The following is a 144,179-nucleotide window of genomic DNA, read 5'->3' as shown; positions in this document are numbered from 1 at the left end:
CACTGGCGCACAGCTGCCGTGGTGTGCACTGTGGCACCATCCTGCTGGAACCACAGGCCGTCTCTTCGGACCTTGTGCCTGACCTGTGGCCAGAAGCATTCCTTGAACAGCCTAAAGGTAAACCACCCCATTCAGTGTTGACCCAGGGGAAAGCCAATGGATGATGACTTGTCCGTCGGTCGTAATTCGTAATGCGTTTTGGTGGTTTCGACATACTCTGCTTTTGCGTGACGGAAAATTTGCGTTGTGTATTTTTTATTTTTTGGGACAAAACCCTATTCAATTTGCAACAATACACAAATAAAATTCGCGCGCAAGTGATGAATTAAGAGCTCCTAATTAAATGTTCAAAAGTAACATTCATTATGAAAGACCCTGTATATCAGGGTACTCTGTTACTCATAATTAAACGTAAGTAATTCGGTTCCACAGTGCAAATTATTCCCATTTGCAACAGAAGTTAACACATTTGCGACGATTACATTGCTCTTGTGAGTCTGCGACAGCCTAAATCAGCAACAGAGGAAGACTCTAACAGTTACCGGGACATCTTGGCCTTTATCGCCATACCAGTAACAGCCTAAGCCAAAGTTACTTCTGTTTTTGACCCCCAGCAACCGTCTCAACTCCATGCAGCAGGAAAATGCCTCATATCTCAGCTCTCGCCCACCGCGACCGTCTCAACTCCGCCGCAGCTGTTCCAGCCCTCCGTCTACTGTCTTATCCACCTTGAGCGGCTGTCTCAGTGTCCAAAACCGCGACTGTCTCACCCCTCCGGCGGCTGTCCCAGCCCTGCGGCAGCCGGGAAGCCGAGAGCTGCAGTCGCGGGACGATTGATCGCAGCCGCCGCCCCTCTCTCCAGAGGTTCCGCCGCTCTCCTCCGCCGCTCTCTCTCCGGAAGGTCCCACCCACTGACGCTGCCAGGCGGCGCGCCCGGCAGCCTCCAATATGGCCGCCGGCTCCCGTGCTCTACCCTCCTCGTCCGCTCGCTCTCTCTCCCTCTCCGTACCTGCTAATATCAATGGAGCGGCTATGAACGTGGAGGAAATGAGAAGTCGCATCTCGGGCGTTTGACGACGATTGCAAACATTTTGAGGTCGTCAAGCATTGAGATGTTCGGAAAGTTGATTTAGCTAAGCAACCTAAAATGACAGAAGTAGAACCACACACTACACATACATCGGTATTGACTAGGCATCTGATGAGTGGTGCTTTTATAAGAATTTCGAAACAATGTTTTGCACCATCTTCGTTTGTTTTCAATTTTTGACAGTTCATACTGCTGTAAGTCTACATATTCTAATACATGTCTGAAGACTGAAACAGGGAATTCGACAAACTGAAGCTAATCATGCATAAATAAATTAGAGAGAAACTGCAATGTTAACCCGCGCCCCGTAGGGCTACCGGCGGACCCTACCACCCGTAGGGGGGGGGGGGGGGGCGTTTCGGCCCCCCCCTAAGATCTCGGAAAGTTACCGGCCGATTTTCAAAATTCAAACGGCGTTCGATAGCCCCACCCGGGAACTACCTTGTGACCAAATTTCATTGACCTAGGTCAAACCGATGACGTCACAGGTCAGGTCAAAGGTCAGATTTTCACCGTTCACAGGCAATTCAAGAAATGTGCTGTGAAAGCGAGTAAATTGGTAATTTATTGAAAACCATCGATGGTACATTGTTCGTCAAACACATACTTTGCTATCTGAGGTCACTGATACCAGGTCAGGTCACAGCGAGGTCAGGTCACCGGGGGTCACAATATGAATGTGTCGTGTGATACATGTTTTATGGTCCATTTTACATGACAAATGCGATTATGTGGGTTAGGCAGCCTTTGGGGCCAGCCTAGGTCACGTTTTTGTGAAGGTCAGGTCAAGGTCAGGTCAAATTAGGTCAAATTTCAAAGTTGATATTTTTGCATAAAATGGGTATCGATTCGATGCAGCTCGTCACGGGGAGTCTAATGGTGGTCTTTGTTTTGCTCTACGAGTTCTAGAATTGCCAAAAATTGAGTTTGAAAATTTGACGTCATCATTTTTGAACAGTTTTTTTCGCTATAACTTGGCCAAAAAACGAGGTATCGATCTGAAATTTAGTATGTAGATAGAAGACGGTAGGCACTATCACATATATTCCGGTTTTTTTCGAAACTCAAAAATCTTTTTGGATTTTTTGGCGAATATATCCGAAAAAATGCTTTTTTAATTTTTGGGGGTCAAAACTCAAAAATTTCAAAAATTCGAGATAGCAGTTTTGTAGCCCTGTCAATTCTACACCTTTTATGTCTTGATCATTTTTCTGTATCTTCAAAGCTGTAGTCCTGACAGGTCTTCTCGCGAAGGTCTTTTTTCGGTCGAAAATGACAGAACATGACGTCACTCTGACGTCATTTTTGGCCAACCTATCATAGCCTCTGGAAAAATTTTTGGTCACAATGTGTAAAATTGATGCCCAGAGGGGTCCTGAAAGTTTGGTGGCGATATCTCTAGCCGTTTAGGAGATATCGACCGAAAAGGACAGGGAGGGGCCGTTTCGGCCCCCCCCCCTACGGGGCGCGGGTTAACTCTCACTGAATAAACCTGTAGATAATAGATCACATTCGATTACATGAACGAAAGGGTACGGTGGCTGCGCAAATACATACCCATCGTCACATCTACATAGAATCTAGGAAGGTCTTGTTGAAGACAATTAAACTGCGACCAAGACAGTTGCCCACTTTTGTCGTCACCAACTGTAATGCGCAGGCATTCCAACTTTGAACCTTCCAGTTTCCACCACTGTAAAATCATAGACAACTTGTCCTTCTTGAGGTTACAACTATTCCACTTCAGACCAGCTAGCGCTTCTCGAACAATAATTCGCGACTGTACCTCGCCCACACCCGAGTGCTACTTGTAGCACAGCTGAGCATCGCGATCGGCCGGCGCGGATCGAATTGGACACGGCGCCGTCCTCCCTGCCGCCGTCGGCCGCTCGGCTACATACATCACAGGGGCGGTGCGGTGCCGTTATCGACGCATAAAGCACGGTCCCATGAGTTTCACGGCACATCGAGCACGACGGCGGCGGCGCCGACACGAGAGAGGGAAGGTAGAGGGGAAGAGAGGGGGCAGAAAGGCGCAGAGAGACGGGGATGGAGGCCCCCGAGGCTGTATTGTGGCGTGCCGAGAGGGCAAGGGTGTGGTTTGGGGGTTTTGGTAGAGAGATACGAATAATAGGGTGGATGGTAGAGATTTGAGGAGAAGATGGTAAAGCTGAGGTAAATGATAGTGGAATTTATGGCAATATTGGCCATTTTCGGGGCGGTTTATCTGGTGAATGCACCAAACTTGATGAAACCTGCACCTTTTGCAGCAGATATTTTCATATCATGAATTTACTTCAGGTTTTTATCCAAAATGATGTCTGATAGTTTGAAAAAAGCAGATGCCTACATATATAAGCAACTGTGCAGCCCAAGCTGATAACTTCTAGAAAACACAATGAACCTAATTTGACTAAATCTGCATCAAATGTGAACCAAATGTGTACAAGATAGCCGTCATGAAAACGGCTATTATGAGTAAAAGATTTGTGCAGGAAGGATAATCTGTGGTGATCTGTGATCTGTGATAACGACAGAGCTGTTGTGAGTGCGAGGAGGTAAGAACTGTGGTAAGGAACGGTAAAATTAATTGCAGAAATATAGATGGCAGCAAAAAATAGTGGGATTATTTGCCAAAAGGATAGTGGTTTGGCAGTGATGGGATGAAAGTGACGAAGCCACAGGATATGTGGAACCTGACTGGATAACAGTAAGGGCTGAGTTGGTGTGCGTGAGGCGGTAAGGCTATTTTTGGACAATCGCCCAGGTGCAAGAAAGTTCCTGTGAACAGGTCTAATGACATCTTGCTGCATCGGTATAAAAACAATTGCAATATGGCTAATAAAAGGTGGAGATTGTGCTCAATGCACAATGCCAATAAAATCTATCATTTACATTTTATATCAAAAGTGCGATAGATATTATCCACACATTCTGTCTATATGCATTGAGTCATATTGTATTTTCAGCTAATAATATTTGATAACAAAATTTCTTTTCCCATAAATAATTCAACTATTTGACTATGTTTTGAACGAGTACATGTTCAATCACAATGAATACAAAGGAGTGCTGCCCAAAGCATACACAACACATATGTATGGTCGAAAAGCCTACTTTTTCATTTAGCCTACGAAAAAAATATAATGGCTTACGTAATTGCAGACTGAACGTATAATAAGTTTTTAGCCTCGGAGCATTGCTCATCAAATGGCCAACAAAGTCCGCATCACTTCTCATACCAGCTTTTACTCGATAGTCGATGAGGTACTTCAGATGAACTTCAGTTGCCAGCATCCTACTGGGCAAAATAAACATTGCAGCTTTGACACAAATGTCACAAGCGGAGCGCTCCCAATCCATCCCTCAATTATACAACTAGCAGAACACCCCCTTCTCATTCGCTGACACCTTCCTGATAGGCGGCAAGCAACAGGACAACCAGCATATACATCACCACGCTGGTCATAGTCCAGATTGTGCCGCTATTGACCACAGGATTCGCCTACACAGACCGCTTCGATCGTCTTCTTGGCAACGGCAGCAACGGACCACATCGGCAAAACCGGCACCGGCACAGCCGCCGCCGCGCCGTCAGCGCGCCAAAAGCGTCACGGTGCGGCTAATCTGGCGCCCGTGGGGCGAGCAGCGGCGGCGAGGGGAGTGCCGCCGATGCTAGGGGTGGACACGGGGGCGGGTGCCGGTGTAATCGGATCCCGCGGCAGATCAGCCGATCACAGTCATCATGGCGATCGGAGGCAGCGGGGACGGCTGCCGGCTGGCCAGCGACGGGTGCAGCGCCAGACCACGGCTCACTGAGACAGGGATTGGGCCCCAATCCTCATAAATGGACACTGGACAGATGCGTTCGTAGCGTTGAGAAAGTCCATGGTCCGTGCATGCTGTTTTGATAACGTGACAAACGAAGAGACTATATACGAAATTGCTAGTGCCTAAACATTGCAATGCTTCATCAAGAGAAAAAAAACTTCATCAAGTAAACGAAACAAGAGAACGACTAAATTCTGTTTTTGTAACGCTCCTCTGCATTTGCATTTCATCCGACATCCACGCAATAAGCCTACAAAGATGGTATTGACAACGTATGCTTCCAAACTTCGGAAAATGACTCTTGTCTGATTAGTGAATTGAAACTAAGAACAGCATAGACCGCACATTTATTTACACTTACACTTTGTTCAGAAAATAACAATATCTTTTACCATAAATCGGCAATAACAAGAAACAAAAGAAGAACAATCTTTGAAGTTGCAAGACGCACTCAAGACACAAGCTTCTGGGGCATAAAACAAAACAGACGTTTTCATTCAGCTAATGACTAATTAACCTATATATTTCTATCACTAGCACTCACGTTTGTCATAATTTCCATGAAGATAAGCGATCAATAGGGTTGGGACCTATATGCATGCTCTGTATGTTTTGGTAAAATAAAAAAGCTCAGAATTTTTAATGATTTAATTTAAAATCACTTTGTTAAAAAAATGCCTAGTTAGTTCAGAAATTAATTATTTGTGGCTGAAAACGACTTGCTTCTGATTGGTCGGGCTAATCATGACGTCACATGTAGGTATATAACTGTCTGTATATTTGGCGCAGTTGAGACATACATTTTCTATGTATTTTCCTATGGTAAATCGGAGTGATTGGTCGTGTTTTCAGTGTCTCTTTATTTTGCGCTGGTATTGCGTGGCTAAGAAGTTTTATCAAGAATGGCATATACTAAAATGTTCCTTTAATAATGGAGCTTCAATATCTGTGAGTTTTATTGGCAAGCGAAAACTGATTTCGCTGTTATTTTATCTGGAAATTACTCATTTTTTTAGGTCAATATTCAAAATATTTTACGGGAACAAGTTGGCACTTTTCTTGATTTTTGCACTCAAATCGCGTGCGATTCAACTGTATTGGAGCTTGCAAAGAAGCTTGGTGATTAATTAACTGTGTTGTTATGGCACTGTTTGCAAAGCATGGATAATGAAACTCTGCCAAAGACTTAGCTACATAGCAATGCCTCAAGTAATACGCAGGAGGGACAGAATTCAGAGTCCGATCGAGAAGAATCGGTGCAAATGCTACGAAGACCAGGCAGCTCTGATACAAGCTAGTCGTCTCACTACTCTCACTCCATTAGACCAGCTGATTCCTGACAGCACCGACTCGGATGCAAAGATGGAGCTCATCTTCCAAGCCAGAAACCAGTTCTTTGATGGAAGATGTGATGCTGCCTCTGTCTCTGCTTTGTTGGCCACTTTGGACGGGGCGGAGCTCCGCTCCTTGCGTGAGCGGTTATTCGTCTGTCATCCAGAAATAGTTCCTTCGTTTGCTGGCCGTTCCCTGATTAGGTGCAATACGGGGAGCTGTAATCAGAGAAATAACTTTCCATATGAAAGGGGTGCAGGTGCACCCCGTCCCCCATCCACTAGAAGTGCACCCCCATAGGCTAAGCGGCGCCCCACACGCCGCCCCACACGATTAGCTCTAGAGCAGATGGCGAGGGTGATTTCTCGGCTACATTCCATCTCGGCGTCGTGATGCGTGTGGGCTTGGAAAGCGTCCAGTCGTATGTAGGGTAGTGTAGGGGTAGGGTTGAGTTCAATAAGGTCCTTACATTTGAAAGGTTTGAACAACCCGCACTCAGCACAACATACCACAAGTTAAATAAAAAACTACCAAACTCCGCCCAACTAATATTAATAAACATTACAGCCAAACTAATGGCCTAAATAAAAATATATCTCAAATCCTAACAGTTATCGCGGGTGATGGCGCCATGAGTTGCTATTATCCAAAACAGATGCAAATAAACATGTTTGTATGTACTATGTATGTTTGTTTTAAAAACGTTGCAGCGGCGCTGGGAACTGCAGTCTTAGATCTGGGTATGTTTGGCATCTGCAACTCTTCATATACACATTAACCCTATTTCGGACGGGGAGACCTTTCAGGATTTTCTTGTACAATTGCCAAACGCCGCGAGACATTCAGCTCATATTTGGTGACTTTTCCTAAATGCTCATTGCGCACATCTCAGCAAAAAAAAAAAAAAATGCCGGGTCAGGTCAGGTCAGGTAACCAGAGCGGGTTTGTTGACCCCACCTCAGAAAAGTTTGCAAACACGTCAGAGCTTGAGTTTTTCACGAAGTTATTTCCTCTCATCAAGTCTTCAAAACAGTACCTGCAGTATGTGTCGTTTGTATATCTCAGAATTTTTGATCTGTGACCTGAGGTTAGGTCAGAGTCGTGACCTTTACATTGCAAGCCTATGGAAAAGTATTGAAATGCGACCTGCACCTCGAGTAAACGAGTCAAAACCACCCAATTCTTTAAGAATTATGACAAATTATCTTATCTGTAATGATCCAGGTGCCATTTACTGACAGGGACACCGGAGAGGGTTATCTGAGCCGAGATCATGTGAGGTGATATCTACCATACATAAATGCTCACAATACTTACAATATTGACAATGCTTTTGCTTACAACACTTACAATACTTACGATGAGACCAGCAAGCACTCTGCCGTTACAGTTCTAACTTCTGTTTCGAAAAACGACGTTACACACATTCGCTGCCAGCATAACATGTATTGTTTGACAGTAACAAAATACAATTGACATCTGAACCCCAAACGGACCGCCATCCACTCAAATTTTATAACCCTGACCGGTCAGGGGGCGAATGGAGGTCATTTCCTGGGCATTACACTCAGCCCTTGCACAAAATATCTCACCTCACAGTGATCATTACCACAATAGCACCGACTTGATAGTGGATTTCAAAGTACTTGCATCAGCTCTTCCTGCTATTGCAGTCCAGACGATCATCTCCTCAGGGTAATGTTGTTCGGGACATGAACGAAGATCGTTTTCGGAGTTTCATAAGTGCTACTGCGACAGCCTGGCACAAAACAGGACTTGTACGCTCTTCTCTGCACTTTGCCCTTCAGTATATCACAAAAGAATTGTTTAGAATCCATCTTACGCTTCTTTCACAGTCTCCCTTGCCACCGTAGGGCGTAGATAGATTGCTGTTGCTGGTAAGTTAAGGCACGGTAGATAGAAATTACCTCGGTTCTCAACGCCTTAAGTTATTTTCATAAAAAAAGAACAAATAAATGATCAATAAGATGACAGGAATGTAAACATTTTAATCGTAAAGTAGTCCAAATATTGGAATGAGCTTTTGCTTTTCAGCATCCTCCGATTCATCATCTTTATCATTTGAAAATTCGAGGTACATAAAATGTTTATCACGCGCTCATGTTAACCCTCGCCCCGTTGGGGGGAGGGGGCATTTTGGCCCCCCCCTGTGGTTTTTCCTGAATAGCAAGAAAACGGCGGCGCGCAGCGCCGCCAAATTTTCAGTACCTTCCCGGGCATCAATTTGACACCTTCACACCAAATTTCAAGTCTTAGGTCACCTTAGGTCAGGAGTTATTGAGGTCAAACTGAGGTCATGTTCGAGCAAAAATGAGCAAAAAACATGCAATCTTGAAACGCTCACCAAATCTACAGTTATCAAGCAATTTCAAAGTTCTTTATATGGTCTAGTAGACAAAAAAGGGCGCTACAAAACTGCTATCTCGGATTTTCAAAATTTTTGGTTTTTGACCAAAAAAATTCAAAAAATTGATTTTTTTAGAAAAACTTTTAAAAAATCCAAAAAATTTCCGAATTTCGAAAAAACCGGAATATATATGATAGCCCTAGCGCTCTTCTATATACATACCAAATTTCAGATCGATATCTCGTTTTTTGGCCAAGTTATAGCGAAAAAACTGTTCAAAAATGATGACGTCAAATTTTTGAACTCAATTTTTAACAATTCTAGACCACGTACGGCAAAACAAAGACCACCATTGAACTCCCCGTGACGAGCTGCATCGATTCGATACCCATTTTATGCAAAAATATTAACTTTGAAATTTGACCTAATTTGACCTGACCTTGACCTGACCTTGACCTGACCTTGACCAAAACGTGATCTAAGTTGGCCCCAAAGGCTGCCTGACCCATATAATCGCATTTGTCATGTAAAATGGACCATAAAACATGTATCACACGACACTTTCATATTGTGACCCCCCCGTGACCTGACCTCTGTGACCTGACCTGGTATCAGTGACCTCAAATAGCAAAATATGTGTTTGAAGAACATTTCCCCATCGATGATTTTCAATGAAATGCATTTTACTTGATTTTACAACGCATTTCTTGAAGTGCCTGTAAACGGTGAAAATTGGACCTTTGACCTGACCTGTGACGTCATCGGTTTGACCTAGGTCAATAAAATTGGGTCACAAGGTAGTTCCCCGTTGGGGCTATCCAACGCCGTTTACCGCTTGTCGCTATGTTGCGTGGTTCTCGAGATCTTAGGGGGGGGGCCAAAATGGCCCCCCCCCCAACCGGGCGCGTTGCTCGGCAGAGCCCAACGGGGCGCGGGTTAAGTGGGAATATAGTACACGGCAGACACATCAATTTTTGACACTGAACATTTCATCAGTAAATGTTTTAGCATAATTTAAAGTTAAAAACAGCGCGAATGGCAGAGTGAAGCAAACAACATCTTTCACCCATTGATATTACATGTAATCTGTGGTGCGCCAGATGCGCCATTATTTGTCAACCGCAGAAGGTGACATGTGACGTAACAGCATCAAGAGCATCTTTTTTCAAGAACTTTTCAAAACAAGTTTCCTATCTTTCTTCCCCCATTTCTCTCAGCTTATTGATTTTATGAGGCAATGGTATGCACCATAAATTCTGTGAAAATAGTTTGATCATTTTCATGCATTCTTAAAAAAATCGAGTTCCCAACCCCATTGCATCCGAAGTCGTACCCGTGTACCCTGTACTTCCTTCACTATTACCATGGTGCCGACTCTTGCGTATGTGTCTGAGTAACTCCACCACTTCCATATTAGTTTCAGTGCGTTCTGCATTCTTCTTCATGCATTCCTGTGAAATTAGCCGGCAAAGCCGACATGCCACGACTCTACTTCTGCTGCTTCCTCTTCCACAGAGACGACCGCTTCAGCTACTGGTGCTGCTTGTTGCTTCTGCAGTTGTGGCGGTGACCCAGACAGCTACCTCGACACTGCATCTCTACCTACATATCTACACAGCTACCTCTCTCGTCCGTAGTCTCCACTCACTCCTACCGGCACGTCTCCCATCACTACCCCACCACTACCACAGCACACTGCCACCGCTGGTTCCGCCGAGCCCGCGCCCCGTCCACCGCTTCCGCCCCTCCTCGTCTTGTAGCGGCGCGCCGGGGCGACCTGCTAGCCCGGTCACTCTCTGCCCCGCACTGCACGCTAGACCTCCATCGGCGCTGTATAAATGTGGCCGCTCCGTAATGGGTTGGATTCGGCTCTATTTCCGCCTGGGCACTCCATTGACATGGCCTGAATGGTGCCCGCTTTGAAGCAGCGCCACCAATGAGCTTTTCTATTATGATCATTCCGTGGCAGCCTTTGCTGACGAGCTGATGCATTCAAAGTATCTCGGCGTTTTCCCGGCCGTCGTGAATGCAGCTCGTCAATGCGGCGAATCAGAGTCCATTGTGCCCGCCTGTGACGTGCCTCCTTTGAGAGCGCCCCGGACGGCGGGCCGGGCGCGGCTGCGCTCCCCCGACGCTGCGCCGTCGAGTGCCGCTGCAGAGGGTCCAAGAATGCAGGCCTCTTGCAGGGTGGTAGAAGGAGGCGACTAAGACGGAGAGTGGGTTTAAGCCCGCGATGGGTGGCAAGAGGGCGGCCGTAGGTTTATCTGGTGACTAGAGTGCCAAGTTCCTTTTTGCAAACGAGCAATGAAGTTTAGATGGAAGGGGTGAGGGTGAAATGGAAATGAGACTGAACGGATTGCGCGGATCGGAATTCAGTTTGGCAGTGGAGTAAGGCATCCATTATCATCCACTACCGGCGGAGATTGCGTCAATCTGGGACTAAAGTCAATAGCAGCAGCCATTTGGGGGGGCTGTGAGCAGTTTGAAGCTGCGAAATTTGTATTTACATCTTCATTGGTTAATTCGTTGGCATTACAAATAACATGAAACACCATAGACTTGAAGACGATTTTAATTCGTCATAGTTTATTTTGATATAGCCTTATCTTGTGCGAAATTCGAGCCAAATTAATTGAACAATAACTTTCATCAGCTAAGAGGTTTCAGAAAGCATGTCTGATTTCTGTCGCAACAGCCATGTGCTCATTTTACCTCATATGAATATTTAAAAGCACGCCATAGCACGATTCTTTACCACTTAAATATATATGTAGACACAGTGACAGACCTCCAGTTTTTTTCTTCAATAGGTTGGTAGTACTTCAGTAGGAGGCTCATTGCGCTAAATACAGCATCAGCCACATACATACCAGCACAGCAACATTCCCATCGCCAATATTATAGTCACCAAAGAAGCAAGGCCCTAAACAGTGCCACCCCCAGCCGTCGGCAATGACCACCGGATACTGCCAGCCCGCCGGCAGACGGACGCTGACCGAACGCGCGCGTCGACCGATACTTGGAGACGGTAATCGGTTTTTGTGTTTTACTGCGGTGATTAGCTCGTTTCAGATTTAATAACGGGTATAACCCCGGCGTGGTGAGACCGACCGCCTTTTGTCTACGGGAGTGGAACGATGCAGTAAAGCTATTAGGCGCCCTATGCGCCTGTGGGGCACTCGGCGCGAGACCGATGGGGCCAGATTGGGGTAGGTACCGATATCCACTAGATAGGAGTCACCTCATTGACGGCCAATCAACAGGTCAGGAATACAGAGACGGTAGTGCTAGTCTGATTTCAGAATATTGATTGCAATGCTTTTTAAGACACTGACACTATTGAAATGTAACTGTGATGATCATAGAGTGAATGTTTATAAATATGTGAAAATGATCAATAACATGGCAGAAATGTAAAACTTTTATTGTAAAATAGGCCAAATATGAGAATGAGCTTTCGCTTTACAGCATCATCAGATTCATTGTTTTATGACATTTAAAAATTCTAGCTACACACAAAGTCTATCACGCGCTCAATGTTAGGTGGGAATATCGCAATGCAGATACATACATTCTTGACAGAGACAATTTCGAACATAAATCTTATAGCACATATGTAGAAGTGTACAAAGGCAAACAAATAGGTTAAAGAATCGAGAAGCACGAAAGATATCGTTCACATCTAGATATCTGATAGGTAGAAGAGTGCTGGGCCGACAAGGCTATCACAGGGCTAGCCAGCAACAAATACGAGACTCCAGCCTAGGTACCCTCATGCGTCCGAAAGAATGTGCTTAGCATTACAATTAAGTACCTTTGAGTGTGTTAAGTGTGTGTGTGTGTGAGGGTGTGTGTGTAAAGGAGAGGGTTGTAACTTGTAAGGGTAGAGGGTGATGATGAGTGTGGTCCTGATGTTTGTGTGTTGTGCGGGGCGTGGCCAATGAAATGAACTATCTAGTCAGTGGCCAAGAGCTTTGCATGGTGTTCAAACTAGGTTTAAGATTGCGTATGTGAAGTGATTCTTTAATTTTGATGTCAGCACAGTCCTTACCTCTGTCAAGTATCTCAATTCTAAACGCATTGTTGAGATCCTCGTTGGGAAGCTGAGAGTGAGCATGTAGCGTGTGTTCCCCTAATGGTGTGTCTAGTTTACGCAAACGTGCATCGCTCAGGTGCTCGTTAAATCGGTACCGGACTGGTCTGGTGCATTCTCCTATATAGGTTTCGTCGTGTTGGGTAGTTTCGCACAGCTTACAGACTATCCTGTACACTACGCTTTTTGTGGTGCACTTCCCCGGTAGTCCATTTTCACAAGTATGGCACTTTTTGTTGCCGGATGGGCAGGGTGGTCTGGTAAGGGCGGAGGAGATCAGCTTTGTTTGAATCGAGTTGTCATTAATCCAAATGGGCTTGACAGGAATTTTGGAGCCGCGGATAATGCCGTTTACTCGGCGTACGATCGTCTCATTGATGTAGGGTAAACGCATGTAGATCTGGTTTTCGTTGGCCAAAGTACGTGTTTTCTTGGTTCCTTTGCTGTACTTTTGTTTCCTAATTGAATGTTTGATAAGGCTCATAGGATATCCATTTTTGCTGAACAATTGTGAAATGATTTCGATACTCCGTTCTGTAGCGGGTTTGTCTGAAGAGACTCGAATAGCCCTTTGAATTTCTGCGTTGAGTACCGCTTTCTTTGTCGACATGGGATGAGCAGAGGTGTAGTGTAAGATGATCGGTGCAGCCATCGGTTTGAAATACAGTTCGGTGGTGTAGGTACCTGAAGGGTGTACGGTGATCATAGTGTCTAGGAACGATAGTGTACCTGTCAGTCCTGTGTGATCCATTGTGAGACGAATAGCCGGGTTGTGGGTGTTCATCAGGTTGAAGAAATGGTTGAGGCGGTCGATACCATAAGTCCAGACTCCTAATATGTCGTCAATATAGCGCACATAAAATGCGGGGACTTGTGTCATAGAAGATAGAAATGTGCTTTCAAAAACATGCATAAACGCTATAGCTACTGGTGGGGCTATCCTATTGCCCATAGCGATGCCGGTGGTCTGTTTGAAAAGTTTTGAGTTGAACCTCACGTAGTTGTTTGTGAGGACGTGGCTGAGAAGGGAACGGATATCACTCAACGTCAAATTGAAAGTGTTAATCTTGTCTAAATTTGATTCTATAAGGCTTAAAACAGCATCTATGCCTTGTTGGATGGGGATACTTCCGTATAGGTTGCTGACATCAAAGCTGAAAAGAATACTACCAGGTGGAAGGCCGTTCGGGAAGGTATCTTTGAGGCGTGCGAGGTAACACTGGGTGTTGTTTAAATGCGCTGGAATGAATGAAAGAATTTGTGTCAAGATGCATTGTAAAAACCAAGAGAGTTTGTCTAGTGGATCACCGCAGGCAGATACGATCGGACGCAGAGGGTTACCTGGCTTATGAGTTTTCGGAAGACCATAAAACTCAGCAGTCCTAGAGTGCTGCGGTAGAATCTTTTTTACGATGTCATCCGGGATCTTGTTCTCCAGCGTCTTTTTTATCAAGCCTTTTGTCTGTTCCTCGAGCTTGGTAGTCGGGTTTTTGTCTATTGGTGCATATTCGCTGACGATAGACTCCGCTTTAGAGACGTATTCAGCTCGGTCCATGATGACGAGGCCTTTACATTTGTCGGATCGTTTGACTATCGTGGTGTTGTCGTTCTTGAGAAGGTTAAGTTCTTTTTTCTGTTCTTTGGTGTAGTTCGCAGGCTCGTGTTTCTCTCTTCTTTTTGATCCCCTGTAGACGTTGAGGATTTTTGACTTGACGGTTTCGAGAACCCTTTCTTCAGTCTGTTCTATGACAGGGGGCTGCCTGGCCCCACTGTCACCGAAATTGGGTCTAGGTAAGCCTTTTGATACTCCATGAGGTGGTGGTTGATTTGGGGTGTCCATGCCGTCTATGTTATAGTCCTGGTTCTCAGTTTTGGCTTGTGCGCCTGGCTCAATCATTTCCTTGGTTTCTCTCTTGGTTTTTACAATGCATCTTGACACAAATTCTTTCATTCATTCCAGCGCATTTAAACAACACCCAGTGTTACCTCGCACGCCTCAAAGATACCTTCCCGAACGGCCTTCCACCTGGTAGTATTCTTTTCAGCTTTGATGTCAGCAACCTATACGGAAGTATCCCCATCCAACAAGGCATAGAAAGCCTTATAGAATCAAATTTAGACAAGATTAACACTTTCAATTTGACGTTGAGTGATATCCGTTCCCTTCTCAGCCACGTCCTCACAAACAACTACGTGAGGTTCAACTCAAAACTTTTCAAACAGACCACCGGCATCGCTATGGGCAATAGGATAGCCCCACCAGTAGCTATAGCGTTTATGCATGTTTTTGAAAGCACATTTCTATCTTCTATGACACAAGTCCCCGCATTTTATGTGCGCTATATTGACGACATATTAGGAGTCTGGACTTATGGTATCGACCGCCTCAACCATTTCTTCAACCTGATGAACACCCACAACCCGGCTATTCGTCTCACAATGGATCACACAGGACTGACAGGTACACTATCGTTCCTAGACACTATGATCACCGTACACCCTTCAGGTACCTACACCACCGAACTGTATTTCAAACCGATGGCTGCACCGATCATCTTACACTACACCTCTGCTCATCCCATGTCGACAAAGAAAGCGGTACTCAACGCAGAAATTCAAAGGGCTATTCGAGTCTCTTCAGACAAACCCGCTACAGAACGGAGTATCGAAATCATTTCACAATTGTTCAGCAAAAATGGATATCCTATGAGCCTTATCAAACATTCAATTAGGAAACAAAAGTACAGCAAAGGAACCAAGAAAACACGTACTTTGGCCAACGAAAACCAGATCTACATGCGTTTACCCTACATCAATGAGACGATCGTACGCCGAGTAAACGGCATTATCCGCGGCTCCAAAATTCCTGTCAAGCCCATTTGGATTAATGACAACTCGATTCAAACAAAGCTGATCTCCTCCGCCCTTACCAGACCACCCTGCCCATCCGGCAACAAAAAGTGCCATACTTGTGAAAATGGACTACCGGGGAAGTGCACCACAAAAAGCGTAGTGTACAGGATAGTCTGTAAGCTGTGCGAAACTACCCAACACGACGAAACCTACCTATATAGGAGAATGCACCAGACCAGTCCGGTACCGATTTAACGAGCACCTGAGCGATGCACGTTTGCGTAAACTAGACACACCATTAGGGGAACACACGCTACATGCTCACTCTCAGCTTCCCAACGAGGATCTCAACAATGCGTTTAGAATTGAGATACTTGACAGAGGTAAGGACTGTGCTGACATCAAAATTAAAGAATCACTTCACATACGCAATCTTAAACCTAGTTTGAACACCATGCAAAGCTCTTGGCCACTGACTAGATAGTTCATTTCATTGGCCACGCCCCGCACAACACACAAACATCAGGACCACACTCATCATCACCCTCTACCCTTACAAGTTACAACCCTCTCCTTTACACACACACCCTCACACACACACACACTTAACACACTCAAAGGTACTTAATTGTAATGCTAAGCACATTCTTTCGGACGCATGAGGGTACCTAGGCTGGAGTCTCGTATTTGTTGCTGGCTAGCCCTGTGATAGCCTTGTCAGCCCAGCACTCTTCTACCTATCAGATATCTAGATGTGAACGATATCTTTCGTGCTTCTCGATTCTTTAACCTATTTGTTTGCCTTTGTACACTTCTACATATGTGCTATAAGATTTATGTTCGAAATTGTCTCTGTCAAGAATGTATGTATCTGCATTGCGATATTCCCACCTAACATTGAGCGCGTGATAGACTTTGTGTGTAGCTAGAATTTTTAAATGTCATAAAACAATGAATCTGATGATGCTGTAAAGCGAAAGCTCATTCTCATATTTGGCCTATTTTACAATAAAAGTTTTACATTTCTGCCATGTTATTGATCATTTTCACATATTTATATATATTCATCATGGCAAAAAGCACCATCTCACATATTAGAGTGAATGTTCTTAGACTTGACTTGCGCCAAACTACTAAGTTGGCACAAGTCAAGTTAAAGTTAGTTTTTTTTTAGTAAGTAGCTTTACTCATTACAACCCGCAGGTGGAAAGGATTAAGGAACAAATTAATAAAGAAGAGCTGTCGCGAACCACCACCCACTGAACTGTCACAGCTCAGCTTTCCCTCAGAGCTGCCACAGCCGTCCCCCGGTGCTGTAACAGCCGTCACACTCCCTGAGAGCTGCCAAAGCTCAATCGCTCTCCCGGAGCTACCACAGCCGTCTCTCGGTGCTGTCACAGTCGTCCTTTTCCCCGGATATGTCGCAGCTCGGCCAGCAGAAGCCGTACCTCTAGTCGCCGCTCCCAGCTCGGCAGGTGAGAGCAGCAGCCTCTGCCTACCCCCAGTTACCGCTCCCAGCTCGGCGCAATCAGGCTCCATCAATCAGACCGGGGCGGCAGCGGAGTAAAAAGGCCGACAGCTCCGCCATCTCGGCTCGCTCCGACCCCCTCCGGAGGGAGGAGGGGCGACGGAAGGGGCGGGGTCTGCACGTCAGGTGAAGCTGAGCGTGGTTCATATGACCGTTTTGGGTTTGTTCACCTAAAGTCTATCTTTAGTCGACTCGGGTCGATGCATATAATTTTCATAAGAGTTTGAGTTTTGCTCTCTTCAACCGATTTTTACAAAACCATACTGACCTGAATACAGTGCCATTGTCACTCCAGCTGGTTTTGTTGCAAGCGCGAGCTCGACGGATAAATAATTTTCTGGAAAATAAGGACAACTCTCAATGGTAACAATATTTGATTGAGCCAGTGATCACTGTGGAGAACTGAAGTACTTATACCTACTCAACGTGGTACCTGAAGACTGTAAATGAGCCAGAGACGACCACAGGTCAGCCATGGAGACAATCGTAAGTGAGCCAGAGGTGAGCCCATCAGTGAGCTACGGAGCGCCCCCGTCGGTGGGCCAAAGCTACCTCACTCAGTGAGCCAGAGCTAACCGCGTCAGTGAGCCACGGAGCGCTCCCGTCAGTGAGCTAGAGACCGCCTCCTGTCGCGTGAGGTGAGCTCCATCAATGGCCTTCAGTCCGTCGGTCCGTCCGACGGGTCCGACCGTCCCGGGGGACATTGTCGCGGTGACAGCGGCACCGTCCCCGGCCGGCGCTGTGGGCTGTTATCGATGGCACATTGCGCCCCATTCACCGTCTCCCGGGCCGGCCCGCCCCCATTCACCATTCCGTCAGACGGGCCACCGCCACCGCCGCCGCGCCGGCCGGAAACAGCACTGAGAGGCCGCCACATGACGTCCGACGGCTCTTCACTGCGGTATCCGCCGCTGCACCCACCGTCCACTCGGGGACTGTACCTATACCTACCCACTACCCACGGTTACCTTTCCATGCTTCTATCCTCAGGATACTGAAATCCTTCTCCTCCACGCCGCAACCCCCCTCCGGGCTGGACAGGCAAGTTTATCTCATGCGGGCTGCTCCCTTGGAGCGGCACCGCTGCTCCCGAGGGAGCGCACCCCGTAGCCGGGTGCAGTGAGTGCCTTGGGGCTGGGTGGCCTGTCCTCTGGACGGGCTCAGCCCCGGCGACTCACTAGGGTGCCTGCCCAGACCAATGTCTCCCCCCAATTCCTATCCTCCTTCCGGCTCTGCAATGGTCTTGTCAGACCGAAAGGGCCTAACCCAACAAAACAAACAAACTACCCACGGTCTCCTCGGGGGCTGAATTTATACCTACCCACTACCCACCGTCCCCTCAAGGACAGTATCTGTACCTACCCAGTTACTCACTACCCACCGTCCCTCCTGGGACTGTATCTATCTATACCTACCATTGACCTCTATTTCTATACATACAGGGTGTCCAGAAAAAAACGGATACTATTATTTTTTGCTGTAATTCCGAAAATAAACACCTTACATTTTAAAATGGCACATGCTTGTATTCGCCAAAATATGGCAAAACAGACAGCAGGTGCCACATGGCATGTAAACTCTTTGGTTAGTTGCGGCAGCTCCTCAAAGCAGATACTCAATGTGAGCGGCCTTACGGCGGATCAGCTCCAGCACTAGCACAGTCTGCAGGTGACTGATGGTCATGTTGACCATCTCGGAGGGCAGGCAGACAACTTTCCAACGACGCATTACAGTGCTCATGAGTTTTGCCAAATCTTGCACTATAAGCACATGAATTTGGAACAAAATCGGCACGTGCGTTAAAGGAAATAGTTCACTTTCACGAAATTATTTTTTTTTGCAACGGATTTATGATTTTTTATGTTCAAAATAATCAGCAAAGAAAATAAAACCTTTTTATAACAAAATATTATTTTCTATATTTTTATATAGGAAGAACTTTTCAGTTTCTGTAAGGCACACGCGATCCAGTATGAAAAGAGCATGGGTCCCGAAAATTCTTCAGAAACAGAGAAATTATCGCAGCCACCGGCATTTGGGCGATCTGCTCGATCTGATAATGTTCCCCTGAATGTCCTAATTGATCAGTACGAGAATTTCTCTAGAGTTCTCGTAGATAATTTCTCTAGTTTCTGAAGAATTTTCGGGACCCATGCTCTTTTCATACTGGATGGAAATATATGCAAGGCACACATCCTCAACGCAAGACACCTTTTTCGGGACGAGAAATAGAATATCTTTGCCTAGGGTGATCGTTGGGCTGTAAAAGCTCCTGATTTATGCTCGTCTCAGCCCAAGCTACGGAACTGCTATTCCAGTTCAAAACCCATGTTAAAAAGTGAACTATTTCCTTTAATGAATGCGACTTAATTTCCGTAGTATCTTTTTTTCTGGACACCCTGTACTAACGACAGCAACAGACCGTTTACCACTTGCGGCGCTGCCGTGTATAGGAACGACCAAAAACTCTGAGTTGGCCGTCTAGTTATATTAGAGGTCAGTGATTCCTACCCACAGCCCACCGTCCCTTCGGCGGGATATCCATTGCACCACGATCTCTTTTCTGTGACATCCGCCAGGCTCGGTATCCCTTCTTAGGGTGTCCATGACGCTCAGATGACCAGTGTCCACGTCTCAGCTCAGACATTTACATAACCTTCTATGGATGGCCAACAGAACGTTTTTATCAAGTAAAATGAAAAGTTCGCTCACAAAATGAATATTCGCTTACATATCAAATACGTCGTTAAAATACCTCATCAATTTCATCTATTTACCCTCTTCAACCCACACCTTGACAAGAGGCGGGGTGGGGACATTCCACTCGTTGCAGCAATCATCACCTGCGCGTCACCGGCCACTTCGTAAACGTCTGACTCAAGGCCCTAAATAGTCTGACTCACGCCCTCGACGAGCTCAGACGAGCCGCCTGGACGCAGCAGGCGTCACCCCTGGACGCAGCGCGGGCGGCGTCTCTGCAGGGACTAGCGCTGTCTCTGCCACCTCTCCACAGCGGCAGCACTTTGATCCACTGACAGTAAGGCGCAGATGGCTGACCCGGGCCCGGTCAAAGACGGCGCCGACCGCGCGGTGACACAGCGAAACTCCCCACAGCGGGTCACAGGTCAACCAGACGCCGGGCGGCCGCCCCAGGTCGGTATGCCGCCCTGATGGCGCCTTTATTTCGGCTCTTTTATGCGCTGATAGCCGGTATCTTTGCGGAGTTACATTCATGTGTGAAGTCACCATGAGTAGGATTTTGTGGCTGAATACGAGATGGATGGAAGTGTTGGACCGTCTTGTTAGAGGACATTGAGTTGCCCATTAGTTTTTGGGATATCAGAGCAATGATTCATTATGATCTTGGCTGTGTGAACTTGCAGTTCCCAGTTCTTCTGTATCAAAATCCAAAGAAACATGAGTCTGGAGCCATTCGTTGACCACTATATATTTCAATGAGTGCAAAATGATTGTCGAACGAACTGTGACAAGCTTCGTGGACAAATAGCCTGACCACTGACCGTCCCCTCCATCTGCCACGCTACATTTGATAGCAACTTGGTCACTCGCGCCTGGTCAGCGCAGCGTGGGACCCACGCCCGGGCCGCTCATATATTTACCGTCCTCATGAATATATATCATAGCGCAACACCTCCGCCGTGACAGTATAGCTCGCCGCGGCCGCCGCAATTGCTGTCCGCTGTCCAAACAACTCGATGTGACGCCCCTATCAATCAGCATCCATCATTACGTGCGTCGTGTTACAATGGATCCGGGCGGGCGGCGGCTAATTAATAACCGGCCGCCCCCGCCCTGCCGGCCGCTCACGCTTCATTAATGCACTAACCGTGCATCACCTGAGCGTCGGCGATCCGTCAGGACGGCGTGAGCATGGGCAGCACGGGCGCCGGCGACACGCACCCGCCGCGACCGGCCGGGGGCGAGGGACAGGGGAGCGAGGGACAGGGACGAGGGATAGGGAACCGGGGGACAGGGGACCGTGAGCAGGGACACGGGTTGGGGAGGAGGGACAGGGGACGTGGTCGGGGGACATGGGAAAAGGGATCAAGTACCTGCGCAACGCTCTGAAACTTCGTCCCATCTCATCTAGACATCTGACCATATCTGCATCTTCACCTTTTCCTCTGTGTCTCCATTCTCCATTCTACTTTCTGAACTACCGCCGCGTACCTGGATCCTCCACTCCTATGCCTTGCAAATGAACTTCCGTCCCACCCCTTGAACCTTCGCCCTACCCTCTGGACTTCCGCCCCTACCCTGTGAACCCCCGGCCCTACCCCCTGACTCCCCCGGGCCCGGCCGAACCCACGTCACTACATAGCCCCCGGTCGCGTGTCCATGGCCATAACATTCAGTTGGCGTCGCGCGCCGCTGCCAATGGCAGACACCACGCCAGATTATAGCGCAATGTGGCGGACCCAGAGTGCGCCATTAGCACCCGCTAAAGTGCGCGCCCCGACAGCGGCGTTAATTGATTCCCGGTCACGTGACCGACTGCCTGCAAACGGCACCGGTAGCGGTACCCAGGTCTGCGCTGTGGTCGCATTCATGAGCGAGGGGTGGGGTTTCGAGTGCAAAGGCAAGTTATTTCACACCTTGAGAGTCATCATCGATATAATGTACTCGTAGACTTATATGTCATAAACTAATGAACCTAATAAAAATTGTGCACCACGAGCTTGTTTCACTATATAAAGAGGTGCACTGTTTTAGGGAGAACGGAAGTTGGACGAGCTCCCATCCATTGTTTTTATATTGAGTGAAACAACTATTCATTTCATCGAGTTGCATTGAAATGCAAGTAGCGATAAGAGCGGGACAACCAGTTTCATTGTGAAAAGGGCCTGACGCCACATTACAAAAAGAGTATCCGATTCTCTGGGTCTGGAATGCAATCAAATATGAGTGACGTTTTCAGCGATACAAGGCAAACCGAATGACAAGCCGCCTCGGTCCCGAAAATTATCTGAAGCTTTCGCCGCGAGAAACTCAAGTAGTGAACACTAGGGTGACCCGCGTGCTCCGCAACGTGAAAAGGGGGTATTTACGATCGGCGGGTGTTTGGTTGTTCTTGTGTCGGTTGGGTTATCAATCCATTTCGGTCGATTGCTTTTTGATGGCTAAACGTTTTGGTTTGGAAAAAATATCCATCGGATCGAGGTGCCCGTGTCTGATAAGCATGCTTTCTACTTCAGAACCTGTCAATAGTTCAGTGAACCTGTCAAATGTGTTTTATAATTCAGGTGCGTAGTTTTTTGACAAATGAAAGGCGTAGATAATTTTCGCTAAAAATGGATTTGCAGAGGTTTGAAGCATTTATATTTTTAAGAATACTGTTGCTTGTCATGCAAACGTGATGATTGGATCTTGGAGAGAATTGAATGCTCTTTCCAATGATAGCATTTTCAATTATCAAACGTATTAGGTTAAGCAGCAAACCCCGTGTAATTATTTAGTGGCACATCATGGACAAATACTATTTTCTTCAGCGATTTTTTCCACCTTGTTTTTGATCAATTAGCTTTTCACAATTTTGTTATGAGAGGCGGTACATTTCTCCTGCGAATAGGCGTTCTTTTGACTCACTCATTCTGACGGTCACGTGAAAATAAAATAAAATGCAAAATCCATTTAAAACGGCACTTTCTGAAATAAAATTGCCCTCACGTGTGCACGTGGCGCGTCCATCCTCCGCACCGCACACCATTCGATAGCCCGTTCGATTCTCTACACGATGGTGTTTTCCCCGTGCCAATCGGGCCCACGGTTACCGAGATATTGCACGGAAACCGGACCCGTGTCGGGCAAATTTAGCCATTTTCGCCCGTTTTTGCAAGCCGATTTATACATGTAAAGTCTATGACGCGAATTTGCACTTTTCGGGCACGCGCCACGCGCTCGCTATCGACCCGATCGAGCTGAGACCCATCAAAGGCACGTTGTCCATCCTTGTTCTATGAGTTGCGCAAACTTCAGCGCGGTAGGTGCAACGGTGTGACTTGTAACCCGCGCTACGTAGCACCATGTCGCGACCTTGGTAATAGACAGAAACTACGTCACCACAAATAGTAATATATAAAAGTTGGCCGGATATTTAGCTACATTTCCAACCGAAGTTGTGAATCACAGACGGACCGAAATCAAAGTTGTGACGAGTCAAATAAACGACGTCCGCCCGGCGACAGCTGGGAGGGTCGAATGTCAGAGATTTCTGCCTGGAGGCAGGCTGTCAGTCTCCAGGGCGCAGAACTGGGTCGGTAACTATGGCCGTTTCTTTGTCGTTTAGTTGGAACTGGAGATAGTCCTTATACAAAGCTACGGCCGACAGTTTGACAGCTCGTTATGATTAAACACACATATCTCCCGGCCAATGGCAGCTGCAAAATAGTCCACATCATCCCGCCACTACCAGTGATTCCGGCCATCTTCCCATCTCTTGCTATAGCTACCGCTGCCGGCGGCCGGCGACGCCGGCCCTATATCGTCGCCGTCGGCACCATATTTCTGCAGCTGGCGTCGGCTCTGTGCGCCGCCGCTCGTCCCCTCCCGCTTCCTGCGTCGGCCTCCGCCGCCATTCAGCCGCACAGACCTCCTGCGGCCCTATTCAAAGCGCACTTGGTTGCCATGACGACGGGTCGGCAAACAGAAAAGCCGACTGAATGCTGGCTTGTTTCCTTTGATTACAAGGGTTACTGGGGAGACGCTAGGAGCCCGGATAGGCTGCTCAGGGCCGCCACTAGCACACATGAGAGGAGGATCGGGTCTCAGCAGCTCGAACTCACTCACTCTTCAGTGAGGTGGATGCTAAATAATGCTCCAGATAACATTATCCCTCGCCCGCACATGCCATTTTCCCATCCTAGAACGCACATGGGGGGGGGGGGGGGTGGTTGCCACCCCCCCCGCGCCATTTCGTTCCTGTTGGAGATAGAGCTTAACGGTAAAGACCAAAAAGATTCTTTGGGAAGAGACGAATCCAATGATACCCAGTTTTACCTTCTCAGGTCAGTCATTGACCTTCCAGGTCAGGTCAAACTAAAAAATGTTGCTGTTTTGGGTCACCGTTGGATATCAAGTGCACTGCTTATCATATGCCGATAACGATGCTGTTTTCTGGTGCCAAGCCAGCTAGAACCTCTTTCTCACACTACCCGACCAGGTTTTTGCTGCTGAGGTCATTTCAGGTCAAGTTAGGTCAAGGTCAATTATATGTGTTTGTATGTCTGTGTGTGTCTGTGTGTATACTGATGTGTGCACCGATTGTTTATGTGTCCATATTACATGAAATCATGATCTGAGAAGCTTTTACCAAAAATGCAGTCAAAAAACTTCACAAAAAGTAAATTCCGCTTGCCTAAAACGCAATTATCTTAGATGACCTAGGTTGACCTTGACCTTGACCTTGACATCTGTACATCGTCGAACAACATGTTCCATGATGGGTGGGAGGTAAGACTGGTAAAAAAGGCCGAAATCAAGGTGTCAAAAGCTCACAAGGCCCATAGCCAACGCAAGATGTCGAGAATTGGCCATTTGGGTCATGACATGACCTGAAAAACAAGGTCATATCTCCGAAACCAAAGGTCACAGAAACTTGAAATTTTCAGTGAACATCAAGAAAGGATAGAGGAGCAGCTATACGAAAAATCAGCCTTCTATCTCTAAAAATGTTGAGTGCAGAGCAGAAAGACTACCTGGGGGGGTGGCAACCACCCCCCCCCCCATGTGCGGGCGAGGGTTATATATAAGGTTATCTTGTCACTGTACCTACTTATGCGTAGTTTCTCAAATGAACATTAGTATCTACTGAAATTAGTATATAGGTCAATGGCTAATTGATAGCTATTCATATTGCGCTTAGGCAGAAAAGTCAAGTCACTTAGTCAAGCTGTATATATCTAAAATGTTCGTCATATGAGGTGAAATTATGACGCTATCAAAACTCAAACATCGTGAATGTGGACCAGTGTTAAAAGGCTGTATTGGACGCTACAGTAGGTGACTAAATATACACACTGGTGTTCATAATCAATTACACAAAAAGTGCATGCATATTTCAGACACTACCCGTGTTTTGGGTCATACCTATTCAAACAAACTCTTTACAGAAACCTGAACAGTTTTTGTTTACTCGAGGAAAGCGAAAGGGCAGTAGATTTCAAACGATGTGGAAAAAGGGGCATTCGCCGTTGATGACCTCGAACCCCGTCCCGAGCCCATGAAGGTTAGCTGATGGGGGGACTCGTTCATAGGCGGCGGAACGATTTGAGACAAGGGGGGGCACCAGCTCAAGGAGCCAAACCTAGGGTACCCCCAAATCCTGTTTTCTTATCGGATTTAGGCCACTTATTTTTCGTCACAGCCCGACACGATTATTTCTTATTTTTTCATTTTTTTTTTTACTGAACGAAAATGGCAGTTCACCCCCGTATGTGTGGTTAACTTTAACCCTCGCCGGCACAGGGGGGGGGGGGGGTTGATGCAACCCCCTAAGGTTTTTCGCGAATAACTCGCGTAAAAAGCGGCCGATCGCGACGAAACTTTCAGTACCCTCGCATTGATCAATTTTACAACTACGCTGAAAATTTAATGACCCTGACCTAAATGACCTTTGACCTGTGACCTCTTTTCCGAGACCATGTTTGGCCGGAATCGCGATTCGGCGTATGTCGGCTCGCATTAGCCGCGCGTTTGCAAGCTTTTCGTGGTTTCAAACGTTCAAACATGTGATTTGATGTTGCTCCCATACATTAGGGTGGGTGTCAAGGTCACCTGAAGGTCAGGTCAGGTCATTGACCTTTGGTGACCTCGGGTGACCTCGGTTCACTTTTTCGAGTTTTACATGTTTCTAGGCTTGTTTTTGGAGCTGAATTCGAATTTAGCAACCATTTGAGCATTTACGAAGTAGTTTTGGTGCCTTCGTAACATGTTACGAAGCTGTCAGAGGCGGTTGACACGTATTACGAATACCCGTCACAACCCCTACCGGTTGACCTGACCTGACCTGACCCGACCTGGTCAAAATGCTTAAAGACATCATCTCTGATCAAAACTAACACGATATTCGTGATCAGCACCCCGGAAAACCACATAGCAGTCACACTTTACGACTTTCTAACAGGTCCCGATTTTCCCGGTTTTCGGGTCATTGACCTGACCTGGAAGGTCACCCAATGACCTAAGACCTTAAAACTGGGTATCGTCGGCTTCCTCTCGTGACGGGCAACACGCTCGTTTTTTCCGCGAAGCTCTAGCTCGATCAGGGGCCAAGCGCGAGGGAGGGGTCGTACCACCCCCCCCCCCCCTTGTGCCGTCGAAGGACGCAAAATGGCCTGTGCCGGCGAGGGTTAAGCTGATCCTAAAGTACCTATGTATTTGTCTCCTCCTTATTGTCGTTTGATAAATTCCATTTATCCTACATGTATCAAATTCCCAAGAAGCCACCGCAGTACTTATCAGTGGCGAATCCCAGTGGGAGGTCACATGGGTCATGACATTGGGCCTGGGGTCACCACATGCCTGCCAGGAGCACCACAGGCCCGCCAGGGGTACCACAGGCCTAGCAGGGGCACCACAGGCCTGTCAGGAGCACCATCGGCCTAGCAAAAGCACTACAGGTGTTCCAGGGGCACCACAGACCTGCCAGGGGCGCCAGAGGCCTGCCAGGAGCACTATCGGCTTCGCAGGGGAACCACCGGCCTCGCAAGGGCACCATGGGCCTGTCAAGGGCACCACAAGCTTGTCTTTGGCACTTTAGGATTGTCAGGGGCACCACAAACCTGTCAAGGGCACCTGTGTTCTAACAGGGGCACCACAGGCTCGCCAGGGGCACCACAGACCCTCCAAGGCCCAGGGACACCACAGGCCTAGCAAGGACACCACAGGCCTGTCAGGGGCACCACGGGCCTGTCAGAGCCCATGGGCACCCAAGTCATGTCAGGGCCCACCGTAGGCTTGTCAGGGGGCAGGGTAGGTAGGTACCACAATCTTTCCAGGGGCACCAGCGGCCTAACAGGGGCACCAGTCATCACATGACTAACCAAAAATTAAGAAAATAAAAAACTGAAAATAGGGCACCACCAAAATTAAGTGGCCGAAATCAGTTGAGGTTTTAATTTTGGGTATAGGTAGGGGCACCACTTCGATTCATGACCCTCCCCTTGGAGTTCTCTCAAATCCGCCCCTGGTACTAATACATCAAATTTAAGGGGGGCACCTTGCTATTGGTGCCCCTCTTACAGAATTCAAGGGGGGCACGGTGCCCCGGTGCCCCCCCCCCCGTTCCGCCGCCTATGACTCGTTTGTTTCAGTTTCGTTGAACAAAAACATTACAGAGCAATAGGATGAAAGGACAGGGCGTAGACATTCGACTGCGCTGGTCACCGACGACGGAGCGCCTCAGTAGCAAAGACCGTCCCGGTGCAGTGGGACGAAATGTGCCGGTGGGACAGCTCGCCCTGTCGCTCAAACGGTCACCCCGGACAGGGTGGTCCAAGCGAGAAGTTGCCCTCACAACCTGGTGGTAGGGGGTGGGGGGTGACTGCCAGTCCGGAAGAGAGGAGGGTGAGTGAGGATGCGAATGGGTTGGTCCTGATGAAAGCAAGGAGGGGTGATGGTAGTAAAATCAAAGCCAGCACAAACCCATCGAAACTTCTTCACTCAGCCGTATTCGATGGGATTTTAGGACTAAAGTACGTATCGCTAAAGTACGTAGGACAAAAGTACGTATGCAAATGTTCGTACGCAAATATACGTAGGCGATAAAGTTCGTATGCCAAAAGTACGTACGCAAATGTTCGTACGCAAAAGTACGTATGCAAAAGTACGAAGTGCATAAAGTACGTATGTCAAAAGTACGTACGCAAATGTTCGTACGCAAAAGTACGTATGAAAAAGTACGTAGTGCATAAAGTACGTATGCCAAAAGTACGTACGCAAATGTTCGTACGCAAAAGTACGTATGCAAAAGTGCGTAGTGTAAAATATACGTATGACAAAAGTACGTACGCAAATGTTCGTACGCAAAAGTTCGTATGCAAAAGTACGTAGTATATAAAGTACGTATGCCAAAAGTACGTACGCAAATGTTCGTACGCAAAAGTACGTATACAAAAGTACGTAATGTATAAAGTACGTATGCCAAAAGTACGTACGCAAATGTTCGTACGCAAAAGTTCGTATGCAAAAGTACGTAGTGTAAAAAGTACGTATGCCAAAAAAACGTACGGTTCGTATGCCAAAGACAATTTTGCCATCCGGAGGCAGCTCTAAATAAGGGCTTAGAGGAAAATAGATGCCAGGTTCGTGATCAGCGGGTATGAATCCATCATAAACGACTTTTGATGTGTCAAGGTCAACCAAAGGTCATTCGAGGTCACATGAGGTCAACATAAAACTTGTCCTTTTCCAAACAAAATATATATCATTCGACGCGGCTTGACAAGGCAAATGCGATGGTACCACTGCCGTAGCTCTAGGACCATTTTTGTCAAGTTATTTGCGAAAAACTAAAACCACAGCTCGGGGTCGTTGACCTGAGCTCTGACCTCAGGTCACTAAAACTATTTTTTTTATTTTTATCTAGGTCAAACGCTACACAACCGTGCTCGTAATTTGTCTTTATCTCTAAAACTCTATTTTTAGCAGCTATTTGAAGTTCGCGTCTGTGACACCGAAGTTTGCCGTGCAGGGATCTAGAAAAATCGACTTTGTGACGTCATCAATGGGGCTAGGTCCAAATTTTTTACTTCAGAAGATGTCAAATTGATGGGAGAAACGGTACTGAAAGTTTCGCTTTCCTCTCCCTATAAACGTTCGGGAGCTATCGTAAATATTCGCCAGGGGGGGGGAGGCGAAAAACGCCCCCCGGGCCCGCGAGGGTTAATCTAGTGTATGGGGCTTCTTGCCTCAGGCCGTGGGGCGTTTTGCCCTGGGGTTGGGGCAAAATACCCCATTTGCAGTTGCTTCACAAAGCACTTCCTAGCTGGGAGTCCGATCATAAGTGAATGAATTTGAGGGGTGGAATTTAAAGTAAAATGTCCAAAGAACACATTGAGCACAAATTTGGCCTTCCAGGTGGTGTGAGACAAAAGTAGGTACCTATGTAGCAAAATAAATTATCTGGGGCGTCTTCCCACGGCTTTTATACTTTATACTCTACGTACATTTGCTATACGTAGGCTTTTGTGCGTGACGTACTTTTTTTTGTCCATACGTACTTTATACCCAACGTACTTCTGCGATACGTACCTTTGTCCGTGACGTACTTTTGTCCATACGTACTTTTTACCCGACGTACATTAGCTATACGTACTTTTGTCCGTGACATACTTTTGTCCATACGTACTTTATACCCTACGTACTTCTGCGATACGTACTTTTGTCCCTGACGTACTTTTGTCCATACGTACTTTATATAGTACGTACTTCTGCGATACGTACTTTTGTCCCTGACGTACTTTTGTCCATACGTACTTTATACTGTACGTACTTCTGCGATACGTACTTTTGTCCTTGGCGTACTTTTTTCCATACGTAATTTATATTGTACGTACGTACTTCTGCGATATGTACTTTTGTCCCTGACGTACTTTTGTCCATACGTACTTTATACTGTACGTACTTCTGCGATACGTACTTTAATCCTACGTACTTTTGCTTACGTACTTTTGTCCTACGTACTTTAGCGATACGTACTTTTGTCCGTAACCCATTCTTGGTGTGGTGTGCAGCGTCACCTAGCACACAACTGTCAAACTAATAGTCGCTTCAGCTGCGGTAGTGGCGCTAGTATCGACCCCGGTGGCTGGTGCTGCGCTCGCTCATATATAGCCTTGGCTCGCTCCTTGTTCACTTCGTAGCATAGGCGTAGGAACAGGGGGGGCCGGGGGGGCCATGGCCCCCCCACTTTCGGAGGTGGGGGGGCCAGCAATGTTAACTGGCCCCCCCACTTTTTGCTGTCTGCAAGGGCGGATCTAGGGGGTCGTTTTGGGGGGGGTCACCAGTCGGCCGACATACCAGGTCTGGTGAATGAATTCTGACGACCGGGGGGGGGGGGTAGGGAGCGAGTATGTCGAGATCAAAAAATGACATTTGATCTTCGTCGTTTATAAGATGAAGTTTTATCGTAAGTCACTCGGCTCAGTAGTTTTAGTTAGTGAAACCCACCTATATAGGAGCGTCGCCACGGATTTTTTACTGGGGGGGGGGGAGGTGGGTCGACCGACTTAAAAACCCAGAAGTAGATATAGTTACCTCACTTTTAGCCTAATGCATTAGTAAATAGTAGCATACAGTCACGATCTCTCTTATTGACCTGTGTATGAATCGGCGGCGCGAAGCGCCGCAAAAATTTGCAAAAAAAAGTTGTCAAAACACAGCTCTAAAACACAAATATTACAACCTTTTTAGCATGCTAGTACAAGCCGGAGTTCCTTCACAGTACACATATGAATTCCGATTCAATTTGACACGGTTGGTGTTATTACAGTCACTGTTATTTCTCTCTTATTGATTGGTGTATAAATCGGCGGCGCGAAGCGCCGAGAAAATTTGCAAAAGAATGTGTCGAAACACAGCTCCAAAACACAAATTTTACCACCCTTTTAGCATTGCAGTACAAGCCGGAGTTCCTTTACAGCACACATATGAATTCTGATTCAATTTGACACGGTTGGTTTATGTAATTACAGTCAAGATTTCGTATTGACCTGTACGTATGTACATAAATCGGCGGCGCGAAGCGCCGCGAAAAATTTGCAAAAACATTTGTCAAAACACAGAGGGGGCCTCCTCTCTACAGAGGACCACCGATCTCTACTGCGGGCCTCCTCTTTTCACAGGGCCTCTTAACTACAGAAGCTACAGGGCCTCCTCTCTACAGAGGGCTTCCTCTCTACTGAGGGTCTCTCCCTTTAAGAGGGCCTCCTTTACAGAGGGCCTCCTCTCTTCAAAGAGCCAGAGGACCTCATCTCTGCAAAGGGCCTCCTCTCTTCAGAGGGCCTCTTCTCTACAGAGGGCCTCCTTTCTTCAGAGGGCCTCTTCTCTACAGCGGGTCTCCACTCTTCAGAGGGCCTTCTGCATTCAGGCGGTCTCCTTTCCACAGAGGGCCTCCTCTCTACACAGGGCCTCCTCTCTACATAGAGCCTTCTCTCTACAGCAGGTCTCCTCTCTACAGAGGGCCTCCTCTTTAAAGGGGTCTCCTCTCTACAGGGGGCCTCCTCTCTACTGAGGGCCTCCTTTCTACAGAGGACCTCCTCTACAGAGGGCCTCCTACCTACTGAGGAGTCAGAGGGGCCCTAGCGGTCAGACACAGACACTAGCGGTTATTCACTGGAGGCCCCAGGAAGTAAGAAGGGCCCTAGCTGTCAGGCTGGTCAGAGGGCCCTGAATGTCCTGACGTGATTTTTGGGATTCCCGTGAATTTCTTTCGCCTCAGACGTGATTTTGACCTGCCAGGGCCCAGGGGCACTAAAAATAAAACAAACAAAATAAAAAATGAAAATAGGACATCACCAAAATTAAGTGACCGAAATCCGTTGAGTTTTTAATTTTGCGTATAGGTAGGGGCACCACGAATTAAATTCATGACCATCCCCTTGGAGTTTTCCTGGATCATCCCCTGGTGCTCGCACGGTTGAGACAAAAACGAGTAAGATTCTGGTCTTCAATACGCCTTTTCACGCAACACGATCCAGAAAAACAAAAGTATTAGCTCAGAAGTGTTTGACAGGTGATTTTGAGCATGCAAGACGGCGTCTATAGCGCATTTAGGTCTTCGGCTTTTGGGGGGGGTCAAATGACCCTCTCAGACCTTTTGGGGGGGGTCATGACCCCGTGGACCCCCCCCAGGATCCGCCAGTGGCTGTCTGTACCTAACCTACCACCCGGTAACTTGACAACTATTCAGCTTGCCCTTTAATGAGGATTCCTTTTTGTTTCTACAGCGTTATTGGCCGCAATTTCCTTCACTCAATGAAGGAAACCATATCAGAGACAAGACTGTGAGTCCTGGTGACAACATTTTGTTGAATACGAGGCGCGGGACAGCGAGCACTAAAAAGGTATAGGCAATACAGAATACTAAGACAATACTAGCACGGTGCAGGAGAATGCGTATACAAACGACCAACGCTTGACCTTATCTGCTTGGGGTCGGCATAGTTCGTCAAAGGCGTACTAGCTGGGGGCCAGGGTGACCGTGCCTCAGCCTCGGTTCAAACAGCCTGGGGGCCAGCAATGTCTGTTTCTGCCCCTCCCCCTTCCACTTTCAGTGCAGTGGCGGTCGCAGAGGGGGATCAGGGCCATGCCCTTCCCCCCTCCAAAGGCTAATCAGGGGGCCATCATATCATTTGGCCCCCCCAAACAACCAATGGGCCCCCATGGGCGTATGGGGCTCTGGCCCTTATTCGATTGTCACGAGACTCAAGAATCCCACGCTAGCTATTAACAGCTCCCAAACCAGTCTTTGAGGGTCCTACACTGATCTCGGAGGGCCCTTCAGTGGCGGTCAAGCGCCCACATTGACCGCTGAGAACCCACATTGACCTCATTTGAGGGCCCCTAAACCGGCCTCAAGGGCCCAGCCGGCGTCTGAGGGCCTCACACCGGCCTCTGGTGGCCTCATTTCTGTCTCTGGGGTCCCAAGACTAGCCTTTAGGTGCCTTTGAGGGCCCCGCACTGAATTCTGAAGACCCGATGCCGGCCTCTAAGGGTCCGCATCGGCCTCTGAGGGTCCACCTTGGCCTAAGGGGTCCAACGCCGGCCCATGCCGGTCTTTTAGGGCCCCACACTGACCTCTAAGGGCCCATGCTGACCTGTAAGGACACGCATTAGTCTCTGAGGGCCTTGCACGGGATTCTGAAGACCTGATGCCGGCCTCTGAGGCCCATCTTGGTTTTTGAGGGTCTTCTGCTGGCCTCTGGGGTCCAACATCGGCCCATGCCGGCATTTTAGGGTCCCACACTGACCTCTGAGGGCCCATACTGGCCTGTAAGGACCCACATTAGCCTCTGATGGCCCAAGTCGGCATCTTAAGGTCTCATCCTGCCCTTTGCAGGCCCTGTACTGGTCTCTGAGGGCCTTAACCCTCGCAGGCTGGGGGGGGGGGGGCGGGTGCTGCCCCTCCATAGGTTTTTTTTGCGATAGCTCCGAACACGCCGGCGATAGAGAGCTGAAGCTTGGCATACCTGACCTTTGAATCAAACGGGATCTTTCGACACCAACCGCATTTTCGGGTCAGATCAGGTCACTGACCCATGTGGTCATAAGTGAACCTCTGCACGGCCTTCAGATGTCGCAACTTCGCAACGCCCTCACTGCCAGAGGAGATTTCACAGGGAAATGAACCTTGGAGGACCTAGTATCTAATAGGAGTCTCTCAACTTGTATAATGTATATCTCGGATTTTTCCTAAAGTTCATATGAGGTCAGGTCATTTTCGTGACCTCACCATTAGGTATAAGTCAATGGGGATAAACTGAAAACTTTTTCTGGCGCCGGGAACGATCGATCTCCAACTATCTCAAGCACACCGAATCGTGATTTCATGCACTCCTTGCAAGGTTCGATGCGTCACTTTTGCAATGTTGACCTTGCGCGACGTCATTTATGAAGTTATAAGGGTCTTATTAGTTTTTCGTCAATAACTAGGTACCGATCAAATTGAGCTAGCGAGTCGGGAAAGCCACCTATGGACTCAAGAAGACCTGCCGAATCGAATGATATGCGACATGACCTCCTTCGACCAATTTCGTGACCTGGGGACGCCGACCTGACCGTGACCCGAGGTCAACACCCTAAATTTACCTCACCCAAACAAAAAGCATATCATTCGACGCGCCTGAGAGAGGCGAACACGATGCTGGCAAAATCGCGGCTCTGCGGCCATTTTTTGCGAAGTTATTCACCAAAAACGGAACCGTGCCTTGAGGCACTTGACCTGACCTCAGAGGTCACCGGTTTTTGTTTGTTTTGTTGGGTTAGGCCCTTTCGGTCCAATGAGACCATTTCAGAGCCGGAAGGATGATAGGATATAGGGGGAGACATTGGTCTGGGCACTGGGCAGGCACCCTAGTGAGTCGCCGGGGCTGAGCCCGTCCAGAGGACAGGCCACCCAGCCCCAAGGCACTCACTGCACTCGGCTACGGGGTGCGCTCCCTCGGGAGCAGCGGTGCCGCTCCAAGGGAGCAGCCCGCATGAGATAAAGTTGCCTGTCCAGCCCGGAGGGGGGTGGCGGTGTGGAGGAGAAGGATTTCAGTATCCTGAGGATAGAAGCACGGAACGGTGTTAGAGGTCACCGGTTGACCTAGGACCATAAAATCGGGTATCGATCTCTGCGTCTCGTAACGGCGCACACGCTCGTTTTACCGCGACGCGCTAGCTCCACCTGGGGCGAAACAGCGAGGGGGGTCGTACCCGCCCCCCGCCCCCTCGGCCAGCGCGTATGTAGAAAACCTATAGGACCGGGCCGTGGAGGGTTAAACTGGCCTCTGAAGGCCCAGACCGTCTAAAAGTCCCACACCGGCCTCTGAAAAGTGATAGGCAATCAGCCCAGTTGCAGTGGTCGCTGATATAAAACCTCTTAAAAACGTTATAGGCCTGGCTGAGCCTAGCTGGGCCGTTCATGCTGATTTTTATACGTATATTGAAAAGACTCGCTTTGCACGTTTCACGCTTGCTCGTAATGAAAAAGTTGCTGGATGCCTCTGGAATTTGCATGGGTGCCAACGGCTGCGGAGGACAGGGGAACGCGTCCATCAGTTTGAGTTTATGGACGGGAGACTCCCTGAAATTTCAACCAATTTTTTTTTCTTTTTTTTGTCTCGATTTTTTTTTACCTCTGAGCATGTTTGCGAAAACAAAGTGGCCGAAATCCGAGGAGAAATCGGATTTTGGGGGTAGGTTAGGTTTTGGACCTCTGGGACCCTGGCCCCCCCACTTTTGAAAACGTTCCTACGCCTATGCTTCGTAGGGAGACACTCAGACACTAAACGTCAACTCACACTTCACAGTCATCGGCGTTACCTGACCGAGTAGAGATAAAGGCTGATGGATCCGATGGAGATGGCGAATAAAGACATCCGATAGCGAGCTAGTGAGTCGCAACCCAAGGTCTGATAGGAGTAGGTAAGTACGGTAGGTACCTACCTACAAGCTTGTCATCACTGCATTGGATAGGAAAAATATTATGTTGAGCTAAATAAGTATGTAAAGTGAATTAAACGATCCATGATTTTGCCTGATCACTTACCGGGACGCGGGCCTTGCCGGGACGCGCATTTACAAACTCTATACACGCCTTCGGAGCGCCAATCATATTGCACCAGCCGCTGGCGTGACGTCTGCCATGACGTCAGAGAAGGGGCGGAGCGAAGTTGGTTAGCCAGCTGTTTTCACAGCGCGGCGGGCGGCGCAGTGCGGCGAGCGCGCGATTTTGTTTGTAAACAATCGTTGCCAAGGCCGTATTGGTATAGATGGTTGCAGCGTGATTGATTTTGATTGTTTGATTGATGTGATGCGACGAGTATCATGGATGAGGATACTTACGATAGCATAATTGGTAAACACAGTTGCCTGCAAAGTTTGAATGTCAATCAGACCTATCGTCCACCAAGCGCATGTGGCCAAGTGGCTATGATCCTCTCATTTTGCCTGGAGCAGCCGAGTTCGATTCTCGGGGCGGCGAGTTTTTCTCATGAGCCCCGACGTCTAATTGAACGGTTTTACGTAAGCCTATAAGTAATATAAAGCAAACCCCTCTTATTGACGAACGCGGTTGGCGGCTCACACGCATGTTGCAGGTCAGAGTGGGTGGTATGAAACGACGCGTCTCGACCGTCGTGTTGTTTGTTAGGTGTGCACGCTGTCAGTGCACGGGTTTTGTGCATTTCGCCGAAAATCATTCTGGATTCTAATGAAATCGGACGTCTAAATAGGCCGACTCGGCGGCGCTCTGAACGGCAGACGGCTTAAAAGATCAACTTGAAACTTATACGCCCGTCTAGCGGCATCGATTTTGGCGAGGGACTTTTCGGATCTTCGGCATTTTGGAGCAAGTAGTTAGAGATCCGAAAAGTGCCTCGCCAAAATCGATGCCGCTAGACGGGCGTATAAGTTTCAAGTTGATCTTTTAAGCCGTCTGCCGTTCAGAGCTTTCGGATGAACTATTTTCCCAAACAAGATCAGGGGTTTTAGCTAGTTGTAAATATTCAACACAACATTACAATTTCTCATCGAGTAGGTAAGCTCCACGACCCGCGAGTCTTCCGCTCCGCCCCTGCACTTGACGTCACCTGCCAAGCGCCGCTACAGCCTTTCACTCCGCCCATTGGCATGACGTCACGGCTCGGTCTCCGAAGACGTGTATACAGTTTGTAAATTTGCTACCGGGACACCCAGCCCCCAGACTCAGGCACATTCCCTCAGCCAGGGGCAGCCTGAAACAGTGGTGACCGACGGCCCTGACATCTGGCGCCTGAGCCATAGTTTTACAAGCTGCCGATAGAGGACGCCGGCATAGCTCCCCTCGAGTCGCTTGCAATGGGCCGTGTGTGACCGGTGGCTCGGTCCTATTTTGAGGTTTCAAAGTCGAAGTAAGGAGTTCCGTTAAGTCGTAGTGTTCTTAGTTTTTATTTGAAATGCTTTCTCAACTAGACAGACACTAGTAGATTCAAAATATCAGCCAGAAATTTCTGCATCGAATCAGGAAGCGCCAAGACAATAGCCGTTTTCACGACGGCCATCTGGTACACAGTTGGTGCACATCTGGTGCAGATTAGGTGCAGATTTGGTCAAATCAGGTTCAGTGTGTCTCTTAGCAGCTATCAGCTAGCCCTCGCCCGCACATGCCATTTTCCCATCCTAGAACGCACATGGGGGGGGGGGGGTTGCCACCCCCCCCCGCGCCATTTCGTTCCTGTTGGAGATACAGCTTAGCGGTAAGGACCAAAAAGATTCTTTGGGAAGAGACAAATCCAATGATATCCAGTTTTACTTTCTCAGGTCAGTCATTGACCTTCCAGGTCAGGTCAAACTAAAAAATGTTGCTGTTTTGGTTCACCGTTGGATATTAAGTGCGCTGCTTATCATATACCGATGACGATGCCGTTTTCTGGTGCCAAGCCAGCTAGAACCTCTTTGTCACACTACCCGACCAGATTTTTGCTAAAAAATTGCCTAAAACGCAATTATCTTAGATGACCTTGGTTGACCCTGACCCTGACCTTGACACCTGTACATCGTCGAACATGTTCCATGACAGGTGGGAGGTAAGACTGGCAAAAAAGGCCGAAATCAAGGTGTCAAAAGCTCACAAGGCCCATAGCAAACGCAAGATGTTGAGAATTGGCCATTTGGGTCATGACATGACCTGAAAAACAAGGGCATATTTCCGAAACCAAAAACCACAGAAAGTTGAAATTTTCAGTGGACATCAAGCATAGGCGTCGCCAGAGATTTTCGGTTGGGGGGGGGGCAAAATCAATTTTTGAGTTAAATCTTGCCTTTCCCCAGTCGTTACTCACTCGTTTTACGTATCATTCAACGTGCAATGGTGCAAGGAATCCGATGGTGACAATGGTTTTCTTCTAGCTATGATGACATGTAATTTTTTTACGGAAAATTCGAAATTTGGAAATTTCTGGGCAAAAACGACCGGTAGATTTACAGTGGCTGCGATTGCCGACGCACTGCAGAGGGCTCCTGTGCAGACGCTCGTCGCTCATGATCATCATTCATAAAAAGGTGAAAAACGCTCCGTTTAGTCGGATCGGGATCACCCTGCTAAAACCTCCATTCACGCATGCATGCAGAGGTTTTACGTGAAATGTATAGGGCTTGTCCTAGCCGCCGATTGAAGCTAAGTTTGGCTTCGGCGGAGAGTGAATGTCGGAAGTGTGAATCGGAAATAATTCATCTTTGCTCCACTGAGAGGAAGTGTTTTGTTCACTCGAGTGTGAACAAAAAGTTTCTCGTTTTTCGTGTGAAGGGAAGCGCTGCAAACGCGAACAAAAAAAAAAAAATGTTTAACGGAAGCAAAAGTTACGCGCGGCATGGCGGCAAGGGATCCCTTAGAGATAGGCTTGGGACTTTAGGCCATTTCAGGCCACTCAGGGTCAGTGTGGACTCTGAGAAGCCTGCTTAGGATCCCGGAGATCGGCGTGGGTCACCCCAAATATTTACGTGTATGTGGTGCTTTAGGGCTTTCCGAACCCAAGGTAAGGCCCTCAGAAGCCAGTGTGGGCGGCGGGCGATAAGCGACTAGGCCCAGGGTGAGCCTGCAGCCCTCGGATAACAGTGTGTGAACCATCGGGATCTGTGTCGACAGTCGAATGCCTAAGGACGCTACGTAGGGTCTAGGGACATAAGAAACATGTGTTGCGGCCCTCAGAGGGACACATGAGTTGTGACCCCTCATATGCCGGCTTGAGGTTTGCAAAGTCTGTCGCCTCAAAAGTTCGGCTGAACTATCAGAGGCCAGTTCAGGTTCTCAGAAATTTTCGAAGGCATCCTCAAAGATCCGTGTGGCCCTTCAGAGGTCTACGTATGTATGTATAAGATCCCCAAAGATCCCTGTATTGGTAGGTATATGGGCCCTCCGAGAACATGGACACCAGTGGGACTCTCAGAGACCGGTTTGGGTCCTCTGAAAGCTTCTTAGAGCTCAGTAGAGCTCCTTAGGAGCCTGTGTGAAAAGCAAGCTCATGAGCCCTGTGGCACTTGAACAGTACTTGAGCCTGTCGCAGACATTTGACGAGAGTTGAGAAAGGCCCCGAAGATTTCGTGTCACGCTATGAACGAAAATCAAGTGTCAGCACCCCAAAGAAAATCAGCTATAAAATGTAATAAAGAACCAACTAGGAACAGGCAATGAATCACAACATTGATATTTCCGAGTCTGGAGTCGGAGTCTTGAAGATTTTGTCGACTGCGACTTCGACTCTGGTTTGAACTGCACGCTCCAACCGAGTCTGACCTCACAGGCATTCTCAGAAAGGTACCCCCATTTTTTCCCGACTCCAAAATCTCATCGGATCTGTATCGATCTCAGGGGGTGCCCGGTCCGAGGTTGGGGGGGGGGGGGGCAAGCTGCCCCGCTTGCCCCCCCGTGGCGACGCTAATGACATCAAGAAAGGATAGAGGAGCAGCTATACGAAAAATCAGCCTTCTAGCTTTAAAAATGTCAAGTGCAGAGCAGAAAGACTACCTGGGGGGGGGGGGGGTGGCAACCACCCCCCCCCCCACCTATAGACGTAGGTGGCAACCATCCCCCCCCATGTGCGGGCGAGAGCTAGGGTTGCACTATTTGCTTATATGCCTGTTTTGTCATATTATCAGATAGTAGCATCGATTAAAACACTGAAATAAATTCATAAAACAAAGATATTTGCTGTAAAAGAAATCAGGTGCAGATTTGGTCAAATTAGGTGCACTCGCCGGATAGCCCGTCGTAAAAACGGCTAATGAGAACCTATGCACAAAGCATGCAGCGACGCAGTGACTAGGTCCTTATTGCTTTTCCACCAAACAGCATACGTGAAGTATTGGAAGTGGACGCTCGCCTAGATATGGTGCAATAATATGAGTGAGTAACTATACACGACGTGCATTGGCAGATTGCAAAACATGTTTGTGGAGCCAGGCTGTTCACTTACCGATACACACGACAAATCCTTTTATTTGATAAGCGGTTACAAGTGAAAACAGTAACGCCAAATCGTGGTTACCATATTCCATTACCACCTGATATCAGCATGACAAAACATTCATAGACTGTTTGAAAGGCTGCACAATGTTCAGGTAGTAACAATTTAGCTATAGCGAGTTTCGGCAGTATTCATCGAATCCAAACAAGTCAATTGTTTACAGTTGTTTTAGCTGAAAATGGAACTGAAAATGAAAATTATACCTCAGCTGAATTCGAGAAAATCGCTGTAAATTTTAGCTTCTTCATAAGCCTTAAGATTTAAAACTCAAAAAAAGAAAAGAAAAACGCTGAAGATTTAACACTCGCAATGGAAGGGTTCAAAGAACAATGGCCAGTGGAAGGGAAGGGGTCATCCCCTAAGGTCTCAGCACTTATGAAGTAAAAAAGACGAAATTTGCAGGGTGGGTGGGGGGGTGGCGGGCAGTACATAACTCTTACCGGCCCTGGTGGCGCAGTCGGTTAAGGCGTCGACCCGCGGTGCGGGCGGTGCCGGATTCGGGTTCGATTCCCGGTTCCGCCCGTTCCGCGGGCGTCGTCCCCGGCTGCGTCACCAGGTGTGGGGTAGGCTCCCACTTCAGCCGTAGCCTGGGGGGTGGGGAATAGGACGGAGGGAGGAGCAGGTGCTCTCTCCTATAATTGGGACATGAGCCCGTTGGAGAGTAGTCCGACTAAAAAAAAGAAAAAGAAAAAAACTATACATGATACTACTCGTATGTCGATATCTTGACTTCAAGGTTAAATTAGGTCAACCGTGGGCAAATTTGCAAGATGAGGGTCTATTTCCTCTTTTCACGCACATACCTCAAAAAGTTACCGACCGATTTTCTTATCCTTCTCACTATACGACGGTACATACATTTTCGAGTAAATATAGTGAATCTCTATATAATCCAGCAATGATAATGGCAATCAGAGCTCTGCTAGGATTTCGATGACTTCCGTTTGAAGAGGGGAACAGCCGGTGCGGGAAGCGTTTCAGTCACAACTGTTTACGTGTTTACGTGTGTTTACGCACTCGTAGCTCAAAATGTTACCGGTTGATTTTTGTGGTTATTTCACCATAAGATTGCCTGTGCAGTGTGCATTTCTAAGTCTTACCAGCAATTTTGACGCGAATCGATCATTAGCAGCGGTAGCCGGTAAGCAGCGCAATGCAAAAACGGAATCGTCCGGCGCCGGCAGTGAAAATCGGCCGGCACCGGCCGCGTCGCCGCTCCGGAGGAATCTTTGACTTAACCCGCGACCGCCTGGGGGGGGGGTCGGATCCGACCCCCCCCCCTCCGTTTTTCTTGAATAACTCATGAACCGCTTGCGCTATCAACTTGAAACTTCGCATACCTTCTCCCCCATCAATTTGACGTCTCCTGTGCAATTTTGAAGAAAAATTTTTCTGAGATATTTCGATTTTAGTGATGTAACTACATGGCGTTTTCAGTCAAAAAATGATAAATGTTTGAAAAATCGCCAAAAATCGAGGTTTTAAGCAAATTGCAAATTAAGGACATGAAAAGACGCAGCTCAACGAGTTCTTTAAAATGGCTATCTCGGATTTTCCATAAAATGCGTTTTTCACCCCTAAAAATTCAAAAAACTATTTTTTGGAAAACAGCTTATAAAATCCAAAATTTTGAGAATTTCCAAAAAACCGGAATATATGTTATAAAGCTCTATTAGAACATTAGATGTCCCAAATTTCAACTTTCTATCTTGATTTTTGACCCCCAAATTGTAAAAAAATAGCTCCAACATGCATAGGGCATGGTGACGTCATAAGCATTTTCGCGAATTAGAGGCACTTCTGAACATCGCATGTGAAAACAAATGGCACCACTAGATTCCTGGGACAAAGCTCGTCTAGAAAAGTGCATTTTTATGTCAAAAATAAAAAGTTGAAAAATTGACTTTTTTCTTAGCCCTCGTTTAGTTATGTATGGTATAAACGATTTTTTATGCTTTCAATGCACACTTATCACCAGCACAGTGACTTGGGGTCACATATAACCATTACCATCGGATTTAGCGTGAAAAATAAGCCATAAAACATGTGTCGCACGCCCATGTAGCAGAAAGTGAAAACCGTGACCTTTCGTGACCTGACCTGACCTTGACCCGTACTTAGTATGACCCCTATACGCACATGGTACCTTCACTAGGTCTTTGAGGTCATTTGTGGTGAGTTTCGAGCAGCAGCTATCGATTCCGCTGTCCGTAAGCCTAATCATGCAAAACCCCTGAATTTGACCTTTGACCTGACCTTGACCCGAAAGTTGACATCAATCTTGAAATCTTAAGAGTGCTTTGGGAAGGTCTCGTAGAGACCTTTCGAACGCCGCCTCGCGGGGCTCGATACGACCATTGGTTCTCGAGATAACAGGGGGGGGTCGGATCCGACCCCCCCCCCAGGCTGATGTGGGTACGGAAATAGCCCGGGCGGTGCCGGGTTAACACCCCTGTTACTAAAAATGGTGCAGACCGATTTCCTTATTGCTTTCACGGCAAGATGCGCAATTCAATTTAGGCAGGTACTGACGGTAATAGAATTATATCGGCGTGAGATACTCTTATATTTGCTAGAAACAGGACAGGAGGGGTGGGCGAAACTCGCCCCCCTTCCACTGCTCGTGTTCAGCTTTTTATACACACGAACCTTGTAAGACATTGAGTAATATAGACAACACAACGGTATAGCAGTAATGGACATGCGTATTGCTGTAATCAACTCGCTATGTTAGCAATCCACCGTAATGAAATCGCTGTCGCTCATACTTACAATGCTCCCTCGGGACCATTCACTACTATATAAGCGATGAGGGCTCTGCAGCACATGCTGCTACACCATTTTTACTGTAGCATTACTCGACTGAGTATAACCCTCGCCCGTAAATGGCGATCTGCCACCTTCGCCCATGCAGGGGGGGGGGGGTTGGTGCGACCCCCCCTTGGCGTTTGAAAAACGGAGCGTCGTAGAGCTTAGCGGAAAAGACCAACGGATTGCTCTCGCCGAGATCTCGCGATTGGTGGTATATTTTTTGGTCCTAGGTCAACATTTGACCTACTTTTGACCGGTCAAAGGTCAAATTTTCGGAAAAATAGACTTTTTCAACTTTCCGCAGCGATTGCGGCAAAACGGTGGGAGATATCGACTTGAAACCTTCACTATCGTGTTCCTTGATCAATTCTCTATCGTTTGGTATGTATTTCGTTTCCCTAGCTCTAAAAATGGCGCGTTGGGAGCGCCGGAAGTCGGCAAGGTCACAGTCGGCGGCAGAAATTCGAAAAATCAAAATTTAAATTTTTGAAATCTGATTGTATTTTTGGATTTGGGAGGTCCATTTACTCCCTATAGAAGCTAATATTGCTGCATATTCCCATTGAGGTGACAAGAATTAGCAAAACAGTGGTTCGGGCGCTTTTCAAAAATAGTACCGGACGCTGTTCCTCTTGTGACGTCATAGCTCCGTGACCTGACCTGACCCGGTCAAGTTTCTTATACCATATGATAGCCAATACTTGGCCCAACATGCATGGGAAGTTTCATCACGATCCATCAACCGATGTCCGTACCACCGGCAGGAAACCTCGGGCGTTGGCACTCAGTTTGTGAAAATCCGGCCGGAGGCTGTTCCCTTTGTGACGTCATAACTCCGTGACCTGACATGACCCGGTCAAATTTTTTGTATCAAAAGATGCGCAAGGTTTGCCCCATAAGGTACCCAAAATTTGGCGGCGCTGCGCGCCGCCGTTTTTGCACTATTTCCGAAAAGCCTCGGGGGGGGGGGTGCACCAACCCCCCCCTACATGGGCGAGGGTTAAGATGGCAATAGAGCACGATAAAAACGTCAATAAATGACGCTGCATTTGTGCGATGTAATGACGTGCAAGTGAATACCGACGTATTGAATAAGTATCTTTGTAAGCCGGTGTTGTTTATTCCTCGGTCCGACTTTGATTATGCCTCAGTCACATGTTTTGTTACTGTCAAAAGCAGGATTTGCAATTGTTTATGATCTCATGTAACTTTTATCGATATCATCCATTGAACGGATACATCCAGCAAAAGATATTGGTATCTAGTTAGTTGAATCGTTAGGACGTACTTGTTCGTTTCTCGGTATCACAACCTCTTTCGATAGTCACCGGTGAGTGCAGCCTCAGTAGGAGTTGCCGTGACCTTGAGCACGACTCGGTGGCCTGTCTCTGGGGATGGCCTATAGGTCGTAATAGCCAGAGGTATCCATAGAGATGTTGCAGATATCTCTATGACGTCAGCGTGCTAAATAATAGTCGAGTCAGCTCTCTATCACTTCCAGTCTTCGCATTCCATTACCCTGACATGGTCTGTCGACGCCAAGTGGCTTGGCCAAGCAACCAAACAAAATTTGATATGTTTCCAGGATCTCTGAGGTGCATAGAAATCACGCTATTAAGTACACAAAGTACACTTCTTCCAGGTGGAGAATTGTTCTACTTAATGATGACGACGCGCGACGGTATACAAATGCACAGTGCACATGAGAGCAGTTGCACACCATTGGGTACACACATCATAGAGCTAAGCGGTGACATTGAGAGGATATGCCGATGAAATGTCGTTTATTTTTGGTCGCAACCGAAAGATGTATAGTGATTCTAAAATTCTTAAATCAGGGAACGAGCTGTTCGTACCAAGAATTTCAAAATTATCAATCGTAAACGGAGCGTCACATGATAACGCATGATCTCTAATGGACGAAACTGCTGGGGTTGATGACATCAGTCCGGTACGAGGAGATCTGCCTTGGTGTTGAGCCACTCTGGTGAATAAACGTTGATACGTGGAACCAACGTATGACGCCTGGCATGAGGCGCAACTAAATTTGTAAATGACACCAGAGCGACTCGGCTTGGGCAGTTTGTCCTTGTAACGGAACAATGTTCCAATCGTGAACTGGTTACGCAAAACTACTTTAGGATTCAGATATGGATAATATTTCGTTAATAGGGACACGACTTCACGATGCATCTTAAGCGATTGATCACCATAGAAAGGTAATACAAAGTATTTTTCCAGCCTTTTAACTGAAGCTACGGTTGGGGCTGGACTGAACTGCTTCTGTAGGAAGTTCCGAACTGAAAAATCTACAAGTCGCTTTGGGAACCCATTATTGCAAAAGAATGACGTTAAAAACTTCACTTCTAAATCGAACAATCTGTAGGTTAAACTGATCCGAAAGGCACGAAATATGGCTGATTTCACAATTGCCCTCTTTATGAGCATTGGAATAGAGCTAAAGAAGCTAGTTCCAAGGCCAGTGAAAGTTTTCTTTCTGTAAACTGAGGTTTCAAAGCCACTAGCTGTTCGTTTTACATATACTTACATATGTAAAACGAATATATATGTAACTTAATACATATGTAACTTAATAGGTTGTTGGGTAAAATGAAGAAATTGGGTATGATCTCGAAGGAACTGTACAGCGACTTATTCGCGTCCGGCTCCGTCCCAGGAGTTCTCTACGGGCTCCCTAAGGTACATAAGATGCTTGTTCCATTGCGACCCATTTTTTCAGCATGTGGGACGCCTACGTTTAAACTTGCCAGATATTTGGTTTCGATTTTGGCTCCCCTCACCGTGAACGCGTATACTGTGCAAAATAGTTACCAATTCGTAAATGACATTCAGCAACTTGAGGTTAAAGAGGGCATGTTTATGGCTAGTTTCGACGTTGAAAGTTTATTCACGAACATACCAGTTACAGAAACCATAGATATCTGCACAGAGTCATTATTTCGGAACTGCTCAACGGTAGCAGGGATAGCTAAGAACTGTTTTAGGTCTTTGCTTGAGATTTCAGTACTAAATTCGTACTTTATCTTTGACCACAAGTTATACAAACAGGTTGATGGGGTGGTAATGGGTCTACCGTTAGGCCCTACGTTTGCTAACGCATTCTTGTGTCATCATGAGAAGAACTGGCTTGATAACTGTCCTCGAGAATACCGTCCCGTTTACTTTAGAAGATATGTCGATGATTGTTTTATGATTTTCGAGCATCATTCACATGTTGACAAGTTTCTCAACTACTTAAATATTCAGCACCTAAGAGTAGGTTTGTTAAACTACAATCTTCTGGCAATATGTTGCCAGAATATACACAGGACTTAGCCGAAAAGAGCTGTGATTGGTACACATGTAGGTACCTACTTGCAAGGTGCAAGGAAATGTGTAAAGACGACATGACCAGGAGGATGTAAGTGCATATACATTTTTCTACATATTTTATAACGTATACATATGTACTCGTTTACGAGTAGGCATTACGCATAGTTACTGTGAAAAGGAAAAGAAATTACGCCTAAATTGAAATACAACTTTTTATATTTTGTAGCTGAAAAAGAAATGAATTGCCCTTTGTAATAGATCGTAAAGGCTTCATAAAATATTATCTAAAATAACTCTTAGATGTATTTCTGGATTTTCGGCAAGTCCGATTACATAATATAAAACTGGCGCTTTATGTTCTAACTGGTGTGTGAGTGACCGCTAACAGAAAATGCTGATCAACGAAGCCAATGGAATTAGATTATAAGTGAGCATGAACCTTACTTACGGTTAATTCACATGATGGTGAAAACCCTGAACACGTAATTCACATGACGGTGAAAACCCTGAACACAATATTTCTTACGCGAGCTGTTGACTTTACTAATAAAATGACGTCTTCTTCTGAAAATTTAAAAATTTGATAATTAATCTTTGTTTGAGAGCATGTTTTTGACTGTATATTATTATTATTAATTAATTATAATTTTTATGGCTGTTTATAGTGACATAAAACAATTTATTGCCACTTCTTTGCTATTGACGTCATTGAAAACTCAAGTAAAATTTTTGATTGAAAGAGGCAATTGTGGCTCGGACGTCCTTGGGGATTTGAGCGAAGATCATTATTTGGAAAAATCAAAATAGATGAATGTTTTTTCTTTCTTGGATGCTCACTAGTGTTTTGATGCCTTGCATATCAAATTAGTTTGAGACTTGCTCAGAAGGCTGCTTCAAGCCTGGCATATCACACCCCAGAAAATATGCAAGGTAAGAAAGAAGCAAGAGTTTTGAGGTATATGTCGAGTTTTGACTAGACAATCACTGTTTGTCTGACAGTCCATCAACTTCAGTTTCATTTTCCATACCTAACATTGATAATGAAAAGCATCAGGGTCTGTTGTTCTGTCCCACACTCATGCTTCAGGATTTGGCATTAGATGTCTACACTGCTAGTGCTTCTATTCTGGTTCGTTGTTTATGTTTTCTGTTGATGTAGGTACCTACCTACCCATCTTTCTTAACCCCTTGCAAGGGCTTGTGTAGGCATGCGATGCGCATCAGGCTTCAGGCCTTCGGCCTCAGATACACAACCACTTAATCTATGATGCTTCATGAGCTTGAGAATCTATAGCCCATTGCAATGTGCTTTTGGCTATATGTTTCAACTAAAAACAACATATTATATACTATTTGGTTGCATTTCATTGAAAGTATCCACGGCCGGCTGACGGCTGGCTGCCCACAGTTTGCCACGGCTGTGGGCGGCTGTGGCTGTGGAGCCACGGCTTCGGGGCGGCTAGGCTGTGGAAAATTGCAGCCGTGCAGAACTCTACTTTGTAACTCCTTCATCGACCGGAAGAGGTAAAGCACAAATTTACAAATAATTTGTGAGAAACAAGTTTATCTAACAGCTGAGAAAAATTCTCGCAGCCGGTCGCACCAGTTAAGTTGTGCGCTTAGGGCGTGTACTTGCACAGCTGCGGGTAGAGAGACATCGTTTCAGCCACGATGAAGTCCAGCCAAACCACGTCCCCAGCCTGGGCCACCACGCAGAGGTCGTTTTCTGCCCTGTCGTTAGGCTGACCATCGCGCCAGTGGGTGAAGTCGAACGGTGTGTCGTCCAGCCAGTAGAAGTTCCGAGTAGTAGACGGTCCGGTGTGCTCCAGGCCGATGAAAGCGCTCTGACCGTACAGGAGATTGCGCTTCACAAAATCATTTTCCTCCTGCGAGTGGATCGAGGCTAGTTCGGAGCCAGCGCGCAGCTGGCGACAGGCAGCCTTCGCTGCGCTCCAAATCCGTCTTTCTCTGAGTACGATGTAGCAGGCTCCGTTGAATTCTGTCCAATCCGTGTCGCAAATTCCCATCTCATCTCCCAGGAGCTGGCAGACCCCTTTCTCGGCGACATCGGAGCAGGTCACCGCCAGACACTCCTCTTGCTGCGCACAGAGCAGGCCACACTGGGCGCAGTTGCCGACAGCCTGGCTACCCAGCTTGCTAAGGGTATGGCCACCCTGAGGCAGCACCAGCACAATGGCGCTCTCCAGGATGGTCGCCGTCGTCGTCAGCGGCGTCGGCAACAGCAGGAGCAGACACAGCCGCGACAAGGACATGCTGCAGCCGACGAGGAACGCGTGTGGCGCGTGTCTGTGCTGTACGACGGCGAACAGAAACATGATGGGATAAGCTCCGACAAAGACATTGGCGCTTCTGTTTTTATTACGGTTGACAATCTGCCATCATGTTATAAAGCACAACAGCTAGTTATGTCCATGGAAAAGACAATTGCCAATCTGCTGCGAAAAACATTGTCATTTGCCATGTTCGCGAGTCATATGACCGATGGGGCGTTCCACGACAAATCGACAAATAAAAAATTAAATTTGCACCCTCATATTTTATTTTTCGTTGAAAACTGGTGTAAGGGGTTGTGATGGGTGGGGAAGCCAGCTGTGGCAAGGATTTTTTTCTTCGAACAACGGTTTCCGAGATATAGCCTCGGGCAATTCCAGCAGGTCGCGCTGCAGCCCTATGTTTGGCGGCCTATAACTCAGAAACTATTGGTTTTCTACGATGAAAACTTTATATGGTTCGACTCATAATCAGCCAACAAACATTTTGGCTGTCTCGGATTATCAATTTTTGAAAATTTTGATCACGTGACCTTTTGACCTATTTTTCGAATAGTGACCTTGATATTTTCCCCACTGAAAGTTGCAATTTTGTCTGATGACGATTAAAGCCTTATCAATTGTCATTCATATGCGAAAATAAAAAAGTGGATATCGCCCTGCGTTGACCTCAGGTCAGGTCATTTTTATGACCTGTCCATTATTACGAGCGGAAGCGACAGCGAGATCTCGAGAAGAAAGCAAGATAGCGACAAGCGGTAAACGGTACAGGGTACAAATGGATAAGGTCTATAATTTTTACTGAGGTCATTTTCAGGTCAGGTCAAAGATGACGTCACAGGAGCAAAAAGGAAGTCAAAATTGCGGCACTACATATATATGAAGTTTTTCTAGAATAACTTTCAAGGTATCCCAGCTAGGAACAAACTAATAGCACCATCGTGATCCTCTCGTCGATCCGCATCGAAATATATGTATGTTGACCTCGAAAGGTCGAAAGGTCAAAAGTTGACCTTAGGTCACGTGACGAGCGGGAGCGACAGCGAGATCTCGAGGATAAAGCAAGATAGCGACAAGCGGTAAACGGTGCAGGGTACACACGGATAAGGTCTATAATTTCTATTGAGGTCATTTTCAGGTCAGGTCAAAGATGACGTCACAGGAGCAAAAAGGAAGTCAAAATTGTGGCACTACATGTTTGAAGTTTTTCTCGAATAACTTTCAAGGTATCCCAGCTAGGAACAAACTAATAGCACCATCGTGATCCTCTTGTCGATCCGCATCGAAACATATGTATGTTGACCTCGAAAGGTCGAAAGATCAAAAGTTGACCTTAGGTCACGTGACCTAAGGTCAACTTTTGACCTTTCGACCTTTCGAGGTCAGCATACATATGTTTCGATGCGGATCGACGAGAGGATCACGATGGTGCTATTAGTTTGTTCCTAGCTGGGATACCTTGAAAGTTATTCGAGAAAAACTTCATATATATGTAGTGCCGCAATTTTGACTTCCTTTTTGCTCCTGTGACGTCATCTTTGACCTGACCTGAAAATGACCTCAGTAAAAATTATAGACCTTATCCATTTGTACCCTGCACCGTTTACCGCTTGTCGCTATCTTGCTTTATTCTCGAGATCTCGCTGTCGCTCCCGCTCGTAATAATGGACAGGTCATAAAAATGACCTGACCTGAGGTCAACGCAGGGCGATATCCACTTTTTTATTTTCGCATATGAATGACAATTGATAAGGCTTTAATCGTCATCAGACAAAATTGCAACTTTCAGTGGGGAAAATATCAAGGTCACTCTTCGAAAAATAGGTCAAAAGGTCACGTGATCAAAATTTTCAAAAATTGAAAATCCGAGATAGCCAAAATGTTTGTTGGTTGATTGTGAGTTGAACAATATAAAGTTTTTATCGTAGAAAACCAATAGTTTTTGAGTTATAGGCCGCCAAACATAGCGCTGCAGCGCGACATCCAGGAATTGCCCGAGGCTATATCTCGGAAACCGTTGTTCGAAGAAAAAAATCCTTGCCACAGCTGGCTTCCCCGCCCATCACAACCCATTAGACCAATTTTAAGCAAAAAATAAAATATGAGGGTGCAGGGCACTTGTCGATTTGTCGTGGAACGCCCCCGATGTGACTGCCTGTTATTATAATAATAATAATAATAATAACATTTATTTCGCACCAGGTCGGTACATATACAACATGACAAATTCAGTCAACATGATAATGTCACCAACATACACATCATACACTCTGCACACATCACACCCATGCACAAGAGACAATCTTGGCAGTTTGACATCAGCGAATTCAGACCTGCATGAGACGGGCTTGTACCACTCTTTCTAGATGGGCACTGAACATATTGCTAACATCTTTTCGACTGATATCATTTATATTTAGTTCCAGCAGCTCATAGTCAGTTCTGATTTTCCTATGGTTGCGTGCAACCAACCCTTTCTCGCCTATGGCCCTATTCAGATCATTTATTATGCTATTTTGACTAGATGTAGCTCTCTTCCAGAAAAGAAGCTGCCTACTCGCTATCAGCATTGGACATGTAAGCATCTTTAGCTCCATGCACAGGTTGTGGTTTCTCGTCCATCTTGGAACTTTAACAAGTTTCTTCAAACAGGAGTGATAGGCCACACACAATTCACGCATCGCCTTTTTCCCACTCAGCATACTCCACAACTCACAGCCATACATGCTTGTACAAAATGTCCTGAAGAGCCTAACCTGTCCTTGTCAAAATGTCCTAAGTAACTAACCTGAAGAGCCTAACTAACCTAACTAACTAAGTGTCCCTATCTGCAAAGCCTAATTGAGCACAAAGCATATTTGTACTATAATACATAAATCGTTTAACTCTGCGCATGTCAGAACTATCATCCAAATCACATGAAACTGTGTGACCCAAATATTTAAACTCCTGCACCCATCCAAGTTTTTGTCCATTTAAATAAATATCTGCAGTCTGGCTGTTGGACAGGTGTAGTTTTCTATATGGCTTTTGTGGCGGAAACAGCAAACACACTGTCTTCTTCGTGTTAAACACGACATCAAGCGCTAATGCAGGGTGCTCACATTTTTGTACCAACGTTTGAAGGGCTGACCTAGTTGGAGCCAAAAGCACTAAATCATCAGCATACGCAATCACATTCACGGCACTTGGACCCATGAAACAGCCGATCTTCAGCTTCCTCAATACAGTAAGAAGGGAGTCAATGTAAACATTAAATAGCATCGGGGACAACGATCCACCCTGCCTTACACCATTCTGAACGTTGATGGTGTCGGATTCACTACCAGCCCACTTGACGCTTAGTTTTTGCGTCCTATACCACCTTAAGAGGAGCTTGACATATGGCAGAGGTACATTACGATCAGCAAGAATGCGAAAGAGTTTAGAATGGGATACTCTGTCAAATGCTTTGCTGGCGTCCAAAAAGCAGGCATAAACAGGGCTACCCTGACTTGTATAGTGGTTCACTGTTTCTTTAAGGACGTATGATGCAAAAGTAGTGGACTGTCCCGCCTTGAAGCCAAACTGTGCATCGCTGGTACTGAGGAAAGGCATTAACCTGTCCAAAAGTATGAGTTCCAATATCTTTGACAAAGTAGTGGACAATGCTATAGCACGGTAATTTGCTTTGTCATCTAAAGCACCGCACCTGTCCTTAATTATAGGAACTAACAAGGAATGGATCATATCACTTGGCAGTGCCGAATGGCTGAGCATCCCATTAAATAGGACAGCCAAATCACTGAGAAAATGTGTTTCTAAGTGCAATAAGTGTTCATTGCACACAAGGTCCCAACCTGGGGCTTTTCCACCCTTAAGCTTAGCTACTGCACCACAGACATCTTGAAGGTCAATGGGAGGGACATGGGAGAACGGTGCTCTTGTCAGTTCATTTAAGACAGCATCATCACTGCAGCAGGTAAAGTCATTGAAGATCGATGCAAAATGAGCTTTCCACATCTTAACAATGTTTGCCTGACCACAAATGAGACCAAAACTCAGTGGAGTACTCGACTTTCCACTTATCTCTCGCTTAATGAGGAACCAAAATTGGTCTGGCTGTTTATTAACCAAACTGGCTGCTATTTTGTTAGCTTTTGCGGCTCTGTAGTCTTTCCTACACTTCCTCAGGGAGTATTTAAAAGCAAGTCTAGTCTGTCTCATAAGAACAGCCACCGGACCTACCTTGGGAGATCCACAGTGACGCCACCAAAGAAAAGCTTGGCGGGCTACAGCATGCTTCGTTTTGACGTGATTATTCCAACCAGGAATCTGACTATGGTGCCGAGCACCTCCGGTCTGTTTGATGCAATGAGTACCGGCTAGTTTCACAGTCTCAACTAAACGGGAGTAACAGTTATTAATATGTAGGACATGGTCCTCATTCACACATTCTAGGCCGCAATCCGCATTTAGTGTTTGAAGTGGAGCCGTATATTGTATTCCTAGTTCCCTTACGAGAAATTCATTGTAGTTAACAATTTCTTCCCGTGTAATTGATTTCCACTGCGGTCTGGGGGTCTTTTGGGCTCTTTGCTCCGGCATGGCAATGTCAGTTACTTGGAGCGTGAATTTCACAACCATTGGCAAATGATCGTGAACACTTATATCATAGTGAATGAAAATCCTATCAATGGTAAGGTGAAGGCACGGACTACACAAACAATGGTCCAACCATGAAGTGGTACCATGTGCAGCACTGACATATGTATATGTGGAAGTAGTGGGTTCTAACAAGAACAAATCCGACACCATCAGGCTGTTTTCCAAGCAAAAGTCCAACAGTTCTAAAAAGAAACGGGACCCATAACTATTCGCATTACAGTCACCAATGACCCCATAATAGTCAGTTCTGGTGCGAACAATGTCAAGATAACAACTAAGCTCTCCAATGCACATTCCAAAGTCATCTTGACTGTCACTGTCATGATAATCTGTAGGCAAATACACATTGAATAGTGACACTATGCCGACATTCGTGAGAACATCAACCTGCATTATACGCTCATTTAGAGCAATAGCGCGAACTCCTGGCTGCAGACTTTTTCTCCAAAGAATAGCCAGACCTCCGTAGGGTCTACCAGCTAACAATGCACTATGTGAATTGAAGGCAGAAATTCCTAATCCAATGAAGTCTGTGTGAATATCATTGAGTAGCGACAATTCAAACTTGGACAACCATGTTTCTTGAAGAAAAATCAAATCATTGTTAGTGCATAATGAATGCAATTCATATAGAGAGTTTTTCAAAGAACAACAATTGAAAGAACAAATACGCAACATTTGGAAAGCACATTGTCAGACTTCACCTAGCCACCTAGCCAGACCTGGAGATGTTATCTGCACTCGTGGTGCGTCGTAACTTCTGACTCACAGCCTTACCTACTCTCGGTGGATAAAACTTTCTTACTGCCACATGCATCGGCCATTTCTCCGCCTGCATTATCGAGTTTACACATTCTGCAGGGACTGAAACTCTAAAACCCTTGTAGCCATAGGAGGCCAAGCAATGAGGGATCTCAACAGCCTCGGCATTACTGGGCTTACCTAGGATATGGTCAATGTGGAGAACCACTGCCTCACTAGTCGTGTCAGGGTCCAGCCTGCCCACAAACAAGTTCATCCTTCTAGGTGGAGCAGCCATTCCTTTGAGCTGTGTCTCTGCGCCTGATGCCTTCACTTCTGCTCTCCTGTTGGGCTTCTTCCTGACGAGGGTGAACCCCTCGTCGTCCATCTGTGTCTGCCTCTGGACTGGATGCACAGACTGTAGATGCACAGGCTGTTGCTGTTGACGTTGAGTTGGCTTGAGCTGACTTGCAGTGATTATTGTCGTTATAAAGTAATTGTCTGTATTGGTGGACATAAAACAGCAATCTCATTGCTGTAACGTCCAAATACGATGCTCTGCGCCTCGCCGACAACGAATTGGAAAACTAAAAACAATACTCAATGATCATAGAACAAAGTTTGTGGGGATGAAATCAGCTTCTTTTAGAAAAAATACTTTTCTTTTAGCTATACTCAGTTACACATGATTGCATCTTATCGGTTGTTTAATAGACCGGGCACGGTGTTGCATTGTCACCAAGGTCTGGTGTTTTTCGATCTGCATGAACAAAGAAGTCAGGGAAACAAAAGCGATATCATTTGAAAGATCTTAGCGTCATAAATAAGCACTTTATATGTTTCCACTCAAATCGAGCAACAGGATCAAATGTCAAGATCCAAAGCCAAAACCAGTCTTTGAGACTTGAGCAGATCACAAAGAAACAATTCGATTTGATTCTTCACCCTAATAACAATTCAAGGCAGCTAGTGCTCCTCATACCAGGGGTTCCAAATGCTTAACCCGGCAGGCGGTGGGCCTACCAGCCACCTTCCGCGCGGTGGGGGGGGGGCATTTTTTTGCCCCCCCCCGTATCTCCGAAACTACTGGACGGATCCGGAAAATTCAAACGGCGTTCGATAGCCCTGTCAAATTTGTCGAAGAAAGCCAAATTTTATTGACCTCGGGGTCACCGATGACGTCACAGGTCAGGTCAAAAATAAAATGTTTCACCGTTCACGGGGCTTCTAGAGAAAGCGCTATAACACCGAGTAAAACGCATTTTGTCGAAAATCAGGGATAAGGCGTCAGTTGTCTAGTACATATGTTGCTATTAGAGGTCACTGGTCATACCAGGTCAGGTCACAGGTCAGGTCACCAAAGGTCACCAAGGGTCACCACATGAGCCCAACTTTACTAAGGTTATGCGATGCATGTTTTATGGCCAGTTTTTCATTTCCAACTCAATGGTGTTGGTTATAAGACCATCAGGTACGGTTTAGGCCACTTTCTGGTGGAGGTCAGGTCAAGGTCAGGTCAAAAAAGGTCAAATTTCAAAGTTGATATTTTTGCATAAAATGGGTATCGATTCGATGCAGCTCGTCACGGGGAGTCTAATGACGGTCTTTGTTTTGCGCTACGAGGTCTAGAATTGCTAAAAATTGAGTTTGAAAATTTGACGTCATCTATTTTGAACAGTTTTTTCGCTATAACTTGGCCAAAAAAAAAAGAGTTATCGATCTCAAATTTGGTATGTAGATAGAAGGCGGTAGGGGCTATCACATAGGTATATTCCGTTTTTTTCGAAATTCAAAAAACTTTTTGGATTTTTTGGCTATTATATTCAAAAAATCTATTTTTTTATTTTTGGGGGTCAAAATCCAAAAAATTCGAAAAACCGAAATAGCAGTTTTGTAGCCCTTTTAATTCCACATCTTTTATGTCAGAAATATTTTTCTGTATCTCTAAAGCCGTCTAAAGCCGTCTAAAGCCGTAGGCCTGAAAGCTCTTCCCGCGAAACCTTTTTTTTTTTTGGTCGAAAATGGCATAAATGACATCACTCTGACGTCATTAGCGGCCAACCTATCATAGCCTTTGGAAAAAATTTTGGTCACCATGTGCGCTAGCTGCTCCCGGGAGGGTACTGAAAGTTTGGTGACGATCGGCGCAGCGGTTCTCGAGATATATTGAAAAAACTAAAGGGGGGGGGGCAAAAATGCCCCCATATCGCCTGGAAGGTTAAGCTTCGCCCGGTTGGAGGGAGGAGAGGGGACGTTTTTGGCAACACCTGCCAGTTTTTTTGCGAGTGCTAAGAAATCCGCGGAGCACAGCGCCTCGAAACTTGGTTTAGCTTATAATACATCAATTACGCATCGTGTGTAAAATGCTTGACCTCAGGTCACAAAAGATCAGGCTACCAGGTCAAATTAAGTGACCATGCCTCTAAAAATTGTGATTCAGTCATTCCGACCGTATTTGTACATGCCAGAAGTTTGAAACTCAGACTTTTGCACGAAATAATCAGTGCCAACAATTTGTTTATCTCGGAGTTTTGATATCGCTGACCTAAGGTCAGGCCAATGTTAATTTTGTGACCATTCCCTTATACGTCAGTGGGAGAATATTGAAATGTTTTTCTTTTAGCTGAAAACACCCTCAAACATCGGGACACAGGTGATCATGGCATACTGAACCAAAAAGTTGCACCTGTGACCCCTTTTATGCCCTTGAGATCATCTCAGGTCATGAGCGTTTTTAACAGTTTTTTTTTTGTATACGATAACTTCAGATAGAAACGAGCTAGAACGCTGAAAACACCATGAATGTGTTCACCTCAACAATACGAATCGAATGACGTGCAACATAACCTTTTCCACGACCTTGACCTGAGGTCAAATTTTTAAGTTTGATCTTTTCAGGTCAACTTAAAGTTCATTCGACGTTCCTCCTCGAGACAAACGCGATGCCGGTAAAATCAGCATAATACAAGCTTTGAGCCAACAATTATTATACAAAAACCTTTCCCGCAAAAAGGTCAAAATTTGAGAGCTTTTGCCCTCTGGAGGTTACAGCGTTCACTTTAGGTCAAATCTTAGGGAAATAGAAAGACATTTGAAAGAGCTTTCGAATTCGCTTTTCTGCAGCGCTGAAGCTCTATTGGTTCCCGACTTATGCCCCAATAAAAAGTTGTCAAAACCAGGAATGAAATTTCGTAACACCAAGTGACCTGAACGATAATCAGATAAAAATGACTGGTATGATTCTGGATGATCTTATAACGAATTAAGCGTTGTTTTTTTTACCGCGCTTTTCTAGCTTGCTTGCTTTCCGAGATAATCTGATGTGGCCAAAAAGGCCCATTCCCCACCATGGCAAATTAGGCTGAGAGGCCCACCCTGACAGGTTAATTTGACGGTAAACCCGCGCCCCGTTGGGGTCTGCCGAACAACGCACCCTGTTGGGGGGCATTTTGCCCCCCCCCCCTTAGATCTCGAGAACCCCGCAACATAGCGACAATCAGCAAACGGTGTTGGATAGCCCCAACGGGGAACTACCTTGCGACCCAATTTCATTGAACTGGGTCAAACCGATGTCGTCGCAGATCTGGTCAAATGTCGAATTTTCACCGTTTACAGGCACTTCAAAAAATGTATTGTATAAGCGAGTAAAATGCATGTCATTGAAAATCATCGATGGGGAATTGTTCGTCAAACACATCTTTTTTCTATTTGAGGTCACTGATACCAGGTCAGACCTTTGGGGCCAGTTGAAGTTATGTTCTGGTGAAGGTCAGGTCAGGTCAGGCCAAATTAGGTCAAATTTCAAACTCGATATTTTGATATTTTTGCATATGTAAAATGGGTATCGATTCGATGCAGCTCGTCATCGGGAGTCTAATGGTGGGCTTTGTTTTGCGCTACGTGGTCTAGAATTGCTAAAAACTGAGGTAAAAAATTGACATAAATTTTGAACAGCTTTTTCGGTAAACTTGGCCAAAAAAGGAGGTATCGATCTAAAATTTGGTACGTAGATAGGAGAGCGCTAGGACTATCATTTGTATTCCAGTTTTTTTTTTCGATATTCGAAAAACTTGGGATTTTGTTGCTGTTTAATAAAAAAAAATCAGCTTTATGATTTTGGGGGGGTCAAAATCACAAATTTTTGAAAATCCAAGATAACAGTTTTGTAGCCCTGTCATTTCTCTACATGACCGCATAAAGTGGTTTGAAATTGCTTTTTAACTGCAGCTTTTTGGAGCGTTCCAAGATGTCATCAGTTGGCCGTAATCCATTAGAATAATCGCAAAACAACGTTTGCTGCCTGGCAGTTGGCATTAATAAAGATTACCTGTTACACACGTTATGAAATATTGCCTGTTAGTAGACCCTGCATTACTGATGTTATTTTCCTGAATAGGCTCAGTCGACTTCTACATTGATTTAACAAAAGACGTGCTTACCCGGCAACGGGCGGCCGGTTCCATTAACTTCGAGGGCCGCATTGCAGTGAATTGGACCGCTGAATCAGAAACGTCCCGATCGACGTGCCGTCCACAACACAGTCGAGCTCGACTCTGCTGAGGAGGCACACCGCAGTGACGCCCGGCCAGACAAGCCAGCATGTCTCCCACGCAGCTGTCTCTGCCCATGCTGCTGATGGTGCCACTGCTGATGATCAGCTCAGAGGCTCGGCTGATTCCGATATTGCCCTGGAATGACCACGGTCGTCATACGCTGGCCACCCCGGCCGCTGGCAGCTGCATCCGATGCGGCATGCTTTGCCTGCTGATGCCAGGCTGTCAAGCCGTTGCCTGCTCCGAAATCGCCGAGGTAGGCGCCTACCAGCTGTTTGGTGACAGCGTTTGCGACACCGATTGGACGTATTTCGCCGGAGCCTGCTACACCCGACTGAAGGTTAAATTTGGCTGCGAAGGATCTAAGGCTGCCTGCCGCCAGGCACGCAACGGCTCTGAGCTAGTCTCGATCCACTCGGAGGAGGAAAACAACTTTGTAAAAGGTACGTTGCTGGTCAAAGGACAAAGGACTACATCGGCCTGGAGCACAAAGGACCGTCCGCTACTCGGGACTTCTACTGGGTGGACGGCACCCCGTTCGACTTCACCCACTGGCGCGACGGCCAGCCCAACGACAGGGCGGAGAACGACCTGTGTGTGCTGGCCGAGCGCGGAACCGGGTTCTGGCTGGATGACGTCATTGGGCAAGAGAACGCCTATGCTCCGGTGTGCAAGTACGAGTACATCCCCTGAAGAACACTACAAGACTGAGGTCTTCAGTCCATGAAGACTGAGGATAAAATTACCAATGGAGTGCGTTTAATTTCAGTGCGCTTCATGCACTGGAAATAAGGCATGCATGTCAGTTACCTACTCTAGATGTTCGCCATGCATGAGGCTATGGACCATCAAATAAGGATTAGGATCTATGCATTGTCGAGGCTATTTTCCATTAAAGTCGGTAACAGCACTTTCAGCTGTTTCGGTGTATGTTTCATTTTAGGTGTTTGACGACTTCCGCGTATTTTAAGATTGATATGTCAAATCATTCCTTAACGCCCCTCTGGCCCCGTGAGGGTTAACCCGCGCGGGGCTGGGGTCTCCAGCCGAACGCGCGGGGCTGGGGGGGGGGGTAAATTTTACCCCCCCCCCTGTTATCTCCCGAACTAATGGTCCGATTTGGAAAATTCAAACGCCAATCGAAAGCTCTCATCACGAACTACTAAAAACATGTACTTAATTTAAAGTTTGAGGTCAAGGTCAAGGTCAGGTCAAGGGTACAAATTGCAAGTTTCTACAGTATCGGCCTTGCACCGTAGTTGCCGAAGAATGGAGTCATGGACTGAGACTGATCGCCCAAAACGTGTTCTTAGGCTACCAAGACAATATTCGTTGCATACAATATCATTCAGAGGTCAAGGTCAAGGTCAGGTCAGGTCAGGTCAGGTCACCAAAAAACAAAATATAGAAAAGGGCATGTGCGACACATGTTTTATGGGTCATTTTACTCATAGAATTCAATAGGCACACTCAATAAGTGATATGGACCACCTCCGGATGAATTTCAGGTCGAGGTCAGGTCAAGGTCAGGTCAAGTGAGGTCAAATTTTGAAGTTGGTTGTTAAGGCCTAAAAAGGTGTCTATCTGATGCAGTTTTTCACGGCGAATCGAATGGTGCAATTTTTGTTTCCGTACGAGGTCTAGAACTTCCAAAAAAGTCATTTTTCAAAAAATTTGTGTGTCGTGACGTCATGAAATTTTGAATAACTCCCACATTTTTGAACCGATTCTTCTAAAATTTGGTATGTAGGTGCACATAGACCACTTCTCTGAGATATATTCCGTTTTTTTCGATAGACTCAAAATTTTGGATTTTATAATGATTTTCCCAAAAAAGTCGGTTTTTTGAAATAAATTAGGCCAAAATCCAACATTTTCAAAAAACCGAGATAGCCATTTGATAGACAAAGTAAAATTACGTATAACCTTTTTTGTTACGTCTTGATTCCTTTAAAAATGAAGATGTTAGCGGCGTTTGAACTTTTGCCGTTTTTGAGGCGAAAATGGCGAACATGACGTCACTAAAACGTCAATTTCTCAAAAATTTCCCGACGGATTTCGCTCAAATTTTCAGGGAACGTGTCAAATTGATGTAAGAAAAGGTACTGAAAGTTTGGCGGCGCTGCGCGCCGCCGTTTTTGAGATATCGCAAAAATTCGCGAGGGGGGGTAAAATTTACCCCCCCAGCCCCGCGCGGGTTAAATTTGGTCTAGATGTGATGTACAGGCTGTTAAAAAAAGAGACGATAAAGAATCATTATATCTCGGAGAGTTATTATGCTATTAGAATTATTAATATGTCATTCAAAAGAGAATTGTTTAAAGTTTGTATGATAAGTCGGTTTCTATTGTATACGGCACGCCGCACGAATTATGACCATCCACGTCAACGTGCAAACATCTCGTGCCCAAAAAAGATTATTTTTACAAAGTTAGCAGACTCATGACGATGGGGGCTTTAATGAAATGTTTTCTTGAAAAGACTTCTTACGAGAATGGGAGATTTATATTGTGCACACCAATGGCAGCATTGAGCCTTTTACTCGTCTGTGAAAGTGTGAACTGATTCATAACGCTGAATGACGTCGGATAAAGAGATCAAGTTTGCCAACTTGAAAAATAATCTTTTTGGGCACGAGATGTTTGCACGTGCCATGGTCATAGTCCGTGCCAGACAATAAGATGTAGGGCCGGGGTGCCGAGCTCCGCGTCACGACTGCTGCCTCCCATCGACAACACGGTGCTTATGCTTTCGTAAGTTTATATTGTGGTGCGGAGTTCAAATATCAAATCTCAGACATAAGCTCCGCTATCAACTTGCTATTAGCTCCACAGACTAGCCCTACAGACTAGCCCGCGTCCTGCAACAGATTAAAATTAACTTAACAACGCACAAATGCAGACAACGATAAAAATAACCACTAAGCAAAGCAAAGTTAACAACAAATGAGGGTTTACAACAATTCATAGTAACAAAATAGCAAATCTTACCGTTCACGCAGACGCACACGTCACGAACTACACAGGACCAGTGCACGAATGGCGGGGTCGCCGCCGCGCGGCCCGGACGGCCGACCCGCCGGCCAATCGTGGCGCGCAGCGATTGGTGGCTCTCGACCCGCGGGAGTCACATGACCGGAGCAGACAGATTTTTCCGCAACCGGCGCAGAGCCGCCGGATTGCTGCGCGGCACACCGCCTATACTCTTCCCCCTTAACGAGCATACAGCCCTCTCAACGTCAGCTTATCACCGGCCGGAACAGCGGCAGCACAATTCAGAAATCAATCACACACGCGCCGGACAATTGACACCATCGATGAGCACATTAATAACACTGCACAAATTCCAGCTAAATCCCTCTGAATCTGCGGCAATAATCGAACGAGTCTCCATTCAACCCACTAGAGACATAACAAATGAAGGAGTCGGGGCCCTCGATCCAACATTGTCCGCTCTACTTTATTTTCACCACAGAGACTCGGGCTAGAACTTTCACATGACAATGCTCAGTGCTCACGGCTCAACGGCAGCTACCAAACAAAATTACCCATAAGTCAACCGCTCAGGAGCCACACCTTTGTTGCTCCGCGCAGAGCGTCTCAGAGGCGCATCGCCTAATGCGGTGGTCTCAGAACCCTCCGTCTGCCCTTCACGATTACCAGCGGGACTCTGTCTGTCACCCGCGCCTGGGTCAGGTCCCTGATCTCTCTCATCACCGGGGACACCGCTGGTCAAGAGCGGCACAGTGGGACTCAAATTCAGTGCCGGACGCGAAATACATGGGACATACGACTGATCAGGGGCAATACGAGTGAGTACAGCTGGCTCATCAGCATGGCCATTCCACTGAGACTCCCCCACCACTTCCCGAGACCAGTCACCCACACGTCCCCTCCCCCCTGTGGGGTGCACAGGATCAGTCGCGGGATCGGTCGCGACACCGCTCCGCGGCTGGTCCGGATCCTGTCCAGCTCGTGGCTTGAGCCTGTTGTGGTGCACAAGTAGTGTCGCTTTGGCACCATCTAACCTTATCCTATAGTTCATATCTCCGACTTTGGCTATAACAACCGCGGGCTTCCACGGTCGGAGGAACTTATAATATGATCCCTTTGGGACCACTCCCTTGTGCAAATAAACACGGTCACCTGGGGCAAACTTAAAGTCATTTATCTTCCGATCATAAACCGCCTTGTTCCGTCGATGACTGACGTCTGTCAAACTAGCAGCGAGCAGCGAGCAGCGAGTCCAGCAGCGAGAAACGGGCCATCCCGATTTAGCTGAAATTTGGCTCACAGAGCCTTCTCAGCACGCTGATTCCGAAAATCATGGTCTCTAGGGTGGAAATATTTACCGTTCTCGAGATAGAACCCTCTAAAGTTCTTACCACCCATGACCGGGCCATCCCGATTTGACTGAAAATTGGCTCACAGAGCCTTCTCAGCACGCTGATTCCGAAAATCATGGTCTCTAGGGTGGAAATATTGACCGTTCTCGAGATAGAACCCTCTAAAGTTCTTACCACCCATGACCGGGCCATCTAGATTTAGCTGAAAATTGGCTCACAGAGCCTTCTCAGCACGCTGATTCCGAAAGTCATGGTCTCTAGGGTGGAAATATTTACCGTTCTCGAGATAGAACCCTCTAAAGTTCTTACCACCCATGACCGGGCCATCCCGATTTGACTGAAAATTGGCTCACAGAGCCTTCTCAGCACGCTGATTCCGAAAATCATGGTCTCTAGGGTGGAAATATTGACCGTTCTCGAGATAGAACCCTCTAAAGTTCTTACCATCCATGACCGGGCCATCCCGATTTGGCTGAAAATTGGCTCACAGAGCCCTCTCAGCACGCTGATTCCGAAAATCATGGTCTCTAGGGTGGAAATATTGACCGTTCTCGAGATAGAACCCTCTAAAGTTCTTACCACCCATCACCGGGCCATCCCGATTTGGCTGAAAATTGGCTCACAGAGCCTTCTCAGCACGCTGATTCAGAAAATCATGGTCTCTAGGGTGGAAATATTGACCGTTCTCGAGATAGAACCCTCGCAGCGAGTCCAGCAGCGAGAAACGGGCCATCCCGATTTAGCTCAAATTTGGCTCACAGAACCTTCTCAGCACGCTGATTCCGAAAATCATGGTCTCTAGGGTGGAAATCTTGACCGTTCTCGAGATAGAACCCTCTAAAGTTCTTACCACCCATGACCGGGCCATCCCGATTTAGCTGAAATTTGGCTCACAGAGCCTTCTCAGCACGCTGATTCCGAAAATCATGGTCTCTAGTGTGGAATTATTGACCGTTCTCGAGATAGAACCCTCTAAAGTTCTAACCATCCATGACCGGGCCATCCCGATTTGGCTGAAAATTGGCTCACAGAGCCTTCTCAGCACGCTGATTCCGAAAATCATGGTCTCTGGGGTGGAAATATTGACCGTTCTCGAGATAGAACCCTCTAAAGTTCTTACCACCCATGACCGGGCCATCCCGATTTGGCTGAAAATTGGCTCACAGAGCCTTCTCAGCACGCTGATTCCGAAAATCATGGTCTCTAGGGTGGAAATATTGACCGTTCTCGAGATAGAACCCTCTAAAGTTCTTACCACCCATGACCGGGCCATCCCGATTTGGCTGAAAATTGGCTCACAGAGCCTTCTCAGCACGCTGATTCCGAAAATCATGGTCTCTAGGGTGGAAATATTGACCGTTCTCGAGATAGAACCCTCTAAAGTTCTTACCATCCATGACCGGGCCATCCCGATTTGGCTGAAAATTGGCTCACAGAGCCCTCTCAGCACGCTGATTCCGAAAATCATGGTCTCTGGGGTGGAAATATTGACCGTTCTCGAGATAGAACCCTCTAAAGTTCTTACCACCCATGACCGGGCCATCCCGATTTGGCTGAAAATTGGCTCACAGAGCCTTCTCAGCACGCTGATTCCGAAAATCATGGTCTCTAGGGTAGAAATATTTACCGTTCTCGAGATAGAACCCTCTAAAGTTCTTACCACCCATGACCGGGCCATCCCGATTTGGCTGAAAATTGGCTCACAGAGCCTTCTCAGCACGCTGATTCCGAAAATCATGGTCTCTAGGGTGGAAATATTTACCGTTCTCGAGATAGAACCCTCTAAAGTTCTTACCACCCATGACCGGGCCATCCCGATTTGGCTGAAAATTGGCTCACAGAGCCTTCTCAGCACGCTGATTCCGAAAATCATGGTCTCTAGGGTGGAAATATTGACCGTTCTCGAGATAGAACCCTCTAAAGTTCCACCATCCATGACCGGGCCATCCCGATTTGGCTGAAAATTGGCTCACAGAGCCCTCTCAGCACGCTGATTCCGAAAATCATGGTCTCTAGGGTGGAAATATTGACCGTTCTCGAGATAGAACCCTCGCAGCGAGTCCAGCAGCGAGAAACGGGCCATCCCGATTTAGCTGAAATTTGGCTCACAGAGCCTTCTCAGCACGCTGATTCCGAAAATCATGGTCTTTAGGGTAGAAATCTTGACCGTTCTCGAGATAGAACCCTCTAAAGTTCTTACCACCCATGACCGGGCCATCCCGATTTGGCTGAAAATTGGCTCACAGAGCCCTCTCAGCACGGTGATTCCGAAAATCATGGTCTCAAGGGTGGAAATCGCGATGGCCCGGTCATGGATGGTAAGAACTTTAGAGGGTTCTATCTCGAGAACGGTCAATATTTCCACCCTAGAGACCATGATTTTCGGAATCAGCGTGCTGAGAAGGCTCTGTGAGCCAATTTTCAGCCAAATCGGGATGGCCCGGTCATGGGTGGTAAGAACTTTAGAGGGTTCTATCTCGAGAACGGTCAATATTTCCACCCTAGAAACCATGATTTTCGGAATCAGCGTGCTGAGAAGGCTCTGTGAGGCAATTTTAAGCAAAATCGGGATGACCCGGTCATGGGTGGTAAGAACTTTAGAGGGTTCTATCTCGAGAACGGTCAAGATTTCCACCCTAGAGACCATGATTTTCGGAATCAGCGTGCTGAGAAGGCTCTGTGAGCCAAATTTCAGCTAAATCGGGATGGCCCGTTTCTCGCTGCTGGACTCGCTGCGAGGGTTCTATCTCGAGAACGGTCAATATTTCCATACTAGAGACCATGATTTTCGGAATCAGCGTGCTGAGAAGGCTCTGTGAGACAATTTTCAGCCAAATCGCGATGGCCCGGTCATGGATGGTAAGAACTTTAGAGGGTTCTATCTCGAGAACGGTCAATATTTCCAACCTAGAGAACATGATTTTCGGAATCAGCGTGCTGAGAAGGCTCTGTGAGCCAATTTTAAGCAAAATCGGGTTGGCCCGGTCATGGGTGGTAAGAACTTTAGAGGGTTCTATCTCGAGAACGGTCAAGATTTCCACCCTAGAGACCATGATTTTCGGAATCAGCGTGCTGAGAAGGCTCTGTGAGCCAAATTTCAGCTAAATCAGGATGGCCCGTTTCTCGCTGCTGGACTCGCTGCGAGGGTTCTATCTCGAGAACGGTCAAGATTTCCACCCTAGAGACCATGATTTTCGGAATCAGCGTGCTAAGAAGGCTCTGTGAGCCAAATTTCAGCTAAATCGGGATGGCCCGTTTCTCGCTGCTGGACTCGCTGCGAGGGTTCTATCTCGAGAACGGTCAATATTTCCACACTAGAGACCATGATTTTCGGAATCAGCGTGCTGAGAAGGCTCTGTGAGACAATTTTCAGCCAAATCGCGATGGCCCGGTCATGGATGGTAAGAACTTTAGAGCGTTCTATCTCGAGAACGGTCAATATTTCCACCCTAGAGACCATGATTTTCGGAATCAGCGTGCTGAGAAGGCTCTGTGAGCCAATTTTAAGCAAAATCGGGATGGCCCGGTCATGGGTGGTAAGAACTTTAGAGGGTTCTATCTCGAGAACGGTCAAGATTTCCACCCTAGAGACCATGATTTTCGGAATCAGCGTGCTGAGGAGGCTCTGTGAGCCAAATTTCAGCTAAATCAGGATGGCCCGTTTCTCGCTGCTGGACTCACTGCGAGGGTTCTATCTCGAGAACGGTCAAGATTTCCACCCTAGAGACCATGATTTTCGGAATCAGCGTGCTGAGAAGGCTCTGTGAGCCAAATTTCAGCTAAATCGGGATGGCCCGTTTCTCGCTGCTGGACTCGCTGCGAGGGTTCTATCTCGAGAACGGTCAATATTTCCACCCTAGAGACCATGATTTTCGGAATCAGCGTGCTGAGAAGGCTCTGTGAACCAATTTTCAGCCAAATCGGGATGGCCCGGTCATGGATGGTAAGAACTTTAGAGGGTTCTATCTCGAGAACGGTCAATATTTCCACCCTAGAGACCATGATTTTCGGAATCAGCGTGCTGAGAAGGCTTTGTGAGCCAATTTTCAGCCAAATCGGGATGGCCCGGTCATGGATGGTAAGAACTTTAGAGGGTTCTATCTCGAGAACGGTCAATATTTCCACCCTAGAGACCATGATTTTCGGAATCAGCGTGCTGAGAAGGCTCTGTGAGCCAATTTTCAGCCAAATCGGGATGGCCCGGTCATGGGTGGTAAGAACTTTAGAGGGTTCTATCTCGAGAACGGTCAATATTTCCACCCTAGAGACCATGATTTTCGGAATCAGCGTGCTGAGAAGGCTCTGTGAGCCAATTTTCAGCCAAATCGGGATGGCCCGGTCATGGGTGGTAAGAACTTTAGAGGGTTCTATCTCGAGAACGGTCAATATTTCCACCCTGGAGACCATGATTTTCGGAATCAGCGTGCTGAGAAGGCTCTGTGAGCCAATTTTCAGCCAAATCGGGATGGCCCGGTCATGGATGGTAAGAACTTTAGAGGGTTCTATCTCGAGAACGGTCAATATTTCCACCCTAGAGACCATGATTTTCGGAATCAGCGTGCTGAGAAGGCTCTGTGAGCCCATTTTCAGCCAAATCGGGATGGCCCGGTCATGGGTGGTAAGAACTTTAGAGGGTTCTATCTCGAGAACGGTCAATATTTCCACCCTAGAGACCATGATTTTCGGAATCAGCGTGCTGAGAAGGCTCTGTGAGCCAATTTTCAGCCAAATCGGGATGGCCCGGTCATGGGTGGTAAGAACTTTAGAGGGTTCTATCTCGAGAACGGTCAATATTTCCACCCTGGAGACCATGATTTTCGGAATCAGCGTTCTGAGAAGGCTCTGTGAGCCAATTTTCAGCCAAATCGGGATGGCCCGGTCATGGATGGTAAGAACTTTAGAGGGTTCTATCTCGAGAACGGTCAATATTTCCACCCTAGAGACCATGATTTTCGGAATCAGCGTGCTGAGAAGGCTCTGTGAGCCAATTTTCAGCCAAATCGGGATGGCCCGGTCATGGGTGATAAGAACTTTAGAGGGTTCTATCTCGAGAACGGTCAATATTTCCACCCTAGAGACCATGATTTTCGGAATCAGCGTGCTGAGAAGGCTCTGTGAGCCAATTTTCAGCCAAATCGGGATGGCCCGGTCAAGGATGGTAAGAACTTTAGAGGGTTCTATCTCGAGAACGGTCAATATTTCCACCCTAGAGACCATGATTTTCGGAATCAGCGTGCTGAGAAGGCTCTGTGAGCCAATTTTCAGCCAAATCGGGATGGCCCGGTCATGGATGGTTAGAACTTTAGAGGGTTCTATCTCGAGAACGGTCAATATTTCCACCCTAGAGACCATGATTTTCGGAATCAGCGTGCTGAGAAGGCTCTGTGAGCCAAATTTCAGCTAAATCGGGATGGCCCGTTTCTCGCTGCTGGACTCGCTGCTCGCTGCTCGCTGCTAGTTTGACAGACGTGATGACTGAGCCTTGCATTGTCAAATGCGAGACGATGAAGTGCCTGCAAATTTGATCGCAGTTCATCAAGATATTCCGTGATGGGTCGGGTTCGGCCCTTCAGAGGGGTGTCGAGCTCCAGCTGAATCGGTAGCCGGGGCTCTCTTCCAAACATGACACAATAGGGTGACACACCTAAAGATCGATGCACTTGAGCTCGCAGCCCAAGCAAAAGTAACGGGAGATTTCTATCCCATTCAGCGTGCTCATGCTGTTCAAGGAATTTTGCAAACATGTTAATCAGAGTTCGGTTGGTGCGTTCTACGATAGAATTGGACATGGGATGGAACGCGGTAGTCTTGGATTGAGCGATACCCAGAAGCTCGCAAGTCTTTTTCAAGACTTCACCCGTGAAGTTAGCACCGCGGTCTGAATGAATCCGGCGCGGACAGCCGAATCGGGAAACAAACTCGCGAACGAACACTGTAGCAACTTCAGTTGCTTCTTGACTCTTTAACGGATACGCTTCTACCCAGCGTGAAAAGTGATCTACTACAACGAGAAGATTCTTGTGACCACTTGGAGTCTCTGGCAATGATGATAGAATGTCCAGACCCACTACCTCGAGTGGTTCTGTTGCCGAGAGCTCACCAAGCGAAGCCCTCGGAGCCGGAATTGGGGCGTTGCGTGAACCACACTGGGGACATTTTTTACAAAAGGACTCTATCTCGGTGAACATCTGTGGCCACCAGAACCGGAGTCTGGCCTGTTCGAACAGCTTGTCAGCTGCGAAGTGGCCACCGGAAGGCCCAGCGTGCAGTGACGCCAGGGCACTGGAAATGAGAGTTCTGGGCAACACAATCTGGAGCTGATCAGAGTCAAACGGTCTCCTTCGGTACAGACGGAAAAGTACCCCATTCACAAGTCGTAGTCGGTGCCACTGCGACAGAAACCGACCTGCTGCCGCAGACAATTCCTTCTTCTTCGGTTTGCGACCTGCAGACAGGTGTCTGCTGATCTCAGACAAGTCTGGATCCTGGTCCTGTTCAGCGCGAATATAGCTTACTGACCAGTCAGAAGCATTGACACGAAACACGGGAGCAGAAAGACCTTCAGTCTGGCAGGCCTTGTCGTCCACATCTGGAGGTCTGCGGTGTCAAACGACGCAATGCCGTCAGAAATCAAATGGGACTGATACTGCATGGGTAGCGCCTGCATAAAGTAGTTGAACAGCAGACAATCAGCCTCACTGTCTGGGAACGCAGCGCAAACAAGTCCCCTCAGTCGGATGACAAATGCATCCAGGTCAGACCTTGGGTCAAACCTCAAGCCCCTCAGCTGCACCTGAGCCTCGATCACGCCATGGGAAGGGAAGGCCTGTCGGAGACCCCCAAAAGCCAAAGTAATCGACTTTTTGGATGCCTCCGGGAGACAGTCATACGCATCACGAGCGATACCGGTAAGGCACAAAGGGAGTAGGCTAGCCTGCTTAGCGTTATCCCAGTTTTGAAAAGCCGCGTACGTCGTAAAGTCAGAAATAAACCTAGAAACTGAACCAGTGTTACCCCCAAATGACGGTAATCCCAGTGTAACCAAAGTCTGATGAGCCATGTTAAATGGTAATAACGTGAACGGAACGATTGCAGGTAAATTAGCAAGGGATTCGAGAGATCAGAGACCAAATACTCAGGCAGGTAATTTCTGTCCCAGAAGCACAGTGAAATCCTAACTCCAGGCGCCTAATCTCGAAAATCGATAGAAAAAAAAACAAATTTTCACAATCATCTAACTAAACAACGAACGTTGCACAGAAGTCAGTTAAAGTCACAAATGTATGAGGACCCCACAACGAATTAAAGTAACGTACGCACAAAGTAAAGTACAATATACAGTAACAATGATACAAGGTAACACAGTTCAACACTCACCCCATGAAGTCCATAACTCTCGCTCCACCCGTGCGCCACGTACGCACGCGTCAGGTCACGGAGACAGTTGGCAGCCCGCCAGCCACGTCAGCTGGTCAGCTGGTCCGCCGCGCAGAGCCGCTCCCCACGCGGTACCGGAAGGCGCTCGCCGCGCCCACCAACCGTCCGCACGGCCGGCCGTCCGCCCGTCCGACCGTCCGCCAATCACAGCTCACCGAGTCACCGACCGGCCCTCGGGGCCCAGACGCCCGGTCGCCCGCCCGGCCGAGGCAGCCGGGTCCAGTCCGTAGCCTCGCCGCGGGTCCCAGCGGGGAGGCCGCCCGCGCGCCCGGCGCAGTCAGCTGTGCCGCACCGGAGCCTCGACACAGGCCCGAATAGCGAGCCGCTCAGCGGGGCCCGCAATCAGCGCCCGCGCACGCCACAGCCGGATGCAGGCAGCCGAACAGGAAGCGAGCACCCGAGTGGAGGGCAGCAAGACGCAGCTCAGACTCGGCCACGTGGGTGCGAAGGAGAACGCACACCGCTGCCACCAGATGTAGGGCCGGGGTGCCGAGCTCCGCGTCACGACTGCTGCCTCCCATCGACAACACGGTGCTTATGCTTTCGTAAGTTTATATTGTGGTGCGGAGTTCAAATATCAAATCTCAGACATAAGCTCCGCTATCAACTTGCTATTAGCTCCACAGACTAGCCCTACAGACTAGCCCGCGTCCTGCAACAGATTAAAATTAACTTAACAACGCACAAATGCAGACAACGGGGACAACCCAAAGACAAATGCAGACAACCCAAAGACATAGGGTTCAGAAAATTCTAAACCATGCCGCGCAGATCGTGTCGGGATGTTCACGTCGGACGCACGTTACGCCACTTCTAGCCCAACTGGACAGGCAGAGCGTGGACTCCCTCATACGCGAGAGAGATATCATTACCGTCCACAAGCTGACACACTCGCATCTGGCTCCTGTCAGACTGAAACAGCTGATAACACGGCGCAGTGAGGTGTCAAGCCGCTGTACCCGGGCTACGGAGGCGGGTCACCTGGAGCTGCCCCAGGTGCGCTCTGAGCGGGCCCGGCGGCACTTTTGTTTCCGGGCCGCTATGAGCTGGAACGATGCCCCTGATGCTGTCAGGGAGCCAGTAACTGTCGCCACGTGTCGTGCGAGACTGCGATCAAAGTGAGCTTCTGCACTGTGATGACTGCATTTTAACTCTGTATCAACTTTGTGTATTAATCTGTAGAACGCGTCGCGAGGTACAGTGTTTTATAGTTAGGCTGTGATTCTTGTGCGGTGACAATAATATGTAGGTATGTAGAAACCATGTGATCATAATTTGTATGTAGGTACCAATACCATACATGATGCTTCAATGTATATTGACGCAAGCTTTAAAACCCACCATGTGGAGGCTTAAGATCGTAAATAAATAAATAAATAAATAAATAAATAAACGATAAAAATAACCACTAAGCAAAGCAAAGTTAACAACAAATGAGGGTTTACAACAATTCATAGTAACAAAATAGCAAATCTTACCGTTCACGCAGACGCACACGTCACGAACTACACAGGACCAGTGCACGAATGGCGGGGTCGCCGCCGCGCGGCCCGGACGGCCGACCCGCCGGCCAATCGTGGCGCGCAGCGATTGGTGGCTCTCGACCCGCGGGAGTCACATGACCGGAGCAGACAGATTTTTCCGCAACCGGCGCAGAGCCGCCGGATTGCTGCGCGGCACACCGCCTATAATATCTCGGAGAGTTATTATGCTATTAGAATTATTAATATGTCATTCAAAAGAGAATTGTTTAAAGTTTGTATGATAAGTCGGTTTCTATTGTATACGGCACGCCGCACGAATTATGACCATCCACGTCAACGTGCAAACATCTCGTGCCCAAAAAAGATTATTTTTACAAAGTTAGCAGACTCATGACGATGGGGGCTTTAATGAAATGTTTTCTTGAAAAGACTTCTTACGAGAATGGGAGATTTATATTGTGCACACCAATGGCAGCATTGAGCCTTTTACTCCTCTGTGAAAGTGTGAACTGATTCATAACGCTGAATGACGTCGGATAAAGAGATCAAGTTTGCCAACTTGAAAAATAATCTTTTTGGGCACGAGATGTTTGCACGTGCCATGGTCATAGTCCGTGCCAGACAATAAGAACCGACGTACCAGGGTATATTGGTACCATAAAACAACTTTTAACAATTCTGTTTGAATGACATGAATCATTTTCCTGGCATAATTACTTTTCGAGATATAACGATTCTGTATCGTCTCATTTTCTTTTAACACCATGTATATCACAGATCTGACATGTGGATAGTCATCTGAGAGGATGATGACATGTGACGCCACCAAAGAGGTCAGCCTCGACCAATCAGAAGACACATGGCTGAATCGTATGGAACCAGGCGCGGATACAAGGGGGGGGCCATGGGGGCCATGGCCCCCCTCCCCTTGGCCGATTTTTTTTCAAAAATAAAATAAAAAGTTAAAAAGTTAAAAAGCTGAAAAGGGGGCCTCCTGAAAATAAAGTGGCCGAAATCCGATGAGTTTTTTTAACCTACCCACTTAGTTATTTCTTAGAAGACTAGCTGAGAAGACTTCTTTGTTAGAAGATTGGTAAAGCTTTTCATAACTTGGGGGTCTCTTATACTCACAGAGATGACCACTTTTACAGGGCCTCCTAACCTGCACAGAGGGCCTCCAAGCCTGCACAGATGTTGAGATGTTGCCTGAACAGCTAGATAAGCTCAATAGACGCAGTTTTTTTTTGGGGGGGGGGGGCCAACAAGTGGGAAGATGGGGCCTCCAACAGGTGGGATTATGGGGGGGCCTCCTGGTTTCTAATGGCCCTCCCTTGGAGATTTTCTGGATCCGCCCCTGTATGGAACGGCATGCTGAATTGTGAATATTGAAGTCTTTATGAATGTATGTCATACATATTGCATATGCAGCTCAGACCATTTTGTTTACCATACTTTTTATATCTACGGTTTGATTTTTTGAGTCTCTAGGTTGATATCTCGATTTTCTGCCATTGTTCTCTGTGAGTGAACAACTTTTTCGACTGAAAATGGCCGAACATGACCTCAGTTTGACCTATAACCCAGTACCTGAGATGACCTAGAACCTATTTTTTAGGGGTTCTGTGAAATTGATGTCCGGAGGGTACTGAACATTTTAAGTCACCATTCGCAGTCGTTTTTGAGCTATTAGCAAAAAACCACAGGGGCCCTTTGGACATCCCAACGGGTCGTAGGCTAACCGCACCCCGCTGGAGGGGTGGGGGGGGGCAGAATCTGCCCCCTCCCGTTTTTCGTCAATAACGTTCAAACGCGTCAAGTCAGCGACGTGAAACTTTCAATGCCTTATTATACATCAATTTGACATGTTTCCTGAAAATATGACCGAAATTTGACGGAAAATAGTTGCGAAAATGACGTATTAGTGACGTCATGCCACGACATTTTCGATTCATAACAGCAAAACTTCAAACTCCTCTAACACCATCAGTTCTAAAGGAATTAGGAAACACAAAAACGCATGTGCGTGGTTTTACTTTGTCTTTAAAATGGCTATCTCGGTTTTTGAAAGTTTTAGATTTTGACCCAAACTTTTCCAGGAATTGATTTATTGGAAAATCAATAAAAAAACCAAAATTTTGAGTTAATGGCAAAAACCGGAAGAAGTTGTGAGTACCTGTACACCTACATTCAAACTTTAAGAAAAATCAGTTTAAAGATGCAGGAGTTAATCAAGCTTTTATGACGTCACGACAAACAACATTTCCAAAAAAAAAATGAATTTTTTGAACATGTTTGACCTCGTGCAAGAAAAATAGCACCATTCTATTTGTCGTGTAAAACTGCATCATGTAGACCCCTTTTTGGGTCTAAACAATCAGCTTTAAAATTTGACCTTAGCTGACCTGACCTTGACCTGACCTCCACCTGAAACTATCTAAATGTGTTCCATATCACTAATTGAATGAGCCTATTGAGTTTCATAAGTAAAATGACCCCCATAAAACATGTGTCGAGGATGTCCTATACTTTATTTAACTTTTGGTGACCTGATCTGACCTTGACCTCGGCCTTTGCATGACATTTTATGCAACGAATCTTGTCTTGGTAGCCTATGTAGTTATGTACATGTTTTGGATCATCAATATTAGTCCATTCCTGGCCAGCTAGACCCCAAAGCCGATAATGTTGAAACTTGCATTTTAATCTCTTGACCTGACCCTGATCTAACCCCTGACCTACTGAGGCAAAAATATTTTGCCCCAAAGCTTCGTATTAATGAGAGCTTTCGATTGCCGCTTTTTCCGTCTTTCTACGACCATCGGTTTGGAAGTTACACGCCCCACGGCTGAATAGTCCAGCGGGGCGCGGGTTGACAATGCATAGTTAAAGACACAGATTCCCCATAAAGTAGACTTTTCCTGATAAGGGGACCTTTCATGTGGCTCAGCCTGAGTCCTTCAAGCTGCAACCCTGATCGAAATTAATTTTGGACCTCGCGGCCAGCCACAGTATGAGGGCTGTGGTGACCATTCCAGTGTTGTTTCCACGGACCTCTGTCGTATGCGGCCGACATCAGACACGCGCCATTACAAATCAGACAATGCGCTCGGTCCACAATGGTCGTCCCGTTCTGTGGAGCGGCATCCACGCCTGATGTCACCCAGACACCACGCCCCCGAATGGTAGGACATCTATCTGCAGCACCGCGGCCCCCATCCCTCCTCACCGCGACCATTGCTCTATCTGGAAGCACGGCCCCACCATCGCCCTTCCCGGGCTGACTCGCGCCACTGCAGAAAGAGCTAAATGGGGTATGAACATCGTCCTTTGTCCTTACACTATTCTTCGTGCCATTCAGGGGTCCGGTTGATAGACGCGGCTCGCGCCGTGCCGCCTCCTTCTCACACCGTCCCCGGACTGGGGGGCAGCTCGTCGGCACCAGGCCCGATATATACGGCACGCGGCGCGGCCGCCGAACGGCTCTCCTATCAGTCGCCTTTCGCCGGGGCCAGTCAATGAACAATAGACACACTATTAAAGCCACAATGGTTGAAAGAAATTTAAATGGCAAGAAAAGAAATAAAAGGACGCTTGAACAATGACTGAATAGAGGCCTCACAATGGAGCCGAGATGTGGAGAAAATCCGCTTCCAAAGGCTCGGCGCTGATAAAGTTGTGAAAAGTTTTTGAGCCTGAGGTCTACCAGAAAGCTAGCCTTTCTAAACATCGCCAAGCTGGAAGCCCAGCCATAGCCCCAAGGCGTCAGAGTAACACTTGCTTCAAAAGGAAACTTTAAGCCGTAGTGACATCCGTTATGAAAGGATGCGCTATTGTAGAACTAACTTTTCTCGTGGTGGCTATATCTGTGTCCGCAAGATCCTTGTGATTCTAGTGGATGCCACAGGATAGATCACAAAACACTGTATGTACTTACCTATGCCTGGTGTCCATGGAGAGACTCACTTGAAAAATGCAATAATTTGTTTTTAGTGAAAGCTGATATGTTGAGTAAAAGTCAGAAGTTCGAATAGGATTAGCATCTTATGTTGGAAGTTAACCTCTTGTTTGACACGATATACGATCACATGTCCATAAATAACATAATTCCCCACCTATGTATTGAGCAGATAAGTGAGCACACCTGGGCGGATGTGTTTAGTCAATAAGATCATTGCTTTCACACATTGAAATATAAAACTATACATTTAAAAATGAAGGAGCAAACACGCACCAAGCAAGAAAAAGGAATTTGTTTTTGTCATATCCATGCACGGGTTAAGTCGCTTTATATATGCAGCCTCACGTTCAGGTCAACAGCAGTATTATGTTATTGTTGTTGCTCGAACATGCTTGGCTTTGGCTTGGCTCGGTATGTGTTGGTCGTGTCGGCGCATTAGTTGTGGTTGCATCATTGCCCCTGTCAGCTCACTACATATATGACCCTGAAATATTCTAGTTAGACCCAAAGAGGCTATTCCAGGATGACGGACACTGGTATTTTCAGCATGGTATGGTCGTTGCTTATTCCAGGATGACAAACAAACAGGAAGTGCAAAGGTCTGCGCAAACGACATATTTCACATGTTGTAACAACGATAAAACCGTAAAACGAGACAAACACTGTGCCCTTGCCTGACCCGGTCAAATGACTTTGGGACTTTTTAATAGAAATTTAGTACGTGTGGTGGTGGGTTGGGCGCCCGCTAAGCAGAGCCAGTGACGTTGCAATGCAGTCCCAACACACGACGACATCGACAGTGCCCAATAAGATTTTGAGCCGTATATCACAGGCAGATGCCGACACAGTTCTTCCAGGCCCAGCATGGCCTTATTTCGCCATAGTTGGCGGCTGGCCCAAATAAGAGCGCGAGTGGAGCAGGACGCACTATTGACTATACTGATCTTGAGCTGCTGTCACTGTCACCATTCAGCCAAACCATCCACTAAACGGCATAGAGGACTGATAAGCAATTCTATCCTGCGGGTATGTAAGTACCACCAGCCATTACCTTGACGGATTATTTCATCCATGCCTTGACCATAGAGTGTTAACATGCGATGGACCAAAATGAGAATAAGAAACATTGAATAAAACGGCCGTTTTTTTGTAGCTGAACTTCAACCAGTGCTGCCAAATCCTATAAACGGCATTTTTAAGATTGGGCCCTGGCGATGCAAAGTTAATTGGAACTCAATTAGTTTCTACGAGGTTCATATGGTCAGTCAGCAGCCAACACTGCCCAGTCACCACTGAAGGATGTCCCGGGTAAAGGAGTTGTGACGGAAATGGCAGCAGCCCGCCGGGGCTGCTCTGGGCTGCCCTCCCCCGAAATAACACTCACCGCGGGTGGCTGGTGTAGTTCATCTCCTGCGTCTGCGTAGTTCGTTACCCGCCAACGACACGATGCACTCCACTACGTGCCACCGTTGGCGCTGAGCCACTGCACTGACTTCTCAGCAGAAACACTGAACAAGGCTTTCCATTCCGCTGTACACCTGCGTAACGAGATAGTGGCACCGCCATCAAATCGCCGTCGACAAGCATAATGGCACAGACGATACAGTTCTTGTCCGCGATTCTGCAATACGTCGAACCACTCCGTCGCGTTCGTCCGATCACCAAACGCACCGTGATGCATTGGCATCATAATAAAAGTCACATGGTATCCCGTGATGACATAAGGTGATGTCACTTGCGCTATGACCACACTTTACCGAAAGGCACCAGCTTAGTCTCAGGCATCAATATCACACATTAGTTCACTATCTCTGAACGCACACAGGCCGCCGTCGATTCGGCCTCGCCACAGACAGTCCGACCCCGTCGCCGACCGGGGTGCCGTCGGACACGACTCTGGCGCGCCGCACCCGGACGGGGAGTCGGGACCGACGAACTACCGACGAGATGGGGTGTCGGAGAGGGGCGGGGAGGGGGAGGGGATCGCAGACCTGGTGCCCGGTGGGCGTCGTGGGAGGGGTCAACAAGATCAGGGAACTAAATGTAGAGGAGGGGGGGGGGGGGTGTTGTGTTACCACCACAAGGCATCCCGTAACAGGCACTGAGACTGAGTTTGAATTAATTGTTACATTTTTCATGAGTGGGTGTCATAATGGACCCTAGGTTCATCAATTCAAGGTATTCGCGAACTGTATTATTGGACTAAGTCCCGCGCAAATGACTTGGGTACGCCCTTATTGCCCATGTGCAAGCATTTCAAAGCGCAAGTGGCTTGAGGAGGGTTAACAATTCTCCTTACTACCTCCGAAATTACTGTGCTGATTTTCAAAATTAAAGCAAAATTTAAAGGCGACCGAAATCAATTTTTGTTGACCTTAAGGTCACTGATGACGTAACAGGCTGGGTCTAAGTAAAAAACTATCTATATTTAATCATGTTCAAACCCCGGGCTCTATCGGCCACTAACGAGTAACATCGAGCTCAATTTGGGTCTACCCTCTCATAAAAATATATGTTGAAGGTGGACGGCGGCTACCGAGGTTATACCTAGTCTTATACATATGTTTAAGGTCAGACCTATCTTTCAGGTTAGGCAAAAAATGTAACGTAAATTTTACGGCATGGTAAGATCGTGACATGTGACACATGCTTAATATTTCATTTTTGGCTACTCAAAATTAGAAAATAGTGTCGTTTGCGCCGTCCGAGGTCATTTTCACCTGATTCTGTGGAAGGTCAGATCGCGCTACAGCGAATCAGCATTGCCATATCCCGCAGCAATGCGGGTGATCACGGGACACGCTCGCTCTTAAATTTCAAACCCGGCGCCGGGCCCCTCCTCCGCTGCTGGTCGCACCTGCGCTGAGCGGCACCTGTCGTCGAGCCCGCCGCCGGAGTCAGCCGCCGGGCGGCGCGGCCCCGGCGCGGCCCCACCGACGGCGGCGTCGGTCCCGACGTGTCGAGATCGGCGCGGCGCCCAACGCCGCCGACGGTCGCAGCACCATTGTCCCGTCGCCGGCGCCAGTATTGTTCAAGCGGCGCTTGCGACTCGACGGCAAAAAGACGTATAGAACGCCAACAAAAGGGGGGAGCGCGTCCCCACAAAGCAGTGGCCCACCAACAAAGGCGACGCTGGGACTGATAATGTGGAGGATGCGTCCGCACAAAAGTGCCCATAGGAAATTAAACTTGCTCAATGCGGTAGGTACAACAAAGGCGGCGGGGAGACAGTGCGTCGCGACGCGGCGGAGCTGGCACCACCCCCACAGTAGGAGCGTGTGGCGGCTCTCCCCTATACAACCGGGACAGAGGACACTTCCCGGTGACACAATGCCGGCACGAGCCGACGAACGGGGACTGGCGACTGTCCCCACACAACCGCTGACTGACGGGAGCATTTATTGTGGGCGGGAATGGTCGACAGCACGGGAAAGGACACTGGCTGGACGAAAACGTACCGGCTGTGTTCGTTACATGAACTGCCATCACCTCTTACAAGAAAAAAATCATCGAACATCCAGATAAGGATTTCTTTCGGTTCTTGAAAATGAATATCAAGCACCAAAATTGAAAATGCAGCGAATAATGCCGGCTGCAGCTATGCTGTAGTTTATTTCAAACACGATGAGCTTATCAAGGCATCTTATCACTTGCATTCCTTACTTGACTTATTTCCACTTTCCAGGGCTCAAGGACGGTTCACGTGCGCAGCGAGACTCGGTGGGGACATAGTCGCTGGTACGGGCACGGTCCGAAACTAGCCACACTGGTGGAGGAGCCAGCCAACTAGGAGTTAGTGAGGGCGCTGCGCTCCGGGCTAAATCGTCCAAAACCTGACTTTTAACTAAGCGGATACAAAATAAAATTGAAATACATTCCTGCAGTAAGGTTGCATTCGTGCAGTGTTTGCCTTCCACCCTCGAGGCCTATAGGGTTCAACAGAACATTTCCTTTCCTCAAAATAAATTGTGTGGTTATTTAAACAGTACATATTTTCGTATATTGTATGCTAGTGTAGTCAAATGGACCTCATAGAAGAGTTGATCGCATAATTTATTGGCAATGAGACGATACAGGAACACGGGCTCTTGTGCATAGAACAGCATACATAAGTGATAAACAAGAAGAAAACTTTTCAGCTAAGGAAGAGCAAAAGGGGAATAATATACTGAACTATATGAACAGAGGATAAAAAGGCGAAATGAAATAATTGCTTATCCTTGCTGGGGAATACATCGGCGCATATAGGTATCACTCAGTTTATTGTCCAATCTCCACTATCACTACGCCCTTTCTCCAAGACCAGTAGTCGCTGCCGCGATGGTCGCTCTAGTTTCGCAACAATTTAGGGATCGTTCCCAACTTCGGGGTCTATTCACATACATACCCAGAGAGCCTGCTCCGCTCTCAAAGCAGCCATCTCGCTCCGGAGGAGAAGGTCAGCAGAGCACATTTCTGGCGCAGCTGACACATTTGTAAACATAAACAAATGGCGCATGACATTCGCCGCAGTTTGTTATCACGCCACAGTCAGCGAACCAACAGGTCTCGGACACAAAGCAGACCCGATTGGTCAGCGGCCTGCGCCATTTCAAAGGTCACACGATCCAGGCGTGGGAATTTTCCGTCCACGGATTTCTGACGATGATGCAATATGTTTTAGGCGGAGGGAAAATTTATCAAATAGTAATGAGCAATCAGCTCCATAGCATGACAGGTCGCTTTAGATACATACATTTTCAATCAGATCGAAACCAAGCAATGTGCTGCTGACATGACATAGGTAAATATCTGATATCTGTCAGGTCAGGTTGATAAGTGATCACCATCGTGTTGATGTTGGAACCTACATAGGCTAAGGAAGAAAATGTCGTGATTAAGCACAGCACCAACCGCTAACGTGTCTATTGTTTTGTTTCTTACAGTAAAACAGCTCACAGCATCGCGAAAAATACACCCAGAACATTACATACTGCAGCGTAATTGATAAAACATCAGTCACTTGCACAAGAAGCTTTGCTTATTACAGTGGCAGTGTACAATGGTGCACAGGACAAATGCCAATTGTACATAGCTCCTAACTGTATTTCATTTTTTACTAGCAAGAGTCTGTTCTGTCCAGTCTCAGTTGTAGTGACCCTTGGTCATAAACGCAGCCAGCAGGAAGGAGGTAAACGCTTAACGAAACTCCAAAGTAAAGTATCTGACAGCTGGAAATAGCTATGGATGACCCTTTGAGGTCAGCACTCCACAGGTCAAGAGGCTCATCGTGCTGATGCGGGCGAAGCAAGGGACGCACTTGAAACAGCGCGGCAGTGAAAACTAACTATTTAATGACTGGTTAAGTAGCAGCAAGGCATCGACTCGTAGCCACTTGTAGTCGGGCCAAATAAGGCTCACTGGTGCAGGGCCATTGCTTTGCTAGCAGGGATTACTCGCTAATCTATGTAGTGGGTCTTAGCTCGCCCAAGGGACGACAGGTCATTATGTGACCATCTGATAGGGCAGAAGCTCAGCAACGACGAAATACACTCTCTGTTGCTGGGGCTTTGAGGAAAATTGGTCAGTGACGATTCGTAATGCATCCCACATGCGACCATCCGCGTGATCGAAATTCCTTAATAATTTCATGATAAAAGACAAAGCAGCACGTGTCGTTTCTACTATCATTTGGAGATAAGTATTATCTTTATACTCCTGACAGAGTTTTTATATTCATTCGTGTTTTCACTGAGCTCAATCAAAGCATCTGCAAAAGAATAATCCAACCGACATCCCCAGTCCTAACAAACGCCCACAATAAGACCCTACAAAGGCAGTCACGGAATAATGACGTCATATTGCGCAAAGGTCAAGGCCAGCGCCGCCTGGCATAGCTACCGTTCCGCCGCGCACGACAGGTGGGCAGCCTGCGCCGGCGGGGAGGGAGGGACCACCACCGGTTCGTCGGCCACCCCTGCGTCGACGTCGTCGTTGTGTTGTTGGTCGTTGCTACGAGCGCCAGTGTCGTGTCTGTGTGTCTGTGTCGAGGGGCGACGCTCGGCGGACCGGTGCAGCGACGATCGATCCTCGCGCGAGAGCCGGCCCCGGTGAGGCGGCACCCCGCTAGAAGTGGAGAGCGACTCGACTCAGCTGCTGGAGCACCGCAGAGGCGAGGGCACATGCCTCCTCCCCGTCCTGAGCGACCATGGCCACCGCCCACTCACGGTACGTAATCTGCAGGGGAGAGAGAGAGAGAGAGAGAGAGAGAGAGAGAGAGAGAGAGAGAGAGAGAGAGAGAGAGAGAGAGAGAGAGAGAGAGAGGGTGGGAGTGCAGGGAGGGGGTCGGTGGGGTTGGTAGGGTTACAGGGGCATTGCTATGGCAGTACATACGAGTACATTGAATTACGTACTGCATGCATTTCTGCTAGATTGAATGAGCTTCAGTGTTCAGCATTGGTATTACCAATAGGCGTGCATTGGATAGGTAATGGTTGGTTGAAGCGACCGTAACATGCTCAGAAATACAGAAGTGAACCATGTTTTGCCCGTATAGGTACCTCTATGCGTCAACGTTGCAAACATCAGGAAAGATAGCGCGAATGCATGCAGTCAACAACGTCATTTAATATAACGGCATGGTGGGGAACAACCTTGATTTGAGTTGTACCCGTTTTAATGATGGAGATGACAAATGGTACGGAGACGGTGAAGGAGGCAAATAGACTAATGGGGAGAAGAAAAGGAGAGCGATGGAGAGGAGTGGAAAGGGTGACAGCTAGAACGGAGAGGGAGAGTTCAAAGGAGAGGGAAAGGAGAAGGAGAGAATGAGAGAGAGGGAGGGAGAGGAAAAAGGAAAGAGAAAGAGAGAGATAGATAGAGAGAGAGAGAGAGAGAGAGAGAGAGAGAGAGAGAGAGAGAGAGAGGATGAGGAGGAAGAGGGAGGGGAATGGAGACGCAAGCGGGGAAAGAGATAGATCAATGGAGATGGCAAAAGGAACAAATACAAAGAGTTAGAGAGTGACCAAGACGTGTATGTCAAATTACCAAATTGCCCTTATCTTGACTTACCAATCCAGTCATAGTGAGCCATGAAATATACCAGTTATACTAGGTACAACTGAACATTCGTCATCTTAGGCGCCATCTGCAGCATATCACTGAAGAGAGTTCACAACACGCGTCAAAAGTTCTCGTGCACCGAATGTACCAAATGCTATAGTATAATCAAGCACCGGGTTGTATACCTATTTAGCTGAGGCACACAATAGTGGTTAGCTGAAACACAACACATATCTGGTGTAAGCCGGATCGCGCAGAGATTCGTCATTTGTCGCAGGAGGGCGGTGCCAAGATTACTTTACTGCGATGCCTCCTGCGGTATCAGCATGCTCGAATGTTTAGAGAAAAGATCTACGCCGCTGGAGCGTTTGGCCGTCAGGCCACTACGTCGTGATATCGTCACATTTGCGTGATACTGTGCAGCACTTACTAATCCCAATCTTCAAGCTACAATTTCCATAATTTAATCTCTGCACTTGCCAATTTCTCTCAGCCTTAAAATAAGCACCTCTTACATCTACGAGCAACAGCCGCTACGCTGCTGCACGGAAAAAAATATTTACTCCGCGAGAGATTTACATACACCTTTTTTTGAAAACTCCTTTTGATGGTGTTCATATACCATTCATTTTGGAGTATTTCATGGCGAGGAAGAGTAATAAAAGTACCTCACTTTATCTGTCGGAGTAAAGGAAAGAGATTGGGATTTCATTTACTCCCCATGCATAACCGCTCGGAGTATACAAACCCGGTCGGAGTTTTGTTACTCTGCTGTGACAGTTCGAATAAGCATGGAAGTACGCAATGCAGAGTAATTCACCGCAAAGGGAGTTAACGAAGAACCGAGAGAACAGTCAAAAGAAAAGAAGAGTAACTGAACTCCGAAAAAAGACCTGAAACTCCTCTTGAAAGAGTTTTGCCGCCATCGCGGCGCTGATGCACGTGCGTTATTCGACGCCATTTTCAAGGCAGCAGTCGGTTGGCAGTTGCGCCATACAGTGAACATGCCGGTGGTGGTGTCAGTGGACTGTCAGTGGGTTGTGAGAGTTTTCGGCGGAGAGTGGTGCAGGAAAAGGTGGGAGTGGTGACGATACGCTCGGAGACGACGCTCTCGCAGCAGCAACTATCATCTCACTGCATATAACTGACAGGATCTTCGAGCTCACAATTCAGGCAAGTCCCTTCTCGCTGCGACTTTGGAGATGCGTTCAACAGTTATATTTGCTTCGTGACATATTAATGTTTTTTTTTTCTTTGCCCAAAATATTGACGTCCAGTACTTATGCCGGCTCTTCCCGGAATCATTCTTTTTTGGTAGCTATACACTTTTGGCAAAATTAGAGAATGCAATGAACGTCATCACCGCCTGTTCCCCTTTGTCGTAGACTTGTCATGGCAGAACATACAAGGGTTGAAAACGAAAATTAATAAAAGATTTACAGTTTTTGGAAACCCGGGGTAATGGGTTACATGTTCCTGTTTTTTGCTCTATTTTGCTCCTTTCTTTGAAAAATAATCTGAGTACCTGAATGTCATTGGTTATCTGTGCTGCATGATCCATGCCCCATATTCAGTGTAGCCTTTTCATAAGGTAATTTATACTTTAACCCTCGCCGGCACAGGCCATTTTGCGTCCTTCGACGGCACAATGGGGGGGGGGGGGGGTACGACCTCCCTGGCGTTTGGCCCCTGATGGAGCTAGAGCTTCGCGGAAAAAACGAGCGTGTTGCCCTTGACAAGAGGAAGCCGATGATACCCAATTTTGAGGTCCTAGGTCATCGGTTGACCTTCTAGGTCAGGTCAATGACCCAAAGGTTGGGAAAATCGGGACCTGCAAGAACATCGTAAAGGGTGGCTGCTGTTTTTTTCGGGGCGCTGATCACGAATATCATGTTGGTTTTGATCACAGATGATGTCTTTATGCATGTAGGCCAGGTCAGGTCAGGTCAACCAGTAAGGGTGCTGCCGGGTATTTGTAGTACATAGGTGTCAACCGCCTCTGACAGCCTCGTAACATGTTACGAAGGCACGAAAACTACTTTGTAAATGTTCAAATGGTTTTTAACCGAGGTCACCAAAGGTCAATGACCTGACCTGACCTTCAGGTGACCTTGACACCCATCCTAATCCATGAGACCAACATCATATCACATGTTTGAACGCTTGAAACCACGAAAAGACTGCAAACGCGCTGGTAATGCGAGCCGACGTACGCCGAATCGCGATTCTGGCCAAACATGGTCTTGGAAAATAGGCCACAGGTCAAAGGTCATTTGGGTCAGTGTCATGAAATTATCAGGGTAGATGTAAAATTGATTAACACGAGGGTACTGAAAGTGTCGTCGCGATCAGCCGCTTTTTGCGCGAGTTATTTGCGAAAAACCTGCCCCCCCCCCTTGTGCCGGCGAGGGTTAAACAATGAAACTGGTTTTAACCCTCGCCCGCACATGGGGGGGGGGTGGTTGCCACCCCCCCAGGTAGTCTTTCTGCTCTGCACTCAACATTTTTAGAGCTAGAAGGCTGATTTTTCGAATAGCTGCTCCTCTATCCTTTCTTGATGTCCACTAAAAATTTCAAGTTTCTGTGATTTTTGGTTTCGGAGATATGACCTTGTTTTTCAGGTCATGTCATGACCCAAATGGCCAATTCTCAACATCTTGCGCTTGCCATGGGCCTTGTGAGCTTTTGACACCCTGATTTCGGCCTTTTTTGCCAGTCTTACCTCCCACCTATCATGGAACATGTTGTTCGACGATGTACAGGGGTCAAGGTCAGGGTCAAGGTCAACCTAGGTCATCTAAGATAATTGCGTTTTAGGCAAGCTGAAGTTACTTTTTGTGAAGTTTTTTGACTGCATTTTTGGTAAAAGCTTCTCAGATCATGATTTCATGTAATATGGACCCAAAAACCATCGGTGCACACATCAGTATACACACAGACACACACAGACATACAAACACATATAATTGACCTTGACCTAACTTGACCTGAAATGACCTCAGCAGCAAAATTCTGGTTGGGTAGTGTGACAAAGAGGTTCTAGCTAGCTTGGCACCAGAAAACAGCATCGTCATCGGTATTTGATAAGCAGCGCACTTGATATCCAACGGTGACCCAAAACAGCAATATTTTTTAGTTTGACCTGACCTGGAAGGTCAATGACTGACCTGAGAAGGTAAAACTGGGTATCATTGGATTCGTCTCTTCCCAAAGAATCTTTTTGGTCTTTACCGCTAAGCTCTATCTCCAACAGGAACGAAATGGCGCGGGGGGGGGGGGGTGGCAACCACCCCCTCCCCCATGTGCGTTCTAGGATGGGAAAATGGCATGTGCGGGCGAGGGTTAATGAAAGGCATATGAAAAAATACGTGTAAGTATATATATATTGCTTTATTAGAATAGGCCTATCTCAATTATTTTCCGAAAATTACCCGCCACATCAAAAGACAAATGCACTCAAGCGTGAATTCCGGAATTGAAATGTTTATGGAAATGTTAGTTATATAAAATGTTATACGGAAATGTTAAAAAGCTCAAGTTATCAATTGCAAAGGTTGAGCGCAGAGCAGAGCAAACATCACTCCTCGCCCAATGCAGTGACCTAATAGTTGCATCAAATGATGTTGGGAATGTCCCTAGCTCCTAGACAAAGTTTCTCAGAAACCCATTGATCCCACCTATGCAGACTTAAAATATTGTCTTTTTTAGTCACAACGGAACATTTTCCATTGCAGATAATGCTGGCAAGCATGGTTGGCAAACACGCTCGGAAGCCCGTTGCACGACGAGGAATACGTTGGATAAACGAATAGTGTCCAACGCGTGGTTGTCTATTCATCCAGCACAACCCTCACGGAGACAGTGTGTGCAATGCACACTGTAAATTGGATGCTGAGCCACAGTGTGTATATTGTATAACCTTAACCGTCCCCGGACCTACCGGTTTTCTGCATGCACCCACGTCGAGGGGCGAATCCCCTTCCCATATTTCTTTCCAACTTGAGCTAGAGGCTCGCGGAAAAAACGAGCATGTGTGCCGTCGCGAGATGCAGCGACTAATACCGATTTAAACCCGCTCTGACCGGGGAGAGCGTTTGGACACCCCCCCCCCCCGTGGTTTTCGCAGATAGCTCACAAATGGCTGCGTGGAGCCACCGTCTTCTTTGGCACACCTGCTCATGCATCTTTTCCCACAAATGTTGTTAAAATTTCAGACCCAGGTCGCCAAAGGTCAGGTCACCAGGCCACTTCAAGTGACCTCACCGCAGAAAGAATGCTCGTAGTAGCTACACCGACTGAATGATTATATTGCAATTTTCGGCGATTGATAAAAGTAAAAGAATCTATAAAATATACCTATATCTCAGAACTTTCATATCGATGACCTAATGCCAGGGCAATTTTGCGCAATCTCCATTATAAGTGAATGGGAGAAAACGTCGTTCTAAACACTCTCTAAGTCTATAACATCGATTGAGAGACATGCTAGAGCGGTAAAAAACCTCAGATGTGTTCAGCTTGACGAAAAGAATCGACCGATATGCAGCATGACCTTTTCCGGTCAAGTCATGACCTTGACCTTAAGTAAAATTTTCAATGCTGATGATGTTTTTTATGATGCTGCCAACAGCAATGTCGCGACTCTATTGAGTCAAAGGTGATTACAGAAATACACTATTATTTTCGTAAAACGGTTATTTGTGGAGTTCTTTTTTCTCTCTAGAGGCTAAACTGTTGACCTGAGGTCACATCTGAGGACACATTACGAAAGAGCGTTAAAAATGGCTATCGAACGCGCCTTTTCGCGGTGCAGTGGCTCTTTTTGGTTCCCAAGTTATGCGTCGGTTTTCAAAAACTTTAAACTATTGAAAGAGGCAAAATTTGACCTTTGATGACCTCTGGTGACCTGATCTTTGACATGATCTAAAAATGACAGGATTATTTTCTTCATTATTTTTGACTATCGAAGTGCCGTTTACCGCGTGTCGCTAGATGACCCGAGAGCCGAGTTAGACTGGGGCGCGAAAACGCCGTCCCCCCCCCCCCTCCCAGCACTCCACGGAAAACTCGCACCACCAGCACGGCGCTGGATATGTGTGTTTAGAATCACACCCCTATGACCGTGTTACAGTGTTATGGAGAGTCTCACATCTCAATTGTTTCTGCATAAAAATGTGTTCATTTTTTAACCCTCACCCTGGCAGGTCATTTTTCATAACAAGGGCTGGGTCAAATGAGGTCAACTGAGGTCAAATGACGTTTGTGCCGATAACTTGTCACATAATAAAAATAAAGCTTTCAAAATGGTACCATTCTGTTCCTCTTGAACAGCCGAGTCGAATGATATGCAACATTAATGCCTCCTATGGCACCTAGAAACACCAAATTTGGTAGGTATGTGGGCCCCCTTGAGTTCTCACCCCTGTGCAACGCTAAAACAGGTCAAAAGTTTTTCGCTTCTAACTTTTTGTCTAATTAATATAGAACAAAAACAAAAGCAACAGTGAACTCAGCACGTCAAGGCGCGTCGAACGATGTACTTTTTTTTTGGTTGCTTAGGTGTACTTGAAATACTAAGCACAACCTAAGTACAACTTAAGTCTTAAGAATGGTCAAAATGCTTAATGTTGCATATCATTCGACTCGGCTGTTCAAGAGAAACAGAATGGTACCATTTTGAAAGCTTTATCTTTATTATGTGACAAGTTATCGGCACAAACGTCATTTGACCTCAGTTGACCTCATTTGACCTGACCCTTGGATAAGTACACCAAACAAAGAAGCACCAAGTGGCATAATGCTAAGTACTGTGGTTTCAAAGCACAAAAGTGATAGAACGAAGCGGATATCTTCAATATTTTCCGAATTGAATATTTTCCCATAGGCTTAACATTACGACGTAATGACCTCTAACTGACCTCAGGTCAGCGACATAAGAACCCGAACAATATGTTATACAACTCGGTGAACTTAGTACATCCTGAAAGTTTGAAGGAAATCAGTCCAAAATTGTGAGTTGGACAGGTGCATAAACAAATTGAAATTTGACCATGACCTTGTACCGGTTGTTCTGACCTGGTGACCTGACCCAAGGTCACCCGGATCTGAAATTTTCAGGTCTCATGTAAAAAGGTTGCCCCATAGGCAGTGCCAAATTTGGCGGCGCTGTGCGCCGCCGTTTTTACGCTATCTTTGAAAACCCTTAGGGGGTGGGGTCGCATCGACCCCGCCCCCTGCCAGGGCGAGGGTTAACATCTATGATAGCTGCTTCGTTCACCATTGCTGTACTTGCTGGACGCTGCTATACTGGATGATACTGGATGCTGCTGCAGATTTTCTGTAAACCCAGTGGCAAATCCTTGTGGCTCCTGGCCATCTTGTGCTAAATCTGCTGTTACATGCATGATTTGGTTGACGAGAATACAGAAAAAATATTGTTTATAATCCAGTGTTTTTGTTGGATATGCTCGAGATTTTTTTTTCGTCTGCTGGTTATTTATTACACTATAGCTAAACTGTGTCTCCGAAATGCGCGAAAGAAATAGGAAGACACTGGTTCTTATTTCAGCCTCACAACACACGTCACGTCATAGCATCATAGTAACTTTTTTGCAATGATAACGGTATAAATGATCCATATTTGTTAAAATTCCAGCTGGAAATGCTCTGATTATGTCAGTTGGGGCTTGTGCAATGTGCGTCCTGCCCAAAATTAGGAGTGACTCAACCCGTATATTTGGGGTGACATCACACCCTTTTTGGAAAACTCCAGAATGTTAACTTTATCTACTCTAATATAAGTACTGTATTTGGGATGAGTACCTTTTTGGGAGTTTTGGAACCACTTAGCATGTCTCGTTTTCGGTGTGACATTACTCCACAGACAAATTTAAAGGAGTTTCACTTGCAGAACAGGAGTAGTGAAACTCCCTTTTGCGATCATAACTCCGGAATAAGGAGTAGTTAATAAGGAGTTTTATTACTCCTCTTAGGTTCCACTACTCCCTATTATTTTTCACTCCCTAAAAGGGAGTTTCAATTGCGTTTTACAAGGGAGTTTCAAAACACCAAGGGAGTAATGAATCGCCTTTTGATAGTTTTAGGGAGTTATGGATAGAACTCCAAAATAGGGCGAATATCTACTCTAATATAGGTACTGTATTTGAGACGTCAGAACCCCACCTAGGGGAGTAAATATTTTTTTCCGTGTGGGAAGTCACTGAAGTGTTCGCGCCATTATCATCAGCTAACTTTTTTCTAAAGCCTAAAAATGCATTGAGCGAATAGCGCTCAGAAATGAGCGATCGTAATACCCACACATCTGTTATTACTCAATCTAGTCATGAATAAAGGCTGCTTCATGAAACAGTGGACCTGAATCTGGTTCCGAGTCTAGACTAAGTGAAATAACGAACAAATAGTTGATGCAACATTGTATCAAGTGTCCGGCTTCTGTCTTTTCTCAACGAACAAATACATATATCATGATTTTGTATCATATCGGCCGCACGCACCTGCTAACAATGCCAAACTGGTTCAGTTGGCCGAATAAGATTAGAAACTAGAACGTCGATTTTAGGACTCCGCTGGTTCGATTGTTCGATTAGTTATTTGATTGTCAGACTGATTGATCTTAGCTGTAACTGGCAGTGACCTCGTATCTACGTGACAGGAATTTCAGACATTCAGAACGTTTTTTTGTAGTCTAAGACGTTCGAAAACCCGTGTACTACTCAAACTAAAATACAATGTCAAGGCCAGTCTCAGCCACACACGACACGAAAGCTCCTTTGACAGTTTCGTAGAATGGTATCGCCATTGTCGTGTTGTGCAGAAATAACCTCGTGTCTGTGTGCCAATAACTAAATTAACTGTCGACAAACGTGGCCCCGAGTCCGTGAATAAAGGGCCTGTTTCTATCGCGGTCGCAATACACCATCGCCACCGGGTCCGGCTGGTTGCCAGGGCCTCCGATCAATATCGACAACAGTGTGTGATTTCTGTCACGTCCGCGTGTTGCAGGCCTCGCCTGCGCCCGCTGCGTCGGCGGCGACGGTGACGCGCCGGCGGCCAACCATGGCGCACCTGCCGTCGGTGCGCGCTACCAGCGGCCGGCCGCGGCTGCCGCCGGCGCACATCTCCCGGCCGGTGAGCTTCACCTCGCTGCAGCCGCTCTCCCGCGCCTCCTCTGGCGGTTCTCGCAGTGACGACGACCCGGTGGCAGTCGCCGCGCCGGTCCCGCCCGCCGGCCAACTGCCATCCAAGTACGAGCCGCTGCCGGCCATCCCCAAACGCCTGGTGCGCCAGAGGACCTACGAGGTCATCGAGCTGGTGGTGCTCAAGCCAGGCACTCCGCCGAGCGTCGGACCAGAGACCGCGAGGTCCCGCAGTGTTGACGACGGTCGGCCGCCGGCTGCTGATGCGGAGGAACAGACAAAGGATGCTAAAGGGGGCGCTGAGGGACAGCAGAGGGACGCAGCAGGCTCTGAGGGAGAGCAGAGGGACGTGGAGGGTCCTGAGGGGCAGCATGAGGATGTGTCAAACTCTGAGGGACAGCGCAGGGACAATGTGGCGGGCGCGGACCTTGATACTCCGCGCGAGGACCCAGTGGCCGAGTCCGGGGTCCAGCCGGAGGGGGACAGTGCTCCTCCGTCTGAACCGCAGGCGGAGGACGCGGGTGACAGTGACGGTGACAGTGACGGTGACGATGGGGCCAGTGACAGTGATGAGGCAGCTGACGCTGACGAGGAGGACCTGCAGTCGAGTACCCCGAGAGATGAGGACAATGACAGGTCTGAGCCGGGCCGAGCGAGGCTGGACGTTCGTAACGACTCTGTCGAGGAGGTCGAGGTCGCAGAGGCGCCCGACCTGCCGACCGACTCGCTCGAGACGCTGTCAGGGCAGGAGTCCGGGCCGAATGATCCCTCAGCGTTACCGCCCCCCGCTGGCCGGGAGAACAATTATCTGAAGCTCAATAACTACTGCACGGGCGAGGAGGGAGAGTCAGATCTGGAGGAGGGCGAGGATAAGGGAGACGCTGACACTGACGGAAACAGATGATGGACGTCCATTGTCACACGTACCACCCCTAATGCGAGTCGGGATATGTTTAGTGTTGGCGGAAGCCATGTGCCTTAGAGTGTTACTGTTTGTGGTCCTTCCTATGGCTCTAGGACAAGGTGTGAAAAACCCGTGTGGCTCCGCGTTATTGGTGCCAGCAATAATCAATATGAGTGAATACATTATCGTGTGTTCGAAATATGAATAACGTAAAAATCCTGGTAATCCTAATCCTGCTAAGTCTTAAAATCAAACTTGCAGGAATTCAGTGAAGAGGAAACATTCCTGCTATCGTATGGCATTGGCATGACACTACCATATGCTGGTAGTTTGTTAGTAAATACGTAGAGGAGTGGCCTATAAAAGTTAACACAATCTATCACATCATGACACTACAAACAAATCAAATGCTCACGAAGCTTTCTCGACACGTTCCAAGTCAAATATTTATAAATATGGATACGGCACAGAGACACAGCTAGTTTCCAAGGCGTTGTATATTAGTAGTTCACTTAGTGCCGCATATGTACATTGTGCTTAAATCCACCTGACAAAGCTGTTTTCCCGGCCAAGCATGCCCCTCGCCTCCCCAATATAGCGGTCTCGGTCCAGAGTATGTACATACAGGGGCAGAGTACAGGGGCAGGGACAGCCGGAGTGGCAAGAGGCGAGCATCAGGACTCAGAGAAAGCTAACCATGGTAAGCTGGATACCTGGAATTCAAATGAGTCTTTATTTAGCATACTTAGCTTTGGGCATTACGACTCGGGTCTATTGTGGTATTTGCAATCGACGCATCGCAAATTCATCGTCATCAGACAGACCTTAATCGGCCCTATAGATTGATGTCAACCTTAGGTCGAAAGTGTTATTATGGCATGTCATAGAAAGCGGTATGCATCTGTGCAATGTTCGTCATCCAGGGGCGTAACCACGAGTTTGTTTGTTTGTTTCGCTGCATAAGTCCTTTTCGACCTGCCAGACCCATTTCAGGGTCAGGGAGTTCGCTATATACCATAAACGACAGCTCGCTTTATTCATCAATCAAAAACACCAGCTGCTAAGTCCACTCCTTGGACAAACGCCCGCCCGCAGCGCAGAGGTCATCGGACCACCTCGGTCGGCGGGGCCTGGCTCGGGGGGCACGCACTCCTTTATAAACACCCGGCGCTAGTCGCCAGTCGGTCGTCTGCGTCGGACCGTGGAGGTACTGAACAACGGCGAGAACTAGAGGCAGAGTGCGTAGTGGCTGAACCTCAGTCGAAATCTGGGCGAATAGTGGCTGAACTGGGCCGAAACAGAAGCGAAAAGCGGCTGACATTCGGCCAGAATCAGACCGATTACAGCTGAAGCTCGCTCGAAGGCTGAGCGGGCTGCGACTGAAGCTCGGTTGAATTCAGAGCGAGCAGCGGCTGTGACTCGGCCGTTTCAGAGCGGATTGTGACCGACTCTCAGCGCGTGCAGCCATGCCGTCCGGTGGACAGGAGGAGCCGCGGCTCGTCAACCAGCTGATCCAGCACAGGGACGTCCAGGAAACCGTCACGGCCTACAACCGGACAGCCACCAACTATGACGAGGTATTTGTAAAATCCAGGTCAACATTTACTGGTATCACAGCCTTCATATCACTTGCACTCGTAATAACGTCTCATTTGCTTACGTTTTGTGTATAACACACACAAACGACGCTATATACATAGAAGCACTCGTCATGAGTTATCAGCGAAACGCGTATTGCTAAATAAATCGTGTTGTATGACAGAAATACATCGTGTGATGTTTTATGAAGGAACATACACCAACGAGCCGAAATATAAAGTGTTCTTTTGTTGTTTGATTTCAGTAATCGAATACCACTTTAACTACAACCTCACCTTAGGTTTGGGTAAAACATTTTTATTTTTCTGGCTGTGGAACTACACGAATTGCCATTAGATTTGCTGGGCGTTTTAAATCCTATTTTTGTCTCTACATAGTACCGTTAAGTTAAACGATACCGAACTTGCACGACTCTTGTATACAAATAATTACTGCACAAAGCTGTGCCAACCTTGGGCAGCACATACCCAACCAATAATACATGTGCTTTTTTCAATATATTTTTTACGGTCATGTATGTAATACACCAAACCCACCAACCTTCATGGTAAATTCGTCAGTTCACTCTCCCGTCATGGACATTTATGAGTTATGTCACCAAATGTTATCTCCGTCCCGAAGGAGTTTCCGGTCGAGGTGCTCGGCGGACCCCGGTTCGCCACTGAGGCCGTGCTGGATCTGTTCCCCGAGGACGGCGCCGTACCCCGGGGTCAGCTGAAAGTGCTGGATGTCGCCGCGGGTACCGGTCTGGTCGGACAGAGGGTGAGTGCCGAGTGCCGAGTGCCGAGTGCCGAGTGCCGAGTGTCTCTGTCAGGATGAGTGACACTGCCGGCAGGAGTGCTGAGTGTCACGGTCGACCACAGCCGATCGCAAGAAATGTGGTTAAAGTTACTACACGATATATACGTAAACAAAGTAAATGCGCGTGCAATTAGATTCGTATCTAATGCTGAAAATAAAATCAGTTTGTAATGCAACCGTCCTTGCTCATTTGCCTACAATGTCATAAGGTGTGATATATTTTTTAAGCTCATTTTTGGGAAGCGAAGATAGAAGCCTGACGTAATTTTACTTGATTGCCACTGCGTTGATAGAAGATTGAATGATCGTAAATGCGATTCATTGTTTATCCCGTTTTTCTCATTTGTGCATTACCCTTTTACGCGTGACCTTTACGTTCTTTTGTAAGATAGAGCTTAAAATGTTGCATCATGATGTCCCGGATACGAAAAGCCATAAGATCGTGTGCACTATGAAGTGATGTGTAAACATAAAAAATGCATGGCGTGGTATTACAATTGCAGACTTCTGGCAGCTCTACGACGCCGGCATAAGAAACCTGGACGCCCTTGAGCCATCGTCCGAAATGATCAAGATCGCTCAGAGTCGTGGCATCTATCAGCGCATCATCGAAGTAAGCACATAGGTTATTTATATTGTATGTTAATAGCATGCGCTTTTTACCGGGATAAAAACATTAAAATCGAGTGCTACAGTAGTTTATACTGCAGCATAATCAGTATAAGTCCGTTAACCCGCGCACCGACGGGGGTCCGCACCAGCTTAGAACCGACGGAGGGCGGGGGGTTGGCCGCCCTCCCACGGAGATCTCGAGGACGAAGCAAGATAGCGACAAGCGGTAAACGGCATGGGATACGCATGGAAAAGTCCACAATTTATACACAGGTTATTTTCAGGTCAGGTCAAAGATGACGTCACAGGGGTAAAAAGTCAAAATGGCGGCGCTAGAAATGAAGAGTTTTTCTCGAATACCTAACTTTCGAAGTAGCTAAGCTAGGAACTAACTAATGGCACCATCGTGATCCTCTCGTCAATCCGCATCGAATCGTATACAAGTTGACCTAGAAAGGTCAAGGTCAAAGGTTGACCTCAGGTCACGTGAGCTCAAGGTCTTCGTGTACAATTGTAAATCATTCGATGCACCTTGACGAGCTGAACACAATGAGACCATCTGCGCGGCTGTTTCTTAAAGGGACTATCCCACCTTTAACCCGCGCCCCGTTGGGCTCTGCCGAGCAACGCGCCCGGTTGGGGGGGGGGGGGCATTTTGGCCCCCCCTCCTAAGATCTCGAGAACCACGCAACATAGCGACAAGCGGTAAACGGCGTTGGATAGCCCCAACGGGGAACTACCTTGTGACCCAATTTTATCCTAGATGACGTCACAGGTCAGGTCAAAGGTCCAATTTTCACCGTTTACAGGCACTTCAAGAAATGCGTTGTAAAATCGAGTAAAATGCATTTCATTGAAAATCATCGATGGGGAAATGTTCTTCAAACACATATTTTGCTATTTGAGGTCACTGATACCAGGTCAGGTCACAGAGGTCAGGTCACGGGGGGGGGGGGGGCACAATATGAAAGTGTCGTGTGATACATGTTTTATGGTCCATTTTACATGACAAATGCGATTATATGGGTCAGGCAGCCTTTGGGACCAGCTTAGATCACGTTTTGGTCAAGGTCAGGTCAAGGTCAGGTCAAGGTCAGGTCAAATAAGGTCAAATTTCAAAGTTAATATTTTTGCATAAAATGGGTATCGAATCGATGCAGCTCGTCACGGGGAGTTCAATGGTGGTCTTATTTTTGCCGTACGTGGTCTAGAATTGCTAAAAATTGAGTTCAAAAATTTGACGTCATCATTTTTGAACAGTTTTTTCGCTATAACTTGGCCAAAAAAACGAGATATCAATCTGAAATTTGGTATGTATATAGAAGAGCGCTGGGACTATCACATATATTCCGGTTTTTTCGAAATTCGGAAAATGTTTGGATTTTTTCAAAGTTTTTCTAAAAAAATCAATTTTTTGATTTTTTTGTGGTCAAAAACCAAAAATTTTGAAAATCCGAGATCGCAGTTTTGTAGCGCCGCTTTTTGTCTACTAGACCATATAAAGAACTTTGAAATTGCTTGATAACTGTAGATTTGGTGAGCGTTTCAAGATTGCATGTTTTTTGCTCATTTTTGCTCGAACATGACCTCAGTTTGACCTCAATAACTCCTGACCTAAGGTGACCTAAGACTTGAAATTTGGTGTGAAGGTGTCAAATTGATGCCCGGGAAGGTACTGAAAATTTGGCGGCGCTGCGCGCCGCCGTTTTCTTGCTATTCAGGAAAAACCACAGGGGGGGCCAAAATGGCCCCCCAACGGGGCGAGGGTTAACATGGGGTTTGAGTTGAGATAGCCAAGTTTGCAGCGAGACATAGACATAGACATTTATTTCGCTCAAGATCCGACAATTTCGGGTTTTCACTTGCGCACGTCCGGTTGGTAAAATTGCACTAAAAATAGGATAACACATGTACCACACACCAACATCCATCCGCATAAAATTGGAGACACATGCATACACGCAGCTCAACTGGTTCAACGAGGTTCAGAAACCACTATCTACTAGGGTTGACTATTAAGTAATGGAAGTGCCTTAAGCAGTTAAATGGGTTTGTACGTGCACACATTTTTTAGGTGTCATTTCATGCGCCGATCTTTTTTCTATCCAATGGTGAAGACCACATGTCCCTAGCTACTTTTTGCTATAAGCTATCGTCGTTTTCCCAAGAGACCTCCCGAACCTGTGGCGCACCACCTGGCAATGGCCAAAACCGCGCGCCAGCGCCGAGTGCAAGGTCATTAGAGCTCAGTTTGTCGTAGGGAAAAGGCCTACCAATATCAGAAAATTTATTTTCTAAGTGTATGGAGCGACGCAGCCTCCCCACAGACGATATGTCGGTGGTTTCATCGCTTTGAGAAAGAAAGCGCCGATCAGTCTTCTGTCGGCGTTCCAGGAGTGGGTCAAGACGAGGCTGGAATGGTGTGTAATGCTTGAAGGCGATTATGTGGAGTAGTGTATGCTGTCATTTATCGTGCCAATGTGTATTGTTTTGATGAAAATATAGAAATTGTCCATTGTGTAGCCATAACAATAAGCCAATAAGCTCTGATGACCTCGCGCTGGCGCTTGGCGCGCGATTTTGGCCATTGCCAGACTCCTTTTTCATGGTGCGCCGCAGGTTCGGGTGGTCTCTTGGGAAAACGACGATAGCTTGGAGCAAGAAGTAGCTAAGGACATGTGGTCTTCACCATTGGATAGAAAAAAACATCGGCGCATGAAATGACACCAAGAAAGCATGCGCACGTGCAAAAACGTTTAATTGCTTAAGGCACTTCCATTACTTAATAGTCAACCCTAGTATCTAGGTTGTAACCCCCGCGGCCTCTTGGTGTTGAAGAAATTCGTTCCCTTCATTTGAAAATGGGCCTTGTACAAGGCCCTATCTTCAACATGGAGCGACCGTTAGTGTGACGTCACCTCGTTTAGTCATTCTGATTTAAATGGGTTTGTTCGTTGAAAAATCGCTTAGAACTTGGTCTGAACTTTGTTGTGGTGTCTACAGATTAAAAAGAATCAGCTTTATGACAGTAATGTGGCCTGGGGAAGGAGGTAATTTTGGGCTGTGACGTCACATATTTGAAAGTTTGTGTTTGGAATATGGGAAGCCTAAGATGTTTAATGAAATATAAATGCCAGAACCGTGTTCCTGGTCATCCAATCTATAAAGTCGGGCACAATTTAACTGGTTTTAACAACATTTTAGAAGGTGGGATAGTCCCTTTAATCCTGTAAGGAGATATTAGCAAAAAAAAAAAACCTTTGGTGACCCTTGATGACGTCACATGACCTTACAGCTGCCCAAGGGCAAAAAGGCCTCAAGGTAGTCAAGGTTGATAGTAGGTTTATGAAGTCATTCATGGTAGGGGAAAGTGGGGTAAGACGGTCAAGGTAGGTAAGACGGGCACCCCCTCTGCAGACCAAACCAATAGCGCTACGAGCGAGAAAAATTAGGACCAGAATAGCCTTTCCCACTACACACCGCCATTGAAGTCTGGTGAATTTGTGTTCGGTCAATAATCTTTTATTTTGATTTCTTTAAAACACTCATTTCATTGAAAACATTCATAATGTATTGTGCAAGCTTTTGTGTGCAGCACTATAGAGTTAAAAACTGGCAATCACTTGTGGCACACTCATATGCCTCCAGTGTTCATTCACCGCGGATTTGCTTTGTCTGCATCAAATTGTCCACAGAGAAAAATCGTGCTGAACTTCTGACATTGAGTTTGGGGTAAGACGGGCAACTATGAATCCGATGGGTCTGTAATGGTAAAAATATTTTTGTTGCTGTAGGAAAAAAGAAGCATTTCTGATAAGAATATGTTCGATTCCGATACTCACAGACATGTTAGCAATATTCCTTCGGCACAGTTTATTCTCGAATAATGAATGTGAAAAACGGCTCTACATGGCTTCTGAACTAGGGCCTATATACGAGTATACGCCTTCTGCACGAATCTCGTATACTGCCATTTCCGAAGCACTTGAGACCAACGAGCGACTGTATCAATGCGGCTAATCTCGGGCATTTGCTGCGAGCTGTGCTGGTCGGTGAAAGAAGCTGGCCGTCTTGCCCTACCCATGTGACCGTCTTACCCCATGGAGTGGGGTAAGATGGGTTTTTGCAAGGTTTTGCAAAAATAGCTGCAGTTTATTTGTTGAGTCAGGTCTAAGTCTCATCTTCTGGCAAATGGAAGTAAAATGTCTGTAAAAGGTTTTCACTCAGTTTCCCGTTTCTATGATGTTTCTAACCGGCCGAAAAATGGCTCCAAAGTTAAGGTGCCCGTCTTACCCCACTTTCCCCTATGTTGGGCCATTCCGACGCGTTTTAATTGAAAAAGCGGGGGGAGGGGTGATTTTTCCCTCATTGACTTGTAATGGGGAGGTGAAGAACTGACTTTAGGTCATCGATATCAAAATTCCGAGATAAAAAAAATTGTAGCCATCAATAACCTCATTACATCCTGCGACTTTCAAGGCCCTCCGTCATCTACAGTATGGTCTGACACGGTGACAAAGTTGCAAAAAGGTGATTTGAGGTTGAGTCATTCGAAGTGACCTGGTAACCTGACCTTGAAAGAGAGGAGGTTTTAAAGTTGCACACCATGTGTAAAATTGATGAGGGAAAAGTCGTGCAAAATTTCGCGGCGCTTCACGCCGCGGTCTTTCCGCTATTAACGAAAAACCTCAGGGCGGGCGGGTAACCGCCCCCCCCCCCGTCGGTGCGCGGGTTAACCATCTCCGATGTTGACAGGATGTGATCGGCCACCACCGCATTGACGTGGAGGACAACACCTACGATTTGGTGGTGGTGGCGGGAGCGTTCGTCCCCGGACACTGCCCCCTGACCGCTCTGGATGAAATGATTCGGGTCTGCAAACCAGGTGCGGCTTGGAATCGATAGGTGTGCCCGGGTAGATTAGTCACAGTAGAGCAGCAGGTGTGCTTTGATAGTTTGGTGACATATTGTTGATTGTGACAGCTTTTAGAGCCTAGCAACATTTCCTATAGTTCATACTCTATAGTAAGTACATATATTATTAAGAATATAAGTGAAATTCTGTTATTAAGTCCCATGATAGTTACAATTCCTCCTGTAATTAATTGAGCATTGCAGTAAGATCTATAACGCATGACACGAATTTTGCTGTTCAGGTGGATACATCATCAACTCGATGCGGCTGGAGTTTCTCTTCATCTCGAAGGACTACACTGGGCTGTTGGACTACCAGAGAGCTCTGGAGGAACGGGGACTGTGGCGGCGCGTGTCCCACATCATTGTCGACAGGTACTTCGAGACCGTCAAACAGGGCATCACGTTCGTCTACCAAAAGATCTGAAGATGCTCCCACATCGTTGAAGCTGCCAGTGGTTGATTATCTTGAACTCATGACGCTGGTCGCTGATCAGACCACTATCGTAAATAAACGGGAGTAAAATTGGCTTCTTCGAGATCCTAAAACAAATGTGCAAAACAAATGGCAATACGGATTATAGAAGTAATTAGCCATGAAATTAAATCGTTGGTCACGTCATGCATAAGCTAAGACTGGATTGGTGTCTCTTGGAAATTAACCCTCGCCGGCCGGGGGGGGGGGAGGGTGCCGCCCCCATTGTTTTTTTCGTGATAGCTCCGAACAGCCGGGGAAAGAGAGCTGAAATTTGGCATACCTGAGCTTTAATTCAAGCCGGATCTTGCGACACAAGCCGCATTTTCAAGTAAGGTCAGGTCACTGACCTATGACGCCATAAATGAACCTCTGCACGGTCCTAAGATGTCGCAACTTTGCAACGCCCTCAGTGCCAAAGGAACTTTCACAGGGAGCTGAAACGTACAGGACGTAGTATCCTCCAGAGGTCTCATAACTTGTGCATCTCGGATTCTTCCTAAGGGTCACATGCGGTCAGATTGGTCACGTGACCTCGCCACGTATCATAATAGTGGATCACTAGGATCATAATAGTGTTTCGTCAATAACTCCCGAGCAAATTAAGCTAGCGAATAGGGAAAATCACCAATGGACTCGGGAGGACCTGCCGAATCGAATGATATGCGATATGACCTCCTCCGCGTAAACAAATATACCATTCGACGCGCCTGAGCGAGACAAACACGATGGTGCCAAAATCGCGGCGCTGTGACCGTGTTTTGTATTTATCAAAACCGATCCCGTGCCTTGGGCAACTAGACCTAACATCAGAGGTCACCGGTTGACCTGAAACCTTTAAATTGGGTATCAGTCGCTGCGTCTCGTAGCGGCGCTCATGCTCGTTTTTTTCCGCGACGCTCTAGCTCCATAAGTGAAGAAATGGAGAGGGGGGTCGTACCCCTCCCCCTCGGCCGGCGCGTATGTAGAAACTTTGATAGGTCCGGCGAAGGTTAAAACGGATCCGCGACATTGGGATCAGGCCTGCCATCTCGCGAGATAATTATCGTAAGCTAGATGGCAGGCCTGAGCTAAATGTCGCCAAAAACTGGTAAGGCACCAATCCAGTATTATCGCATCCATGGTCATTGGTCACGTCACTAACAGGCGAGCCAGCAAGCGCTGATACCGAGATTCCTTAGCGTTAGCAGTTAGCACCGTAACGATGCTCACCTATTGAGCCATCGTTTGTAAACTGTTATGCGTCAAGTTCAGATTAGTCGAGCTATGCGGCGCAGCGTGCTTTCAGGCGCATTCTAGTAGCTCCATCTACCGGCGGGTGCACGAAATGAGCTTTCTTTCCGAGTTTGAGACGGACGTCTCTGGGCTCTGGCATATCCCTACCTACCTAGGGGTCAAGGGGGTTCACAGTGCACAGTGCACGTTTAAGTTCACGTATCACGTTGTGGAGAGATCAGATGATTACTGAGCGGTGTGCCTCGTGAAAAGCGATGCTGAATGGACTTGGAGTGATATAGTGGACAAATACATACATATGTAGTAAGTCGCTGCTTGTTTGTTATCATGTCGGCAAGTCCAGGATTGCTGACGAGAGCTGGCATCTCCGATCTGTGGGAGACCGAAACACCGCCTGCGAGTCGTCTTCCCTCCCCGAGCAATGCGCATAACCCAATATACTCTTAACAGTTAACACTCAAAGACACTTTGGTAAATCTAGCCAAGTTTTGGTAATATTGTTAAGTGCTCGAACGAGGAACATATTGAATACAATTAGATAAGTAAAAGAAATTGACCTTTTCCTCGACATTAAAGATGCAAAAAGCCGAATAATGTATTTTTAAAAAGCGGTGAGCTTTTGGCCACTGGCCTTTATCAAACTAACGTTACAGTAACGTTGGTTTGATAAAGGCCAGTGGCTTTTTAAGAATAAATTATTCGGCTTTTTGCATCTTTAATGTCGAGGAAAGGGTCAATTTCTTTTACTTATCTAATTGTATTCTAACCAAGTTTTATTTAAACACTTTTACCTGGCTGGTGCTTAGGTAAGTGTATAGCGGATGGCCGAATTCATCTAAGGACTAAGTTAGAGCAATTAACCATGATAAAGAAGCATCGAATGGTGCCTGACAACTACTACCGGAAATGCCTACACCAGATTTGCATTTTTAAACTTCTATGAAATCCAGTAGAAACGTTTTACATCAGCGGTCATGTCAGCAATGTTCATATTCTGTCCTTTTTTCGAGGAGACTCGTCAATTTTCAACATTTAAGAAAATCGTGCAATAAACTAACACGGCGAATATGACGACCATTGGAAAGGTGACCTGACCTGACGCTGACCTTGATCGACTTGTGGCTGTTAGATACGGCACGAAATACTTCTTTTTATTTTGAGGTCTTAAGTAACTATAACCTATAATGCACACATTACAATTCTGACAAATATTCCCCCACACGGACGTACAAACCCACACACAGATGTACCGCCGGTCACGGTCAGGAGGCGTTCAGCCGGCAGCGTTCAGCCGCTGTTCTCCCTGCAGGACCCACACTCTCCTCCCCGACCAACTGGCTACACAGCTCCTTGTGGAGGTAAAAGAAGTTGGTGTTTTTCGCCCAGGATGATCACTTCGTCCACGCAGCTGACGTGCTGGTCGCCGTAATGCAACCACATGTCCCGCCCCGCACTGTACACCTCAGACAGAGTACCTATCCCGAGTGCGTGGCGCCGCCGTAGTGGCTGACGACGCCCACCAGCCGTATAGGTGAAGTCACGAGTCGACAGGGCAGAGCGACTGGTCATCCTCCAAGCGGCTGTTCTTTTCTGGGGTCTATAAGCCAGTACCTATTGTTGAGCTTGTTACTTTGACGCGTCCTAAACTTGTAATGAACCTATAGCCTATTGCTAATTTGGTCTCATTACGATACGACCATCATTCGCTCTAGACGGTAGACGGTGTAAGAATCTGTCTCCACGGAGGGATGCGTTCGGTGGAGTAGGACCTGGGGTGTGATTTATTGGCTTCATACAGGCATATGACAAATAAAAGAAAATATAGATAGCAGGCAGAGGTGTCTTTGCCGCAATTTTTTGCTATTTATGCAATTTTACATGCTCAATGCTAAGTTGTGCTGTGGAGTGTTACAACTTGCATCTTCGTTTTGCGGTATAGGTATTATTCGGAGAGGGAATTACGGCTCGCAGGCGGTGTTTCGGTACCCCACACACCAGAGATACCTGCTCTCGTCAGACAGCTCGCCTGTGTCGTCATGGTAACAAACGGAACAACTTATTTGCGTTTGTATTTGTCCACTACATATCTCACTCCATTCAGCATCGCTTTTCACAAGGCACACTGCTCACTCAGCTCAGTAATCATCTGATCTCTCCACAACGTGATACGTGAACTTAAACGTGCACTGTGCACTGTGAAACCCCTTGACCCCTAGGTAGGTAGGTATATGCCAGAGACGTCCGTCTCAAACTCGGAAAGAAAGCTCATTTCGTGCACCCGCCGCTAGATGGAACTACTAGAATGCGCCTGAAAACCCGCTGCGCCGCATTGCTTGACTACTTGATGCAAAACGTACCCCAAGGGAGCCGAATTTAACCCCTTATGTTTATTTATTCTTAGTGATATGATCGGCGTTCAGCATCATGAGTTCAAGATAACCACTGCCTGACAGCTTCAACGATATGGGAGCATCCTCAGATCTTTTGGTAGACGAACGTGATGCCCTGTTTGACGGTCTCAAAGTATCCATCGAAAATGATGTGGGACACGCGCCGCCACAGTCCCCGTTCCTCCAGAGACTTCTGGTAGTCCAACAGTCCCGTGTGGTCCTTCGATATGAAGAGAAACTCCAGCCTCATCGAGTTGATGATGTGTCCACCTGCATTGAAAAAATAATGTCATGGGTTACAGATCTCGGCTTAAAAATTCAGTAGAGGGGAAACTGTCGTAGGGGTAGGACTAGGGGACAGAATATCATTTCCTACCGGCATGTATGTTATTAATATACACTACAGACTATAGGACGTATCCCTAGCCCGCGCCCCACTGGGGTCTGCGTATAACACGCCCTACTGGGGGGGGGGGGCTATTCATAGCCCCCCTCCTAACTCCGAAACTACTGGGCCGATCGTCAAAATTCAAACAGCGTCTGATAGCCCCGGAAAAACTGTCGAGCGAAACCTAATTTCATTGACCTCGAGGTCACCGATGACGTCACAGGTCAGGTCAAAGTAAAAGTTATTAGCATTTTGGCTTGTTCACGTTTTGGGCTCTGGCCGCCGTCTTACAAGTCAGATCAGGCTCATTTTCGGTTCACACACTCTTGAACAGATGCTCTAGATACCCTGAGGGTACCAAACTTGTACTTTGATTTTCAGGTCAAGGTCAGGTCATCACAGTTCACGAAAATATTATATCATGCGTCGGTCACGTGACACATGTTTTATGGTCCATTTAGGCCAAAGATTTCAAATTTGATGTCGTCTGTGTCATTCGAGGTCATTTGGAGTCGAATTTAGCTTAGGTCAGGTCACTTTCAGGTCAAAAAAGGTCAAATTTTGAAGTTATAATTTTTCAACAGAAAAGGTGTCTATTGGATGCAGATTGAGCTCAGGAACACGATGGTGCTATTTATATTGGCGTACGATGTCAAATACGTGGTGAAAATTTGATTTGAAAAATTAATAATTGTGAATTTTTTTGCAATAATGCGTATAACTTGGCTATTTTTGAAGGTATTTAGCTAAAACTTGCTGGAGTTATAGTTCGTTTTTTTCAAAAGGACGCTGGCTCAAAGTTCAATATCGAAGCTCTCACGTGAGTTTTGGCAGCTTCAATGTCTGGCCAAGAATTTCTTACCGAAAAAATAATCGATTTCAAATTTTGCACGGTAAGTAGGTGGAAATTGTTTCTTAAAAATGAACATTCTATGATGATGTCACTGGGGGCAGCAGGCACCCAAATGTCCGTGCAGTGGGACAAGTGTCAACGAATTTGGGTGCAGAACAGTTTTTCACTGTTGCCGAGCTTATAATCGAGTGAGCGGTTCCGTCCATGATAGTCATAAGTTACATTGAAATACATGTTCGACAGCATGACGTCACCGCTGTTCTCATATCTGGTTCCAAAACGCCCATATGGAAATTATCGGGAAGAAATCACATGTTAAAATTAGTCGACGTTCGATTTTCTCAGGTTCAGTTTTTGCTCGTTTTGCTCGCTAAAACACGTGCTTGTTCGAAAAACATACTTGGAGCCAGCGTCCTTTTGAAAAAAACGAACTATAGTCATAATATTGCGTTCTATCACATATATTCCGGTTTTTTCGAGAAGTCAAAAACTTTTTGAAAAATATGTAAAAATGTAAATTTTGAATTTTATTATATAAAACTAGAGGGACAGCATTACGCGCAGCGTAATGAATTAATTTTCTTTAAACTCGGCCCAGTAGCGGCCGAGTTAGGTATTGCAAGAATAAATTTAGCGACTCCTCCTGGCCGGCGGTGCTCTGTTCCGGTATTCATTGCCAAAGGTCAGTGACCTGCCGGCTCTGATTTCGGTCAGTTTTGCAAGCGAAGAAACTGAGCGTACGGCGCGTGCTGTCTGCTCGAAGCCGGCCGCGGCCAAAATTCCGCAAAGATGCGCCCGCCACGTGCAAACCGCCCAGCGCACCCCCTCCAAAATGTAATACAACAAACAGATGCACGCGTCCGACTTGCGTTCAAAATTTCACCCCCGTAGCCCGCACCGTTCCGGAGCAATAGCCCGCCAAGCGTGACTGACGCGTTACATACGTACAGACACTAGAGAGACAGCATTGCGCGCAGCGTAAAGAGGGACAGCATTACGTGCAGCGTAATAAATCAAGTTTTAATAAAATCGGCCCAGTAGCGGCCGGGTTATGGCCAGAATAAATTTGGCGTCTCCTCCTGGCCGGCGGTGCCCTGCGCCGGTATTCATTGCCAAAGGTCAGTGACCTTCCGGCTCTGATTTCACCCAGTTTTGCAGCGAAGAAACTGAGCCTACGGCGCGTGCTCTCTGCTCGGCGCCAGCCGCGGCCCAAAATGCCGCAAAGATGCGCCCGCCACGTGCACACCGCTCCACGCACCCCCTCGAAAAGTTGATACGACAAACAGATGCACGCGTCCGACTTGCGCCCAAAATTTCACCCCCGTAGCCCGCACCGTTCCGGAGCAATAGCCCGCCAAGCGTGACTGACGCGTTACATACGTACAGACATTTTGATTTTTATATATGTATTGTAAATTTTCGAAATTTTCAAAATTTTGAAAATCCGAGATAGCCGTTTGATAGCGCAGTCTATTCTAAGTCCTCTCATGTAAAGAAATTGGATCTAGCTTAAAAACTGAGCCCTTGGGAGCGATTGCCGTGGTTCAATGTTTTGCGTCGAAATCAGCCGAACATGACGTCACTCTGACGTCATTTCCGGCCGACCTATGGTAGCTACGAAGTTAAAATTTTGACACAAGGTGTCAAATTGATGCAGCCGAAGGTACTGAAAGTTTGGCGTCGATACTTTAAGCGGTTTGGAAGTTATTGCAGAAAAAACGGGAGGGGGGCTATGAATAGCCCCCCCCCCCCAGTGGGGCGCGGGCTAGGCACATCTATTAAAGTAAGTAGACACATCTATTAAAGTTGTCACCAAACTATCAAAGCACATCGACTACTCTGCTGTGGTTAATCTATCCGGGCACACCTATCGATTCCGAGCCGCACCTGGTTTGCAGACCCGAATCATTTCATCCAGAGCGGTCAGGGGGCAGTGGCCGGGGCCGAACGCTCCCGCCACCACCACCAAATCGTAGGTGTTGTCCTCCACGTCAATGCGGTGGTGGCCGATCATATCCTGTCAACATCGAAGATGGTTAACGGACTTATGCTGATAATGCTGCAACATAAAAATACTGTAGCACTTGATTGTAATGATTTTATCCCGGTCAAAAGCACATGCTATTAATTGACATACATTATAAATAATAAATGTCCTTACTTCGATGATGCGCTGATAGATGCCACGACTCTGAGCGATCTTGATCATTTCGGACGATGGCTCAAGGGCGTCCAGGTTTTTGATGCCGGCGTCGTAGAGCTGCCAGAAGTCTGCAATTGTAATACTACTCCATGCATTTTCGCTGTTTACGCATCACTGCGTAGTGCACACGTGACACGGTCTTATGGCTTTTGGACGGTATCCAGGACATAATGTATATTTCAGCCAATACATATGCAACATTAAAAGCTCTGTCTTACAAGCAACGCAAATTGCAAAGGTCACGCGAAAAAGGGCAAAATGTACAAATAAGAAGAAAAAGAAGAAGTCATCAGTCGCATTTACGGTCATTCAATCATCTATTGACTCAGTGACAATAAAGTAAAATGATATCAAGCGTCTATGTTTTCTATTCTAACGAACAAGAGTAACGAATGACTTTTCTAAAGTAACTTTTTGCGATCGTCTGTGCCTGCAGATGACAGTGGCACTTTGCACTCCTAACGGCAGTGACAATCCTGCCAACAGTGACACCCAGCACTCGGCACTCGGCACTCACCCTCTGTCCGACCAGACCGGTAGGGGAAGGTGGGGTAAGACGGCCCAGCGGGGCAAGACGGACCACCAGCCCTCCCGGCTGAACCGCTGCTGGTATCTACTGCTTTATGCACTCACTATGTTTGTTTTCCTTCGTAACAATGGCCACCTTGAGCTCATGCTGCTAGGATGCATAGCTTTTGAGTTATTGAGAAAAATGTTGTTTTTCGTCAAACCGATCTAATATAAGAGGTCTACGGGTGATTCAATTACGGCACCTTTCTTGCATGATTAATTTCTATTTTGCACTTTACTGTGAAGAACAAAGTTATAAACTTAGTTATAGTCACACTTTAGGAAAGGCAAGGTTTTGCAATGTTGGGCTATTTGACATATACGTCATGATAATGACAGAATTTAGATTTGGGGCAAGACGGACCACTGTGGTCCATCTTACCCTGTGGTGGTCCATTGTACTGTGCATATGGAAAGTTCTTTTCCAAAACATTGACACAAGTTTAAGTAAGCTAATTTTTCAGGAAGGAGTCTTTGTTGCATGTGAGCCATGCATGCAAGTGCTCAGTTAGCATGCATTCATGCCAAACGACAATCAACACACATGTTCCCAGCTTTTAGCTGCAGTTCCATCACACATGAGTAAAGAATAGAGGCTCATTTAGTTATTTTACCATTCTGGTTACTTTTTCTTACAAGAGTACAGAGCAGAAGTGTAACACACATTAACGGATAGAAGTCACTGCTGGGTGGTCCGTCTTACCCCACGTTTTTTCTTGTCTGAGTTTTTGACATGTCCCTCTTTACGAGCATCCACCACCTAGATGTCTTTAAGTTGAAATTTAGTCTTTACACATATCAACAGAGGAAGGATTGAGCATTCCGAAGACTATAAATAATATGAATTACGAGAGCAGTGTAGCAAGATATGGGGCCTCAAACCTTAGCTGGTCCGTCTTACCCCACCTTCCCCTACCCGCGGCGACATCCAGCACTTTCAGCTGACCCCGGGGTACGGCGCCGTCCTCGGGGAATAGATCAAGCACCGCCTCGGTGGCGAACCGGGGTCCACCGAGCACCTCGATCGGAAACTCCTGCGGGACAGACGACAACGAGTGCCAAAAACATGACTGTGATAGCACGCTGAAATGCTAATGATTTAAACATGTAGGCTTGGAAGGATCGGTGCATTGCAGTGCATGGCTGTTTGGTAAAAAAAAAAAAACGCAAGCATTCGTCCACAAAGAGGCACGCTATATTTTGCACGCAAGGGTCTAATGAGGGTGTAGGTAATTCGGTATTCGATTGAGCTCAGACTAAAAACCTTTACGTTTCAGTTGATAGGTGTCTCATTTTTGTCATGCGACAGGATTTATTCAGTAATAAACGCTAAGCCCATAAACTATCCCTAGCTAGTGGTATTGGTATCGTTTGTGTGTTTTATAAAAAAAAATATATGCAACTACGACGTTGTTCGGAGTACATATATATATTACAAGGCTACTCGTATGTTAAACCAAAGAATGTTCTACATTTTACAAATACCTCTTCATAGCTGCTGGCGGCCTGGTTGTACTCATTGACGGTATCCTGGACGTCCCTGTGCTGGATCAGCTGGTTGACGAGCCGCGGCTCCTCCTGTCCACCGGACGGCATGGCTGCACGCGCTGAGAGTCGGTCACAATCCGCTCTGAAACGGCCGAGTCACAGCCGCTGCTCGCTCTGAATTCAACCGAGCTTCAGTCGCAGCCCGCTCAGCCTTCGAGCGAGTTTCAGCGGTAATCGGTCTGGTTCTGACCGAATCTAACCGCTTTTCGCTTCTAATTCCAGACGACTTTCAGCCACTACTCGCCTAGAGTCCCACCGAGCTTCAACCAATACCCACCCTCAATGATGTCTCTAGTTCTTGCCGTTGTTCGGCACCTCCAAGGTCCGATGCAGACGGTCGTCTGACGACTGACGCCGCGCCGGATGTTTATAAAGGGGTGTGTGCCCCCGAGCGAGTCCGAGCGTGCCAAATTTAAAAGTCGCTTGCTCAAAATTTACCGAAGCCAGAGGATCCCGGTCAAAAAAGTATTCCACTTCTGGCCGTGCTGCCGTTCAACCCCCCTAAGGCTTTTCGCGAATATCTAAAAAAAAAAAAACGGCGGCGGCTGACATGAAATGTTTCTATTGGATTTCATTGAAGACAAATGCAAATCCGAGGCAAGAATTTCGTAGTACCTACCTAGTTGTCAGGAACTATTCGATACCTTCTTCAACATGGTTAATTGCTCTGATTTAGATGAATTCGGCCATCGGCTATCCCTATACGACTTGTTCTCACGGAAATTTCATTTTTTAAGCAAAATTTTGAATCGATTGAAGAAGATGCTTAGTAAGCCATGGTTGGGGTCCCGGTTCTAGTAAATAACCTCGCCAAGCATATCCCTCGCCCTGGCAGGGGGGGGGGTCGATGCGACCCCCTCCCCCCTAAGGTTTTTCGAAGATAGCGTAAAAACGGCGGCGCGCAGCGCCGCCAAATTTGGCACAGCCTATGGGGCAACCTTTTTACATATGACCTAAAAATTTCAGGTCCGGGTGACCTTGGGTCAGGTCACCAGATCAGAAAAACCGGTACAAGGTCATGGTGAAATTTCAATTTTCTTTTTGCACCTGTCCAACTCACAGTTTTGGACTGATTTCCTTCAAACTTTCAGGATGTGCTAAGTTCACCGAGTTGTATAACATATAGCTCGGGTTTTTTAGGTCACTGACCTGAGCTCAGTTAGAGGTCATTACGTCGTAATGTTAAGTCTATGGGAAAATACTAAATTCGGAAAATACTGGAGATATCCGCTTCGTTCTATCCCTTTTAGGCTTTGAAACCACAGTACTTAACAGCAGGCCACTTGGTGCTTCTTTGTTTGGTGTACTTATCCATGGGTCAGGTCAAATGAGGTCAACTGAGGTCAAATGACGTTTTTGCCAATAACTTGGCACATAATGACGCTAGAGTTTAAAAAATTGTATCATTGTGTTCCTGGTGATCAGCCGAATCGAATGATATGCGATATGATGCAATTCGGTTAACTTAAACTTAATTTATTAATTTAAGTTCACTTAAAATTTAAGAAAAACTTTAAGTACACTTAAGGAAGCTAAAAAGTATATCATTCGACGCGCCTTGACGTGCTGAGTTCACTGGTGCTTTTCTTTTTGCTCTATCTTAATTAGATCAAAAGTTATAAGCGAAAAACTTTTGACCTGTTTTTAGCGAAATTTTTACATTTATACGCCCAAAAGTCAAAACCCACCTAAATATTGACCTAGAGCAACCAAATTTGCACAGGGGCGAGAACTCCAGGGGGCCCACCTACCTACCAAATTTGGTGTTTCTAGGTGCCATAGGAGCCAATCGCGAGGGGGGTCGCATCGACCCCCCCCCCCTGCCAGGCCGTGTTATGAAAAATGCCCTGCCAGGGCGAGGGATATAGTCACAGCAAGATTACTTTACTACGTCACAGAGCCGTGATTTTGGTATACCATCGTATTTAGGAACCAATTCTTCGACACCAGTAATGCGTATATTGATTCGGTAGCTTTCGGAAGCTTCTGCTCCCTTCGTCAGCCGTGCTTTAAAATGCATTAAAATACAAGACAATACGTCTCAAACGTCTCAAACACCTACCAAGTTTGTAATGCTTATTAGACGCGTCGAGTTCACTAAAAATTGACACAAAATTTGAATGGCTGCACATCAAAAGCGGAGCAAGCTATTACGACACAACTTAGCATATGTAAAGGTAAAAGGAACATTTCTCATCATAGCAAATATAAAATTTTACCTAAGTAATGACGGCCATAGGCGGCGGAACGGGGAGGGCACCGGGGCACCGTGCCCCCTTTGATTTTGGCATTTTAACATTAGCCCTATGGGCGTTGCATGGAAAGAATGGGACCAAAAGTCGGCAGTGCCCCCCTTAACCCTCGCATGTGTAGGGGGGGGGGTCGGATGGACCCCCCCCCCATGGTTTTTCGCGAATAACTCGCGTAAAATGCGGCCGATCGCGACGAAACTTTCAGTACCCTCGCATTGATCAATTTTACACCTACCCTGAAAATTTCATGACCCTGACCCAAATGACCTTTGACCTGTGACCTCTTTTCCGAGACCATGTTTGGCCGGAATCGCGATTTCGCGTATGTCGGCTCGCACTAGCCGCGTGTTTGCAAGCTTTTCGTGGTTTCAAACGTTCAAACGTGTGATTTGATGTTACTCCCGTGTGTGTCAAGGTCACCTGAAGGTCAGGTCAGGTCATTGACCTTTGGTGACCTCGGGTGACCTCGGGTCACTTTTTTGAGTTTTACATGTTTCTAAGCTAGTTTTTGGAGCTGAATTCGAATTTAGCAACCATTTGAACATTTACGAAGTAGTTTTGGTGACTTCGTAACATGTTACGAAGCTGTCAGAGGCGGTTGACACGTACTACGAATACCCGTCACGACGCCTACTGGTTGACCTGACCTGACCTTTCCCGACCTGGTCTAAATGCTTCAAGACATCATCTGTGATCAAAACTAACACGATATTCGTGATCAGCACCCCGAAAAACCCCTTAGCAGCCACACTTTACGACTTTCTAACAGGTCCCGATTTTCCCGACTTTGGGTCATTGACCTGACCTGGAAGGTCAACCAATGACCTAGGACCTTAAAATTGGGTATCATCGGCTTCCTCTCGTCACGGGCAACACGCTCGTTTTTCCGCGAAGCTCTAGCTCGATCAGGGGCCAAACGGCAAGGGGGGGGTCCAACCGACCCCCCCCTACACATTAGAAGCTGGAAAACGCCGCACACATGCGAGGGTTAATTGAAGGTGTTCCGCTCATAGGTAAGTACCTACTGAGACAGTCGCGTCGGAGGTTGTTTTAGGTAAATGATGACCACCGAAAGTCCACTGGCAGGCTTTTTCAAAATAGTACGTCAATGGGAGAGTCTCGCGCGTACCAATCCCTAATAAAAGCTTAGAATGTTGAATGTAGTCCCCTATAATACCGTGTGGACTGTGGTGGAATGGAAGTAGCCGTAGGTAGGTATCTGTGGGTGATAACCTGAAGTGTTGTAAACGTGAAGATAATGCCCTAAAGAAGGGCCGGACCCCGAAAATGCACATGGAGGGACTTTTTGGGACCTCACAGTGCTGATGAAAATCAAGGGGTCACATGACCCGTGTGCCCCCCCCCCCCCCCTCTTGGATCCGCCACTGACCGTGATGGTGATGGCACAGGCGGCACCTTTGCCGCAGAGCGCAAGGGATCTGAGTTGGTTTTTCATAAATTTGAGACAATAAAACTTTTCATTAATATATTTTGTTTGCATCCATATAGTAAAAAGAAAGATGATATCAAATAACAAATAACAATGTCATATATTTCACATGTATGCTGCCGTATATAATTTGCTAGCTGTGTACTTCTTGTTTTCAGAAGCGTTAATTACGCAGCTGTTTCCTTTGCGACGCAACACGTCAACAGTGAGCCGGCGCCGGTTGGGTTTAGGTGGTTTAGGTATTTCAATTTGTGGGTCCAGTTAGGGTTGTTGACTACTGCAGAAAATCTCATATTATAAAGTCATGGAGTCAATTGTGTCATTACCCTTCAAGCTTCTAGAAATCCCCAACCTTAAGCTGAAGAAGCCATCATGGTTTAAACAGCCTACAGCAATGCAAATGTTTGCATTCATTCTCGTTTCTTATTTTATGGTAACAGGAGGTAAGTTTATTCAATATTAATTTCTTCAGCTACCCAGTTAGGAAGGAATGCATCAAAGGAGGTTCCTGATCCTGAATTGAATGGATGACAGGAAATCAATGAGTCAACTTAAAGGGACCCTCCCACCTTCAAAAAAGTTAATGAATTGGCATGAAAGTGATGTCGCTCGGTTTAGAAAGAGCAAAAACGAATATCTACCAAATTTCATCGAAAAATATTCACCGGTTTTCAAGATATTAGACTTTTACTTTTGTTTACTTTTTGGGATCTCCGCTGTTCCTAGCGACTATTTGAAAGTGCGGCATTTGTTGCGCACAAAGCAGCATATACCACCGCGTGCTACAAAACGTTTTAGTCAAACATTTAAAAATCGTTAGATATCTGCGCTGACGTCACACATTCAGACGTCACATGACGTCAGGTATTCCTATGCATTAGCCCCTCTGAATCAAAATGCTGCAATTTTGAAATTCAATATTTCCGATTTAAGGCATTTCTCGATGTTGTGAGTGCCGAAACCGGTAATTGTGAGCCAGGGACCCCATTTTGGCTATCTCAATTCAAATCTAATGTTAAGGTGGGAGGGTCCCATTAAACAAAACAGTAGGACAAGACAATGTCATGATAGAGCATCAGAAGTCAGGCTATTTTCCACTTCACTTGGCATCAATTTTTATTAATACAATAGCAAAAGAAGTAGCTCATTAATATTACAGTGATCAGTCATTCTCATACTTCCCAATTTTCTTGAAAGTATTGTTTAAAAAGTGTAAACATGCCAATGGCCAAGTAATAATTTCACTTAACGAATGAATTTATGGAACATCTTATGAGTAGCATGCACTTGTTTGTGTTTTGTTCTTGCATGGTCTCATCTGAATGAAAACTGAGTTGAGGAAAGGAATAAAACATAACAGCTTCTCTGCTTGTCCTGTTCCACAGGCATCATTTATGATGTTATCAATGAGCCCCCCAGCATTGGATCTACTACAGATGAGCGAGGACATTCAAAACCTGTGAGTTGGTAACATTTGATTTGAAATTAAGATACTGTGACACTTTTTTGTTAATTTTTCATGAACATCTATGGAAAGAACCTCTTGATCTTTTGACAATTTATGAATTTATAGGTCAGTAGGTAGGTAATCCTTGGTGAGACTAGTCAGCCCAGTAAAGCTCACATTCCAAGTGTCATTCTGGTTAAGACTGGCTTGGGTTAACTCTCCACTCATTCACAGTTAGGAATTTAAGGCTTCATGATATAACATTCTGTGTTCAGTGTTGATGCTGATTATCTATTTACCATAGCCTTTCAAATGACACCCACAAAGGTGTCTTGGCCTAACGAGATGTGTGCCTGGCAGGTGGCATTCCTGCCCTACAGAGTTAATGGCCAGTACATCATGGAAGGCCTGGCGTCGTCGTTCCTGTTCACCATGGGCGGCCTCGGCTTCATCCTGTTGGACCGCACCCACAACCCGGCCACGCCGCGCAGTAACCGTATGATGCTGATCGGCGTCGGCTTCTCCTGCATCCTCGTCAGTTTCGCCTGCTGCTTCACCTTCATGCGCATAAAACTGCCGTAAGTGGCGTCGGCATTTGTGGGCGATTTGTTCATTCGGTGATGGGGGGGGGGGGGAGGAGGGGGGCCTCCCACCGGGGTTGGGGGAGGAAAGTTCACGGATTATTTATGTTGAAAGCCGATCACCGATGCGGCCTGGACTGCGGACTCTGAGAATCTCTTACATAAGAAAGACATGTTAACATTGACGATTCCGCTGAACGCTCTAGGATGGCTGCTTAGCATTCAATGTTATTATGTCTAGTGACGTCCTAGTGACGTCTAATAACAGTGAGGGGATGGTGCGAATTTTTTTCTGCCAAACCGCAAAATTTACGAAGCATTGCACAGGTCAATTCGATTTCGTTCTTTTTGTACGTACGTAAAATAAATGAACGCGCTTTTAGTATAGGTATCTTGGCTTCTGTTCACCCTAGCCAGATGTGCGTACTGTGTGGTATGTATGCGTATAGTGTAGTGCCTCGATGTCTGAGAGCTTAACTAGCCAATGTTCTTTTTTCAGGTACTACCTGCTTTCGTAGAGCACAACGCCCACCCGTCGGCTACAGCCGACGAACCTGCGCCACGCCACGCCAGACCCAAGTGACATTACCGCTCCCAGGAGACCATAGGCATCCGGCCTGCAGGATTTAACCCGTCACACTGGTCGTGCGGGGTCGATGGGTACGTGGACTGTCTGCAGCGGTGATTCGCGGACCAATGCGTGCGTGATATTCGACACCCCACTTGTAACTCGCCAGCGGGCTGTACGGCCGAGATGTATAACCACGGTGATACGCCTCGGCCACGAAGATTGATGGTGGGTGTACAGGGGCGCGGGAACTACTTTCCGACTGGGGGGGCACACCATAATAGAGATTAACCTAGGGTACCCCCAAATCTAGTTTTCTCACCGGTTTTAGGCCACTTATTTTTCACCCCTCGGCTTTTTCAACAAAAAAAGAAAACATTTGCAAAAAAGTGTGGTATTCCGTCTCAAAGCTGTGGGGGCACCGCCCCCACGGCCCCAGAGTTGGGGGGGCAAGCTGCCCCCACTGCCCCCCCGGCTCCCGCGCCTATGTGGGTGTAGGTCGTGTCTGCTGTGTGCAGCCAGACCTGCCTCTGGCCAAAGTGATACCGTTCGCGACAATCTAACATCCGGCTTAGTGCGGCGGAACGGCGGTGACAGGCACACCAGTGCTGAATGTAATCCACCATGGCTCCATTAGAAGTGATGTTGTCTGTTCTCTAACGAATTATTTCGGTGGATGATTGTGGGACGATTGAAATCACTGCAAAGGTACGGTTGGTTTCTTCTGGGCCATGTCTCATCCGCTTTTTCCCCGGTGTCCCACTCCGTGTTTAGACGAGTGAGCTGTGCGCGTGCGGTCACAGAATACGCTGGATTGATCCACTTTTGCTACTGCCATGGGTGAATAAACACGACAGCACAAAGACATTGTGCGCTTTGTTGGGGCTAGGGGTGGTTGGGGACCAGCTGGACGGCAGCTATCTGAGCGCAGGGTCCACCTATCGGCACCTCGACGCTCGTATCACTGGAAACGTTTAGGTAAACAGGCAACCGCAGGAGATTCTGCAACTACGGATCTTTACAGCGACTGTCTGGCCTAAACAATCACCCCCAGCCCACTTTTTGTCATGCTTGCGTGTTCTAAACACGGCTTATTTTGTTCACGGAGACGAAAACGTAGGATAACGAATGAATATGATTGTTGTGACCAGCTAACACGTGACCGAAAATTGATACGAAGGCTGCACTCAGCAGTTAACATTCTCACCCCATCCCATACGTTCAGCAACTCATCTCCACCACGTTCGCCTTAAACACCTCGCTCAGTATGACGATGACGCTTTATTTTCGTGTGGCGATGGCAGACGCCGCGCCGGCCGGCCCGTCGCCCCGGAGTTCGGGTAGCTCTCTTACAGCCCGCTCGGGCGACGGAACGCAGGCGCATCTCACTCGCTCTCAGCTCAGTCGGCAGTAGCGGCAACGGTGAGCGGGGTGGCAATCCACCCGCCCGATAATCCTGACATTCTGGTCATAAAAATGTCTAAAAATGACCCGGCGCTAGCCGCCAGAGGCACAGGAATCCGTTCCCTGTTCCCGACACAGTTCCACATTTGCACACTGTGGAAAAACAACCCGGACAGTCACTGAGACACCCTCACTCGTCCTCCTCCCTCTTTTTGTCCTTTTTCTTTTTCTTCTTTTTCTTTTCTCCGGTTTCCTCGGAAGCAGCCTGAAAAGCAGAATCGGATATGCTGATCTACTGACCCTAAATAATCAAATGCGTCATGGTGTCGCTCGTGGGCACAGTCGCTATTCAAAGATCCTGGAACAGGGCAAGTGATAGAGACATTCGTAAGGCGCAAAACAAATGGCATCGCACGGATAAACACCAAAAATGAATGGTTTTAGCTTACGGTGTCCACTCAATTACGATATTCGATGTACGAACTTACCTCAGCCTGAGATCCGTTGAGCTCGCTCTCTTCGTGGTCTTTCTTGTGCTTCTTCTTCTTTTTCTTTTCCTTCTTTACCTCCACATCGTCTGAGGGCTCCTGCTTTACGGAGGTGTCCATGTCGGCGTCACTCTCCGACGCTTTCCTCTGCGATAGGACAGAAAAGTCAGATCAATGCCGTGGTAACACAAGTTAGCAGGTGCCCTGGTCACTGCCAAACTTTGCGATTGCAATGACACGACTAAATCAACATAAATAGACTGATACGGGTTTGTTTATTGTGGTTTTTGGGCGCGCCGACTGCAAAGGTCAATTTACACCCAAGACTGATACGGGTCTTCATGCACACATTTATGTAAACGGGCTACGTAAAAAGTTCTAGAAAGTTTTAACTTGAAAACCGACGTAGAAAACAGAGAAGCTGAACAGAAAACAGATGGCGAATAATGAACTCGTTCACGAGTTGGTGCGACACTCGCACGACAGCAGTTTTTCACGACACCGAATTCTTACCTTCTTCTGTGGCGCGGGCGCATCCTCCACCTCCGCGACGGGGGTCTCCTTCTTGACGTTGTAGTCCTCGTAGCTGACGGCCCAGTCCTTGGGCGTCTTGTCCGTGGGCTTGCCGTGTTTGTCCAGCAGGCCCTTCTTGATCATCTCCTTCTTCAGTGTGGCCTGAGGAAAATGGTGTCCTCGGGTTATAGAGCTGCTGTTTACACACTGACACAAGGCCACGACGATGCTCGACTAAAACAATGCTCACAAGTGGAATATCTCCGCAAATAAGACAAAGAGCGTCAGGACGTGTCCAAGAGACGGGAAGCAGTGTGGCTGCTCTCGCTCAGTCGCTCACCTTCGGTCCGAGTCCCCACTTGCGCGGGTAGGTGTCCCGCTCCATGATAACCCGTTTCAGCTTGGCGCACACACCGTGGTCGCACGACGCCATAGTGGCGGTGGTCATCAGCGCGATCGCTGCAACAGGAAATAACGGTCAGCAAACATCGTAACATCGCATAGAAATCTCATCTCAGGGAACAATAAATATGGCAGAGCAAACGTCTTATATTGAGCGATTATTGTAGTCCCATTACACTCAAATATCCCCTTTCCGCTGGGGAATCGCCTAACTTTTCAGTGTTGGATACGCCACCAGCGACAGCTAGCAGCTTCATTCACTACAAGACGCCCCCGGGACCCATCCATAAGGCAGATAAGTCTACCACAGACATCACGCACGTCCACTCATAGACTACAGATCACTCCCGGGTAGCACGGAATCTATCGCTGATCAATCATAAACCGTATAATAAATACTCAGATTAGCTAGCAGTCGAGGAAGACCCCCGAACACTCTCAAGAGTACCCAGACCACTCCTAGGCCTTGGAGGGACTCTCCGACTCTCCTCGGACTCTCCGAGAGTCCAGATACTCCGGAGACTCGGGGACTCCGAGCCCACTCACCTAACGCGATGGCCTCTCCCTTGGTGGTGACGATGACGATCTGCTCGTTGATTTCGATGCCGTCCTCGTATCTCAGCACTCCGGGCAACATCACCTTGGCGCCGTAACAGACGGCGTTCACCTGAACGACGACGACGGCCGGGAGGTTAGCGACGGGGTCAGGGGTAGTGGCGGGCATTGGAGAATACGTATCGAGTAGAAACTCACTGGCGTAATCTAGCAGCCGTTTATCGGCAGCTCGTAACATATTAAGACCTCTTAGAAAGGGAAACGATAGCATATAAAACGCATAAAAAGGCAGTTGCTGTACCGTCTCTACAGCTCACTACTAAGCCACTTGATCGCCATCAGCATATCAGCTTTACTGTTTGATGAGTAGACCATACACATAAAGACTTATGTGAACGAATGACCCACACTTCTTCCTTTACGGCCGGAACAGGCCGGTCGCCGAGGACAGTCGTACTCACGGCGCTGTCCTTCATGATGATGCGTTTGTGTGAGGTGAGCAGCGCCTCCATAGGCTGTACGACCCGGCGCAGGTACGACTCGTCCTTGTGGTTGTCGTACAGCCACTGGGCGTCCAGGATGTCGTGCATCGTGTACATGCCCTCCTTCTCACTCTGAATACCTGCGGGGGGCGGGGGGGGGGGGCACGAGGTCAGCGGGAGGACGGCGGGAGAGGGGTCGGGTCGCGACGAGCGACCGGAACTGCACGGTCCAAGCAGACGACGAGCTTTACATAAAAAACACTCGTGTTAGCGAAACAGTGTGTAATTGAGCAGACGACTGACAATCAGCAAATTTGGCACCTCTAAAACATCCAGACGTCATATTTTATAGAATATGATAACCATTCATTCGCTTATAGCACAATTAAAAACATCTACGCAGATTCCACCGTCTACCCACATCAGTGGCGCCATCTATCGATGCTCTACCGATCAACAGCACCCACTCTCTTTGTCAGCGGCGTCACTTACCGGACCGTACTCGCCGCAGCTCCTGCATCTGACCGCCGACTCCCAGATAAAGGCCCAGGTGGACGCACATGGTGCGGATGTAGGTGCCCGCCTCGCACGACACCCAGAAAATACCTGTAGGTGGGAGAAGAGACTAGGTTAGCGGCGTGTAGGACGAAAGACGGATATTTAAGACGATTTGTTGGTTTGCGGTTCAAATCATATCGAAACTGGGTAGATACTGTATTTTTGGCATGAAGTGATCGATAAAGTCAGATATTAACTACGACATTAATATATCAGAGTCGGGAACGGACTCAGTGGTCATTGTACATTTAAAATGTTCAGATGCTGTTGTGTTGCAATAGGAACAGTGTCCAGTGAACTTGTTTAGCAGCTGAATAAATGCAATACGTAAATGTTAAATACCAGACAGGAGGCACACTTGCAGCTACGAGTCGGCGGTGAAATGAACCTCAACAACCACTGTAATTAGCAGTTACAAAAAATCACACAATCACCCTTCCCGGCTGAGTGCCCCTCCACTCACCCATTTGGCTCTCTGGGTCGTACTCGATCAGTTTGCTGTCGTACACGGTGCGCACGCGCAGCTGACGTTTGACGGCAGATATCAGAGGCGGACGCTGGAAGAGCGCGCCCTTCAGTCGCTCCAGACACTGAGTCACCTGCGGGCGCAACAACGAGGCGTCAAAAGGGAGGCCGGGCGTGAGACTGTGCTGCAGGGGTGTTATCTTATGCCGCCGTTATGATGATATGAACCGATACTGATCCAGTCCACGGTAAAATGTGTCCGCTCACCTTTTGTACATTATCGACCATGGAGTGTAGCCGGAAGATGCAGACGTACTCCTTTCCGGCGCTCTGCTGCGACTTCACCAGGCGGGTCGCACGCTCAATACAGACAATCAGACAGCCTGGAACAAACATTGAACACCATCAGCCAAATGCAATGCAGAATCACAAACAGCACGGAAAAGAATAATCAAGCACATGAACCCACGAACGTCCAATAAACGGATAATCAAGAAACTGAGCAGTATCAGACGTAAGATAAGAATCAAGATAAGCATCACTGATGTAATTTATGAAACCATAATGCCATCAGCTTACTAAAACAAGGACTGAACGATGCCATTCACCGAAATCCCGCCCGCCTCTTTCCCTCCGACAGCTCTCACCGGTAACCTTGGGGTCGAGTGTGCCCGAGTGTCCCGTCTTCTGCACGCGGAGGATCCGCTTCACCCAGGCGACCACCTCGTGTGAGCTCGGGTTGGATGGCTTGTCCAGGTTGATGAAGCCGGCCTTCAGGTGCTCGGCCAGCGGCCGGCGCAGCGGCGAGTGACCCTCCGGCAGAGGCGTGTAGTGGTTCGTGCGCACGTTCAGCTTGTCAAAGTTCTGCGACACAAGAACAGCACGGATTACCGACTTTGTAACGACCTTCTGATCAGTTGAACCAAAGATGAACGCTTATCCAGAGCTCCCATCTTGAGCCAGGCATCTAAGACGTTCTCTGCTAGAGCCTTCAAAGATAGCCGATATCATTTTCTTGATTTAATACTAGACGATTGCTCCACATTTCTTATCCGCGACAAGCCTATGCTGTTCCCCCGCCACTCATACTTCGACCAGAATTATGAGAAGTGGGGTCAACACCACTCCTGGGGTTTAGGACTTGAAATGTGACGGCGCCAGTCCAATGAAATATGACCATCAAATAGGTAGTCCGGCAAGTCATCTAAGCTAGGTCGGCATTAGCCTTGACGGTTAGAACTCGGGGATGTCGGATGGCCAGCAAAACCATTTCATTAAAAAAATCCCCAAATTATTATCACAATGGAGTTCCACAATGGAGTGTCTGAGACTGATTGTTTTAATCAAGTTCTATTGTTATCATAACAAACCATTTTTGCAAGCGGTTCATCCATAACATTTATTCGACATTAGTGAACATGAGGTGAACGATCTGCGAACGATCTCACAAAAATAATTACCAGTTAATGCTCACTGCAAACTTCGAAGTTGTTGTTCCACTTATCATTTGCAAAAATGACATGAAAAATACAATCAAATGTACCTAGTGGGTTCTTATCTGTTGTCTGTTGGTGACTGTCACCCACCGATCGCCGCATGCTATCCGGTGTCCCTGGCTGTCGACCATGTGGGCTACTTGCTAATGGCAGTTTATTGGCCAGTGACCCACACAGGATGACCTAGAGCAATGGGTCACATGACCTGACCCTATGAGGAGTAAGTGAAGTGGGGCCCCTTGCCTGTTGCCAAGACTGGGATGCCATACTGCAAAGTATGGCTCGTAGGTCGACGAGGCGCACCGGCCCAAGTTCAAAATCCGCACCAACCCTTCAGAAAGACACGGAAAGTCCGCACCAAAGCCGAATAAGAGTATAAAAAAACGCACCGAACCCAAAAATGAGCAGTTTACATCCGCACTGACCTCAATTAGTAATATGAGCCGCAAGCCCGCCCTCTCAGAAGCATGGAAACAAAACGAGAAACACGCACCACACGATTCAAACAAAAAACATGTCACGCCAATACAAGAACTATATCCAGCACCTGCCCCTGGCGATTCCTCGAGGGTGATTATTGTACGAACGATGTACTATGGTTGCCCCAATGGTGGCAACACTGACATTTAGCTAAACTGCTTGACAACATATACCCAGTTATAAAAAAAAAAAATAAAGATGATTATGAACGGCTAAATGTGGGATCATCTCATGCATGCATTTTTGCGTCTTTCATTGGGTCAACAGCTGTATCGTACAACAAATCTGATCGGCAAGTCATTCACAGCGGATTTGACTACTTAGCCGCGGCAATGTGGTGGTCCTCAAGGCCTGCCATCAGCCATGAGCATCTTGCCCTACCTACCACCGAGCGACAACGCCAAACTCTCACTGACATGAGCCGATTGCACCTCGTTTACAAATGCTGCAAAATGCAACCTCAGATTCTTTCAATGCAACTTGTTGGCTGCGTCCGAACATACATGCATGATACATCGTTCCCATTCAAATTCTTGAAGCGATGGAACAGTGATCTAGCCCTTGTCATTGGCCGCGCACATTCGAATCCCCCCTCCCCCATCGCCCTGCTCATCTTTCTCACTCGCGCCTCACAGAGCCGAGCGGTGCGTTTCGTGTTGTAACAGTGCAAACTTGCGGCCTGATATGGGACCACCAGCGCTGGCATAGTCCGTTCTGACCACTGCACACTAAATTATCAATTAGACAGCACACTGAATTACACGTCGGAACAGTGTTCCATTTTTCAGACTTTTTGGTGGCAAATCACACCTAATGGGGAAAATATTTTCATCCCTAAAATATGAATGACCGACTTTACTTCATCTCTGAAAAGAGTTTCATGTATTCCCAACAGTCAGTTCACATGTCACTTGACAGTTGATGCACCCACATCCTTTTGCTCCACACCCTGTCAAGATCCTGACATGAAATCCTGGTTTATCAGTTGGTATAATAATTGGCATTACACCATTTTGCAAAAATACTTCAGCTATTTACTTTCTTTTTTCTCAACCTAGGATTTTTTTCTTCTTCATCGGCACACCCAACCATTATCCAATTTTAGAACACTGCGTCGGAGCTCCAACAATGTGTTTTCTTTGATTTTTCTCAACTGCCTCGTCTGTGATGTCCATCGCTAAGCCTATTTCGCGCCACACTTCACATCCGCACTGCACCAAGCCAAAATTCACACCGCACCAAATCTGCACCAGCCAAACAAGCCTGCACTGACAAGATCTCGTTGAAATTGCCATAATTTGCAGACTGGCTGGGATGAGAGCTGCAGCAGCCCAAAGGCAGGCAGTGCCGCAGCAAGTGTTGGGCATGGTGTTAAAATATGGGCCTGGCAGAGTTGTGCTGTCATAATAAAAGAGCAATATGATACGGGACTTGGGAGCCTATGGCCAGCTTAATACCACAGAGGCAGAGAAAAGTTTACTTGAATAACTAACCTTCAAGAGTAGAGGCCACTGTGAAGAGTCCAGCTTCGCTGGCTCAGAGGAAGGCTCCAGCTTGAAGTTGCCCTCATGCTGAGCATCTGCCACAGATTTCTTCTTCTTCTTGCTGGGGGTGTCCATCTTCCCAAGCAGAACTGAAAAATAAAAACTTAAATTAGTCTCTAGCAAAACACACCAGGCCAGCATGGTTTAGATTCAACGAACTTTCTGGAAACATGTTTAACAACAAACTAATGTTTGACACACTTTCAAGAAGTTAAAGGTGGAAAATAAATGTCTTTAATATTAAATTATAGCTTGTTTTAATCATTGGTGGAGCGAATGGACAGTTCAAGTTTTGTTTGCAGCGGTAGGCGAAAATCGTAATGAAATCTGATTCTATAGGTCATTGAATGCTCATTAGTCACAGTAGACGGTGGGAAGTCTATCATGCATCATAAACGGTTAACATTCATCCAAAAAATGAAGTGGAATATCTAAACCAGTAAATCAATTCTCATACAGCCACAAACCTCGAAAATAAAGCTGAAATAAAAACAAGCGTGGTTAGCAACCACGCGGTCATATGCGTCAGATTTGTAGCCAAAACACGTGAAACACACGCCGTTGAAAATCGAAATGGCACTAATCTACTGCAGTTTTATTATTTGAAACGAAACAAGATAAAGAATAGATTCCATTCAAGTGCAAATGCCTGCATATAAGAAGTAAAAAGAGACACAATGTATATTATACTGGACAAAGGTGCATCATACGAGTTAAATTTGCTTTAGAATTATCACACATTGAGATAGGTAGGTCATCACGAATCATGATAAACATTATGCTCTTGTTGCTCGTCTGTGATGCTCTTCTCATTGAGCTCAGCGCTTAGAAAAGTGTCTAAACAATACGTTTTAAATGAGGGCTTAGAAAACAGTTCAGAAGAAACAACGCCTCTCCATTGTTTTGCTTTGGTTTTGCTGCTGACATCTATAAGCGTCTACCAAGCTGTAGTACCGCACAATTACTATAGGTGACGCTGTAAGCTGCTGTACGTCCACAAACCCTCTGCACGGCTCTTCAGTCTTTAGTCTACAACACAAGCTGGTCGGTGGCCACCGGAAGGCCCTTGAGCCGTCTTGCATTCTGGGAGGCCTGCCCCACCAGGAAACACCCGTCTCAAAGGGATGCATCAACTGCTGCCAAATGATTCACTTCACTCACATCCCCGGTGGCCCCCACCACTCCTCGACATCATGATGTCGAGATAAGACAGATAAGACATGCATGTCTCTTATCTGACCGAAAGGATCTAACTAAATCACCGTTCCGTGCTTCTATCCTCAGGATACTGAAATCCTTCTCCTCCACACCGCAACCCTCCTCCGGGCTGGACAGGCAACGTTATCTCATGCGGGCTGCTCCCTTGGAGCGGCACCGCTGCTCCCGAGGGAGCGCACCCCGTAGCCGGGTGCATTGAGTGCCTTGGGGCTGGGTGGCCTGTCCTCTGGACGGGCTCAGCCCCGGCGACTCACTAGGGTGCCTGCCCAAACCAATGTCTTCCCCTATATCCTATCATCCTCCCGGCTCTGAAATGGTCTAATTGGACCGAAAGGGCCTAACCCAATAAAACAAACAAACAAATAACTAAATAAAACAGAGGGACAGGTGCAGCATACAAGTAAGCAAATCCTAGCAAATCCAGAGAATTCTTTGACAACAAAAATTCATTTATTTGGTCTTTATCAGCACACAAGGTATGCACCTATATACTCGTACCTACTGTGAGACGGTTCTTGGTCACTAAACGTAGACGGTAGGTAGACCTACAAGTTATTTGCAAATTGTGCCCTGCAGCTAAGAAATCCTAGTTTCAAAAATTAAAATCAATTCCTGTGTTGTGCAAAGGGCCAGACGCTAAAGTGAACGATCCGAACTTTTTCTGAATCGAATGCGCCTTCACAATGGTCGGTTTACGACTCACGTGCGCGGCAAGCATTCACATTTCACATCGCTGCGCATAGGCGTAGGAACAGGGGGGGCCGGGGGGGCCATGGCCCCCCCCACTTTCGGAGGTGGGGGGGCCAGCAATGTTAACTGGCCCCCCCCACTTTTTGCTGACTTAAGTGTCTGTCTGTACCTAACCTACCACCCGGTAACTTGACAACTATTCAGCTTGCCCTTTAATGAGGATTCCTTTTTGTTTCTACAGCGTTATTGACCGCAATTTCCTTCACTCAATGAAGGAAACCATATCAGAGACAAGACTGTGAGTCCTGGTGACAGCATTTTGTTGAATACGAGGCGCGGGACAGCGAGCACTAAAAAGTAAAAAGGTATAGGCAATACTAAGACAATACTAGCACGGTGCAGGAGAATGCGTATACAAACGACCAACGCTTGACCTTATCTGCTTGGGGTCGGCATAGTTCGTCAAAGGCGTACTAGCTGGGGGCCAGGGTGACCGTGCCTCAGCCTCGGTTCAAACAGGCTGGGGGCCAGCAATGTCTGTTTCTGCCCCTCCCCCTTCCACTTTCAGTGCAGTGGCGGTCGCAGAGGGGGATCAGGGCCATGCCCTTCCCCCCTCCAAAGGCTAATCAGGGGGCCATCATATCATTTGGCCCCCCAAACAACCAATGGGCCCCCATGGGCGTATGGGGCTCTGGCCCTTATTCGATTGTCACGAGACTCAAGAATCCCACGCTAGCTATTAACAGCTCCCAAACCAGTCTTTGAGGGTCCTACACTGATCTCGGAGGGCCCTTCAGTGGCGGTCAAGCGCCCACATTGACCGCTGAGAACCCACATTGACCTCATTTGAGGGCCCCTAAACCGGCCTCAAGGGCCCAGCCGGCGTCTGAGGGCCTCACACCGGCCTCTGGTGACCTCATTTCTGTCTCTGGGGTCCCAAGACTAGCCTTTAGGTGCCTTTGAGGGCCCCGCACTGAATTCTGAAGACCCGATGCCGGCCTCTAAGGGTCCGTATCGGCCTCTGAGGGTCCACCTTGGCCTGAGGGGTCCAACGCCGGCCCATGCCGGTCTTTTAGGCCCCGCACTGACCTCTAAGGGCAAATGCTGACCTGTAAGGACCCACATTAGCCTATGAGGCCTTGCACGGGATTCTGAAGACCTGATGCCGGCCTCTGAGGCCCATCTTGGTTTTTGAGGGCCTTCTGCTGGTCTCTGGGTTCCAACACCGGCCCATGCCGGTATTTTAGGGTCCCACATTGACCTCTAAGGGCCCCGCACTGGATTCCGGAGATCCGATGCCGGTCTCCAAGGGTCCGCATCGGCCTCTGAGGGCCCACCTTGGCCTGTGAGGGCCCTCCGCTGGTCTCTAGGTTCCAAGTCCCGCCCATGCCGGTCTGTTACAGCCCCACACTGACCTCTAAGGGCCCATGCTGGCCTGTAAGGACATGCATTAGTCTCTGAGGGCCTTGCACTGGATTCTGAAGACCCGATGCTGGCCTCTGAGGCCCATCTTGGTTTTTGAGGGTCTTCTGCTGGCCTCTGGGGTCCAACACCGCACCATGCCGGCATTTTAGGGTCCCACATTGACCTCTGAGGGCCCATACTGGCCTGTAAGGACCCACATTAGCCTCTGATGGCCCAAGTCGGCATCTTAAGGTCTCATCCTGCCCTTTGCAGGCCCTGTACTGGTCTCTGAGGGCCTTAACCCTCGCCGGCCGGGGGGGGGGGCGGATGCCGCCCCTCCATAGGTTTTTTTCGCGATAGCTCCGAACACGCCGGCGATAGAGAGCTGAAGCTTGGCATACCTGACCTTTGAATCAAACGGGATCTTTTGACACCAACCGCATTTTCGGGTCAGATCAGGTCACTGACCCATGTGGTCATAAGTGAACCTCTGCACGGTCTTCAGATGTCGCAACTTCGCAACGCCCTCACTGCCAGAGGAGATTTCACAGGGAAATGAACCTTGGAGGACCTAGTATCCAATAGGAGTCTCTCAACTTGTATAATGTATATCTCGGATTTTTCCTAAAGTTCATATGAGGTCAGGTCATTTTCGTGACCTCACCATTAGGTATAAGTCAATGGGGATAAACTGAAAACTTTTTCTGGCGCCGGGAACGATCGATCTCCAACTATCTCAAGCACACCGAATCGTGATTTCATGCACTCCTTGCAAGGTTCGATGCGTCACTTTTGCAATGTTGACCTTGCGCGACGTCATTTATGAAGTTATAAGGGTCTTATTAGTTTTTCGTCAATAACTAGGTACCGATCAAATTGAGCTAGCGAGTTGAGAAAGCCACCTATGGACTCAAGAAGACCTGCCGAATCGAATGATATGCGACATGACCTCCTTCGACCAATTTCGTGACCTGGGGACGCCGACCTGACCGTGACCCGAGGTCAACACCCTAAGTTTACCTCACCCAAACAAAAAGTATATCATTCGACGCGTCTGAGAGAGGCGAACACGGTGCTGGCAAAATCGCGGCTCTGCGGCCATTTTTTGCGAAGTTATTCACCAAAAACGGAACCGTGCCTTGAGGCACTTGACCTGACCTCAGAGGTCACCGGTTTTTGTTTGTTTTGTTGGGTTAGGCCCTTTCGGTCCAATGAGACCATTTCAGAGCCGGAAGGATGATAGGATATAGGGAGAGACATTGGTCTGGGCAGGCACCCTAGTGAGTCGCCGGGGCTGAGCCCGTCCAGAGGACAGGCCACCCAGCCCCAAGGCACTCACTGCACCCGGCTACGGGGTGCGCTCCCTCGGGGGCAGCGGTGCCGCTCCAAGGGAGCAGCCCGCATGAGATAAAGTTGCCTGTCCAGCCCGGAGGGGGTTGCGGTGTGGAGGAGAAGGATTTCAGTATCCTGAGGATAGAAGCACGGAACGGTGTCAGAGGTCACCGGTTGACCTAGGACCATAAAATCGGGTATCGATCTCTGCGTCCCGTAACGGCGCACACGCTCGTTTTACCGCGACGCGCTAGCTCCACCTGGGGCGAAACGGCGAGGGGGGTCGTACCCGCCCCCGCCCCCTCGGCCAGCGCGTATGTAGAAAACCTATAGGACCGGGCCGTGGAGGGTTAAACTGGCCTCTGAAGGCCCAGACCGTCTAAAAGTCCCACACCGGCCTCTGATAAGTGATAGTCAATCAGCCCAGTTGCAGTGGTCGCTGATATAAAACCTCTTAAAAACGTTATAGGCCTGGCTGAGCCTAGCTGGGCCGTTCATGCTGATTTTTATAGGTATATTGAAAAGACTCGCTTTGCACGTTTCACGCTTGCTCGTAATGAAAAAGTTGCTGGATGCCTCTGGAATTTGCATGGGTGCCAACGGCTGCGGAGGACAGGGGAACGCGTCCATCAGTTTGAGTTTATGGACGGGAGACTCCCTGAAATTTCAACCAATTTTTTCTTTTTTTTTGTCTCGATTTTTTTTTACCTCTGAGCATGTTTGCGAAAACAAAGTGGCCAAAATCCGAGGAGAAATCGGATTTTGGGGGTAGGTTAGGTTTTGGACCTCTGGGACCCTGGCCCCCCCACTTTCGAAAACGTTCCTACGCCTATGTCGCTGCGTGCGGTTAGAGGACCTTGGCTGCGTGTGATGCAGTGACTTGTTCCACCGTAAGAACGACTATGCTGCATGGTTGTAACTTGTAGGTAATGAGGTCTGACACATGTGCCTGGAGCAGCATATATTGTGCGATGGCACCGCAAAGCAAGTGTGCATGTCGAGGGGTTATAACAAGCTACAGTTCGCTCACATGCTCAGGGATTGACACCTCCTTAGTCTTGCTTCGAGGTAACACTAACATCTACATATGGTGCAGGCTCATCATTTTCCTACATCATCTACGTGAAACACATTGCATTTCGAGATATAAAATCATCCGATGCCCTCACACGTACGGGAGTGACAGAGGGGACATAGTGACCCACAAAAACCACCCGGTCCCTTTCGGCGGCGCCTTTCAGCGTGCAGCAAAACAGAGCGTGTCCGGCCGACAGTGCGTCTTCCCAGTACGACCGTACGGCCCTCCAGGTAATTAGTGGTTGGTTGCCAACATCACAATAAGCGATCTGCATTGATGAATACGTCTAATGGCTGTTGAAAACCATTGCCGAAGTGTGTACACGAACCCTCTTCTCATTTTTATTGACTCATTTTACAGGAGTGTGTCTGTCATTCAAAGTTATTACACCAAAAGCACATAGGCTAACCAACCACTCTTTTGCTGGAGGGCCGTACAGTGGGTCTATTTAAGATCTCCAAAGCCACCACGTGGCGCTACGGTCGGGGTAGGGCGAGTCCAAATCCCGAGGGGAGTGGGGTCACCGGTCATTGTGGGGGAAGGAGGGGAAGGGGAGTGACGCGGTATCACGGCGCATGGGGCGTGCGGCGCCGGGAGTGGGCCGCCCAGGGCCGCCCGCCACTGCGCCGAGGCTGAGGGGAGGGGATGATGGTTGCGGGTGCGTTCACTCCGGTATGGTGGTATCCTGTTCACATGTGAAACCAGGAAGAATGCGACTAAAGGGAATCATTATCTCAAACAAACGGGCAAGCGAGAGGCAGCGCCAGTTCCAGCCAAAATGTGGAACAATGATAATTGAAATCTAGGACGTATTTATAGCTTGCAACTATTCGGTCGATAGTTGCATGATATCTTAGGCACTTTTCTAAACTGTCATTTGAGTTGGATATTTTTTTTCATTTGGCACGTTCAGTTTTGGTGGGCTTTATCGGTTCAAAAAGCATCAAAATAGAAAACAAGTTGAAATGGCTTCAGAAAAATTACCAAAAAATATTTTCTTTAAAAAATGAAACTTAGCTTAACCGCAGGTTGTTTGAATTAGATAACAGTATTCGTTAGAATTGTGTTTTTCTATTGAAAAACAACCGGTTACATTTATAAGCGAAAATTTTGACTTTATTGGGACTGGGAAGATATTGTGGTCCCCAATATCATCCCAGTCTCAGTGAAGTTCCCCCATTTGGGGAAAGATATTGGGGGAAAATGTCATCGTGCTTGTTGCAGTAGAAGGAAAGGATTTACTTCGTGCCTTGATAAAACTAGGCCCGGGAGTGGGGCTCGAACTCACGACATCGCATTCAGCTCACAGGTCACCCAACCTCGACGCTACGAGCACCTGTCGCCCTTCGTAGCTTGCTCAGTGTTTCGGTTAAAGTTCGGCTGAAGTGTCTGACGTCTGTCAATGCCACGAGGCGAAATCCGAAGTCAATCGTCTGTCCCGGTAGCTCAGTCGGTAGAGCGTTGGATTCCGTGTGGTGAGATCGCACGTCCCGGTTTCGAAAGTCCGGGTTCGAGACGTGACGTGCGCTTGACGTTTTTGAGCCTCCTGACATGGTAATTGGTATGGTTGTGGTTGGTGGCAGGCCGCTGCCAGGCAGTCAGTGAGGGGACCGGCCGTGAGCGGTTATGTGCACACGTTAAAATTTGGACTCTAACTTCTGTCATAGACCAGGAATTGCTTGATCGGAGGGGTCAATGCAATGCAATGCAATGCAGGGTCAATGCAGCAAGCTCAGCTTAGCGGGGACTCTGTCCTTGTGATTCCTTCCATTCAAAAGGTTCGGGCCAAATTTATATTAAAAAAGGGGGTGCCAATCCCGGTTGGGCCGGGTTGAACCAGGTTGGACCGGTGTCTTACACGTTACACCAGGTTGGACCTGTTCTTCCTCATCTTCTCTCAGCGACTTGATTTGCCCTTTTTTGTCTTACCAGCAAAAAAAAAAAAAATCACCTGCGTGATAATTATTTGCCCAAGGGCGCTCTACGCAAGAAACGTCAGCCGGTCAAAAAACTGTCGAACGATACAATCTTTCTAGTGCTTGAATTATATTCGATGAAAATTTCAGGAGACATAAATAATATTAATCCTTATAGCTACCGGGCGCTCGGAGCATTCGCTGGCATTCCATTGCCAGCTGCATTACCAACATCATATTTGCATTACTTTGGGTGCATCATAGTTGACAGATGTGCCGGTCACAGCAAACCTATGCCTCAATTATTATCCTTTCCTTCCAAGCAGCCAAGCTAACCGGCCGCCCGGCCCACCACCGCGATATGGAACAACGCTGGAGTGCGCCATTTGCCTGCGGCAGTGCCCCACCGCGCCGGGGCTGTTTGACAGGTCACCGCACCGTGACCTCGCCACCTCCCCCCCCCCGCCCACCTCCCCATCGGGCCCAGCTCGGTAGTGGCCTCTCCTTGAATGTTACATGGACTCGACTAAGGCTCAACGCCATCTAGTTACGTCTGGAGATCCTTACTAGATCCACTGTACATACCTCAGCCGGGGTCAGTTGGGGTCGACTGAGTCCTCCCGAGTCGACTCACGTACACCGGTGACGCATCTGCCGCCGGCGTGACGAGTGGGGGCGGGGCCGAACGAATCCCCCTCCCCCAGCGGCCAGCGGGGACGACCACCTCCGTCGCAATTCCCTGGTGCGCAGCGTTAGGTGACAGTCGCGAAACTTCAGAGGAACTGGTGCATTTAGGTTTTTTTGCCTGAAGGGCTTTTTTGTTTATTGGGGACTTAGAGCACTTTGACAGAGGGGCCCATATGCGCCCAGGCCTCGAGTCGAGAGTGGTGCAACATGCGTTGGTTGGTAGGGGAGAGTGGGGTAAGATGCCCAGGGTGGGAAAGACGCCCCACCCCCTCTAGCGGCGAAACAAAGAATCGAACCTGGAAATTAATATTCTTAGCGTAAAGCGGAAGCCTGCCTTGTTAACTGCACAAAAATTTGCGAGGCTAAGTTGGGCAACGGCTGGCTGGTGATTGCATGTTTTTTATTTCCTGCTTTCAAAAAATATTTTGGTGTCAAAACATTGTAAATATCAAAGAAGGTAGATAATTTTTGCGTCCCTTGCTATAGTCGTGATACATTAACATGCGTGTACTGTGTCCCAAACAGTTTGTTTCAGGGTGTAGTTTTATGGCTTACAAATTGTACTGATTTAATGTTACTTCGGTACCTTGGGGTAAGATGCCCCCTGTCCTGATGGGGAAAGACGCCCCCCTAAATCCGTAGGCTGTCCTTCAAGCAGCCCGTCAAATCATTTATTACATACTTGTGATGAGAGACAAAAGCCGATCTGGGACTATTGAGAGTCCAGTACGGTCGGGTGCTCCCCATGCCGGTCTATCAGCCCACACAGCGACTTTTTGGGCGGCATCTGACTCTGAGAGCCCTCACGACGGCCTCTGTGGGCCCCATTATTGGCTCCAGGGCCCCTCACGACATCCTTTGAGGGCTTCCACGTTGGCTCCACGGGCCGCGCTGGCATCTGAGGTCCCCACGATGGGCTCGAGGGCCCTCAAGCATCATGAAGACCTATAAGGGCCCCACAGTGGTCTCCGAACGCCACCACGGAGGCTTGTTTGGCCGCGCTGGACTATGATGGCCCTAACGATGACCTCTGAAGCCCCTTACGACTACTTTTGAGGGCCCTTACGATGACGTTTGGTGTCTACTGCAGGCTCGAAGGGACTGCTGATTCGTTCAGGCGATTCACGTGCCCATTTATGTCACTTAAAGTGCAGGGGGCATCTTCCCCAACGCCAGGGGGCGTCTTTCCCACCCTGTGGGGTAAGATGCCCCCTTTCACTTCTTCAGGAAAATGCTTAATAGCAAAAAAAGTTATCATATTTCAAGCACGAAAGTGTGATATTTTTGGAGAAAAATGATGTCGGCTTCCGTTGAAACTCCAAGTTTTTGCTTTCCGATCGTCATTTTCGAATAATATATGACATAGTAAAACCCTGGGCATCTTTCCCCACTCTCCCCTACCTGTATGAAAATATTGTTATTTTTTCGGCCACCATTTTTTTTATTTAACAGATGCGTTTGTTTATACCCGATGACTACCAGGTAAATAATCAGACCTGTATGAAAATAATGCAAGATGTCAAGTCTCGAGCTGAATCACAACGCATCGACTGTTAGGCATACACATGTGGATGACGTGGGGAAGGGAAGAGAGAAATCACGAAAAGGAAGCTAATAATCGACATATCAACCTAAACTGGAGCTAATACCTATCATATAATGATTAAACCAGTTCCGGTAGGCCATAAACACAAAGCGAGTCCATATAACACGCACTGACCTGGTGAGTCATATGTCAATAGCAGAGCTGCCTACCTGTGCGCCCGGAGCCACTGAAATACGACTACCGGCCGGGAAAAGCCAGCGTCGAAACTTACGATCCGAATTACAATCTATTGGCAGCGTTTACCCAATTACTGGGAACCGGCCGGTCGTGGTGAATTATGTCCGTGGCCCTCGCCCTCCCATTTCCCGATCTCGGCTGCTGTGCGACTCCCACAAGAACGGAGCGGCCAGTTTCTCAGAGGCACGCTTGTGACAAAAACTGGTGGCGGGGCGGCGCGCGGGAAAGCGGCGACTCCTCATCACACAGTGGTGACCCGAGCTGCCCACGTGACCACTTCCTGCCGCCAGAGCCCGGCGGCGACCGGGAGCACGTGACCTCGCTTCCTGCGCCGCCCATCAGACTCGTGTGAGCGGCCCGGTGACAACGTAATCAGAGGTCGGGTCAGGTCACGGGTCAGGGACGAGCGACGCCCGTGATAGTTGTCACCTGTGACCTGTGATTGGGGGCATGGTGAAAAGTGAATCGTAAATAATGATGCCATATTCAGAAATCGCTCATGACAGGTCATTAGAACCAGGTCTTTCAGGGGCAAAAAATTCGCATTAGGAGTAAAAACTAGATAAAAGAGCAAACTTTATGACCATCAATCAAATTTCCATTTCCTGGCAGGACAAAAGACACCTCAAAGAACTCCCTGGTCAGTGGTCACTGGTCAGACATCCTGTTCATGCAAATGTCAGACAATTCACAGTTCAAAAGCAGCCAGACTTTTCAGTGTCCGTATATCAAAATCGTACTCTTGACTATCCTTGTCAGACTCGCTGGGGCTGATCTTCCTACAGTTGGTGGGGTGGCTGCCCCACCAACTTGGTATTTCGCCCCACGAATAAGCGTTTTGCCCTACCAACTTTCGCTGATTTCTAAGACTTTGTCGCTTTGCAAATTAATCTTTTTCGCATTGGAGAACTTTAGAATGTCTGTTTAATGCAAAATATTGTATCTGTAATTATGGGAATTGATTCAGTGTGGCATTTTATTCAACTCCGTGATCGGACATTGTGGGTTTGACGACTTTTGGCCCCGCCAACTTCCCTGGAAAAGCTCCACCCATGCAGACTCGTACTCCTCACCGTCCCCTCCCTCAGTCAGGTTTATCACAGTTGCTTCCGATGAGGCTCCTCCTCTTCAGTTCGACTTCTCCTAGGCTCTCCCATTGCCAGTCTCCTCGCAGTCGCTCCGTCAGTCAGACTTCTATATGGACTTCTAGACCCTCACAGTCAGATCTGGGAAGGCCTTCCCATGTCAGCCTCCTTCTACAGCCCTCTCATCGTCAGACTCCTTACACCCCTGCCCCGGTCAGTCCTCTCACCCCTACCCCTCCTCCTTGTCAGAGCCCCCCCCCCCCTCCCAGCTCCCCTGGTCCGCCGTGGGTCGCTGCGCGCTGCGGTTTCCGGCCGTGAGCCGTGATTCAGGGAATCTCCCACGGTAGCGTCCGGTCGACACACGGCCGGCACACGAGTCCACCGCCCCCGGGGCTCCGGAAGCGCGCGCGCTCACCGCAGGAGACCGTGATTGCAGCGGGAGTTTATACCTGCACCGACTCCGGAACATCGCTCCTGTGCTGGTTCCGGCGGAGAGCCGTCATAATACTTTTTATATTACCATTGATGTATTGAATGCAGAGATTTAGAATGCAGAGCAATGTCGGTGAAGTGTCATCGTGCGTTGTCGTCATGCTTTATTATTATTTTTTTTTGTGAAGGAGGTGAATGCGGAGAAAGGGACGCTCACAAACCAACGAAATCTGACACAAACCCCTGGCAGAGGTGCTGTCACCACCCCGGCATGTGAACAGGCGAGCAGCACCCGCAGAGGCAGTCAGCCGTGGGCCGTAATTCGGTAATGTCCGGAGCCGTGCGCCACACGGTGGGAAGCGTTTCCCAAGTTTCCACAGTCGCCTCGTTGGCCGCAGCTACTGCCACGAAATCCCACGGCCATGGACACAGACTGAGATACATTAACCTCACATGAGTGTTATTGGACTGCCAGGTGTTTCGCAACTCAGGAATGAATGGGCAGTCATTGCTTCATGTTTTCTTTTGATTATCACACTTCTTTTTCTTTCCATGTAATAAGTGCAATTGTGTTACTCCCGTGCACTATTACCAAGAGTCGGGATGCATTTCACTATTCAATGTAATATCTGAAGCAGGAAACAATATTACATTTTCATCTCTATCCTGCAGGAGTTCGAGTCTGTTCAAGACAACCGATCACTCCCGTCAATAACCTCTACCAATGACCGCTCGGAGACACAGTCTTCCCATGACCGCACAGAAGCAAGTGACACATGGTGTCTCCACAACTCTGCGAGGAAAATGGGGCCGGTGGCCGGCACGGGAGAGCCCGCTTCCGGTCATTACGGCTAATGTGTGAACATCTCCCGCGATCGGAGGCAGCAGACGCAATGTCGCCACGGAATAAAGCGCAATTAAATTGTGCGCGCCTCTCGCAGCCGGAGATGCGGCCAAGACGAAGAGCGGCGGTGACAAAAGCCAGCCTTGAGGGACGCCGGAAGCCGAATTAAAAGGCGCGGTGGTACTGATGACGATTTGCTGTGTCAGCACATTGGAGGTGCCTGAACTTGTGAGATGAATGGACTTTACAAGTCGAACAGGGGCAATGTGCTTATTAGGATGTAATTGTATGACAGGAAATGCAGGCAGCACCTGCAGAGCTAGATGCCATAAAAAGTCCTGATGCTGAGTGACTGAAACGCATGAGAATGACAAACTGATTCCGACATCAATGCCTGTGGCTGTGTCTTAATAAAATATTAACGATTTTTATTCCCACGTAACAGGTGTGTGAGAAAGAGCGAAAATTCTAATTGCTCAAAGCCTTTGCGCTAACGTTAATGACAAGGATAATCTATCATAATTATATGTTGTGTATTCTATGGCATTTAGCATCCACTATTTCATTGTAGCTAGTGGACGATCAGAAGGCTGCATTAAAACATTTTGCTCTCTGCGACTGGGAAACGGCACTAATCATAATATTTCGCCATTATCGAACACTACACAATGAATTTCGCAATGTACAATGCTCAGTGATAAGCCATCCATAATGAACCATCAATATACCAGTAAAACGCCTTTTGGGCGACCAACGGAGCGAGCGAGAGGATGGGCCTTGCACGTGCGAAATTGCGAGGGGGTACCTCCAACTAACTTGTTCACTGCACCCTACTAACCGGTCTTTAGCGATGTGCCAAATTTCAGCGCAATCGGCCTAGCCGTTCTCGAGATCTGGAAGCGGCACACTGCACGTGCGCACGTGCAAGCGGGGTCCAAACTGACTTTTGCACGGCACCCTACTAACTGGTCCCCAACCGTGTACCAAATTTGAACGCAATCGGCCCAGCCGTTCTCGAGATCTGGGAGCGCCCCCTGCACGTGCGCACGTGCAGCAGCACCCCAACCTTAACACATGAAGATGAATTATCTGATGGAGACCTAACTGTGTACCGAGTTTCAATTCAATCGGCCCAGCCGTTGTGCCGTTATTGAGGTTGCAATTTTGGGGGTTCTAAAAAAATTTCCAACTTTACCACGCGCCACGTGCGGTGGTTGGCAAGAACGCATGGTGGCCATCACACCACAGAACTTTTACGTCCAAGTGACATTCAGTAAAGAAGACCGCTTGTCAATCGGATGTCCCGTTCCTAGGATATTAGCTTTTGAAGAGCGTCCCTCATAGGTACTCAGAAATTTCCGTTTCTAAGGAAAGACTCCGCTCGCTTCGCTCGCTCCGTAATAACAGGCAAACCAACTATGTGCCATTTCACTGTGAAGGTAATAAAGACTGAAAGCTTACTGTTTAGTAGATAATGGTGGACGAGATCGGAATAAGACAATCTATATTTGAACCAGTATAACGCCTTTTGGGGCGACTAACGGAGCGAGCGAGAGGGTGGGCCTTGCACGTGCGAAATTGCGAGGGGGTACCTCCAACTGACTTGTGCACGACACCCTACTAACTGGTATCTAGCGATGTGCCAAATTTGGGCACAATCGGCCCAGCCGTTCTCGAGATCTGGAAGCGGCACCCTGCACGTGCGCACGTGCAAAATGGGTCCCAACTGACTTGTGCACGGCACCCTACTAACCGGTCCCTAACCGTGTACCAAATTTGAGCGCAATCGGTCCAGCCGTTCCCGAGATCTGGAAACGACCCCTGCACGTGCGCACGTGCAGCAGCACCCCAACTCTGGCACATGTATATGCAGTGCCTAGTGGGTGCCTACCTACATGCCAACTTTCAGAGCAATTGGCCAAGTAGTTACCGAGATATTGCAACAATTACAAAACTGACACCTCTTCGTTTTGCACGTGGCACGTGCATAAGGGGTCACCCACATGCATCGGGAATAGTCCAATACTTGGTAGAAGGAATGAAGCTACCCTACAAAAATGACCGCGTGTAAATCGGTCAAGTGGTTGCTGAGATATAAGCCTCGCAAAAGCGTGACCACGGCCGGCCGGCCGGCCGCTCATACTCAGAAATTTCCGTTAATCTAAGGAAAGACTACGCTCGCTTCGCTCGCTCCGTAATAATAACTTCGCTGTTTATTAAATAAAAGTAGGTAGATACTTAAAGGAAATAGTTCACTTTCACGAAATTATTTTTTTGCAGTGGATTTATGATTTTTTATGTTCAAAATGATCAGCAAAGAAAATAAAACCTTTTTATAACAAAAGACTATTTTCTATATTTTTGATATAGGAAGAACTTTTCATGATGATTATGAGCATATTTAATTGACCGAATCCTCAATGTAATCTGAATAAATGACAAATAGCAAAAATTCGGGTATATTCGATCACAGATCTTTGTCAACCCTAGTAGTAGTTAACCTACTGAGCAAGGGGCCAAACTTTGCCCTGACGCAACAGGTAAACTCTAAGACCCTGCGAGAAGCAGAAGTCGGTATTGAACGAGCCGGCCACGCGCTACGCTGGAAGCTCATTTTGGAAGAAAAGCAACGGGATAAAGAGCGACAACAGCAACAGCAGCAGCAGCAGCAGCAGCAGCAGCAGCAGCAGCAGCAGCAGCAGCAGCAGCAACAGCAGCAACAGCAGCAGCAGCAGCAGCAGCAACAGCAGCAACAGCAGCAGCAGCAGCAGCAGCAGCAGCAGCAGCAGCAGCAGCAGCAGCAGCAGCAGCAGCAGCAGCAGCAGCAGCAGCAGCAGCAGGATCGGCAGCAGGAACAGCAGCAGGAACAGCAGCAGGAACAGCAGCAGCAGCAGCAGCAGCTTACACCCCAACCACACAGCCAACAGGTACAGCTAGGGGGATCTCAGGGCGAGCCTACAGGATCGTCAAACGGCCGAACGGACGCTGAGGATGAAGCTAGAAACGGCAATCTTGCCAAGCCGCATTTTCCCAACCAACCGACCAGGCAGGCGGGCCCGTTGAGTAGGGAGGCCGAAAGATCGCTCTTGGGTGTGAAACGTAAAATAATGGCGATATATCGTAACCATCGTCCTGGTGACCTTAACTACACAGCTGAAGCGAAGGCCGAGCTGAACGCGCTTAAGCAGGACGATAGTGTAATTGTCAAGCCTTCAGACAAATGTAAGGGGCTAGTCATCATGGATAAGACAGAGTATTTGGACAAAGCGCAGGTGATCACAAACACTTATGAAAAGATTGATCGCAACCCCACTGCTAAAACAGAGGCTAGCACCAAAAAGGTCATCGCACAAACACTTAAAGATAAGGTGGGTCAAGACATTGTGGACATCCTACGCCCACACCATTCTCGCTGTGCAGAACTATACGGCCTGCCTAAAACTCACAAGACAGGCATTCCCCTGAGACCTATTGTGTCTGCCATAGATGATCCTCTGGATAGGCTATCTTGGCTATTAGAGCAGGTCATTTCCCAGCTTCTTCAGTACGTGCCTGCCCACCTTAGGAGCACTGATGACTTTTTATCTAGGTTGAATGAGGCCTATCCTGCCGGCCTCCCGGAAGGGAGCATAATATTCAGCGTAGACGTAAAGAATCTTTATGGCAACGTGCCTACCGGGGAAGCCATAGACGCAGTCATCGCGCTTATCGAGGAGCACCGGGCAGAATTGAACCTATTTGGACTAGACACCAGTGACATCAGAACGCTGCTACAACACTGTCTCCAGAACAACTATCTTAGGTTTGGGGACTCGTACTTCAAGCAGACCCAGGGCCTGGCTATGGGATCCCGTATCGCTCCAACCCTAGCAGTTGTGTTCATGGGCTCACTCGAGAAACAGTTCTGGAATCACCCTAGGGGTTTGAAGCCGAATACCTACATGCGCTACATAGATGATGTGTTTGCGGTATGGACACACGGGGCAGAAAGCTTATCCGAGTACCTAGACTTTCTAAACTCGAAACATGAAACGATCAAGTTCACGATGGAGCGATCTGATGCAAACGGATCTCTCCCTTTCCTTGATGTACTGATTACAGTAAAGGACAACGGCACGTACACTACACAACTGTACATTAAGCCCAATGCCGCAAAACTTGTCCTTCACTTTCAATCGGCCCATCCTTTCACGACCAAAAAGGCAGTCTTAACAGGACATGTAAAAAGAGCCATTCGGGTAAGTTCCGACATCCCAAGTAGGGACAAGAGCCTAGAGGTGATCACGTCCCTATTTAAGCTGAACGGTTATCCAGCTAAGCTCATCAAAAGTGTCATGCTACGGGAATGCTCTCGTGCAAACAGGGGGGTAGCTAGGGTGCAGAGGGACAAAAGGAAGCGCAGGGGAACAGTTTACGTCAAACTACCATTCATAAATGATGAAGTGGCCTCCAAGGTCCAAAAAGTGCTGAAAACATCAGGGTTTCCGATCCTTGCAGCATGGACAAATCAAAACACACTCAAAAGACAGCTAGTGCGGTCAGCTCTCAAAGACCCACCGTGTCCTTCAGGCAGACAGCACTGCCACGCATGTCAAGCTGGGCTGCGGGGAAAGTGTCACACGAAAAACGTAGTGTACGAATTGAAATGTAGTCTGTGCAACAAAACTTACGTAGGAGAAAGCGGTAGGCCAATACGACTGCGATATAACGAACACTTACGAGATGGCACCAACAAGAAACTAGGCACACCAATGGGTGAACATTTCGCGCACGAGCACCCAGACCTGACCCCAACGGACACGACTCTGATAGCACGCATCGTACGCAAATGTAAGGATGAAGCTGACAGGAGGATTGCTGAATCCATCACCATCCGCGATAGGATGCCAGCTATTAACGATAACAGCACCTCCTGGCAGCTACTTCCAAAGTAGGTTAGCATTTTTCAAGAGCTCACCACGTTAAAAAGTGATTGTGTAGATCGTTTTCATAGATGCTGTATGCGCCCTTAACTTTGTCCAGGGTATGAGTAGTCATAGTATGATAATACGCTCATGTATGCTCATTTACGTATATAATGTTCATTTATGTATAATATGCTCATTTAATTGTTTCGCACAGTGTAAATGTTATATGTGCCCTAACTTTGTCCAGGGTAAGAGTGTAACTTGCTGCCCATTTAATTGATCCGCAAGTATTGTTTCATCTTAAATTCGTATATGCTTAGGCACACACGCACTTTAATCTTGTGTATAGGTTTTTCCCTGTACATATTATGTTTGACTGCTGCGACTTTTAGAATTACCAACCATAAATCTTTTCCCTGAGGACATATCTACTGTTGTGCATGTGTACTGAACAAAAAGTATTTTGACATCTACAATTGTGGCGCCTGCTGGTATCGGTTGACAAAGATCTGTGATCGAAAGAACTTTTCAGTTTCTGTAAGGCACACGCGATCCAGTATGAAAAGAGCATGGGTCCCGAAAATTCTTCAGAAACTAGAGAAATTATCGCGGCCACCGGCATTTGGGCGATCTGCTCGTGCTTTTGTTACTGGAGCGCCTCTTTCCCCGAGATTGCGCCGGCCGCCTGCCATGGACGAAAAATACACGACTTTGAAATCCGGCTGATCGTGGGAAAATACCGCCGGAGGTCTCGGCTATATGCAGGAATTCACCGGGATGTATAGTATATACCACTGCCTCGATGTATAGGCTATAGCCTGCAAGCTGGCTTTGGTGCAAACTGCAAACATGTCAAACATGGTATAGGGCGGATTGTCGATTAATGTAAGCGAATCAGACGTTCAATTGACAATTTCCGATTCTTATTCGATAATTACGGCCAATTATATTTCATTTTAGGAAGTGTTATTAGGAGCGGAGCAATAAAATCTCATTTCTCCCCTGTCTCTTTACCTATCTCTCAAATCCTCACTCATCATCCTCTCCATAGGTGGCGGAACGGGGAGGGCACCGGGGCACCGTCCCCCCTTTGATTTTGGCATTTTAACATTAGCCCTATGGGCGTTGCATGGAAAGAATGGGACCAAAAGTTGGCAGTGCCCCCCCCCCCTTAATTGAAGGTGTTCCGCCGCTACTGTTCCTCTCTGTAGGTATCAGTCTCCTTGCCATGGGTGAAACTTTGACATCACCATTGGGGTCCCAAACGTCCAAGGGGGCCTCCATTTAGTGGGGGCCTCCAAGCAATTAGGGGCCTCCAATAGCGGAAGCGGTAATTTACGAACCACGCCAGGGCCTCCTCTAAGAAATTTTCACTGGGGGACCAGAGGCTTAGAAGCCAAACCTAGGCACACAGCCGCTATCTGGGTTCGGAAGTGGCCAATACCCTAATTTTCGACAAATTTTAAAGCGTGATTGTCTCACATTTTCTGGTCGTAAATTGATCAGATTGTATAAAATATCATCCAGAAAAAATATTACTCATTCTGGCACAGATTGGTGGGCTCCCAAAGTACACCGTTTTGTTTTGCTCCGTGAGACCGAACTTGTGCTGCGATTTTCATGTAAATGTTGACGAGTCTCCTGTCATATTCTGTGCTTGAAAATGCTTAAGTAAGATATCAGCTGAAAGGGGAAAATGTGCGGAATCCATTGGTAACAAAAGTGCATCTAAAAAACTTCCCACTCAGTTATTGTAAGCTAATTGTTGCACACTTGCACAAAGCAGAAGGGCTTGAGGATTTCAATATTTACATAGGCCTACCAAAAAACGCACAGCGTGCTTCACATCGAGGCAACGTCCATACCATATACCGTACAATTGTGATTCATTTGCTGAAAAAATTAGGTCGGCATCACACTGCCGGCAAAAGTTATTGCAGTTCTAGTGACGCTAGGTCGCCGCCCGGCCGACCCCGGTCAGGTCGGCCGGGCGGCCGCCGTGCAGCTGACGTCCGTGCGGTTCGGCAGCTGACCAATCAGCTGCGAGAGAGGAGCGCGGTCCGTCTAATCGCCCCCGGCAGTTGCTTGTGCTGAGGGGTGCTCGACGCTCGTGTCGATTGCAATTGTTGGTTGTCGATTGTCGATTGACTTGTGGGTATACTTTCTGGTGACCAATAAATGTACGTCGTCTTAACTGAATGTAGTCTGATCAAATTCAATAAAGGAAAAAGACATCCAGCCAACAGAACATCGTAAGAATGTCCGATATGGTTGATAACATTCATCAGAGTTTTGGGGAGCAGCCATCGACCAGAATGAACCTTATTGGCTTTTGTATGTAACATTTGCATTGCTTTTGGAAAGTTTCAGTCAGATATCTTCAGAAATGGCAATGTTATCGGCTTTTGCATTTTACTGTAGTCGGTTAATCACAATTTTCGATATTGCAAAGGCAATTTCAGTACGTTCTTGACATCGAAAACCAAAACGAATAGCATCATTGTGTTCCAAAGCTCAAATTGCATCCGATGCACATCTTTTTTGTTGAGGATGTTCAACTTCAAAATTTGACCTTTTTGACCTCGCCGTGACCTGACCTTCATTTGTCGAATGGAAATAGTTTCGAATCGGACGACCCAGATGATATCATTTTTAGATGCTTTTGCCGAAATGGACCATTAAAGATATGTCGCGTGACCTTAAAAATGTATACATTTCCTTCCATGACCTTTTCCATGACCTTTTGTGACCCATGACCTTTCCATGACCTTTTGTGACAAAGTTAGGTTTCGTTTGTCAGCTATTCCTATTAGAAGCCGTTTGAACTTTTAGTATTGAACGAGTAGTTTCGAAGACAGCAGGGAAGCTATGCAGAATCCCCTTCCGAGTCACCCATGTTATGGGATATACCCGTCATCCGCGGATTACAAGCAAAAATATTTTTTACGGCAATGATGTATCAGCATGGATGCTCATACGTTCCCATATGTGACCTTACGGTTGACTTTA

General features: G+C 47.3%; 6 protein-coding genes across 9 annotated transcripts; 3 read left to right on the top strand and 3 right to left on the bottom strand.

Moving 5' to 3' along the window:
• Positions 1 to 47,582: 47,582 nt before the first annotated feature.
• On the bottom strand, positions 47,583 to 48,299 carry LOC122372193 (C-type lectin lectoxin-Thr1-like). Its single transcript, XM_043349100.1, has one exon. It carries the CDS (start codon positions 48,297 to 48,299, stop codon positions 47,583 to 47,585), a length of 717 nt encoding a protein of 238 aa, XP_043205035.1.
• Positions 48,300 to 70,345: 22,046 nt separating this feature from the next.
• On the top strand, positions 70,346 to 91,520 carry LOC122372192 (atherin-like). Its single transcript, XM_043349099.1, has 3 exons — positions 70,346 to 70,452; positions 70,889 to 71,057; positions 90,483 to 91,520. The coding sequence occupies exons 1-3, from the start codon at positions 70,346 to 70,348 to the stop codon at positions 91,518 to 91,520; spliced, it is 1,314 nt and encodes a 437-aa protein (XP_043205034.1).
• Positions 91,521 to 92,692: 1,172 nt separating this feature from the next.
• On the top strand, positions 92,693 to 99,975 carry LOC122372195 (methyltransferase-like protein 27). The gene is made up of 5 exons (XM_043349103.1): positions 92,693 to 93,097; positions 93,741 to 93,881; positions 94,435 to 94,533; positions 99,288 to 99,417; positions 99,689 to 99,975. Exons 1-5 carry the CDS (start codon positions 92,987 to 92,989, stop codon positions 99,871 to 99,873), a joined length of 666 nt encoding a protein of 221 aa, XP_043205038.1. The 5' UTR covers positions 92,693 to 92,986; the 3' UTR covers positions 99,874 to 99,975.
• A 3,258-nt stretch (positions 99,976 to 103,233) lies between these two features.
• Positions 103,234 to 107,518, bottom strand: LOC122372194. The gene is made up of 4 exons (XM_043349102.1): positions 107,509 to 107,518; positions 106,950 to 107,059; positions 106,676 to 106,805; positions 103,234 to 103,817 (listed from the first exon to the last, which is right to left on the bottom strand). The coding sequence occupies exons 2-4, from the start codon at positions 106,995 to 106,997 to the stop codon at positions 103,633 to 103,635; spliced, it is 363 nt and encodes a 120-aa protein (XP_043205037.1). The 5' UTR covers positions 106,998 to 107,059; positions 107,509 to 107,518; the 3' UTR covers positions 103,234 to 103,632.
• Positions 107,519 to 112,997: 5,479 nt separating this feature from the next.
• On the top strand, positions 112,998 to 116,272 carry LOC122372191 (oligosaccharyltransferase complex subunit ostc-A-like). 2 transcript variants are annotated; one of them, XR_006254833.1, is made up of 5 exons: positions 113,015 to 113,254; positions 114,197 to 114,270; positions 114,619 to 114,836; positions 115,339 to 115,639; positions 115,900 to 116,272. XR_006254833.1 is itself a non-coding variant. In XM_043349098.1 (4 exons), the coding sequence occupies exons 1-4, from the start codon at positions 113,116 to 113,118 to the stop codon at positions 115,355 to 115,357; spliced, it is 450 nt and encodes a 149-aa protein (XP_043205033.1). In that variant the 5' UTR covers positions 112,998 to 113,115; the 3' UTR covers positions 115,358 to 116,272. The 2 variants fall into 2 exon arrangements, 1 of the variants encoding a protein (XP_043205033.1); XM_043349098.1 differs by having other exon boundaries at positions 112,998 to 113,254; positions 115,339 to 116,272.
• A 396-nt stretch (positions 116,273 to 116,668) lies between these two features.
• LOC122372190 (H/ACA ribonucleoprotein complex subunit 4-like) lies at positions 116,669 to 124,398 on the bottom strand. 3 transcript variants are annotated; one of them, XM_043349096.1, is made up of 12 exons: positions 124,262 to 124,398; positions 123,744 to 123,883; positions 120,922 to 121,138; positions 120,542 to 120,657; positions 120,273 to 120,408; positions 119,744 to 119,857; positions 119,231 to 119,391; positions 118,761 to 118,881; positions 118,153 to 118,271; positions 117,813 to 117,974; positions 117,300 to 117,446; positions 116,669 to 117,076 (listed from the first exon to the last, which is right to left on the bottom strand). In XM_043349096.1, exons 2-12 carry the CDS (start codon positions 123,867 to 123,869, stop codon positions 117,002 to 117,004), a joined length of 1,494 nt encoding a protein of 497 aa, XP_043205031.1. In that variant the 5' UTR covers positions 123,870 to 123,883; positions 124,262 to 124,398; the 3' UTR covers positions 116,669 to 117,001. The 3 variants fall into 3 exon arrangements, with proteins under 3 accessions (XP_043205031.1, XP_043205030.1, XP_043205032.1); XM_043349095.1 differs by lacking the exon at positions 124,262 to 124,398 and adding an exon at positions 124,157 to 124,199; XM_043349097.1 differs by lacking the exon at positions 124,262 to 124,398 and adding an exon at positions 124,077 to 124,118.
• Between the last annotated feature and the right edge of the window lie 19,781 nt (positions 124,399 to 144,179).

This window comes from Amphibalanus amphitrite, unplaced genomic scaffold (genome assembly GCF_019059575.1).
Source record: "Amphibalanus amphitrite isolate SeventyFive unplaced genomic scaffold, NRLGWU_Aamphi_draft 001328F_arrow, whole genome shotgun sequence".
Taxonomy (NCBI): Eukaryota; Metazoa; Arthropoda; class Thecostraca; order Balanomorpha; family Balanidae; genus Amphibalanus; species Amphibalanus amphitrite.
This window is presented reverse-complemented; position numbering and strand designations above follow the sequence as displayed.

Coding starts and splice junctions, on each gene's coding strand:
- LOC122372193 (XM_043349100.1), bottom strand. CDS start 48,299: ATGTTTCTGTTCGCCGTCGTACAGCACAGACACGCGCCACACGCGTTC.
- LOC122372192 (XM_043349099.1), top strand. CDS start 70,346: ATGCAGGCAGCCGAACAGGAAGCGAGCACCCGAGTGGAGGGCAGCAAG. Junction 70,453..70,888: donor GCACACCGCTGCCACCAGAT/GTAGGGCCGGGG, acceptor GGCTCCTGTCAG/ACTGAAACAGCTGATAACAC. Junction 71,058..90,482: donor CTGATGCTGTCAGGGAGCCA/GTAACTGTCGCC, acceptor CGCGTGTTGCAG/GCCTCGCCTGCGCCCGCTGC.
- LOC122372195 (XM_043349103.1), top strand. CDS start 92,987: ATGCCGTCCGGTGGACAGGAGGAGCCGCGGCTCGTCAACCAGCTGATC. Junction 94,534..99,287: donor TCTATCAGCGCATCATCGAA/GTAAGCACATAG, acceptor CGATGTTGACAG/GATGTGATCGGCCACCACCG. Junction 99,418..99,688: donor GATTCGGGTCTGCAAACCAG/GTGCGGCTTGGA, acceptor TTTGCTGTTCAG/GTGGATACATCATCAACTCG.
- LOC122372194 (XM_043349102.1), bottom strand. CDS start 106,997: ATGATCAAGATCGCTCAGAGTCGTGGCATCTATCAGCGCATCATCGAA. Junction 106,806..106,949: donor TCTATCAGCGCATCATCGAA/GTAAGGACATTT, acceptor CGATGTTGACAG/GATATGATCGGCCACCACCG. Junction 103,818..106,675: donor GATTCGGGTCTGCAAACCAG/GTGCGGCTCGGA, acceptor TTTTCAATGCAG/GTGGACACATCATCAACTCG.
- LOC122372191 (XM_043349098.1), top strand. CDS start 113,116: ATGGAGTCAATTGTGTCATTACCCTTCAAGCTTCTAGAAATCCCCAAC. Junction 113,255..114,196: donor TTATTTTATGGTAACAGGAG/GTAAGTTTATTC, acceptor CCTGTTCCACAG/GCATCATTTATGATGTTATC. Junction 114,271..114,618: donor AGCGAGGACATTCAAAACCT/GTGAGTTGGTAA, acceptor TGTGCCTGGCAG/GTGGCATTCCTGCCCTACAG.
- LOC122372190 (XM_043349095.1), bottom strand. CDS start 124,187: ATGATGCATGATAGACTTCCCACCGTCTACT. Junction 121,139..123,743: donor AGTGGCCTCTACTCTTGAAG/GTTAGTTATTCA, acceptor CTTGTGTCGCAG/AACTTTGACAAGCTGAACGT. Junction 118,272..118,760: donor GGGAGAGGCCATCGCGTTAG/GTGAGTGGGCTC, acceptor TTCCTGTTGCAG/CGATCGCGCTGATGACCACC.